This window comes from Delphinapterus leucas, chromosome 3 (assembly GCF_059928025.1).
Source record: "Delphinapterus leucas isolate spDelLeu-1000000601 "Yukka" chromosome 3, BTC_Dleu_Yukka2, whole genome shotgun sequence".
Taxonomy (NCBI): domain Eukaryota; kingdom Metazoa; phylum Chordata; class Mammalia; order Artiodactyla; family Monodontidae; genus Delphinapterus; species Delphinapterus leucas.
The window spans coordinates 62,101,452-62,245,630 of record NC_143131.1 but is presented as its reverse complement, the minus strand read 5'-3'; the positions used below and the strand labels follow the sequence as shown (position 1 = coordinate 62,245,630).

General features: G+C 40.4%; 2 protein-coding genes, 1 long non-coding RNA gene and 1 other non-coding gene across 7 annotated transcripts; 2 read left to right on the top strand and 2 right to left on the bottom strand.

Moving 5' to 3' along the window:
• Positions 1-17,011: 17,011 nt before the first annotated feature.
• LOC149749575 (uncharacterized) lies at positions 17,012-18,044 on the bottom strand. Its single transcript, XR_016392709.1, has 2 exons — positions 17,448-18,044; positions 17,012-17,331 (listed from the first exon to the last, which is right to left on the bottom strand). It is a non-coding gene; the product is annotated as an uncharacterized LOC149749575 (long non-coding RNA).
• A 49,060-nt stretch (positions 18,045-67,104) lies between these two features.
• On the top strand, positions 67,105-82,321 carry ZBED3 (zinc finger BED-type containing 3). Of its 3 annotated transcripts, none has more exons than XM_022594528.2 (3): positions 67,105-67,317; positions 73,826-73,941; positions 74,633-82,321. In XM_022594528.2, exon 3 carries the CDS (start codon positions 74,647-74,649, stop codon positions 75,286-75,288), a length of 642 nt encoding a protein of 213 aa, XP_022450236.1. In that variant the 5' UTR covers positions 67,105-67,317; positions 73,826-73,941; positions 74,633-74,646; the 3' UTR covers positions 75,289-82,321. The 3 variants fall into 3 exon arrangements, with proteins under 3 accessions (XP_022450236.1, XP_022450225.1, XP_089765164.1); XM_022594517.2 differs by having other exon boundaries at positions 67,105-67,384; XM_089909038.1 differs by lacking the exon at positions 67,105-67,317 and having other exon boundaries at positions 67,396-73,941.
• Positions 71,933-72,070, top strand: LOC115801645 (small nucleolar RNA SNORA47). The gene has a single exon (XR_004021962.1). It is a non-coding gene; the product is annotated as a small nucleolar RNA SNORA47 (small nucleolar RNA).
• A 2,933-nt stretch (positions 82,322-85,254) lies between the features above and the next one.
• Positions 85,255-137,009, bottom strand: AGGF1 (angiogenic factor with G-patch and FHA domains 1). Of its 2 annotated transcripts, none has more exons than XM_089909036.1 (14): positions 136,434-137,009; positions 133,806-133,908; positions 132,597-132,751; positions 131,587-131,751; positions 129,100-129,288; positions 115,048-115,378; positions 113,942-114,053; positions 113,067-113,118; positions 100,011-100,112; positions 98,608-98,773; positions 97,403-97,485; positions 94,160-94,287; positions 91,948-92,047; positions 85,255-90,689 (listed from the first exon to the last, which is right to left on the bottom strand). In XM_089909036.1, exons 1-14 carry the CDS (start codon positions 136,641-136,643, stop codon positions 90,489-90,491), a joined length of 2,097 nt encoding a protein of 698 aa, XP_089765162.1. In that variant the 5' UTR covers positions 136,644-137,009; the 3' UTR covers positions 85,255-90,488. The 2 variants fall into 2 exon arrangements, with proteins under 2 accessions (XP_089765162.1, XP_022450250.1); XM_022594542.3 differs by having other exon boundaries at positions 85,257-90,689; positions 132,597-132,799.
• Positions 137,010-144,179: the final 7,170 nt, after the last annotated feature.

The window sequence follows — 144,179 nt, the reverse complement described above, 5'->3', positions numbered from 1 at the left end:
TACCATAAACATATAAACAATTTTTTATGAGACTATGGTTTATTAATTCCTGACTCAAAAACTGGATGACGTTAAGCCTCATTAATTTGCTGGCCAATTGGGCAGAGACTGTGAAGGGGGAAAGGAGAGAGGCCAGCTTTTGCAAAACAGCTGCTTACCCAGTCCTTGGGCCAGACCCAAAGGACTGGGGAAAAGAAACTCCTTATTATATCCTTGTAAGTGAGACTTCTTGTTTTGTAAACTGTGACTGGGAAAATTTGTACCAAACTGTTAGTAGTGGTTATTCAAGGGGAAATGAAGATTTTTCTAAAAAGTCCCACTAACAACAGTTTTCAGTAGATAGCAACCTTTCTTCAGTCTTCCTTATACTTTCAGAAGCACAATAATGACACCCTTAAATTTATTAAGCATAAATAAGCATTTATTAAGTGTTCTTATCCATTACTTCAGCTAAGCCATGTAAACACTCTATATAAGAATCCTATCCTTAAATAAACTAAGCCATAATCTCCCCAAAGACAAACGCAGAGAGTGACATTGCACTAACAGGTAAGGGATTGCCATGCAAGCCGTTTCTCCATCTCCCTCTCTTCCTAAGTTGCTGTGTCTGTTTAGGGTCCTCATAATTTTATCTCTGACCCTCATTCCTATTACAAAATTGAGTTCAGAAGGCATTCTGTTTGCTCCTTCTCTTGGTATTTATTCACATGCTTGCCTCATGGGTAAAATCAATGGCACATGGCTACTTTGAAAAGTAACATAGAAATCATTTTAATGTAACTTTCCCATGAGTAAGATTAATGCTCCCTTTTAACCTGTCTTCTTTATTTGAAGTCAAGTATATTTAGTCTGTAGGTCTGGTTAAAGCAAATATGGGAATCAATTCTTTGTGTAAATAAGTCAATTACTACTAAGAACTATTGTGAATGGTTAATAATTATTTGGGGCTCACCTATGGACTTGTATCCTGGGAAAGGCACAAATTAGATCTTTGTGATTTAAAAAAACTGGCTCATTTTCTCTCTACTCATTGCTAAGATCAGGGCCACTGAATTATTGGTTAGTAATGGGCTGGCTTCCTATTAGCTTTTTTTTTTTTAATAAATTATTTATTTTTGGCTGCGTTGGGTCTTTGTTGCTGCACACGGGCTTTCTCTAGCTGCAGTGAACGGGGGCTACTCTTCACTGCAGTGCGCAGGCTTCTCATTGTGGTGACTTCTCTTGCTGCGGAGCCCAGGCTCTAGGCACATGGGCTTCAGTAGTTGTGGCATGCTGGCTCAGTAGTTGTGGTGCACGGGCTTAATTGCTCCACAGCATGTGGGATCTTCCCGGACCAGGGCTCGAACCCGTGTGGCCTGAATTGGCAGGCTGATTCTTAACCACTGTGCCACCAGGGAAGTCCCCCTATTAGCTTTAATACCCCTGTTTCTGTCTTACTCTCACCAAGTAAACATGAACTCATTAGTAAAATCAAGAGTATTCTCACAGGTGATAAATGTGTTAATTATCTTGGTCTTGGTGATCATTCCACAAGATATATGTATATCAAATCATCACATTATACGTTTTAAATACATACAATTATATTTGTCAATTACTCCTCAATAAAGTTGGGAGGGAACAAATATGTTTTCACTAAATCCAAAGATAACATCAAGATGATTTGGTGCGGAAAGGTGGTTGGCTTAATTGTATTTCAACATACTATTGGGGAAAAGGATGAGAAAGAGAAAAAGAAAGGGGGGAAAGAGGGGAGAGAGAAAGAAAGAGAGAGAGGAGCCAGTATTCACAGGGTACAAAACAGAAAAGAGATTAGCACTGCTAGGAGTGTTCAGCCGTTCCCAAGGCTGAAAAACAGAATAAAAGGACCAGAATTGACCAAAGTGTCTAAACTATTTTAATATTTAGTAAACAAAGCATTTTAAATTGGGGGAGGGGGTGGATGGAATATCAATAAACGGTATTGAGATAATTTGCTAACATTTTTGAAAGGTAATTCAGGTAGATTAAATATTTTAATCTTCTCATTTTAGATTTAATTTTGTTTCAATTTTCAATTAAAATTTTAACACTATAGGGCTTCCCTGGTGGCGCAGTGGTTGAGAGTCTGCCTGCCGAAGCAGAGGACACGGGTTCATGCCCCGGTCCGGGAAGATCCCACATGCCGCGGAGCGCCTAGGCCCGTGAGCCACGGCCACTGAGCCTGCGCGTCCAGAGCCTGTGCTCCACAACAGGAGAGGCCACAACAGTGAGAGGCCCGCGTACCGCAAAAAAAAAAAAAAAAAATTAACACTATAAAAATGCCAAAAATTATAAATAAATAGTTGTTTAATGTGAGGGATAATAGTGACTTTCTAAGAATAACACCAAAGACATCAGCATTAAGAAAAAGACTGATATGTTTGACTTTGTAAAAACTAGAAAAAATTTTTGAATATTAAAAATATCCATGACACCAGTCCTTTGTCAGATACACATATTAAATATTTTCTCACAATCTGTGACTTGCCTTTCATTTTCTTAGTTATTTATTTTGAGAATACAACAGCATAGAAGAATCTCAAAAACATGCTTTGTGAAGTAAAGTACATATTGTATGATTCCATTTATGTCAAGTTCTAGAATAGGAAAAACTAATCTGAAATGATGGAAATTAGATCCATGTAAAATGGCACAAGGGAATTTTTTGGAGATGACAGAAATGTTCTACTGATATATCTTGATTTTGGTCATGGCTACATGGGTATATACATTTATCAAAACTCACTGAATTGTACACTTAAAGTGGATGCATTTTACTGTATATAAATTATATTGCAATTACACTGAAAAAATTTCATTATAAGCACCAAAGAAAATGACAAGCTGTGAGAATATTTGCAACACTAAGGCAGACAAATTTGTGAGGTCCTAACATACAAAGAATTGATTTCTTACAAATCAATAAGAAAAAAAAGAACATAGCAATAGAAAATTAGAAAAAGCATCCAAAAGAGTAATTCATAAAAGAAGAAATATAAGTGGCCAGTAAGCCTGAAAAAGACTCCAACTCTTTATAAATCAAATAAATATAAGACGAAAACTCTAATTCGAAAAGGTACATGCACCCCAATGGTCACAGCAGCACTATTACAATAACCAAGACATGGAAGCAACCTAAATGTCTATCAACGGAACGGACAAAGAAGACGTGGTATATATATATATATACATACACACACACAGTGGAATATCACTAAGCCATAAAAAAGAATGAAATAATGTCATTTGCAGCAACACAGATGGACCTAGAGATTATCATACTAAGTGAAGGAAGTCAGACAGAGAAAGACAAATACCATGTGATATTGCTGATACGTGAAATCTAAAAAAAAAAAAAAAAAGACACAAATGAACTTATTTCCAAAACAGAAAGAGACTCACAGACACAGAAAACAAACTTACGGTTACCAAAGGGGAAAGGGGGTAAGGGGGAGAGATAAATTAGGAGGTTGGGATTAACATATACATACTACTATGCATAAAATAGATAATCAACAAGGACCTACTGTATAGCACAGGGAACTATACTCAATATTCTATAATAATCTGCGGAAAAGAATCTGAAAAAGTGTGTGTGTGTGTGTGTGTATATATATATATATATACATACACACACACACACACACACATATATATGTATAACTGAATCTCTGTACTATTCACCTGAAACTTACATGATATGGTAAATCAACTATACTTCAATTTTAAAAAAATTTTTTAAGTGGACAAAAAAAACAATGACCAAAAAAAAAGACTCCAACTCTTTATAAATCAAAGATATATAAATTAGAATAACAATATCATTTATCATTTATCAAATTGATTATTTTAAATTAAATACTTAGGTTTGGTGAGGGCTGGGAGAAAAAGACATTTTTAGATCTATTCTTCCCAGAAGAAAAACTGTCAATGTATATCCAAAGTCCTTTTGCTTTCACAGGATGTCTAGACACAGGGACCATGAGTGGATACACAGATCCATGATGGCTGGAGAGCAAGGGGTGACCCTGTCACCAGCCTGGGGGCCAGCTGAGTCATCTGACTTGCCAGCTAGGTTATATCCTCTCCTCTGTGGTAGAGGAGAGTAAATTTGATTGAGTTTTCTCAATTTCTTAGACCAAATAGAGTAGGGGAGGACTTCCCCAAGAGAAGGAATAAGACAGACTGAAAAGATACAGATTTTACTTCAGAGGACAAGCAGGCATTCTCCTGTCTCCATGCTCAGACTCTCCAACTTCATCCTGCTGGGGCCACTTCCCTGCGTTAGGTAATGAATAAGCCATCAAGTGAGTCAACTCAAGTCTCATGTGATGCTTGCCATTCCATCATCCCTGCATGGACCAGGAGGGATGGTGCCTCCTTCTTGGCCGTAGTGGGATTCTGTCTTCCCTGCTGTGATCACAGGTGATGTGTGAAAAAAAGTAGGAAGAGGCCACTCCTAAAGGAAAAGCTGGAGTCCCAGAAAAGGCCTATTTCAACCTAAAAATATGCATATGTATGAAATGAGTCTGCTATGGGTGTCCAGCAGAGAAGTCAGTAAAGGGATTCTGCCCATGGGCCATCCGTTGGAGTCTCCAGCCTCAGGAGCTGGGAGCTGGAGGATTACCCAGATGCCTTTTTACAGCCCATACTAATTGCTCCTTTTTTTAATTCCCTGCTGCAATTTGCATCAGTCCACTAGTGACCTCCAAGTTGTTCTTACATGGTTTCAAAGGAATTCAGCATGTCTCCTTAACTAGCAGGAAAACCACAAGTCAGAATCTTAGCTCCTTCCTTAAGCCTCCCTTGATTACCCTAGTCCAGGATGATCTCTCTCATTATCCCTACCAGGCAATAATCACGTTCTGGTTTATGGCAGATTTTCTTTTGTTGCCTTGAATTACTTTACATTTTTAGCATGAAGTCTTACTCTTCGTGTATTCACATCTTTCCTCCCCACAGATTCACCTGACATTTCTTTATATCCCCAGCTGCACACAGCATACAGTACTAGACAGCAAAGTCTAGTGGCCCAGAACCCAGGTGCCAGAGTCAGATACCTGGCTATGAATTCCAGCTCTGCCACTTACTAGCTGCATGACTGTAGCAAATTAGCCAGCCTCTGTGTGTCTTCTTTATCTGTACAAATGAGGACAGAAGTGGCACCACTTCACGGGGCTGTAATGAGGGCTGAGACAAATGCCTGGCAAGTGTGGAGCACAGTGCCTGATAAGTGCTCAGTAAACATCAGCTATTAGTATATAAGTGCTTAGTAAATCCCTGCTAATTGAATGGCTCTAATGGGCAAGGACATTCAGTAAATACAGAGCTGCTCTAGCGTGGTGTGAACCCCATGCTGTCCTGAAAAGGGGAAGCAGAGACTCTGTGTAACAGGCTCCGCAGGACAGGTCAAATATTATCACAGCACCTCGGGTTCTGGTGGAGGGGGGAGAAATGTGGGGAAGGAAGGGCACAGCTGAGGTTTTTTAAAATGGGCAAAGGAACTGAATAGAAATTTCTCCAAAGATATACAAATGGCCAGTAAGCACGTGAAAATACACTCAATATCATTAATCACAGGGAAACGCAAATCAAAAATCACAGTGACTGGGCTTCCCTGGTGGCGCCGTGGTTGAGAGTCCGCCTGCCGATGCAGGGGACGCGGGTTCGTGCCCCGGTCTGGGAGGATCCCACATGCCGTGGAGCGGCTGGGCCCGTGAGCCATGGCCGCTGAGCCTGCGCGTCCGGAGCCTGTGCTCCGCGACGGGAGAGGCCACACCAGTGAGAGGCCCGCATACCGCAAAAAAAAAAAAAAAAAAAAAAATCACAGTGACTTACGGCTTCATACGCCCTATGGTGACAATAACGCCAACAAAAATGCAGATAAAGCAAATGTTGGTGAGGATATAGAGGAATCAGAACCCTCCTACACTGCTGGTGGGAATGTAAGATGGTGCAGCCGCTTTGGAAAGCAGTCGGGCACTTCCTCAAGCAGTTAAACACAGAGTTAGCACATGACCCAGAAACTTCACTCCTAGGTATATAACCAAAAGAAATGAATACATGTCCACACAATAACTTGCACTAAACGTTTACAGCAGCACTCTTTATAATATCAAAGAAAAGAAAAGCAGTTATTAGTATATTAATTCATTCAACAAATATTTATTGAGCACCTCTTACGTCCCAGGAAAATAAGAAATTTCTTTTCTTGGAGTTAATTAAGAGTGTAATATCTAGGGTGTGTCCTTTCATCTCTATATCTATCCATTCAAGCCTCAATGACTTCTGGCCTGAATTGTTGTGGCTGCCTCTTAGCTAGGCTTCGTGCCCACTCTGCTGTTTTCTTTAGCAGTCTGTACTGAGTGGAGTCAGTCAGGTGAGTTTTCTAAATGACCTGCATACTTTATCTCCTTTCTGAAAATCTTCAGTGGCTCCCCATTGCCGGGGTGGTCTGTCCCTCCTGGATCTCCATCCTCAAAGTCTCACATTTCCAAGTGTATTTAGGATACTCTGGATCTTTACCCAGCATATTTCTTCTTCCCCTTTAAAAACCAGTTCAAGTATCTGCTCCCCTGGCAGCCCTCTACGTCCATCAGAGCCCACCCAGAAATACAGAAATGGCTTTCTGTATTCACATGGAGTGAATTTAGTGTAGGGGATTGGTTTCAAAGCAGGTGATGGAAAACACTGAGTCACCAACCAGGGCACAGTGAGATTAGCACCAGCAAGAAGCTGCTACCGCTCCTAGGCTGGAGGGGCAATCGGAGGAGGTGACCAGAGTCCAGGGGCCATGATCACCCTGCAGAAGCTGTACCCCAGTGGGCCTGTCCAGCAGGAAGTGGAGTCACGGCAGAGACCCAGGCGCTGTGAAGGAACAGGAGAGATACCCCGACCCGCCTCTCTCCGCTACCCTCCAGTCTGGCACCTTTGCCTCCCATTGGCTGGACCAGCCAGAAGCCAGCTGACACTGAGCCTGCAAGGGTTCCCGCTCCCACCCTCAACACAAAGACGGCAGAGGAAGAGAGAGGGTTGGAAGGTTCCTCTTCCTGACTAGGCAGATTGTCACTGTCTCTTCTCCACTCTGATCCTATCTTTTTTATAACCCTGATCCCACTGGGCTGTGATTTCTGTTTACATGCCTGTTTTCTTTAATAGAGTGTGGAATCCCACAGGGTAAGACAATGGCCTTATTCATCTTGCTAGCCTGAGCTCCTGGCATAACTCACAGTACGTAATAGGCATTTTCTCTTTGTTGGATACCTATGGAGAGGAAACTCCTGGAGTTACCTCCAGTTAGCCCTCCTTTTCCATCTCTTTGGCGTTGACTGTCTGAACTCTCAGCACTAAAGACTAAACAAGGAGGAGCTTGGGGTCCATTCAACTCTCTGGGTCTGCAACCCATAGCCTTATATTTAAATACTCCCAACAACAAATCCCAATAATGATTTATTCTCAGAGCACCATCAACATATCAACCTTCTATCTTCCCATAGCTACATGAAAGTTATCCAAGGAAATTCCCCCAAATCTCAAGATATCTTCCCTCTACCACCCAAGATGTTTCTAGGCCACCTCTCCCTGCTGTTAGTCAGTATGTGCCCAGGGTAAACAAACTAATTTTAAAATCAGCTTAAGCAAAACATAATTAGGAAGATAAATTAGCTGCATAATGAATGCCCAAAGAGAAATTATGTTATTATCCACCATTTTTGTTATCTGTGTAACATTTTCTCTTCCATCATTGCAGATGCTATGCAGCTGAAAGTGTAGGGAAATACCACAGAACTTAAGTTCTGACCTTGACTGTCTGTACAATGATTACCACGGAGAAGAACGGGCTGTTTTTGTTTTTCTTATCTTGAATTTATAACACCAGCCTAGTTGTATAACAAGGAGAGTAGAGGAAAAGACCCCTGTAATTATATTCAGACAATCAGGGTCCAACTCTTGATTCTAATTTATTGCTGGACAATATGGGCAACTTAAGCAACCTCTCAGAAATCAGTTTCTTCGAGTGTACAATGAGGGTGAGGATAACATCTACCTCAATGGCGCCGAGAGCCAACACACGCTTACTATCTGGTTTCAAGCATTTCATATGAATCTTTAATCTTTACCACAACTTCATGAATTACCTACTATTATTTTCATTTTACACATAAGGAAACAAGCACAGAGAGATTAAGTAACTTGCTCAAAGGGTTGTAAAGATTGAGTGTGATTTTCACAGTGAAATCATTAACTGTCTGAAACACAGTAGGTGCTCAATTAATTTTTCCCTTTACAGTCCCCCTCCCCTCTTGCCTAATTAACTAATTGTTATAAAAACTGGGTTTTTTAAATTAAACTATAGTTGATTTACAATGTTGTGTTAATTACTGCCGTACAGCAAAGTGATGCACTTATACATATATACACATTCTTTTTTATCTTCTTTTCCATTATGGTTTATCACAGGATATTGAATATAGTTCCCTGTGCTATACAGTAGGCCCTTGTTGTTATCCATTCTATATATAACACTAATTATATATAGAATGCTAATCCCAAACTCCTACCCTATCCCTTCCCTACCCACACCCCCTGTCTTGGCAACCACAAATCTGTTCTCTATGTCTGTGAGTCTGTTTCTGTTTCGGAGATAAGTTCATTTATGTCATATAGATTCCACACGTAAGTGATATCATATGATATTTGTCTTTCTCTGTCTGACTTACTTCACTTAGTACAATAATCTCTAAGTCCATCCATGTTGCTGCAAATGTCATTATTTCAATCTTTTTTATGGATGAGTAGTATTCCATTGTATATATGTACCACATCTTCTTTATCTATTCATCTGTCAATAGACATTATGCTGCTTCCATGTCTTGGCTATTGTGAATAGTGCTGCTATGAACATTGGGGTGCATGTATCCTTTTGAATTATAGTTTTGTCCGACATACACCCAGGAGTGGCATTGCTGGATCATATGACAACTCTATTTTTAGTTTTTTGAGGAACCTCCATACTGTTTTCCATAGTGGCTGCACCAATATACATTCCCACCAACAGTGTAGGAGGGCTCCCAGAAAATGATTTTTTTAATGAAGCTCTTTGTTCAAGGGGCCTGGATCCTTCACTCCTAGCTGTGCACTCATTGTACTCTGTACCTCAGTTTCCCCCTGGGTAGAATGAAACAGCAGACTATGTCGGCAGCCCCCAATCAGCGGCCTATGAGCTGGACCTGGCCTGCAGTTACACTTTGTTACACCGCATAATCTTTACACTTTAAAAAAGTAGTTGCCAATGTTTAAAAATCAGTAGATTTCCTTACTTGTCTCTCTTTCTCTCTCACACCCACACCCACACCCCCAACACACATTTCAGGGTTTTCTTGGAAAATGAGCCCATCTGGCTACATGGGCTCTCATTCCCACAGGTCAATATTCACCTCAAGTTGAGTGCGGCCACCTCCTTTTACAAGGGACAAATATTCCCCAATTTGCCACCATCCCCATTTCTCACAGTTTCATGCAGACAGATGAGTCTACAACTTCTGGACTCAATGATCATTGAGGTCTCTCCCTTCTACCACTAAGAGTCCATGATTCCCTGACACTTGAAAGCCTTTCTCAGAGGAAGTATCCACTGTAGGGCACCACAGATTTTCACAAATGTTGTTGTCACATAGGGTGACCAATTCATCCCAGTTTAACTGGAACTTTCCCCTTTTAGGCTGAAAGTCCTGCATCTGAAGAAATTCCTCGATCCCAGGCCAACCAGGTTGGTTACCCCATGTGTCATGTCCTAAGCTCACCCTTCCAGCAGCCTCTCCTATCTGGGAGATGAGGATACCATACTACACCCTTGTGCTCCTGAGTCTCCTTGGGCAGCTCTGCGGTGTTAGTAGAGCTTGCCTAGCATCCCCCCAGACAGAGTATTTGTTGGGGGAGCTGGGGTAGGCCAAATGAGAGGGCCTGGACCTGGTTACACGGCTGGGCTCAGTATGACTTTAGGTGGTTCACTCAGTCTCTGGGCCTCTCTGCTCTGCCATTTGTTCATTCAACAAATATTCATTAAGTGCTCCCCATGTGCCAGGCACCATTCGAGGCACAGCAGTGAATAAGTGAGAAGGTCCTTGCCCTTAGAGAACTCACATCTAGAAGAAGAAACAGAGAGTAAAACAAGTACACAATATCTGATAGAATTTCAGAAGGTGACAATGCCATAAAGAAACCATTGACCAAATGGGAGAGGCAAAGTTCACAGAGCCACAGGGGCCATCAGCAATTTTGACAGGTGCCAAGCAGTGCCAGAAGCGAGTCCAGGTTCCACCTGGCCTCCCGTTTTGAACAATATGAAATTCTTAAGTTTGGGACTTTTTTTTTTTTTTTTTCCCAGTACGCAGGCCTCTCACTGTTGTGGCCTCTCCCGTTGCGGAGCACAGGCTCCGGATGCGCAGGCTCAGCGGCCATGGCTCACGGGCCCAGCCACTCCGCGGCATGTGGGATCCTCCCGGACCGGGGCACGAACCCGCGTCCACTGCATCGGCAGGTGGCCTCTCAACCACTGAGCCACCAGGGAAGCCCAAGTTTGGGACTTTTTGACTCAAGTGTTACAAGTAACAATTCAATTTTTCAATTATAAAATGTTTCTTTTTCAATGAAAAACAGCTTTATGGCTACAATCCATATCAATATCAAATCTGGTTCTCATACAGATGGATCGGAATTCACCAAGTCAAATCCACTCAAATAACAGTGTTAGGGTTGAGGAAAGAGAGAGGCCAACCTTATTAGCAAACTGACATTTTATTAAACAAAGTGTAGCTGGAGTCGGGGCCCATGTGCTAAAGCCGGAAGCAAAAAAATGAATGAATGAATGAATGAATGGACTGCCTAATACCTCCCTCCCTCCCCCGCAAAGAGCTGTATATTGCCTCAATGAAAGAAGTAACCACTTATAACCAATTAAATAAGGTAAACTAGTACAGTACGTCATTCATTCATTGCACAAATAGGTACTGAGTACCTACTATGTGCCAACACTATTGTAAATAATGAAAGAAGGTGATACTTGGGAAGTCCAACATATTTATCTATATTTAAAATAACTTATTTTTCTGATTATAAAATAATAAATTGCTTTTTATAATTTTGAAACTTAAAAAAAGGAATAAAACCATCCTTCAAGGCAGAGTTTCTCAGCCTCGGCACATACAACATTTGGGGATGGGTAATTCTTTGTTGCAGTGGGCTGTCCTGTGCACTGTAAGATGTTTAGCAGCGGCCCTGGTCTCTATCCACTAGAAGCCACCAGCATTCCCCCATCCCCAGTCGTTAATACCAAAAATGCCTCCAGGCTTAGCAAATGCCCCTGGGGGAGCAAAATCACCTCAGATCCAGAACGGCTGCTTTAAGCAATCCACTTTGCTACACAATAGGGGCCTCAGAAGTCAAAGCCTACGGAGAGACCCCCTTTTTCCTGCAGGCAAATAAGGAGGAGGTTACCTCCTGGAGGAGCCCTTGTAATCCCCTTCTCCCTGATGTCAAGATACCAGCCCTCCAGAGAAAGGCAGTGCTGTCCCGGGTCTGGGTTGGGACGACAGGGTGGAGGTAGGGATGGACAGTGATTGCTAAGGGGATCAGCGAGCTTCTGGAGCTTTCGCTGTGTGCGTCACCGCTGCTGATCCAAGCCATGCCCCAGACCTGTACTTCTCCAAATGAGCTTTGCTAACAACCCTGGAAGAAAAGCTCCCCCTGTGCAAGGCTTACACACCCACACATAAGTCCACCAGCCTGAGGCTGCTCTAAACAAGGAGGATTAAATTGTGCCTGTCCATCTTGAGCACTGTTAGGAGAGAGTCTCCAAAGCTGGGAGCAGGCATGCCTGCCTCTGCGCCTTGCTATACAGACTGCACAAAGGGTCCCTTGTGCACAGCCTAATCAAAGACAGAACCAAACAATCTGCCTGGCCTTTCAGCCCCAGCTTCGGCTGGTTCTTCATAACAAACACTACTCACTAAGAAGCGAACATTTTCAGTTGGTAGAAAATGTCACCATGAGCCCAGGTCAGGCACAGTGTTTGTAGGTACATTAACCTGGGTCTCGGCTGATTGGAACAGAAGCGAAATCAGTCTTTTGTGTTACTACCTAGGGACTCAGATTCACTGGTTCCCAATCACAGGAAGGAGAGCTGGAAGAAGAAGAGGGAGGGGTGGCAGAATCTGAGTTCTGCTTTTATTCATTCATTTCCTACACACTTGTTGAGTTCCTGTTATATGCCCAACACTGTTCCTGAGGAGAACTTAGCTTTAGATGGAACCTTTCAGGGTTCACTAAATCAAAAACTCCTGGAGCCTGATGAGGAGACAAGTTGATGGCCCACCTAAAGGGGGCGCGACTCCTCAGCTCTAGCTGCCTGTTGCTATCATGGCCTATGAGCCAGATTTGCCAGAATCTCTGGATTTCCAAGAGAAACTGGAAAACTGGATTTCTATGTGAAATCTTTTTATTTTTAAGCATAGTCTGAAATTTTAAAATAAAAACAAAACAAAACATTCCTGCACGGACAAAAATGATCCAGTCTGCAAGCCTTTAAACCATAACTTTGGCTTTAGAGATGGTGGGGAGTACTGATTAAGAGTCAAGTACCTGGAAGGGGTAAGAAGGGTGTCTGGTTCTACCTCTTACTTGCTGTGTGACCTTGGGCAAGTTACCTAACTTCTCTGTGCCTTGCTTTCCTCATGTATTAAATGAGCATGATGAAGTACACTGTAGACTTAAATGAGAGAATGCGTGTACATGCCTGATCTATAACAGCTCAATAAACATGAGCTATCATTTTTACAGGTCATCTGGTCCACTCTCCCAGAAATCCCTTTTACAACAGCCTTGGCAGTTGAACATCTGATCACTGCTTGTGTGCTTTCTGAGACAGGAAGCTCAGGGCTTCTTAGGGAATGCCAGTTGTAAAACAACCCCCAAATCTCAGTGGCTTAATCCAACGTATGTTCACTTATTGCTCATGTCCCAGTCTAGTGTGAACACATCCGGTGCTCTATCCCACCCCATGCCCTGTGGATCCATATACCTTCTATCTGGTAGCTCTGCCATCTCCCAGGACCTTCCCAGAATCCTCTACTGAGTTCTCTGTTTTCAGCTAGCTAAGAGGAAAAAAAGAGAGAGAGAGAGAACATCAGGTGCATCACATCTGCACATCCCCATTTGCCAGAACCCTGGCACACGGCCCCAATCTAATTGTAAAGGAAGCTGGAACATGAGATGTTCTTCTGCATCCAGGAAGAGAAAATAGCATCAGTGAACATCTAAACAATCTCTGTTATGCTCTGCATTCGTATAAAGACAATTCTGCAGACTCAGAATGTCTCCCTGTTGGTCCCAGTCTTGCCCGTCAGTGCAACAGGCACAGGACAGCAGGAAGACACAAGCTGGGGCACAAGTAGGTGTGGATTTGAATCTCAGTTCAAATACTTGGTAGTTTTGGACCTTGAGCAAATGGCTTCACCTCTTTGTATCTCAGTTTACTCATTTGAAAGATAAAGATAGCAATTACCTCCCTGGATTGTTGTAAGATGGAATAAGATAATACATGTGTTGGCACACTGCCTAATATCTGATACACAACCTAGAATTAATGCTCATATCTCCCCTGGTCCTCTTCTACATGAACGCTTTCCAGGAATTTTAAAATGACTATAATTATTTCTGTAAGTTTTCTCTTCTCCCAGTTTCCTCAACTATTTTCATTGTTTTCATGTCGTGTCATTACCAGCCCCTTCACTCTCTGGATGGCTGTTCCATAGACATACCTCAGTTTGTCAAGGGACCAAATATGCTGCCTGCCTTAATTAGGTTTCCCTGAAAACAGACCCTGAGATAGGACTTGGGTGCAGATAACTTGGGGGGGGCAGTTATCTTAGGAAACAGAAGTGGGGCAAATGGGGAAGGGAGAAAAGTCAACAAATGAGTGGGTTACTACTGTGGGCAACTGGGGTTCAATCCCATAGGGGCTCTGAGAAATATGTAGAAGGCACCTTAGAACCGTCCACATTCTATGTCCTGCAGGATAAGAAGGCTGGGGCATTTATTTATGAAATCCTGCTCTCATTTGTTTAGAGCTGCCCCCAACCCAGGGGTATTACTTGCCTTAAAGTATGGGTTGTGCCTATATATAGCTGAGCAGACTTTGCAGACTCCTAGACAGCACAGGGGAGAGACACTGTGACGTGAGCCTGGATGGACGCTGGCAAAGTGCATGGCCATGTTCACCACAGCTACCCTGAAATCTAGTGGCTGAAGGATGTGGCTCAGTACATCACAAGCTCTGCTATGATGCCTCTAACAAAAATGTCTGGAAGACTCCACCCCACGTGTTCATAAAGGTTGTGCCTGAGTGTAGGGATTACAGTGACCATTATTTTATCTTTTTAATTTGTTTTGTTTGTTTCCCCAGGGAACACGTGATGGCCAAGAATAAATAACTATGAGCCAAGGCAGGGTCTGACCAGTGTAGAAAAGAAAATATAATAGCTCATTAAAAGTAGACTGAGGGAGGGCTTCCCTGGTGGTGCAGTGGTTGAGAGTCCGCCTGCCGATGCAGGGGATGTGGGTTCGTGCCCCAGTCCGGGAAGATCCCACATGCCGCTGAGTGGCTGGGCCCTTGAGCCATGGCCGTTGAGCCTGCACGTCCGGAGCCTGTGCTCCGCAACGGGAGAGGCCACAACAGTGAGATGCCCATGTACCGCAAAAAAAAAAAAAAAAAAAGTAGACTGAGGGTAAAGAGAGAAGTAGAACTGCTTATATTTATACATGATATCACCTTGTGCACAGAAAATCCCAAGGAATCCACATACAAGATGACTAGAACTAATAATGAATTTAGCAATATTGTAGGATACAAGATCAGTATTTAAAAATCAATTGTATTTCTATACTAGCAATGACAAATCCGAAAATAAAAAATGTTTTAATTCTACTCGCAAAGCATAAACAGAATAAAATATTTAGGAATAAATTTAATAAAAGAAGTGCAAGACTTATACACTAAAAATTATAAAATATTACTAAGAGAAACTAATGAAGATTCAAATAAACAAAGAAACAATCTCTATTTATGGATAGGAAGGCTCAATATTGTCAAGATGGAAATTCTCCCCAAATTGATCTGTATATTCAACACAATCCCTATCAAAATCCCAGCAGGCTTTTTTTTTTTTGACAGAAATTGACACACTGATCCTAAAAATTATATGGAAATGCAAAATAATAATTTATTATTATAATCAAAATAAGTTTGCAGTAGAAGAACAAAGTTAGAAGACTTATATTACCTGATTTCAAAATTTACTATAAAGCCACGTGACTCAATACAGTGTGGTATTGGTGCAAGAAATACATATAGATCAATGAATGAAGTCTGAGAGTCCAGATATAAACACTTGCATTACGGTCAACTGATTTTTGATAAAGGTGCCAAAATAATTCAACGGGGGAATGAATTAGTCTTTTTTCAGCAAATGGTGACTATTGCATATCCCCTACATACAAAAACATAAACTTAGGCCCTTATCTCACATCATATATAAGAAATGAACTTGAGTGTATCACAGGCCTAAATATAAGAGCTAAAACAATAAAACTTCTAGGAAAAAAATAGGAGAAAATCTTGGTAACTTTGGGTTGAACAAAGAGTCCTTAGATATGACAACAAAACCATGACACTTAAAAGAAAAAATGATAAATTGGACTTCATCAAAATTAAACTTTTGCACTCTAAAAGATCACTAAGCAAAAATTTTTTTAAATAAGCTATAGACTGGGAGAAAATATACAGAATTATAGATCTTATAAAGGACTTGTATATAGAAGAAATAAAAAAACTCTTACAACTCATTAATAAGACCACCCAATTTAAAAACGGGCAAAAAAATAGATATTTCACTAAAGATGGTACACAAATGTCTAAAAAGCATGTGGAAAGATGCCCCAATCATTAGTCATTAGGGAAATGCAAATTAAAACTACAATGAGATTCTACTATATACCTACTGGAACAGCTAGAATGTAAAAGAGAGACAACACCAAATGTTTGTGAGGATGTGGAAGAACTGGAATCTTCATACATTGTTGATAAGGATGTAAAATAGTTCAACCACAGTAGACGACAGTTTGACGGTTTCTTTAAAAGCTAGACATACATTTACCATACAACCTAGTGATTCCACTCCTAGGAATCTACCCAAGAGAAATAAAAACATATGTCTAGATGAATGGATAAAGAAGATGTGGCACATATATACAATGGAATATTAGCCATAAAAAGAAACGAAATTGAGCTACTTGTAGTGAGGTGGATGGACCTAGAGTCTGTCACACAGAGTGAAGTAAGTCAGAAAGAGAAAAACAAATACCGTATGCTAACACATATATATGGAATCTAAAAAAAAAACCAAAAAAATGGTTCTGATGAATGTAGGGGCAGGACAGGAATAAAGACGCATAGAGAATGGACTTGAGGACACGGGGAGGGGGAAGGGGAAGTTGGGATGAAGTGAGAGAGTGGCATGGACATATATACACTACCAAATGTAAAATAGATAGCTAGTGGGAAGCAGCTGCATAGCTCAGAGAGATCAGCTCGGTGCTTTGTGACCACCTAGAGGGGTGGAATAGGGAGGGTGGGAGGGAGGGAGATGCAAGAGGGAGGAGATATGGGGATATATGTATACGTATAGCTGATTCACTTTGTTATACAGCAGAAACGAACACAACATTGTAAAGCAATTATACTCCAATAAAGATGTTAAATAAAAAACAAAAGACCGAAAAGAAACATATGTCTGCACGAAGACTTGTACGTAAATGTTTACAGTAGCATTATTTATAACATTCAAAAACTGAAAACAACCCAAATATCTGTTACCTGATAAATGTATAAACACAATGTTATACAACCAATTAAGAGAATACTCCACTCAACAACCATGGTGAACTTTTGAAAGTGCAAATTCGACTTGGGATTTTAAGGTTAAATGTAAAAGAGAGTTGTTGCAACATTGTTAACAGTTTAGAAATATTTAAGCCTGTATAAGTTTATATGATGTTACATTTTGGTACCTGTATAAGTCATTTTGGAGCTGACACACCTTGTTTCTGATCTGCTTACTCACCTCATTGGTGTGAAGTAGCATCCGGGCTTGCAATCGCTCTCCTTCCCTGGATTCACTTTCAGTTTGTCTGACTCCTGGGCCAGGTGTATGTGTTTAGCCCCATGACGAAGGACTCCAGCTTCTGTAGGACACCCTTGTCAACAAGTTCAAAGACAACAAGAACAAATATGAGTTTCAACCTGTCTTTGTGGAATTCTGGCTCATGTTCATGGGATACCAGCCTGCTCGTGACCTTCCTTTTCTGCTTACCTGCCTGTGGACTTCAAAAGTTTGACTGGGGTCAGATGTGCCTCCAAGCTCATACAGCTGTTGGAGTATTCAGTTTCTTGCAGGTTGTCGACTGAGGACCATATTTCCTTGCTGACATCAGTTGGAGGCTGCCTTCAGCTCCTTGCTGATATGGTAGCTCATGACAAGGCAGTTTGCTCCTTCAAAGCCGGCAAAGGAGGGGAGGTCTCCTAGCAAGACAAATTGCAGTTTTATGTCATATAATAATGTGCACATAATCACACATATCCAACTGCCGTTGCCAAATTCTACCAATTAGAAGCATTTCACAGGTCCCGTTCACACTCAAGAGGAATCACACACAGGAGGTAGGGAATGTAAGGGCTACCCTAGAGTCTGTCCACCACAGTCTACCCTCTGGTCCCCAGTGATCTGTGTCCCTCCCACATGAAAGATACATTTACTCCCTCCCAATTTCCCCAAGAATCTCATACCTTTATAGCATCTGCTCAAAGTCTAGAATCTCATCATCTAAATCCGGTCCAGGTAGGAATGAGTCTCCATAAGTATAGTTACTCTCAATCTACAAAACTAGACAAGCTATCTGACGCCCAGCCATCCAACACACAGTAGAGGAACAGGTATGTAAAATAGTTATAGACATTCTATTTAAAATGGGACAGGATATATGAAAGGTGAAAAGGAGTTACCAATCCAAAGAAATTTTGAAATTCAGCCTAGCAAACTCTTACCAGAGTTCCTTAATTAGATTCTAGGGCCTGGGAATAATCCACAGTAACTCTTGGTTCTGCCCTCTGAGTCATGTTACCTTTTTCATGAAAGGTAGCACATTTGCAGCTGAGTACTTTTTTTTTTTTTTTCCCGGTACGCGGGCCTCTCACTGTTGTGGCCTCTCCTGTTGTGGAGCACAGGCTCCGGACGCGCAGGCTCAGCGGCCATGGCTCACGGGTCCAGCCGCTCCGTGGCATGTGGGATCTTCCCGGACTGGGGCACGAACCTGCGTCCGCTGCATCGGCAGGCGGACTCTCAACCACTGGGCCACCAGGGAAGCCCCGCAGCTGAGTACTTTTATCATCCTGCTTCCTGCCAGTAGTTTGGAGATCTAACAGCCTCCTTTATTTTGTACTGTTTCTGTCCCTTTCCGTTTAAGTTGGCAGTGCTTTTGCCAAAATAAATTTCTTAAATACTTTGCGGGTCTCCTGTCAATTTCCCTTACATGTGAGTAACATCCACAGTTCTTTTGAGACAGGCACTCCTTTAGCTAGGGTAAAGATGTTGAGATGGTTAAGGGACAACTCAGACAGGCCTTATTATTTGAGAAGTTGTATGAGGCACACCTTTTATCTCTAGAGGGGATCCATCATGTGACTGGATACTATTCTGATCCTTAGATCTTCCTGAGGCTTTAACAAAACCTATTACAATAACCACTTGGCATTTTCCTAGGCCAGGGTTTATCTCTATGCCACATGCTTGAAAGTCATTTCTTACTTTTAACATCTTTTGCCATTTGGAGAGACTGAGAATTTTCAAAATCATCAAGTCCCAGTTCCTTTTTGTTTAACAGTTCTTCCCCTCATTTTTTCGTTCTCCTCTCGCATTTTACTATATGTAGCAAGAAAAAACCAGGTGGCACCTTCAACATTTTGCTTGGAAATCTTAGCTAGATAAACAAGTTCATCACTTATCTGTTCTGCTTTACATTATCATTTCAGGAGACAATTTTGCTAAGCTTTCTGTTACTACCTAACAAGGAAATCTCTTCCTCCAGTTTCCACATTTCTTACTTCCTTTTGAGCCCTCACTGGCAGCATCCTCCAAGTTTGAATTTTCACTAACAGTCTGTTCAAGGCAAATTAGGCTTTCTCTATCATGCTCCTCAAAATTCTTCTAGCCTCTAAGCAGTTTCAAAGTCAATCCCACTTGTTTTAGGTATTTGTTATAGCAACACTCCACTTTCAGGTACCAAAATGTAACCTTGTGTTTTTAAGTTTAATTGATTAGATCTGCTAGAATTTTAAGTACATGGGAAGATTTTGTATGTTTGTAAGAAATTTCAAAACCCAGCACTTCCAACCTGAGCTACTCAGAGATGATTTTTTTTTGCTTTTGCTTTTGAGTTTGACAAAATTACTATATCACCAGGAAGGTAAAGAAATATGCATTTTAAAACATACTCTATCCTCAGGAGAGTATAAGAATACTCATAAGAGTAAGTATAGTGAGAGACGAGAAATAAAGTTAAGTATATAAGTACTTTATAACGTTTAAGTTTAAATATAATAGTAAGTGTTGTACTCATTGTGATGATTCATATATATGTTTCTGCTTTTAAAGGCATTTGTAGCATTTAAAAGATTCCGATATGGGATACTCATTATTTTAGAAGAAAGTCAATTAGCTTATAAATTAATATTTAAATGTCTGGAAAATGTTATATTTGTTAAATTCGTAAGTTTTAATTTTTTTTAGTTGTGTAAGGAGCGTTCAGATTTTCAGAGGAATATTGTTTATTTATACAATTAGTAAATCCAGGGTTAAAGTACCAACAGCAGTGATTGTGCCTCTGGACGTACAGAGACCCCTCGGACATTAAAGAATTTAATCAGATGTAAGCGTTCCTGAAAGATTCATGGCGGAGACACAGAAGACAGAATTAAGGAGGCAAGAGCCAGGTTTCAGTTCGTATCAGTTGCTATTTAAAGAGCCGGGATGGCGGCTCTGGAATGCTGCTGTCCTGACGCCCTCTAGTGGTTCAGATCGCGCAGCCCACCTTTTCTGAGAACCAGGAGAAAAATGCTTATTGCTAAGTCAGCTCGCTCTCCAGGAAGTTTCTCTTGATTAGCGAGACTTAGGGAAAAAGGAAAAAAAAAAAAGATCCAGAAATTCTTCTGTCAACGTTCTTGTGAGATACTCAACCAGTCTTTACACAAACACTTCCTGCATCCCTACGCGCCTCAATCCTCTTTGACTATCTCTAATTATTATAAAACGCTTCTTTCTTCTCAGCTGACACTCCATCCCTGCGACCTGTACCACTGGCTCTGCGTTTCCCTCTGGAGCTGCACGGCACAATTCCAATCTCTCTTGCACCTGACAGCACCTCAAATATTTGAAAATGACTTCTTGTCCTCCTCAGCCCGAGCTTATCTTCTCCAGACCAACACACGTGGTTCCCTCTACTGTTCCTCATTTGACCCAGCTTCCAGTTTCTGTCCCAGTTGCTCTCTTCTGGAGGCATTTCAACAGCCCCTGAAAACACACCGATGGCAAAAATGGCCTCCACCCTGAGAGGTGGCCCATCTGCCCACAGTGCGGAGGGGCTGTCGCCGCCCTCCCAGTGCACACTCTAACTTCAAGGGCTGTCTGGATCAGCCTTGTCCAACCATGTCAAATGATGGATGGATGGAAGGCTACGATCTCCCTCGTCCGGACTTTCCCACTAGCCTTGCTTTACTCTCTTTGTAGCCTTGAAGCGTTTTCTGTATTTGGACAGAACTTATCAGTTTCCTAAATAATACTGTATGCAAACCACCTGGACAGGTGACCAGGTCTGGGTGAAGTTGGCCTGCCATTGAGCAGAGAGCTCTTGAGAAATCTCAAGAATGACTTCTTCCCTTGTGAGAATGAAGCTTTGTAACTTGAGACTGGATTCTAACCTTCATGTTGGGGACATCTGACCAGACTACATCCCTTCCACTGTAGCTGAAGCTCATTTTCTCTCATATCTCCCTCTATGGAAACAGAGAAGAAAGACTTGGTGTCAATAATGTAACATCCCTCTATAATTTGAAGAGACTGATATTCAGTCTACTCACACCTCTCTTCTCTGAACTAATGTAGACTTTTCCCTGAAGGGCTATTTTTCAAAAGCTTTCATCATTTACTTTGTCCCCCCTGGCTCCTTTCCAACTTCTCCATAACATCCTACCCTTATGGGGCCAAGGACTGAACAGTATGTTTTAATGACTGATATTGGCTATAGATTAAGAATTATATCTGTGAAAATATTTCCATTATAACGTAGCTCATTGTACAAAGATTTATATACCTAAGGAGTTCCTGGCTGGCATATAACAAGTTATGTTTCAGTTATTTGAAAGTTGGGCACATTTTCCCACGGAAACAGTGGTTCCCAGCCCAGCCAAAAAAAAAAAAGCCAATTTAGATCACAGAGCAATAATGATATCAGGTTGAATTTAGGGAATAAGAATTCTCTGATCTTAAGCTTAAGAGACGCAGAAAGATGAAATGAGAATTTCTGTCTCAATTTCTCAGCGGAGGCTGCTCTTCGGGAACATTTTGAAATGGGTGACTCTTAACTTTGAATGTCTTCCCACATTCTTTTCTGGCCCTCTCCCACCTCTTCGGGTCCTTATCCCAGTCTCCTAGTTCCCAATATTCTAGTGTTGTCAGAAGTCTCCTAGGGTGCTGCCTCACTCAGATCTCCCTACATTCTGCAATTCTCCATGCTTCAATACACCTGAGCTCCCCTTGCCCATGACCCATCATCCATCCCCCCAGTAAAGCCAAGTTCAGGTGGGGTTAGAATGACAGGTATCTCATCAGATCAACTGCCATTAATGAATTCTCAATGATGCCTCTGTTTTTAAATGGATATCTTAGATAGTAAAAAGATTCTTATCTGTGCAATTTCAGGCAGTGTCAGAAAATTTTAAAATACAGGTTATATGAGGGAAGATTTTGGTGAATATGGAAGCCTTATAGTAGATATGTTCATTCTGCCTAATGGGAGTGTATCCCAAATGGTACCTCCTTTCCACAGATTCCCTCCCTCCTCTATTTCTGAATCACATATATATGCTCCATATTGTTTTTCAAATTGTTTTTGACAAATTGCTGTTCTCTTAAGAAATTGAGTGAAAGCAACCATGTCAAAAAAAAAAAAAAAGCACATACTGTAGGATTCCATTTATATAAAATTCTAGAAAAAGCAAACTAATCTATAGTGACAGAAAGTAAATCAGTGGTTGCCCAAGTTCAAGGCAGGAAGGAGAAATGAATTACAAAAGGGCCTGAGGAAACTGTTGGAGGTTATGGAAATGTTCACCCTCTTCATGTGGTAAAGGTTTCATGGGTGCATACATCTGTCAAAATTTAACGCACTTTATTACACTTTAAATATGTGTAGTTTATTGTACATCATTTATACCTCAATAAAGTTGTAAAAAAAGAAAAATGAAAAAAGACTAACATACACACACATACATTTTTTCTTCTCAGAATTGACACTTATTAATAGTTTATCATATTTGCCTCGTTAGTACTTATATAAATTAAATAAAACAGATAATAGTTAAGTCCCCAACCACTGTTCTATTACTTCACCCCAAACCCCAGAAGCAACTATGATGAATTTACTGTATATCCCAACCATCTGTGGTAATTTTACATGCATATATATGTATTCTTAAATAATACATATTATTTATGTGTTTTAAAATTCATGTAAATGACAACATGTACATTTTATTCCACAAAATTTCTTCTTTATTACATTGTCATGAGTTGACATTACATAAAGATTTTACACATGGATATATTATGTTACATATAGGTACAACCCATTCCTTCTAATGGCTGTTATAACAATTCATATCATAATATAATAGAATATTATGATCATGCACATCACAATATACTAGGATATTATGATTAAAATCATATCACAGGATAATACGAATATATTTTATTTATCCATTCCCCCTTTGATAGGCATTTCCATTGTTCTCAATTTTCATAATTACAAGCAATATTGCAATAAACTACAAAATTTTCAAAACAAACCTTATGGTATTGGCAGTAGGAGTTACTGGGTAGTGGCCACCAATTAAGTGGAGGGGTGGGTTTGTTGAGTCAGATGCTGGTAAGGAGGAGTGTCCTGCTTCAAGGATCTGCGGTCTGTACAGAAATAGCCAAAGTCGGATATGACCCTGTCTCTAAATTGCAGCTGAACAAAGTGGCTCTGTGATGCGTCCTGCAGAGTTGGAGATGATTCAGAGGACTTTAGGGGCCCACAGAGTTTAAATCTGAGTTGGACACAGAGGGGATCCAAAGCAGAGGACCTTCCATGACACAGGTACAGCAAATGCCTTTAGCAACAAGCCATGAGCAATTCAACTCTATCCACTGCTGTTTAAATTCTTGAGGGTTTTAATGTTAAATGAGCATCAGAAAACGTATAGTCACTCTTCTAGATTACTGTGTGATGTATATGTAGTAAACCTTCCTTGTTGGTAGTATTATTTGGATCCTTCTTTATGTTTAATTTTTACTTTCTTGATTTGGTAAAGTCTCAACGTACCATGTTAAAGTCTCCACTATGATTGTATTTCTAACACGTTTTGCTTTGTATATTTTGATGCACTGCGATTCAGCATATACAGATTCCCAAATGTTATGTCTTTCTTGTGAATTTTACCTTTCATTATTATAAAATTATATCTCAAAAGTGTGAAGAGAACCTCCAGCATTTCAGTGGGCTGAGTTGATGCAGAAGAGTTCCCCTTCGGCTACTACTACTGAGAAACGCTGGACAGTCGTGTATATATATATGCCATTGACAGAAAGAAAGGGAACTCTCCCTATTCTAGAAACAAAGAGGGAACCTAGAGGCTGAGCAGTAAGTAGGGGCTAATGCCTCTGTAGCCTGTGCAGGGTTTGGACCACCTAGGGATTTTAACACCCTTGCAGACCAATAAGATGTTGTCTCTGGTGTGAGCAAGGAAGCAATGGGTGGGCATTGAGCAATCTGCAAAATCTGAATTGCTGAGCGCTAGGCTACTGGCAAAAACAGGATCAGATAAGTTCCTGCATCCTCAGGCTACAGGTGAAAAAAAAATTCATCCACAAAAACTTGAAACTATACCTGTGTCATACATTGGCACAAGTTCTGCATTTTCACTGTGAGACAGAAATACCAGGCTGAGAAGGAACATAAAAGCAAGTTGAGAACTGGTGATGTCTCTAGGAGTCTAGCAGAAGCAAACTTGCAGCCACAGTGAAGGGACAATCTAACAACCCCAGGCACACAGTTCTTCCCCAAGGGAAAAAACCCTGCTGAAAATAAGCTCACAATAAAAATTGCAAATCATAGGAGGAAGTCACCCCGGGCCAGATCATGAAATTAACAGGAGAAATAATGCCCCACGAAGTAGAGAAAACAGATCAACCTATAGATGGCTATAAAATAAGCATGTTTTAGATGACTTACAAGATGAAAGAAGGAATAGAGAGTACAAAGGAAAACAGGAAATCACGGAAAAAGAAAAGGTAGATTTGGAAAAGGACCAAATAGTTCTTTTATAAATGAAAACTATATCCACTGAAAGTCAAAACTAAATAGGTATATTTAATACTTGCATAGAAAATAAGGAAACTGGAACTAAGGACATGACTCAGAATGTAGCACAGAGGTAAAAAGGGGGGGAAAAAGAGTTTAAGAATCACCAAGGACAGAATCATAAATAACAGAAAATATACCCATTAGGAGTTACAGAAGAGGGAAATAGGAAATGGGGAGGAAGCAACAACTGAAGTGATAATGACTGAGAATTTTTACCAAATTGACAAAAGACGGTGTACAGAGAAGAACATTGTATCAGAATATATTGCTATGTAACAAACCAACCCCAAACCTGGTGGATTAAAAACACCACTGTTTATTTACATCATAGTTCTATGGATGAACAAGTTGGGCTTGGCTCTGCTGAGAGGTTACCCATGCGTCTGTGGTCAGCAGGAAGTGGCCTCACTCACTTTAGCCGAATGAGAAATAAAGGGGAAGAGAACTGGCTGAGCCCCTGAGGGCTCCCTGCAAAGACCATATTCTGTTTCCCTTGGCAACTATTGGGCTGCAGACAAGTCAGCCTCACACTGCCCAAAGGCCTCCGTGTTCTGATTTAATGTTTTGCAGCTGGGTTTTCAAATGGGCTGTTGTGTAGCATGTTCTGCCCTTTTACACAGATTGTGACAGACGTCGACTTCCTGGGAACAACTTGGATTCAGGAGGGAACTTGGAGTCATTTTCATTAATGACTTGACATTTCTTTGCCTCTGTTGCAAGCTTGGGGTAACTAATTGTTAGTTTTACCTATGACCACTTCACCCTCTGAATTCAGTTCAAAGTACCTAAATAAAAAATGAAATCACTTGGGTCAGTGTTAAAATTTGCTCTGCTAGGACTGCAGTACTAAGACTTTTTTTGGGGGGGCGTGGATTATGGTTAATGTTTAAAAGAATCAACAAGAATTATATTTACACAGTCCTGTAGATTGATGACTGGGCATAGTAGGAAAGGGGGCTGGATTGTGGGAAATAAAAGCAGGTAGAAAAGTTGAAAATAATTGATTAATTGATAACTGATTAATTCAAAGGAAAAAACAAGATGGTTTTCCTATTTGGTGTTTCCTAAACCATGAATCCCTATTCCTCTCAGCCAAGAAGTAGAAGCTAGAAAGAATTTGTTTTTCCTAAATAAATTCCACACCAGAGTCTTTGATAAACAAACTCATAGGAAATAAGGAAATCTTGTTAATCATCACAATAGACTAGAATGACAGCACTCCGTTTACCTGTTCTGGAAACACCCTGTTCTGGAAAGGGCTCTCAGGCAGATAATCCTCACTCATTTGTTCTACTCAAAATATACATGCTATTGGGCAAAGAAAAAAAAACTGACAGCAAGTGGGAAAAGTGTCCCTTGTCCTAGGAAACTCCTAACTTAATCCATTTAGGGCCTGAAAGTAGGGACAGAGGATGAAGGGTTAGGGAGGGGTGACGATAAGAAATCATTGTGGTGCTTCAGGCTGAGAGGGGCCGAGGAGATGGCATCCTTAGGCTCCAACTTTCCAAGGATGGTACCTATTTCAGATATTCAGACCCCATGTCCTCATGAGTGCCCTTGGACTTGTCATAACAGATGTTTAGATATATGGTTTTGAGACTTTGGTCACTATCAACATGGGCAGCCTAAGGTGCCAGGGAAGTGGAGGGAGTTTCTCCTGTTCCCTGGGTGGCCATTCTTATTTGTAATGATTCTCGGGTGGGCAACACATCTGTGCCTTTGCTCTGGTTAGTCTGTGGATTTGGTGTCCCCCCTTGGCCATCTCAGACTTTGAAGTCTCCCCTTTGCTTTAACGATGACCAATCTCTAGCCATACCACCACACATCTACCACTCTATTTTACTCCTGCAGGGGAAAATAATGCCCAAATTGAAAAACGTGTACAAAATGTGAGGGCAAAGTAGATAGACTCATAGCTAGAGCAAGAGTGTGACTTTCTGAGGTTTTGGTAAAGTGGTCTTTTCTGTAGAGGGCACTCACTGACTCTGGAATTTGACCACTGGTGTTCCTTACTTTGTGTTAAGACACTGAGGACCAGGAAGCAGTCTTCTCTAAGGTGGTGGCATCCAGACAGGTCTGACATGGCCACTAGAAGAGCTTGGACAGAAATTCAAATAAGCTGCTTCCATCTTGACTCTGCCTTGGCCAGCCCATGAGCACTAGAGCTTCTCATATCTATTCCTTCTTCCACATCTGACTGAGTCCACCCTCAACCCAGTTACAGTTCCCATCCCATTTCTGAGCAAATCATTTGGAAAAGTGGTCTTTCCCATCTCGATCATGCTTCCTGCTCTTGGCATTCGATCCAGCTGCATCTATGTACACCTGCAGTGTTGGTGCCCCAAGTTCTCCTACGCCAGGCTCTCCTGGCATAACCTACACAAGCTAGTTAGGAGTTAGGCATTTACTCTTTTAACATGAGAAAAGCCTGGGGAAGAATTTCAGTTTTAAGGCGGTACAGAACAGGGATTTGTTTCTCCTTTTGCCTCTCAGCAACAAGTAAGATGAGAAACAGAAGCGCACATGCAGCACTGATGAAACGGGTAGGCCCTTCTCTTCTCAAATCGCAACACATGAAGACAGAAAGTGACTGGAAGACTCTGGCCCGAGCCGAGGAGAGAAAGGTGGAACTTAAGAACCTGCAGAGCATGAACTCACCAAGAAGCAAACGGCTTTTGCAGTGCACACCCCCCTGAGAAGCTGAGGCTCTGAGGCGCTAACTGGAGAGACAACTGATGAAAATAGGGAGGTTTGTTCAGAATCCATTTAATGAGCATTTGGTCCTCACCCACAAGCCAAACAAAGAGATTCAAAAAAAAAACACCTTCCTACATATATTTTTTTGGGAAATCAGAAAGCTTTTAGGATGGTGGAAGTTAGATTCCGGAATAAAAATACTGAATGATAAAAATGTCCTCCTCATCTCAGACTCAAAAATGCCAGCAGCTAGACTTAGATCCTTTAATAATGAGACTGGAAAATGTTTCTTTCCAGACATTAATGGTCCCAGAGAGACGTCCAACGGACACCGACATTTGAGTTTCCGCCACTGAAATAGCCAGCCTAATGCCACATACACTGCAGTGGAGCCAAGGGGTGACAAGCCCCTCCCAAGCTCACAGACTGTCCATTAAGCTGGTTAGTGCCTAATTCTTAAATAAGTAAGAGGAAGTAGAACAATGCTAGGAATAAATGAATACTTCGAAGACAAAAAAGCTAGAAATAACACCCTTAGATAAGAAGAGAAGGTGTATTCGGGAAATAAAAACAAGATACTAAAGAAAACAAATAACTAGAAAATAAGAATGAACTCTTGGAAAGTAAGAATGAGAAACCTGAAACTGTGTAAATTGATAGAAAAGTTTGATGATAAAGTTGAGGAAGTCTCCCAGAAAACAGAACAAAAAGAAAAAAGATATGGACAATAGAAGAGAAAAGAGGAAAATTAGAAGCTTGATCCTGAAGGTCCGATATCCAACTTAATAGGAGTTCCAGAAAGAGAAATTTGGAGAGAAGATTTGAAAAGAAGAAATAAAATTTCCTCTAACTGAAAGTCTCGAGTCCCTCAATGGAGAGGGTCCCCCAAGTGTCCAGCACAGTGAATAAAAACTACACCGAGTCATAGTACGTCAATTGCTATTGCCAAAAACACTATGGGACAGGTCCTCTGAGCAGCTATCGAGAGGAGATTAGATGTACAAGAGATTTACTGGGGTAAATGTCTGTGAAGGATAAAGGGATAGAGAACAAGAGTAGATGGGAAGAAACTTCAGATCACAACGCAGGTCTGATACCTGTGAAAGGAGAGGGGAAAGAGAGACTTGAGTAGGAAAAGCTTCAGATCTCAGAACAGTTCTGAAAAGGTGTCAGCCAGGCCAAAGAGGAGTCTCTGAGCCACAGACTGTTCATGAGAGGAACAGGTAGGCATAACCTAGCTCTAGTACCCTCACCTTATTCAGTTATTAGCTGGAAGCTGTCTAAGGGAAGTATGGCCTATTTGTTCCCATGGTATTGGATCCAGAGGTGTGGCAGCTGGGTTATCAGTCAACTATGATATACATGGCAGATTATCTTTAAGGGACATCTAAGCAGTACACCTCTATGACTACTACAGTCCATTTCTTGCCCTATACAGATCAAGTTCTCCATGGTTTCTACAGGCCTCTCCTCTGGAGGAGAAACTTAAAAGAGAGAAGTTATGGGAAGAGACAAGAAACACAAATTTCCCCAGTGGGTCGCTGGGATTGACGATACAGGGTACCACTCCTGCTTCCACCACTTGGTTCCCAGACCCACACAGTCTTCCTATTGAGGATGCATACCACATGGAGGACCTGATTTAATGTACACAGTGCTTCCTGAAGGATAGCACCCTATCCTTTCAAGGTATAATTATCTCCAAGCTGGAGATACAGCTGTGCCTTAGTAACCATTCCAGTGCTTTATGAAGCTTGCTCCTTCTAGATGATGTGATATGTGACATGGCCAGTGGATCCCATGGTCATGAGCTTACTCTCACACCTCCTTTGGTATGAAGTGGATCCAGTGGTTGACACTATGTTGTATGTGATTTCATGACTAAGATCTAGCATTCCATAAGTCCTCAGATAGTGGTGCTTGCTGAAGCTCTGTGAGCAACAATGGCAAACCAACAGCCAGAACAGGTATCTAACCCGGTGGGATGAACTGCTGAGCCTTCCAGGACAGAGGGGGCCAAATGTAGCTGACTTGCTACAACGTAGCCAGTTGGAGATGAAAAAGTTATTTTCCAACTCAACAATTCCTGGGCTCCCTCTATTCCATCTACATCTTCCTTGAAAACTGGCTTGTTCACTTACGAACTCATCTCTTTCTTGTAGTCCTATTATCGGCAAATAAATACAACTAGCTCACACTTTCATCATTTTCTCTGGAGATCTCTCAGCATAAATCCAAGTATTTTTAGGTGACTATTCCAATTTTCAAGTTACCAATGATTTATAAGACATTTCATCCCTACATAACACAGGTCTACATTTTCTTTCCAGCCTATTAGGCTTCTTTTGCCCACCATCCAGTCCCCAAACCAATGCCACTTATTTTTTGTTTTCTTGTGTCTATATCTTACTACAGATACCAATTCCTAATACCAATTAGATGCTAATTTCTGACACCAAAAGCTACTGCCACAAAATGCTATATGACAAACATCCAAAAACTCAGTGGCTTAGAATAACAGCAATTTATTATCATCGATCTGTGAGTCAGCTCAGGGTTGGCAGATCTCAGCTAGGCTCAGCTAGGCAGCTCTGCTGATTTAGGCTGAACTTGGCCAGGACTGATTGGCTTTGTTCCAGGTATTACTCATCCTTCTCCTAGAACCAGTGAGCTAGTCATCAGCACGTCCTGCTGCTTCTGATGACAAAGCACGCGAGAGCAACCTCAACCGCTTAAGTGCTTTTCAAGCTTCTGCTTGCAACATGTCTGCCAATATCCCATTAGCCAAAGTAAGCCACATGGCCAAGCCTAGAATCAAACAGGAGGGAAGCACACTCCACTCACCTCAGTGGGAGGGGAAGGGAGAACAGTGAGTATTTTTGAGCAATAATCTAATCTACCACATATGCTATTGTGGAGTTTTAGACCACCTCCAAAGAGGAAAATCTCCAGGTACAAAGGATTGGGAATTCGAATGCCAGAACTTCTCAGAGTAATACCAGAAGCTAGAAGATAATGGAATGCCTTCCAAATTCTGAGTAAAATGATTTTCAACCTAAAAGTCTGGATCCATCCAAACTATCAGTCAATTATAAGGCTAGAATAAAGACATTTTGGGACATTCAGAGTCTCAGTTAATCTACCTCTCATATAGCTTTCCTCAGGAAACTATTGGAGAATAAGATCCACCGAAAAGAGGGACTAAACCAAGAAAGAGGAAGATGAGGAATATAGGAAATAGGAAACCCAACATAGGAGAGAGGTGAAGGAAATGTCCAGCATGATGGCACATGGACGTTCCATCCTGTTGCACACAGAGCTACAAGAGCAATCTGGAGCAGAAGGACAGAGGCCTCCATGTGCAGTGTGTGGAATTTAATTGTGTGAAAAATATATTAAATGCTATTGTGGAGAATGGGAACACTCAAATATACATAAAACAAAAAACTAAGAAATGAAAAAATGACATATTATCAACTTTAGGAAAGTAAAACAGATGCATACGGAAAGAAATATAATCACAGTTCACTGTGGTTCAGCTGTAAACGATATTTCATATTAATTTAGTCTTAAAAATTATACTATAACTATATTGGGAGTATGGGAAGAAGAAAGTAAAATCCTTACCTATCATAATAGAAAGTTACTAGATATTATCCAACATTGATAAATCTGGAGAAAGTAATATAATACATATTACTTAGCAGTATTGAAGAAATATGCTGACTCTGGAAAGTGGAATTAGAAAATATGAAGCACGAGACATGGAACTGCTATTTTTTTGTTGCAAGTCTTCTATCAATATTTGACTCTTTTGTAAAAATGTATGCATATCTTTTTCTGATAAATTTTTTAAAGGCCTAGGGAAAAGTAATACAATAAGCCCATATAACACTTCGGTGAGAGCAAATTTCATCCATTTTGTCATTTACTGAGTAATCATTTATGCTTGGTTTCAGGCATCAGAATAAAGATTAACACCGCACAGTGTTTAGTGATTACAAAACAGGTTTGCATATATTTAGTTTTGTGACTTAATTCTCACAATTCTATGAGGTTGACACAGAAGTAGATTTACCATGATGCTAATGCATCTTCAGCTTCAAGACCCTTTGATGAATAAACCCCTTCCTAACTCCGGGAAGGGGCCCTAGCAATATATTCACACACACAAAAAGGGCCTTTTGTTAAGGCGATGGTTTCTTTATACTCCAACTTCCAAAGCATCATACTTCCCCTTATATGGCCATGGGCATTATTTCTTACTAAATATACATTTTGTACCCACCCAATTTGTATTCACAATTTTGTATTCTTTTGTTTAAAAAGGGTTCCCCCAAAGAGTATAAACTTCAAGGCCCATAAAACCTGAATTCATCCCTGGGTAGTACTATCTATCCCATTTTACAAATTGCTGAATGAGGTTAAGTGGCTTTGCCCAAGTTTGCACATCTAAATTCAGATATTTGAATGTCCAAATCCATTTTCTTTCTGCTACTCCACAATGCATATCTAGATGGTGAAAGAAAGGTTAAGAGGCATCAGCTCCTTTACTGGGAAAATCAGTCCTGGAACATGGATGGAAAGGAGGCAAATCTGAGCCATCCGGATTCATGTGGTGGTGTTCTGGGTAACAGGTGGTGGTGAAAGATACAAAAGGGAAGTTCACTGAAGACAAATCATGATGACACATCATTTTCTCTTCAGCCGGCTCAGCCTAGTGCTTGCAGAGCAATTACACCAAAATGCCACCTGTGAGACACAAGCCGCTTGGAGTAGGAAGAGGTGATCTCCTTCTTCCAAATATCTCTTATTCCAATGTGGCCTCTGGGAACAGATCTTGTTATCTCCATAATGCATCTCTACCTGGTGGGAAGAGCCTGAGGCAGGTTGCAATCAGAGGTTAGGAAATCAAAGATGCGCAGAATTGGAAGAGACACTTGGGGCAATTTAGCTCAACTCAATAAGAAGAGGCAGATGGGGCTTCCCTGGTGGCGCAGTGGTTAAGAACCTATCTGCCAATGCAGGGGACATGGGTTCGAGCCCTGGTCCGGGAAGATCCCACATGCCACGGAGCAACTAAGCCCGTGTGCCACAACTACTGAGCCTGCGCTCTACAGCCCGCAAGCCACAACTACTGAAGCCCACGCGCCTAGAGCCCATGCTCCGCAACAAGAGAAGTCACCGCAATGAGAAGCCCCCGCACCACAACGAAGAGTAGCCCCCGCTCGCCGCAACTAGAGAAAGCCTGTGCGCAGCAATCAAGACCCAACACAGCCAAAAATAAATAAATAAATTTTTTTTAAAAAAAAAGAAGAGGCAGAGCATAGTGAGAGGCAGCCCACGGGGTGGTTAAGAGTACGACTTTGAGCAAGGTATTTAATCTCTATGCTTCAGTGTCTTCATTTGCAAACTAGAGATAGAAAAATGAGTCCATATTCCCTCATCTACAATTCAGAATCCATAAATATAAAATTATTTCAAAACCTATTTCATGGGAAGAGCTGACCTGACCTCATTTGGCAGCAAAATCTAACCCAATTCATGTAAAGGTATGTATTCCATTTAATGTAAAACTCATATGCCTCACTGCAGAAATATTAACATATTTGACTGTGCCATGGGAGTATTTTCTAACATGAGGTAGATGTGCCACGCACCTTTCTAAAATCCAAAGAATTTTAAAACACATCTGGTCTTAAGTCTTTAGGATAAAAGCCGGTGGATCTTAAGTGTGTATCTCATAAGGCTGTTGTGAGGATTAAATTAGTAATATAGGAAAGGTGCTCAGAATAGTACATGGCACAAAATAAGTGCTCTAGACAGGTTTTCTGTTACTACTGGGAGCCCCCTCTATACGTATATTCCTAAGACATGTTATCTGGCATTTATCTGACTCCTAGGAAGGAGAATACAATTCCTTATGAGACAATCTTGTTTAAGGGCTGGATATTTCTAATCTAATCTCATCTTATAATTTCTAAGATTATAAAGATCTTATAAAGCTGAAATTTGCCTTCTTCTAACTTCCCCCCACTGGTCATAGTTAGCTTTCAATACAGCTTTTGCAGATAGCTACTGCATCTCCCCTGGGTCTTCTTTTCTCCATGGTTAATTGTTCTTCATATATTGCTCCCAAACCAGCCTTTTAGCTCGCCCCTTGATACACTCGTTTGCCAATATATCCTTTCAAATGCAGTGCCCCAAATAAAACCCAGAGGTCCATATGGGCTCAGAACAGCATAGAATAGAGTCCATATTTTTTCTGTGCTCCAGATTGTGAAAAACAACTGCATCTCAATGTGAAAACAGAAGTGAGATGGGAGGAGATTTGGAAAAACACAATCAAGGTCATCACAGAGTTTCGTTAGAAAAACATACTAAAAAAAAAAAATTCAAAACAATTTTTTCTGATTTCCCTAAGACAGAAAACAGTGAGCAGCCTAGGCCAATCGAAATGCAAGAGTCAAACACTCTAGTGGGGGGAAAAAGGCTGGTTCTGCTCTCCCAGTGGATTAAAATATATCTAGTGACAATATTTTCAGCTCTCACCTGTGGTGGACTGGGATAAGCTAAAGGTAGAAGGAGAAGCTTTGGGTTAGGCGCGTGGGCTTCAGTAGTTGTGGCTTGTGGGCTCAGTAGTTGTGGCTCACAGGCTCTAGGGTGCAGGCTCAGTAGAAGTAAGACTGGTGATTTATGCCAATTCATTTACTGTGAAATCCTACAGACAGTAATGCTGGAGCCCATGTGAAGGTCACCGACCGTATCCCACAGTCCAAGAAAAACCAATGACATTTCAACAGAAGGAGAAGAAGAACAGACCTAAATAAAACTCTGACAAGTATCGGCACCAATGACCAGTGAATTACTGAGAAACAGGAGGACACTGCTCCCTCTGGTTGGCACAGCTAGACCCTTCCTCATCTCTGGCCCTGACCCCTCTGGTTACAGAGAACCTAAGCAAATAAACCCACTGGAAGGGAAGAGATCCGTTTCCAGGGTAGGCAAGCTGTGATGGGAATAGTGAGAAAAACATTCTTCTCTGGCATCTTGGCTACCTGCAAAGTAAGCCTAGAATTCTAGATTCCTTTGGAGTCTTGGTAAAGATCCCCTGAGAACTGGTTGGCAGGTACATGGGGATTCATTATTCTATTCTTTCTATTTTGTGTATGTTAAAAATTTTCCATAATAAAATGTTTTGAAACCTCCTCAAGCATTTGTAACTTTTTAAAAGAATGGTGACAGTGTAATAATTGAATCTGTTCTCCTTTTCCCTATAGTGGAGATATTTTTTAAATCAGAAGGTACCTTCATTAATAAACTGTCAGGAAAGTGTTAGTAATTTTTTATGTGAACATATTAGCTCATATAGTAGGGTTACATGTCTAATAACTGAACAGGGAAATAATCTACTCAGACAGGTTTTTGTTTTGTTTTGTTTTGTTTTTGGCTGTGTTGGGTCTTCATTGCTGCGCGCAGGCTTTCTCTAGTTGCAGCGAGCGGGGGCTACTCTTGGTTGCGGTGCACAGGTTCTCACTTCGGTGGCTTCTCTTGTTGTGCAGCACGGGCTCTAGGTGCGTGGGCTTCAGTAGTTGTGGCTCGTGGGCTCAGTAGTTGTGGCTCAGTAGTTGTGGCTCTAGAGCGCAGGCTCATGGCACACGGGCTTAGCTGCTCCGCGGCATGTGGGATCTTCCTGGACCAGGGCTCGAACCCGTGTCCCCTGCATTGGCAGGCAGATTCTTAACCACTGCGCCACCAGGGGAGTCCCTCAGACAGAGTTTTGATACTGAAAACTATCTTCAAAGTTATGTTGGTGAATGAAATAGCCATCAGGTTCATATCTGACTGAAGGCAAGGATGTCAGTAACTTTGGGAATCTCCAGCCTGCTTTCTCCTTTAATCCACTGAGAAATGGATTTGTGATCATGGTCCTCAGACTCAGACCAAACCCACTATCAGAACCACACAGATTAAAGAGTAGTCAGGAAATTGATAAGGTGAATAGACTTTGACCTAGGTCTGGTCAAATGCATGTAGGAACTGACCTCCAATTTACTTGGGCTCAAGTAAATGCTTGGAATGGGCTGACAATGTTTTGTATACTAATACTGGGCTAGAGGCAGAGCCTCCAGTGTACCAGAGTCCTGAGCACCATTCTCATCCTGGCCCTGCCATTTACCCCAGTCACTAATGTGGGCAACCAGTTCCACACAGTTGTCATCTGACAGCACCTCAGCCCACACCCACACTATGGATCTCTAGATTTTGCTCCAGGGTTTCTCTGACACCAGGATCTGTGACGCCTGTTGAAAGCTTCCTGGCAGTCACACATGCACAATTCAGAGGTGTTCAGCAATTACTACTTTTGAGGCTCCCCTTGGATCGGATGTTGTAGGTAGACAGAAATAAGGACCCCATTGTGATGGAAGTGCAGATCCAGTAGCAACACAGTTAAGGCTGTCACCTGTGGTGGACTGGGATAAGCTACAGGTAGAAGGAACAGCTTTGGGTTATGCAGTTGCTGTGCACCTGAACAATATGGAAGCAATGATAATGATAAGAAATGGGGAATTCATTGGCTTTTGCAAACTGCTTTGGAAATCTTGAAAAGAGGAAATTGATGGAGTCAGGTTAACCAACAATCAACTCAAGCATACTGTGAACTCTAGAAGATCTCCACGGCAATGTTTAAAACACTTTTATCTCCTAGAGGTGCAGGGAATATTGTCTTGAATATTAAACAGATAACTGAGTCATAAGGTGACAAAGTCAAAAGGCGACAGAATACAAAGCCTCAACAGGTCTCCTATTTCAGTTAGGGTCCTTAAAGGAAAAGTTTACGATCTTAAGACCTGGGATAGGGTAGACAAGTCTGAAAATATTGTCACTAGATATATTTTAATCCTCTAGGAGAGCAGAACCAGCCTTTCCCCCCGCCAGCTAGAAGAGAACAGCCTCACCTGGCCAGGACACCCTGCAAAGACCTTACCCAAACCTTGCCTTGCAGGATGATGCTTGTCCTCCTTAAGATCCTCTCCCACTGCCACTCTCTGCCTCCAGGATAACTAGAGCCAGGGCTTGGCTCAAGCAGGAGGGGAAATATATCCCAGCTCCAGTAGGAAATAGTTTTACTGAATGAATTGAAGGCCATGGTTAACGCATTCAGCCAGGAACCTGGTTATGCTAGTGGGATTGGGTCTCGAGGATGTCGGACCAGGTAGGGTGAATGGAAAGCAGAGAATTAATTGACATGACAGCGCTCTTCTTTGATTTAAACTGTCCTGGCAAGGAAACTATCCACGGCAAAGATAGTTTCTTGAGGCTTGGACAAAATAAGGGCCTACAATAAATAAAGTTCAGCTGCTGGAACTTTCCTGACATAGCTCTGAGAAAGGAGTGAGAAAGCTCAAGACAAGTAGAAATATAAGAGTAGACTTATTTTTTCTTGATTATTCATTTATGACAGATCACAGAAAGTGTTCATTAGGAATTAACAGAGGCAAAATGTAATTTAAATTTCTACAAGCATTTAAGTTTTTTTTTAAAGTTTGTAGGAAATACACATAGACTCCATTTTACATAACTGAATTCCATCAAGCTCTTTGCTTTTTGTCATCATCACTGAATGACCTATACTGGCCAATAAGGCATGGTTTATACCTGAACAGTGGTGAGAATTTTAAAAAATTTTATCGTGGTAAAATATACATACATACAACTTACCATTTTAACAACTTTTAAGCCTGTTACTCAGTGGCATTAAGTACGTTCACATTGCTGTGCAACCATCACCACTATCCATCTCCAGAACACTTTCTGTGTTCCTGATTAGACTGGCATTCAGACAAAGATTCAAGAGGATTCCTACAAAGACTTCTTGAGTTCTTTTTGTATAACTCTCTCCTCTCAGGTACTCTGCCTCTAAAACTATAGTTACCTTGGTCTTCTTGAACTACAATCTCTATCTACCCAATTCAGTGAGACTGTCACATTCCATATAGTTTCCTCTGCTTAAAGCACAGCCTTGGAGCTACCTACAAGCCGAAAGCCTATGCAATGGTAGGTCTTGTCCCGTTCGTTTCCCTCTTCCCAGAGATCACAATCTTGTTTGACTCTTGTCCAGTGTTTGAAAACAATTATTTCCCATATTTTGCTTAGTTTTCTACTTGCTTAGGTTCAAAAGGTAATTCCAGACTGGATTACTCCCTCATGGCTGGAAGCAGTTATCAGAAAGTTCTTCAAGTAACTCAGCTTAAGTGTCAGCTCAGGGAAAACATCCTGCTGTTAGCACACTGTCTTCCAGGATATTGTATATATGTGCTAAAACAAGAGCTGGTATATAGTGCCATGTCCCCTGTGTCTAGCAACACTGGTCCAGGAAACACGAGTCAGAAGTAGCATTGCCCCCACCCCGCCAGTCACCAACACTCCTTATAATCTAGTTAAAATTTGTGTTTCCCATTCCCCCAATTACAATTCTGTCGTAGTGCAATTTCTGTTGAATTAATAATCATCCCACATTTAAGTAGGAGAATATTTCCCTAGGGGAAATGGTAGGCCTTCTACTGAACTTGAGGCTATGACCTGTGAACTTTGGCCTCCCCAAGGCAGTAGACTAGCAAGCAGAGAAAGGTGTTCTAATACTGGCAAGAATAATTGACTCTGATTACCATGAAGAGCTAAGGCTGCTCTTAAATAATGTGTGCAGGGGGGGAGTATTCTGGAACACAGGAGGTTCACCGGGATATCAACTGATGGTTGATCAGTGATGATGAAACAGGCAGTTGCAGCAGTCATGGACTTACAAAGGCAACTAAAGGGCCAGACCCCTCCGAGATGAGGGTCTGAGTCATCCATTCAGGAAAGCAACCAAGATCAGACAAAGAACCAGCTGAGGGTAAGGGGAATCTAGAGCAGACAGTAGGAAAGGGAGATGACAAATATTAATTATGGACTAGGGACATATTGCAGCAGCAGGGAATGTAACTTCTTCTACTAGCCTTCTTGTATTAAATCTTTGTAGGGTTTGCAGCTGGCCCAAGTTTGAAGACCACTCTGGACAGATTGGATTTAATGCAGAACAGAAAAGTATATACGGACAAAGGTTGAACCCTACTGGAAATATGTTGTGGTTTCAAAATAAGTCCACAAATTCTTTGATGCTCCTTCATTCAAAAGGTGACACCTAATTCCGTTCCCCTTAAGTGTGGACTGTACTTAGTGACTCACTTCTAAGGAATAGAATGTGGTGCAAGTGACAGTGTATGACTTCTGGGACGAGGTCATAAAAGGCCTTGTGACCCCTCTCTCTCTCATCACTCATTAAAGGAAGCCAGTTGCCATATCATAAGGACACTCAAACAGCCCTACGTTGTGGGTGAACTAGTGTAGTGATCTTTCAGCCCTAATCAAGCTTTCAGATAAATGCAGCCCTGGCTTGAAATATTGGATGTAACATCATGAGAGACCCTGAGCCAGAACCACCAGTTAAGTTGCTCCTGAATTACTGACGCATAGAAACTGTGGGTAATAATTGCTTGTTTGTTGTAAGACACTAAATTTGGGGCTCATTCCTTATGCAGTGACATGTAACTAACTTAATGATTCCCCTACAGCACTTACATCCTCTTGTTTGACTCTTAACTGCAGCATTGCTGGAGGTGACCATTTCTGCATAGGCTTTGACCTGCTGCCCCCAGGTGTAATCTGAAGCATAGGACCTCAGCCCATGCTGGGGACCTTTAGCTTCCTACACTGGGAGTTCTCTTAGGTGTGGGACACTGGCAAGATGCCTCCTAGCACTCACAATAATGAGAAAGAAACCAAAGGATAACTGCTTTCCCTGTCACAACTCAGGTGTTAAGTTCTGAGATGGCTTTCACAAAGCTTCTAAGAAGGTGTTGGTAGGCTTGAGCACCAGCTGCTAAAATGTCTGTAACTTGACAAGGTAGTTTTCTTTTTACCCTACTTTTTTTTTTTTTTTTTGTGGTACGCAGGCCTCTCACTGCTGTGGACTCTCCCGTTGCGGAGCACAGGCTCCGGACGCGCAGGCCCAGCGGCCATGGCTCACAGGCCCAGCTGCTCCGCGGCATGTGGGATCTTCCCGGACCAGGGCACGAACCCGTATCCCCTGCATCGGCAGGCGGACTCTCAACCACTGCGCCACCAGGGAAGCCCCCTACCCTACTTTTTATTATGAAAATTTTCAAACATAAAGAAGTTCAGGGACGAGGGGAAGATGGCAGAAGAGTAAGACGCGGAGATCACCTTCCTCCCCACAGATACATCAGAAATACATCTACACGTGGAACACCTCCTACAGAACACCTACTGAACGCTGGCAGAAGACCTCAGACCTCCCGAAAGGCAAGAAACCCCCCACGTACCTGGGTAGGACAAAAGAAAAAGGAATAAACAGAGACAAAAGGATAGGGACGGGACCTGCACCAGTGGGAGGGAGCTGTGAAGGAGGAAAGGTTTCCACACACTAGGAAGCCCCTTCGCAGGCGGACACTGCGGGTGGCGGAGGCGGGGAGCTTCGGTGCCGCGGAGGAGAGCGCAGCAACAGGGGTGCGGAGGGCAAAGCGGGGAGATTCCCGCACAGAGGATCGGTGCCGACCGGCACTGACCAACCCGAGAGGCTTGTCTGCTCACCCGCCGGGGCGGGCGGGGCTACGACCTGAGGCTCGGGCTTCGGTCGGAGCGCAGGGAGAGGACTGGGGTTGGCGGCATGAACACAGCCTGCAGGGGGTTAGTGCGCCACGGCTAGCCGGGAGGGAGTCCTGGAAAAGGTCTGGACCTGCCGAAGAGGCAAGAGACTTTTTCTTACCTCTTTGTTTCCTGGTGCGCGAGGAGACGGGATTAAGAACGCCACTTAAAGGAGCTCCAGAGATGGGCGCGAGCCGCGGCTATCAGCGCAGACCCCATAGACGGACATGAGACGCTAAGGCTGCTGCTGCCGCCACCAAGAAGCCTGTGTGCAAGCACAGGTCACTATCCACACCTCCCTTCCGGGGAGCCTGTGCAGCCCGCCACTGCCAGGGTCCCGGGATCCAGGGACAACTCCCCCAGAAGAACGCACGGCGAGCCTCAGGCTGGTGTAACGTCACGCTGGCCTCTGCCACCGCAGGCTCACCCCGCACCCCGTGCCCCTCCCTCCCCCCGGCCTGAGTGAGCCAGAGCCCCCGAATCAGCTGCTCCTTTAACCCCGTCCTGTCTGAGCGAAGAACAGACGCTCTTTGGTGACCTACTGGCAGAGGTGTGGCCAAATCTGGGAGCTGTGAGAACGAAGAAGAGAAAGGGAAATCTCTCCCAGCAGCCTCAGAAGCAGCGGATTAAATCTCCACAATCAACTTGATGTACCCTGCATCTGCGGAATACATGAATAGACAACGAATCATCCCAAATTGAGGAGGTGGACTTTGAGAGCAAGATTTAGGATTTTTTCCCCTGTTCCTCTTTTTGTGAGTGTGTACGTGTATGCTTCTGTGTGAGATTTTGTCTGTATAGCTTTGCTTCCACCATTTGTCCTAAGGTTCTATCCCTCCGTTTCTTTTTGTTTTTATTTTTTTTCTTAATAATTATTTTTTAATTTAAGAACTTTATTCTATTTTACGTTATTTTATTTTACTTTATCTTCTCTCTTTCTTTCTTTTTTCCTTCCTCCCACCCTCCCTCCCTCCTTTCTTTCTTTTTCTTTCTTTCTTTCTTTCTTTCCTTCTTTCTTTCTTTTTTCTTCCTTCCTTCCTTCCTTCCTTCCTTTCTTCCTACTTCTACTAATTCTTTCTCTCTACTTTTTCTCCCTTTTATTCTGAGCCGTGAGGATGAAAGGCTCTTGGTGCTGCAGCCAGGAGTCAGTGCTGTGCCTCTGAGGTGGGAGAGCCAACTTCAGGACACTGGTCAACAAGACACCTCCCAGCTCCACATAATATCAAACGGCAAAAATCTCCCAGAGATCTCCATCTCAACGCCAGCACCCAGCTTCACTCAATGACCAGCAAGCTACAGTGCTGGACATCCTATGCCAAACAACTAGCAAGACAGGAACACAACCCCATCCATTAGCAGAGAAGCTGCCTAAAATCATAAGTCCACAGACACCCCAAAACACACCACCAGACATGGACCTGCCCACCAGAAAGACAAGATCCAGCCTCATCCACCAGAACACAGGCACTAGTCCCCTCCACCAGGAAGCCTACACAACCCACTGAACCAACCTTAGCCACTGGGGACAGACATCAAAAACAACGGGAACTACGAACCTGCAGCCTGCAAAAAGGAGACCCCAAACACAGTAAGATAAGCAAAATGAGACAACAGAAAGACAAACCGCAGATGAAGGAGCAAGATAAAAACCCACCAGAACTAACAAATGAAGAGGAAATAGGCAGTCTACCTGAAAAAGAATTCAGAATAATGACAGTAAAGATGATCCAAAATCTTGGAAATAGACAAACTGCAAAAAACATTTAACAAGGACCTAGAAGAACTAAAGATGAAACAAGCAACGATCAACACAATAAATGAAATGAAAAATACTCCAGATGAGATCAATAACAGAATAACTGAGGCAGAAGAACGGATAAGTGACCTGGAAGATAAAATAGTGGAAATAACTACTGCAGAGCAGAATAAAGAAAAAAAAATGAAAAGAACTGAGGACAGTCTCAGAGACCTCTGGGACAACATTAAATGCACCAACATTGGAATTATAGGGGTTCCCGAAGTAGAAGAGAAAAAGAAAGGGACTGAGAAAATATCTGAAGAGAAGATAGTTGAAAACTTCCCTAATATAGGAAAGGAAATAGTTAATCAAGTCCAGGAAGCACAGAAGAGTCCCATACAGGATAAATCCAAGGAGAAACACACCAAGACACATATTAATCAAATTGTCAAAAATTAAATACAAAGAAAACATATTAAAAGCAGCAAGGGAAAAACAACAAATAACACACAAGGGAATCCCCATAAGGTTAACACCTGATCTTTCAGCAGAAACTCTGCAAGCCAGAAGGGAGTGGCAGGACATATTTAAAGTGATGAAGGAGAAAAACCTGCAACCAAGATTACTCTACCCAGCAAGGATCTCATTCAGATTTGATGGAGAAATTAAAAGCTTTACAGACAAGCAAAAGCTGAGAGTTCAGCACCAGCAAACCAGCTTTACAACAACTGCTAAAGGAACTTCTCTAGGCAAGAAGCACAAGAGAAGGAAAAGACCTAAAATAACGAACCCAAAACAATTAAGAAAATGGGAACAGGAACATACATATCGATAATTACTTTAAATGTAAATGGATTAAATGCTCCCACCAAAAGACACAGATTGGCTGAATGGATACAAAAACAAGACCCATATATATGCTGTCTACAAGAGACCCACTTCAGGCCTAAGGACACATACAGACTGAAAGTGAGGGGATGGAAAAAGATATTCCATGCAAATGGAAACCAAAAGAAAGCTGTAGTAGCAATTCTCATATCAGACAAAATAGACTTTAAAATAAAGACTATTAGAAGAGACAAAGAAGGACGCTACATAATGATCACGGGATCGATCCAAGAAGAAGATATAACATGTGTAAATATTTATGCACCCAACATAGGAGCACCTCAATACATAAGGCAAATACTAACAGCCATAAAAGGGGAAATCAACAGTAACACATTCATATTAGGGGACCTTAACACCCCACTTTCACCAATGGACAGATCATCCAAAATGAAAATAAATAAGGAAACACAAGCTTTAAATGATACATTAAACAAGATAGACTTAATTGATATTTATAGGACACTCCATCCAAAAACAACAGAATACACATTTTTCTCAAGTGCTCATGGAACATTCTCCAGGATAGATCATATCTTGGGTCACAAATCAAGCCTTGGTAAATTTAAGAAATTTGAAATTGTATAAGTATCTTTTCCGACCACAACGCTATGAGACTATATATCAATTACAGGAAAAGATCTGTAAAAAACACAAACACATGGAGGCTAAACAATACACTACTTAATAACGAAGTGATCACTGAAGAAATGAAAGAGGAAATCAAAAAATACCTAGAAACAAATGACAATGGAGACACGACGACCCAAAACCTATGGGATGCAGCAAAAGCAGTTCTAAGAGGGAAGTTTATAGCAATACAAGCCCACCTTAAGAAACAGGAAACCTCTCGAATAAACAACCTAACCTTACACCAAAAGCAATTAGAGAAAGAAGAACAAAAAAACTCCAAAGTTAGCAGAAGGAAAGAAATCATAAAAATCAGATCAGAAATAAATGAAAAAGAAATGAAGGAAACGATAGCAAAGATCAATAAAACTAAAAGCTGGTTCTTCGAGAAGATAAACAAAATAGATAAACCATTAGCCAGACTCATCAAGAAAAAAGGAGAAGACTCAAATCAATAGAATAAGAAATGAAAAAGGAGAAGTAACAACTGACACTGCAGAAATACAAAAGATCATGAGAGATTACTACAAGCAACTCTATGCCAATAAAATGGACAACCTGGAAGAAATGGACAAATTCTTAGAAATGCACAACCTGCCAAGACTGAATCAGGAAGAAATAGAAAATATGAACAGACCAATCACAAGCACTGAAATTGAAACTGTGATTAAAAATCTTCCAACAAACAAAAGCCCAGGACCAGATGGCTTCACAGGCGAATTCTAACAAACATTTAGAGAAGAGCTAACACCTATCCTTCTCAAAGTCTTCCAAAATACAGCAGAGGGAGGAACACTCCCAAACTCATTCTACGAGGCCACCATCACCCTGATACCAAAACCAGACAAGGATGTCACAAAGAAAGAAAACTCCAGGCCAATATCACTGATGAACATAGATGCAAAAATCCTCAACAAAATACTAGCAAATAGAATCCAACAGCAGATTAAAAGGATCATACACCATGATCAAGTGGTGTTTATTCCAGGAATGCAAGGATTCTTCAATATACGCAAATCAATCAATGTGATAAACCATATTAACAAATTGAAGGAGAAAAACCATATGATCATCTCAATACATGCAGAGAAAGCTCTTGACAAAATTCAACACCCATTTATGATAAAAACCCTGCAGAAAGTAGGCATAGAGGGAACTTTCCTCAACATAATAAAGGCCGTATATGACAAACCCACAGCCAACATCATCATCAATGGTGAAAAACTGAAAGCATTTCCACTAAGATCAGGAACAAGACAAGGTTGCCCACTCTCACCACTCTTATTCAACATAGTTTTGGAAGTTTTAGCCACAGCAATCAGAGAAGAAAAGGAAATAAAAGGAATCCAAATCAGAAAAGAAGAAGTAAAGCTGTCACTGTTTGCAGATGACATGATACTATACATAGAGAATCCTAAAGATGCTACCAGAAAACTACTAGAGCGAATCAATGAATTTGGTAAAGTAGCAGGATACAAAATTAATGCACAGAAATCTCTTGCATTCTTATAAACCAATGATGGAAAATCTGCAAGTGAAATCAAGAAAACACTCCCATTTACCATTGCAACAAAAAGAATAAAATATATAGGAATAAACCTACCTAAGGAGACAAAAGACTTGTATGCAGAAAATTATAAGACACTGATGAAATAAATTAAAGATGATACAAACAGATGGAGAGATATACCGTGTTCGTGGATTGGAAGAATCAACATTGTGAAAATGACTCTACTACCCAAAGCAATCTACAAATCCAATGCAATCCCTATCAAACTACCACTGGCATTTTTCACAGAACTAGAACAAAAAATTTCACAATTTGTATGGAAACACAAAAGACCCCGAATAGCCAAAGCAATCTTGAGAACGGAAAACAGAGCTGGAGGAATCAGGTTCCCTGACTTCAGACTATACTACAAAGCTACAGTAATCAAGACAGTATGGTACTGGCACAAAAACAGAAAGATCAGTGGAACAGGATAGAAAGCCCAGAGATAAACCCACACACATATGGTCACCTTATCTTTGATAAAGGAGGCAGGAATGTACAGTGGAGAAAGGACAGCCTCTTCAATAAGTGGTGCTGGGAACACTGGACAGGTACATGTAAAAGTATGAGATTAGATCACTCCCTAACACCATACACAAAAATACGCTCAAAATGGATTAAAGACCTAAATGTAAAGGCCAGAAACTATCAAACTCTTAGAGGAAAACATAGGCAGAACACTCTATGACATAAATCACAGCAAGATCCTTTTTGACCCACCTCCTAGAGAAATGGAAATAAAAATAAACAAATGGGACCTAATGAAACTTCAAAGCTTTTGCACAGCAAAGGAAACCATAAACAAGACCAAAAGACAACCCTCAGAATGGCAGAAAGTATTTGCAAATGAAGCAACTGACAAAGGATTAATCTCCAAAATTTACAAGCAGCTCATGCAGCTCAATAACAAAAAACAACCCAATCCAAAAATGGGCAGAAGACCTAAATAGACATTTCTCCAAAGAAGATATACAGAATGCCAACAAACACATGAAAGAATGCTCAACATCATTAATCATTAGAGAAATGCAAATCAAAACTACAATGAGATATCATCTCACACCAGTCAGAATGGCCATCATCAAAAAATCTAGAAACAATAAATGCTGGAGAGGGTGTGGAGAAAAGGGAACACTCTGCACTGCTGGTGGGAATGTGAATTGGTACAGCCACTATGGAGAAGAGTATGGAGGTTCCTTAAAAAACTACAAATAGAACTACCATATGACCCAGCAATCCCACTACTGGGCATAGACCCTGAGAAAACCATAATTCAAAAAGAGTCATGTACCAAAATGTTCATTGCAGCTCTATTTACAATAGCCCAGAGATGGAAACAACCTAAGTGTCCATCATCGGATGAATGGATATAGAAGATGTGGCACATATATACAATGGAATATTACTCAGCCATAAAAAGAAACGAAATTGAGCTATTTGTAATGAGATGGATAGACCTAGAGTCTGTCATACAGAGTGAAGTAAGTCAGAAAGAGAAAGATAAATACCGTATGCTAACACATATATATGGAATTTAAGAAAAATGTCATGAAGAACCTAGGGGTAAGACAGGAATAAAGACACAGACCTACTAGAGAACGGACTTGAGGATATGGGGAGGGGGAAGGGTGAGCTGTGACAAAGCGAGAGAGAGGCATGGACATATATACACTACCAAACGTACGGTAGATAGCTAGTGGGAAGCAGCCGCATAGCACAGGGAGATCAGCTCGGTGCTTTGTGACCGCCTGGAGGGGTGGGATAGGGAGGGTGGGAGGGAGGGAGACGCAAGAGGGAAGAGATATGGGAACATATGTATATGTATAACTGATTCACTTTGTTATAAGGCAGAAACTAACACACCATTGTAAAGCAATTATACCCCAATAAAAAAAGATGTTAAAAAAAGTCAGAGATTGTCATTTTACATGGAAAAAAATAATAATAATGGTGATATTGACTTATGTGCCTGATTTATGACATCACTGAGATTCAGATGCAGTCCTTGCTTGACTCTAAAGTCCAGTGTAAGTTGCACATGCCTCTCTTCTCATGTCAAAGTGATCACTCATTGAGACTCTACTAGATTTTACACTGTTAGGTTAAAAAAAAAAAGAAGTTCAAAAAATTTTACAGTTAATATCCATATATCCACCACCTAGATTATAAAACTAACATTGAACTCTTTACTGCATGTCTATCATCTATCCCTCTATCCATCTACTAATATATCTCATTTTAAAATGCATTTCAAAGTAATTTGCAGACAACAGTACAATTCACCTCTAAGCACTTCAGCATGCATATATTTAACGAGAAGTCAATATCTACGATTTTTTTTCTTTTAAGGCAAAACTTATATTCAGTGAAATGCAGAAATCTCAAGTGTACCATTCAAAAATAAATGTACCTGTGTGACCCAAATCCTCTGAAGATATGAGCACTCCCTCATGTCCACATTCTATCAATTTCCATTTCCATACACATACAACCACACAGACCACTGTTTTGATTTTTCCTCACCATAGATTAGTTTTGCCTGTTCTAGAACTTCGTATAAATGGAATCAGAGTACTCTTTTGTGTAAGCCTTCTGTCACCCAGCACGTTTTAATATTTATCCGTATTGTTGTATCCACAGCTTTCCTTTTCATTGCTGACCAGGACTCCACTGCACGAACACGCCAGTTTCCTTATCCATCCTTCTGTGAATATGCTGTGCCTAGTATTTGACTATTACGAATAATGTCGCTGTGAACATTCTTACCCAAATCTGGCTGTGTATAGATATTTTCACTGAGTAAGTATTTAGGAATGGAATTGCTGGGTCATAGAAATGTACGTTTAGTTTTATGAGAAACTGTCAGATTTTTCATAAGTGGTTGTCCCATTTTACGCTTCTACCAATAATTTATGAGAACTCCAATTATTCCACATTCTCGACAACATTTGCTGCTGCCAGTCTTTGTAATTTAGCCATTTTAGTAGGCATCCAGGAGGTGTCTCATTGTGACTTGAATTTGAATTCCCCTGATAACTAGTGATACTGAGCACTTTTTCATGTGCTTCTTGGTCGTTTGTGTATTAATAGGACATTCTTGTATTGGCTTTTCTGCCTTCCTTGTTTCACTCTCCCATTCCTCACTCTTGGTACCTAGTATCATTTCTCAAACTACCTGTCTGTGACCCTTTGTCTTGGCTTTACTTTAGGGATATGCAGGCTAAGACAGCAGAGAAAGCTGGAGAGCTGAGAAGGTACAACTCCATTCCCTCCCCCACTCCTATGAAAAGAGCAAGGGCGATGCTTCTCTCTTCTGGTGACGCCTCACCTCTCCTAGGTTAACAGGTGTGCTTCCATGTGATGTCTGAGGGAGAGGGGGTGAAAAATGCACCTTTGACTAGGAGTATTCTATAAGACCACATGCAGTTATATTTCTATATCCTTCACAATTAAAGAAATCTTTTGTCTCTTTTTTTTTTTTTTTTTTTTTTGCAGTACGCGGGCCTCTCACTGTTGTGGCTTCTCCCATTGCGGAACACAGGCTCTGGACGCGCAGGAGCAGCGGTCATGGCTCACGGGCCCAGCCGCTCCGCGGCATGTGGAACCTTCACGGACCGGGGCACGAACCCGTGTCCCCTGCATCGACAGGCGGACTCTCAACCACTGCGCCACCAGGGAAGCCCAAATCTTTTGTCTGTCTTCTCTCTGTTATCACTGTTAGAATCACTAAGATGGCCATTCACACTAAGTTCAAACACAAAGGACACTGGTCTAAGAAACAGGCAGAGAAACGGCTTAGAAAATAAAATTCTTCTTTCATTCATCACCTGAACTTCACGTAAGACCCAGATCAGCCTCCACATGGTGGACACCATCCTTCCTCAACACCCAGAGCACTCTGAAGCGCCTCCTGACTCTCCAGCATCCAGGCCCAAGAGAACAGAGGTGAGAGAGAAGTCCCCACCACTCTCCCCTTCCGCCAGCACTACGCTCATATTCTGTACCAGGATCTGGGTCTTCCTGCCATCAAAACAGCAACAACAAAAAAACTTCAAGCTTAACTGAGGATTCTAGACTTAGATACAAAACTACCACCTAGAATAGTGCCTGTAGATATGCATTCAATAGTTCTGGTTGAATAAAATAATAAGGGTACAAATGAATGGATGCATATTTAAATAACAGTACAAACAGAATGTGGCAAATACACACACATACACACGCACACACACATGCACAATGAATGATACAAAGTGCAAGTTCCATGGGGAGGTCCAAGGATGGAAGAGGAAAGTACACATCCCTACAGCCCCGCAGCTAGTCTGGGAGTAACCAAACCCACAGCCTCACTACTTCTGACCTGTCCAGGAGACCTGCACCAGTGCCAGAGGCTCTGAGGAAGCCAAGGAGACACAGGTGATGGTGGACAGAGGTGGTGGCAGCTTGGGGACCAACACGTTCTCATTGCCCCAGGCTCCAGAGGAGGGGGGTGCACCCTGGGACCCTTCGAGCTGTGACCACACTGCCCAGGTGCAAGTCCATAAGGGTCACAGTCGTAGATCCACCAAAACAGAGCAGGAAGAGGCTTCCCCCTCACAGAGGGCCTGGAAGTAGCCTCTGCCTGGGTGGCAACTGACAGCATCTTGGAAAACGGCTCTCAGGGTGGAGAGCCACGAGGCCCTGCTGTGCAGAAGGCTCTAGAGACCTGTGGCGCACACGGGTCGGGGTGGCAGGTGGTGGCAGCGGTGCAGGCTGAGGAAGCGACAACTGGAAAATGTACCATTTTCCCAGTAGCAGTGGAAGGGGAGGTGATGGAAGTGGAGCAGGTGGAGGAGGGAGAAGGAGATGGAGGCAAGAAGCCAGCAGGTGAAGACATGGACATGTCCAAGTAGAGATGAGCTGCCCACTGGACTTCAAAGACTTAGTACAGAAAAAAAGAATGTAAAACACCTCAATTTTTATATTGATTGCCTGTTGAAATACTACTTTTGATATATTGTATGAAATAAAATATAATTAAATGTTTTAATATGGAAGAAATCAGTGGGCAGGAATGGGCATGAAAGATTTATGGGAGCTGAACAATCTGAACTGAGCCTTGAAGGGTAAGTAGGATTGAGCTGGTGGAAGAAAAGGGAAATAGCCAATAAGAGAGGCTCCAGACTGTATAGACCTGAATTCTTTCTGATGGCTGGCTTCAGAGCTGAAATTAACCTCATAGCAGCACTAAAAAGATCAGGGACACTGGAATCTGAAGATTAAATCTGAAGATTAAAAAAAAACCCTTTCACTATTGATTAGTGTTGGACAAATCACTTAATAAATCTGAGCCTCTAATTTCTCATCCGAAAACAGGTATCAGAAAAATTCTATCTCACTCTAGTGATACCTAAATTAGATAGTATGTTAAAGAGCTTTGTTATAAAGCACTTGAAAACATATCATTCTCACTTCTTCTCCAATATTTCTGTATTAGCACATCTTCTCAACAGTTTATTTCATAAGACTTGTGTTTCTCCTTCAACGCCTACGTGTAGACAGGGAGGCCTGTGTATTTTAATATATTTTCAAATGCTTCCCTTCTGCATACATATCTCTTCTATAGATATCAGACCCTTCTAATTGACTTTGGGGTATAGAGGGTGGGGGTCTCTGCAGAAGAAAATGGACATTTCCCATCTTCCTGATTTGCCTGCTCAATGAGTAGCAGCGCCATCCACCCAGCTGAGTTACCCTTAGAACAACACTCCCTTACTGGACAAATCTGCCAATAAGCCTTATTTTACCTCTCAAACATCTTTCATTTCTCTTGCTGCCACCCAAGTCTAACTTTTATCTTTGCCCCAACTACTGCAATAACCTCCTAGATGCCATTAAATCCTTGACTTTTGTCCATCTCTCTACAATCCATTCTTTACACTGCAGCCAAAGTGATTTTCTCAATATTAAGGGAAAAGCATTCAGTCTTGCACCATTCAGTGCAATGTTAGCTGAGTTTGTTCTTGTTGTTGTTGATCCCCTTTTTTAGGTTAAGGGAGTTCTCTTCTGTTCCAAGATGGCTGAGAACTTCTAAGATGAGTGGGTGTTGAATCCTGTCAAATGCTCTTGATGTGGTAAATTACAGGAACCCTGCCTGAATGGGAGATAGAATTGGAAGGGCAGGGGGAGACGGTATTGTCTGAAATAACTGGATGTGTTATGGCTAGTAGAAGGGGGTCAACCAGAGGCCATCTTGCAGTTCCTGCTGCCTCCACGATTCAAGGGCAACCAGGAACACAGCACGGCATTTGAAACTACTGATTCTATCTTAGTCTGTGGGTAACAACTGGGATCCATTCTCTAAGAGCACCATCTCAGGACGCCCCTAGAAAGTTTCAGTTGGTATCCATTCCCTCGGCTTGCTGTCCTTCAACAAACAGCAGTTGTGACATCTCCAACATGAAATTGGGCGTGCAGATTACCTACTATTCATTGGCAGTCCTTGTAATTAGCTATTGAGCTCAGGTGGCAAATCCCAATGCAAATCTATTCATCAGAGTACAATTAATTAAACTTGACTTTCTCATTAGTCACCTATAGTTTCCCTAACCTTTCATTCAGGCTAAGGATTCCATGTAATGAATGTCACCTTACAATTTGTCGTTATCAGTCATATCATTTTATCTTACAGTACTTGATACTACTTAAAATGACCTCTCTTGATTTTGCAGAATGACGAGCTTGAAGGACAAAACACTGGTTATTTAATAATTAAAAGATATTGTGAAACAACAAAGGCAGTAAAATATGTTTAGTAATTTATTTCTATTGTGTCAACTTCGAAAAACATTTTCAAATCTTCACTCTCTTGGCCACCCTTCTATACGAACAATGCTCAATCCTCAGAATGCCTTATATATTCTGGCAAACAGTTTATGAGCAGATTCCTGGACCCTGATCTTAGATCCTGATTCTGCAAGACTGGAAGCAGTCCAAGTGATGTGGATGTCGGTGACCCATGAGCACCCTTGGAGAGGCTCTGACCTCTGGTATTGGATCTGCCTCTGTCAGGGACGGAACAGTCTCTGCCTCTGCTTGTCTGAGTCCACAGAAAATTTCCAGGCAGAAGTGGGTTTCAGCTAAGCATCCAAGAGAAGCCCCAAGGGCAGACGTATCATGAGTTAGCCACTACCTGTCTACCTTCTGCAATGTAACTTAATAAAGGCCCCACAGCCCTGGGAATGAGGTGCAAGGTCACCATCATGATAGGAGTGAGCATCACTGAAATGGCTGAGGACAAGACTCTTCAGTTTGCCTTTAAAAAATGTTTAAATACTTAACTGCCTTGTTGTCCTTCCCTCCCCATTGGTCAAAGTCTCCAGGGCCTCTTCTTTGTTCACTGATACAAACAACAACAGTAATAATAACCCCTTATATTTTATAACGAGACAAGAAAGTCACTGAATTTCAGAACCAGAAGAAATCACTGAGATTGCCTCATTCAACCCCAGAGAGGTGAAAAGCAGATGACTTGGTGACAGGGCAGAGAGGCCTGACTCTTAGGCCAGGGTTTTCCACTAGAACTTTACAAAATTACCTCATGTCTTTTAATCACTAATCTATCTGTCTTATCTGTGCCCCTGCCTCAGGGCAAAACTCAAAACTCCCCAGAGGACAAATCACAAGCAACCGAGCAACCGAAAGCACACTGTCTGCTTGGTGGGGCAGTGTGTGGGGTGACAACTGCCTGGGGCTGGCCCTGCCCGGGCTCCACCCAGCCGGGGCTGGAGCGGACATGCTCCTCTGCAGTACTACACTTCCTGTCCTGAATAATCACGAACCGAAATGAACAATAGTGACGACCAGAAAAAATTGCTGACAATAAAAGTTCTCTTTTATTGAACTTGGTGCATGTAATGTTGCCAGCAAAACAAAAAGTAAAAAATAAAAAGTAAGATAACACAGTACAAACATGCAAACGTGATGACTGACTTTTTTTTCCCCCACTCCATTCATGTATTTTTTAAAAGGAAAAAAACTTAGACCTACATAGTGGTCCGTCACAAAAACAAATATTACAGTTAAACAACAAGAGCAATTAAGATGAATAAACTTTAATTTTTAAGGATATTACTCAAATCAGAAAAAGTTCATGTATGAATTAAAATTTGCCCCTAACCAAACAAAAATATCAATATTACACCTCATGGTTTTAAATTTTAAGCATAAGTAAAACCTCTAGTAGTCACACAGACCCCAGAATTGAGGTACGTAAAGCTCTGTTTCTTCATCTTTGCATTCATTGTGCTGTAACTGTTTATTTGGACTCTACTGTGTAAACGCAGGAATATGTTCATCCCAGGGGCTGGAGGCACAAACTGTACCTGAGGCAAGCTGGAATGATTTCAATCTGTTACAAGTGTATTCTCCAAACAACGTATTCAGTCAAGTCACAGTGTGTGCAGGGGGAACAGGAGGGCGACTTATGACTAGGGATTCTCTTCACTTCCACATAAAATGCAACTACTAATGGATAATCAATATAAATGTGTGAATTCTAAGATACATATATATTAATAAAACCCAACGGTAACTCAGCAATTGTTTGGAACTTTAACAAATAATATTTGGGGGACACTGTTTTTTCATTGACATGTTTAGAATTGCCAGAACACGGTAATAATTAAAAGCAGACTAAATTTTAGGGCATCTACAAAGAACCCACAGCTAACATCGTGGCTTCCTGGTGACAGACTGAATACTTCTCTCTAAGATAGTGAACATGCAAGGATGCCCTCTTTCATCACTTCTATGCAACACTGAACTGCAAGTTCTAACAATTGCCAAAAAAAAAAAAAGGCTCATAAGAGAAAGAAAAGGCAGGACAGGAAAAAAATAAAACTATCTTTTTTCACAGATAACATTATTGTGTTAGAAAATCCTAAGGAATCTACACATACACACACACACACAGCTACTAAAACTAGTAAATTGAACTTACCAAGGTCATAGGATACAAGGTCAATATACAAACTTGATTATATTTCTATATACCAGCAATGAACATTCGGAAAATGAAATTTAAAATACACTTACATTTATAACACTATCAAAAAAAATGATAGGGCTTCCCTGGTGGCGCAGTGGTTGAGAGTCCGCCTGCCAATGCAGCGGACGCGTGTTCGTGCCCCAGTCTGGGAAGATCCCACATGCCGCGGAGCGGCTGGGCCCGTGAGCCATGGCCGCTGAGCCTGCGCGTCCGGAGCCTGTGCTCCGCAACGGGAGAGCCTGTACTCTTACAACAGTAAGAGGCCCGCGTACCACAAAAAAAAAAAAAAAAAGAAAGAAAAACCATGATATACTTTGGAGTGAATTTAACAAAATATGTGTAAAACCTATACACTGAAATTATAAAACATTGCTAAAAAAATTAAGACCTAAATTAACAGACACATATATCATGTTCATGGATCTGAAGATTCAGTACTATTCAGATGGAAATTCTTGGGGGCTTCCCTGGTGGCGCAGTGGTTAAGAATCCACCCGCCAATGCAGGTGACACATGTTCGAGCCCTGGTCCGGGAAGATCCCACAGCCCGTGAAGCAACTAAGCCCATGTGCCATAACTCCTGAGCCCGTGAGCCTAGTGTCCCTGCTCCACAACAAGAGAAGCCACCGCAATGAGAAGCCCACGCACCGCAATGAAAAGTAGCCCCCACTCACCACAACTAGAGAAAGCCCGTGCGCAGCAAAAAGACCCAACACAGCCAAAAATAAATAAATAAAATAAATAAATTTTTAAAAAAGATGGAAATTCTCCGGCTTCCCTGGTGGCACAGTGGTTAAGAATCCGCCTGCCAATGCAGGGAACAAGGGTTCGAGCCCTGGTCCGGGAAGATCCCACAGGCCGTGGAGCAACTAAGCCTGTGCACCACAACTACTGAGCCTGTGCCCTAGAGCCCGCAAGCCACGACTACTGAGCCCATGCACCACAACTACTGAAGCCTGCGTGCCCAGAGCCCGTGCTGCACAACAAGAGAAGCCACTGCAGAGAGAAGCCCGCACCCCGCAGCTAAAGAAAGCCCGCAATCAGCAATGAAGACCCAATGCAGACAAAAATAAATAAATTTATTTTTAAAAAAAAAAGATGGCAATTCTCTCCCAAATTAATTCATGGATTGAACACAATCTCAATCAAAATTCCAGTAGATTTTTTTTTTAGAACTTGATGAGCTGATTCTAAACTTTTTATGGAAATGAAAACGACCTAGAATAACCAAAGCAATTTCAAGACTTTCTATAAAATATAGTAATCAAGACAGTACGATAGTGAAACATATAGACCGATGGAACAGAGAGTCCAGAAAGAGACCCACAAATGTATAGTCAAGTGATTTTCAGCAAAGGTGCCACGGCATTTCAATGGGGAAAGGAATGCTGCAAAAATTACAAGTATTGACCCTTACCTCACAGCATACTCAATAATTAATTCAAAATGTATAACAGACAACATATGAAATTGAAAACTATAAACTCCTAGAAGAAAACCTAAAAGAAAATCTTTGTAACTTTGGTATAGACCAATATTTCTTAGGGCATAAAAACCACAAACAATTAGAGACATAATTGGAAAATGGGGCTTTCTCAAAATTAATACTTTTGTCATCGAAAAACACTATTAGGAAAATGAAAATCAAGCCACAGAATAGGAGGAAATATTTGCAATATATATACCTCACAAAGGAATTATATGCAGAATATATAAAGAATGAATATAATTCAACTGTGTAGACAGAAACAAACTAAATATAGGCAAAATATTTGAAAAGACACCACAAAAGAAGATATATGAATGAAAATGAGCACAGGGAAAGACCTCAACATCATTAACCATTAGGAAAATGCAGATTAAAACCAAAATAAGATATCACTTCACAGCCACTAGAATGACCAAAGTAAAAGAGACAGACAATACCAAGTGTCAGTGACATTGCTGATAGGAGTGTAAAACACCACTGCTATGTTGGAGAACATTTCAGCACTTTCTTATAAATTTAAACATATGCTTACCATATTGCCCAGTAATTCCACTCCTGGTATTTATCCAAAAGAAATTAAGACATATATCCACACAAAGACTTGTACACAAATGCTCAGAGCAGCTTTCAAAAATATATACAATACCCCTAAACCAGAAACAACCAAATGTCCATCACCAGGGGGAATGGATGAACAAATTGTGGTATATCTACATAATGGAATAAAACTCATCAATAAAAAGGAAGAATCCAAGGATACACTGCAACAACATGGATCAATCTCCAAAGCACTATGATGAATGAAAGATGCCTAACACATTTATATGAAATTCTAGAAAATACAAATTTTCTACAGTGACAGAAAGCAGATCAGCAGTTGCCTGGGGGTGAGAAGAAGGTGAGACTAATTGAACAGGATATAAGGGAACATGGGGGCAGGTATGGAAATATGCTGTATGTGGATTGAGGTGGTGCTTACATGGCTGTGTACATTTTTCAAAACCCACCAAACTTTACACTTAAAATGGAAGCATTTTGTTGTACATAAATTCTACTATAAAACTCATTTTATGGCTTCCCTGGTGGCACAGTGGTTAAGAATCCGCCTGCCAATGCAGGGGACACGGGTTCGAGCCCTGGTCCAGGAAGATCCCACATGCCGTGAAGCAACTAAGTCTGTGCGCCACAACTACTGAGCCTGTGCTCTAGAGCCCGCGAGCCACAACTACTGAGCCTGCGTGCCACAACTACTGAAGCCCGTGTGCCTAGAGCTCATGCTCTACAACAAGAGAAACCACTGCAATGAGAAGCCCGCGCACCGCAACGAAGAGTAGTCCCCGCTCGCGGCAACTAGAGAAAGCCCTTGCATAGCAACGAAGACCCAACGCAGCCAAAAATAAATAAATTTCAAAATAAATAAATAAATAAAACTCATTTTAAAAAACAACAGTAGGGACTTCCCTGGCAGTCCAGTGGTTAACACTCGGCGCTTCCACTGCAGGGGGCACAGGTTCAATCCCGGTCAGGGAACTAAGATCTCATGTGCCGTGCAGTACAGCCAAAAAAAACCCCCAAAAACAAACAAACCACAAAAACCCAATAAGAAACAAGTTCCTAAATGCTCAACTAGCAGCCCATTGTCAGCTAGAGTGCAGGGTTATAAAGGCATCTGCTACACTGAGGACCCTCCAGACAAATATGCACTTGGCTCCAGGCCATGATGTGGTCTCTCACGTGATGGAGAGGACCAGCCCCAAAGGCCAATGGGATGCCTGGACCGGAGGTGGGCTTGGAAGGGCCTATTCTGTGTCCCGTCCCCCTCTCGGATCCCACTTGGCTTTCTGAGGGGAATGAAAGGCACCCCTACCCAAGTAGAGAGCTCATCTAGTCTCAGGAGGGGCCACCAGGCTTCCAAAGGAGTACACTGGAAGGGGAAGAAGAGTGCAAGGGACAGAGACACCTTTGCCCTGCTTTGGACCTCCCTCAGGAACAATCCCCATCATGTACTGATGGCCCATTCCGTGCCAACCACTATGGGAAGAGTTTTACATGTGTTATTCAAATTCTTACCAGAACCCCAGGTGTCACTCCTTCTGTTAGGCCAGTTCAGAGAGGAAAAAGCAAAAGCGGCAGAGAGGCTAAGAAACTGCCCTGAGCTGTCAGAGCTAGTACGGGGCACAGCTGAAGCCAAGCCCATGAAGTCAAGCCTGTGTTCACGTCCACAGCCTCCGCTCGTGAACTAGCTCTGTTCCTGACCCCTCTGCCAGCCTCCCCCCAGCACCCTGCCCGAAGCGCACACCATCAGGGGCAGGCTCAAGGATGGTGTTCAGAACAAACAGGACCTCGGCCCAGAACACACAGTGCTGTTCGCCTCTCTGCTCCAGCTCCATCGAGTGCCCAAAGTTCAGAATCCTGTTCAGTCATTTTCTCTGTAATTCAAGTACAGAAGTACTTTTAAGAGACCCATAGCATTCTGGCTATTCCCATGTGCTATAAATATGCGATTTATGGGGAAAATGGGAACTCTGTGTCACATTCAAACTGAGAACTATTTGAAGAAAGGGGGAAATTATCCCATGCTATTGAGTCATGGGGAAAAATAACCACAGTCTATCATACTAGTAAATAGGAATGTAAAAATAGCTTCTGTTTGGAAGCGCAGACTGAATGTTAATGTGACCTTGAGTTTATTTCAAGTATTTTCATTAAGCATTTTTTATTTTTTCAATTTCATCTTTGCAACCTGAAGTTCCCCCCGTATTAAACCAAGGTCAAACAAGTTCAGTTGAAGAACCTTAAGATCCATGTGCTCAACTCCCTAGGAAGAAACCGAAGGCAACTGTTCTTTGAAAACAGGCCACCATGACATATAGGTCATTAGTTACTATAGAACAGGACCCCTGAGGGTGGGGCCCATGGCTGATTTTCTTCAGCTAGTCCAGAGCAGGAAATACTGTGTGCAGTGGGCTCCTCGTTTCTCTTTGCCCAACATTCCTTTTTTCCAGGAGGCAGGAATTCTCTTCACTGAAAACTGCCTCCCTACTCCAACCTCTGGTCAAGTGAGAGTGGCCAAACCTGGTCTCACCTGACCAAGCAGGTGAGACGGCCAGCCAAGGCTGGGTCTCGTTGAGTCCTTTCCCAAGATTTTTTTTTTTTTAAATATTTATTCATTTATTTTTGGCTGTGTTGGGTCTTCGTTTCTATGTGAGGGCTTTCTCTAGTTGTGGCAAGCGGGGGCCACTCTTCATCGTGGTGCATGGGCCTCTCACTATCGCGGCCTCTCCTTTTGCAGAACACAGGCTCCAGACGCGCAGGCTCAGCAGTTGTGGCTCGCGGGCCCAGCTGCTCCACGGCATGTGAGATCTTCCCAGACCAGGGCTCGAACCCGTGTTCCCTGCATTGGCAGGCGGATTCTCAACCACTGCACCACCAGGGAAGCCCCCCCAAGATCTTTTTAATTAATTTATTTATTTTTTTAAATTTACTTATTTTATTTATTTATTTATTTTTGGTTGCGTTGGGTCTTCGTTGCTGTGCACGGGCTTTCTCTAGTTGCGGTGAGCAGGGGCTACTCTTCATTGTGGTGCATGGGCTTCTCATTGTGGTGGCTTCTCGTTGCAGAGCATGGGCTCCAGGTGCATGGGCTTCAGTAGTTGTGGCTCGCAGGCTCTAGAGCGCAGGCTCAGTAGTTGTGGCACATGGGCTTAGTTGCTCCACGGCACGTGGGATCTTCCTGGACCAGGGATTGAACCCGTGTCCCCGGCATTGGCAGGCGGATTCTTAACCACTGCGCCACCAGGGAAGCCCCAGATCTTTTAAATTTAAACAAAAGAAAGAGAGCAAGACTGGGGACACGTGAGCCCAGGAGCTGCTAGCACAGTGTCTGGCTGAGCGGGCAAGTCAGTCTGCAAGAAAGAGCCTTTAGGCCTCTAACTCTCTGGTCCAGTTGCTCCTCCAGGCAGCAAGCCGGTACCTTCCAGGGATTTGTTACAAGAGGGACCGCACGTCCTAGACGAGGCACTGTTGGTCTACGGGGGACCTGTAGTCCACCTGGATTCTGCTCAAAGCCACGCTGAAGTCACAAAATCAAAGAATTCCCTGATGCCCTTTATAGACAGGTCCTGGGTATCTCATGTAACTCATCTCATTTAATCCTCATAGCAACCCAGTGGAAGAAAATATGACTATTATCCCCATTTTACAGGTTCAAGTTTTTTAGATCTTAGGTAACATGCCCACAGTCAAACCGTCACTTGCCTTTTCCCATTACTCTGAGGGCAAAACTAACCCTGGTAACATTGGTCGGCATCTGGACCCCTTCCTAACCATTCTCGTGAAGGCATAAACTACAAAGACAAATCTAGACTAAAAGCCTGATGCAAACAATCCTGTCTTTTTAAAACAATGGGGCTAGCAAGTGGGAAGCTGAGCCCAGTATCTGAAGCCCGCCCAGCATGCCCATCAAACTGGAGATTTCATTCACACCCAGATATTGATTCTGCACACCCGCACTAGGTGGGGCAGCTGAAGGTAGAATGAGGGAAGAACCTCCGATTTCTACGGTATGTGCCTTTTAAAAAAGTATGCTTTCTATTGTGGTAAAATATACATAAAATTTACCATTTTAACCCTTTTAAAGTGGACAGGTCACTGGCGGTAAGTACACTCACACTGCTGTACAGCCACCACCACCCAGCTCCAGAACGTTTCATCTTCCCAAACTGGAACTCTGTACCCATGAAACACTAACTCCCCATTCCCCTCCTTCCCCCGGACCCCGGCACCCACCCTTCTACTTTCTGTCTTTATGAATCTGACTACTCTAAATACCTCCTATAAGTGGCATAGTACATGTTCTGCATTTTCAATCCCTCCGCGTATATACTGAGACCTACTATTTGCCCAGCACTGTGCTGAGCTGTACGGGGGGAATGTATAAAATACGAGATCTGATTTCTGCCACTGAGATCATTACAGGTGACCTGTGAAGGCAAGGCTAGCTTCTAGGATCTCTCTCATCTAAATGTCCCCTGTCCTCCAAGTTTGTATCATGCACTTCCACATGGTATAGTCTAAGAAGTCTTCATAAAGGTGGTGACTTGAGAAATGAGAATGACGTGTGGTTGGGAAGAGAGGGAGGTTTTGAATTAATTAAATCACTCACAAATCCAGGCAGCCTGGATCATCCCAAGCCAACCCAGGAAAAGCCGAAGGGCCACAGCATAATGACCCGGGCTTCTCTGAGGTCAAGATGCTGAACCCTAGATCTGTGAATCAGACTTCTGTTTGTATCCACAAACCACACATACAATGGTTTCCTTTTCTCCTATTGCAGAATAAGACGCAAAAGAAAATCAAAACCGTTTTGTTGTTGTTGTTATTCTTTTTAATTATCTCAGAGAATAGCCAAGCCAGCTCTTTTGTGCAAGTTTGTCTTTTTTCCTTTGGCAGAAGAAGCTAGTAAGAACTTCTGAAACTTGTGCGGAATGTCTGACCACCAGGGTCAGGTCACATCAACCTTGACCACGGCAGGGGACACGGACCCCTGGGGAGATAAGCCTCCAGATGCTCACCCTAACAGTCACACCAGGCCTTCAAACAAGCAGTATGGACACCACCCCTGATGCTCCAGCCCCGCCAGCACTTTGAGCAAGTGTCCAATGCAGCCGCACCCTGACAAGGCTGTCTGTGCAGGGGCGCCGCCCACCTACCATGGCTCCTCCTGCCGGGTCTGCTTTCCAAGCACAAGCCCCCGCTAGGGACCCTGGTGGGTAAGATCAAGAAGGCCTTCACTGCTGTCACTCATACTGCTTTGCCTTTTCTGTCCCCCTGCCCTTCTTCCCTTTAAGATGTGGCAGTTAAAAAAAAACAGTATTCCCTACTTTAAGACATTAACATTCCTTAGCATGTCCCACAGCATGTAGGTTTGATTCCGAGTGTCCATTCAACTGTATATTAACAGAAATTGCAAATGTGGGGCTAAGTGAAGCAGCCAGAAAGTGCACTGTGGGTCTTTACAAGGCATTTTACAGCCCTGGGAGAAGGAAAATGTGAAATGGCAGCCAGTGGGTCCTACCCGGATACTGCAAGCCACCCACAGTCGGAGGCATGCAGTAGTTTATGGTGAATGGATGTACACAAACCACAACAAAATACAGGATGGTGGATTAATGGATTCTGAAAAGGGGTGGAAATTCAGAGATAAGTTCTTCTATTATTTCTTCCTAATAGTTCTGAGAAATAGAAATCAATTTCTAAGGCCCATCTGAGAATTCCCATAGGAAGAGAGCCATTTTTTTCTGCTACCAGTGTCTCCCTCTCATCCCAGTGACCTGGAAGAGGTCACCGGGGGAGCACTACTCTCTAGAGGTGGGTACCACAGGGATGCTGCCCTCTGACCAGCAACCCAGGCGCCTCAAGCACACCAAAGCCAGGAAAAGACAGCAGGGAGACATGGAATCACAAACCACACTGCAGTCACATGTACCAATTCCGTCATCCACCCATTCTCTTGCTTATTATTTTCTGCTACACATTGAATTGGTTGAATCTTAAAAATATCTTGGTTTTGGCCCACAATATTGCAATATTGGTCTACCTGTCTCTAGTCTGTTTTTTTCCTGCACACCCCATAGCCTTCCCCGAAGTGGTATACTTAAAATAGAAATCTTACTGTGTAACTCTCTTGCTTAAAACTACCTCCAGGATAAACCCCAAGTTTAGCTCACTATGTTTCAAACAAAAAGAGACTTGCACTTATATATAATTGTAGTGAAAATGTCAAGTTTCAAAGGTAAGTTTAAAAAACTTCCTAAGTCTCCAAGCCAAAAGCCAACCAACGAAATAAACAAAGTCTATAGTAACACATTAAATGACAGAAAACGATAAAGTTACAAAAATGAAGAAGTTGGGTCTGAAAAAGCCTAAAGGTGAGGATTGAAAACAGTTCATCACGTGGGGATAACTTTTGTTACAATCATGACTATAAATATAAAATGAAGACATTATCTGAAAGGCACACAATTATTTAGAGTTAAAAAAAAATAAAGCTTCTTTATTTTGGTGTGCATTACTCTCCCTGCTCCCCCATCCTACCTCCTGTGATTACCTCTCAAGCTACTTGTGTCATAGTTTTTGTCTTAGTTATTGCATTTAAGGGAACACAAGCTAAAAACCAGAGTGGTGCTAGAAAGCAGAAGCTTAAAACCTGTGAACCTCCAAACCTCAAGATGGGATTCTGGAACTGGATTATTTACCCATCAGATGGTAACAAGGATCTCATTTCTAGTGGTAGGTGGAGCGATGAGAACCCTTGGTGTGCTGTGGTGTTAGGAATAGGATTCTCACCTGTGATGGATTAAGATGACGAACAGATGAAAGGGAAAATGGTTTATTCAGTAGCTTTGGCTGACCCTGTAAAACATACACATCCAGAAGCAGCTAGCCTGACAGACCACTAGAATAGCCTATTAAAGTTTCAGCTAAGGTGCCATTTGTATCTTATAGGGATGGGATGCTGTCATCCAGGGTAAATTGTATACATTAAATAAATGATTTAATGGGTCTATGTCCCCGGTAGCTAGAATACATGGGTCCTCAACACCATATAAGCTTTCTGGGGACTTCCCTGGTGGTGCAGTGGTTAAGACTCCGCACTCCCAATGCAGGGGGCCCGGGTTCAATCCCTGGTCAGGGAACTAGATCCCACATGCTGCAACTAAGAGTTCACATGCCACAACTAAGGAGCCGGCGAGCCACAACAAAGACCCGGCACAACCAAAAAAAAACAAACAACGACAACAACAAAACACTGTATAAGCTTTCAAGCACCGCAAAACCTGGATCCATGTTGTGTCTACTAATGTCAGCATTAAAAGTAGCTACATCATACCCTTCTTTTCCTAATCCTCAGCTCCTCAAACTGCCTTCTAACTTTTCTCTAAGTCAGCTAAGCTGCAGGCAGCTGCTTATCACGACTCTCATCCTCACCAAAAGAATAATTCTGAGGCTCTGACAAAGCCCATACAGCAAAAACGCTTTTCCGGCCAGTCTTCCCCACCCTCACTCCCCATTCCTGCAACTCTGTCTGATTTTGGGGGGCAAACTTTTCTTCCTCCTTCCCTTTCTCTCTTTTCCCTTTTCTCCCCACCTTCCCCACTTCCTTTCTGCCTTCTTTCCTTCAGACACTGCCAAAGATGCATATAATTAAGGAAAAACTAAGTAATTCAGGGAATTGGGACAAAAGGAAAATAAAGGTAGGAAAATAAAAGGTTAGCACATAGAAAAGTTTACCATATGGAACTGGTAGGTGAGTGTTATGAGTTGAATCGTGTCCCCCCTGCAAAAAATAAAATATGTTAAAGTCCTAACCCAGGGTGCCTCTGAATGTGACCTTATTTGGAAATAGGGTTTTGGCAGATATAATCAAGTTAAGTTGAGGTCATTAGGATAGAGCTTAATCCAAGCTCCATCCTGGTGTCCTTGTAAGAGGGAAGATTGGACACACACACACAAGGAGAATGCCACAACAAACGCAGAGATTGGAGTGATGAAACTGTAAACCAGGGATTACTGGCCACCACTAGAAGGTAGGGAAAGGCAAGGAAGGAATCTCCCCTACAGGTTTCAGAGGGAGATGGCCCAGCTGGCACCATGGTTTCAGACTTCTAACCTCCGGAACTGTAAGAGAATAAATTTCTCTTGTTTTAAGCCACTTAGTTTGTGGTACCCTGTTACAGCAGCCCTAGGAAACTAATAGCGTAGGCATCCCATATTTGACTCAGCCTCCTAGCAGCTGAAATAAGCAAACAGTCCAATAAATGAACCACAGTGCCCACAGGATTCAAAGGTTCCATTTGTTCATGGGATGCAGAGCTTTCCATGACATGAGAGATCAGAGAATGGTCTTCTCTCTGGGTCCTACAGAAGAAACACTGCGGGATACAGTGGACAACTGTAGTCGATGACATTATGATACTGATCGTGATAATGAATTTTACGTAGCTATGTCCTACAAACTACCTCACTGAAGGCAGATGGCATGACCCCAATGGAAAGTTCATTAAAAGCACAGAGAGGAACCAGAAGTGAAAGAGGAGACATTACTACCAACCTTACAGAAATTAAAAAGGGATACTATGCACAACTGTACACCAACATATTAGATAACTTGGATGAAATGGACAAATTCCTAGAAAGAGGCAAACTACCAAAACTGCCTCAAGTAGGAACTGAAATCTAAAAGACCTAGAACCAATGAAGAAATCGAATTAATAATCTAAAACACTACCCATAAAGAAAAACTCAGGTCAGATGGCTTCTCTGTTGAACCCCAACAAACATTTAAAGAAGAATTAATACAAATTAGTCACAAAATCTTCCAAAAAATAAAAGAGGAAGGAATATTTCTCAGCTCATTTTATAACGCTGTATTACTCTGACACCAAAACCAGACAAAAACATCCAAGAAAAAACTACAGACCAAAAGCACATACAGGAAGGATGTATTGTACCAAAAGAGTGTGGTCCACATACACAGCTCTATAATTTCATGTCTTTGAGGCAAGCTCCATAAGTAATTTTCTCAAACTGGGTTTTTGATAAGGATTAGAGAGCAGATTTCAAGGCTATAATCTCTGGCAAGAATCTGGAGAGTAAATATTCTGCATTATCAATGAAATGTAAGTCCTTATGCTTTGCCAACTTCCAGGGCAGAAGACAGACATGAGATCCTCTTATTTATTTATTGTTAACAGCATGATGAAAGTTAAGGGAACTGCTACCACCAAAATAAGAATTAAAGAGTGTTTTTCTTGCTGAAATTTGAACAAAGAGTGTGGGGCAAAGGAAAAGAGTTATTAGATATTTTAGATATATTTTATAATTTGATTTAAAATTTAATTTAAAACTACAAGAAAGATTTCAGATTATAGGAAAGTTTAAGCATTGACTTAAACACAGAAAAGACAGGCTCCTTTTCTCTGGACTTTAAAAATAAATCCAAAACACATCTTGCGAGCATAATAAACATAATTCCAGGAGTCCAAATTCTACCCTTTTTTAGGTCTTATTTAAATGCTTCCACTTTCAAGAAGATGTAGCTGTTCTCCATTTAGTGTGGCACATGAAGGTTTCCTCTTACATTTTTCACTTTCTTCCTGGAGTTGCATTTGTCTTACTGTTTCACTGGAGTGTAATCTTCTTGAGGGCAGGAATGGTGTCTTGAATTAAGACTCTTACTCAGGTATAGAATAGTGCTTTGGGTACAAATAGCACTAACTAGAATTTAAAAATACCATGTGTCTCATTACATGGTCAGTTTAAGGCTAAATGGATTTTTAAGGTACTCAAACTGTTAAAGCCTCTTGTTAAAAGGATTGTCAGGTACAATAAACTATAAAATTTTGTTTTTGAAGTAAACCATGAATAAGAGATGGCTTTAATATGATCCATTTATACTACGTACTTTTAATCAGATGTCCTCAGCTATAAGTATGGACATCTTTTGGGAGAAAAGTAGTAACCTAATAGTTAATATCCACATTACAAAACTATCCCTTTGAAGACATCCAACCAGTTTCTTCTTCTGAAACCATTCTTGGAATGGTAAGGAGAAACCCCATTAATAGACTGTGAAACTCTGGTTTATAGAAAGAATGAGGTTTTCAAAAAGAAATTACTTAAACCAAAGTATGTAAGGCAGATTGTATTATTCTAACCAGTTATTTACTCAATTTCATTTAAAAGGATTATACAATCTCTACCCATTGTCATGTGACTGGCAAGGCTTCCTTATAAGAGGAATATACTTTCTGGCCCCACTGATAGGCCCTGTCATGTTACTTGCTTTGGTCAATAGAATGTGAGCAAAACTGAGGTGAGCAGAACTGAAGCATGCAGAATGTGAGCTGTTTTCAGTTTTAAGAGCAACATGTGCCAGTGGTTTACAAGAGCTGATTATTACATTTCCAGAAACTTGGCAAGCCCCTTGGTAAACTGTGTGTAGCCTGAAACCCGCCATGGTGGGAGTATTTACATCATGGAAATAGCAAGCACTACAAATCAGTATTCCTCTTCCCTCAAGGTTGGGCCCAGCACACAGTGAGCGTGTCCCCAAAAAGTTGGTCTTTCAACCTGGAGCCTGCAAGCCAGGACACCAGTGGAGTAGAGCCAAAGCTGCCTGCAGCAGATGTAATTTGCTTGAGAAATGAATCTTTGTTTTTGTAAATTACTGAGTTGTAGGGGTTGTTTGTTACCTAAGCATAATCCACCAAAAGCTGACTGATACACCATGCTAGTGTTATTAAGTTTTAGTGAACACCAATGAGCCCTACCTTTATCTGTCCAGACCTTGGTTCAGGGGATTTCTTCTAACGACTTGTGCCATCACACACCTTGAACCTGAAAGGATGAAAATTACACTCAGAGACTCAAGCCCAGGAATCCAGGTCTTGGAAGGTTACTATAAAGATATAAAACAGTAATTCCATTTTTAAAAATCACTAAACTACTGCATCATTTTTTTTTTAAACCTGGGCAAACACAAGTCTGTTGCTCATGGACCTGGACGGTTCGGGAGTGACTCCCCAGCCCTTTCAACACCGGGTCACACGTTTCCATCCCCCCTTTCCACTCCAGGCGCATGAATGGAGCGCTGTGTCTTTAAGGGGGACGCGGCGCTGAGGTTTCCGCACAGGACAAAATGTCTGCGAGGATCCTGGAGGGGATCGGCGATCCCAGACACCCAGCCCACCTCCCGCTTCGGGGGTGATGGGGTGAGTGTGGGCTGCGAGACTCGCGGCGGCGCGTGCCCACGGGAGACTGGGGAGTCCCGGGGAACAGGTGAGGGATCGCGGGAAGCTGCCTGGGGGCGGCGGAGTGAGCTGGGACCAGCCGGGGGCCTGGCGGGGGATCGCAGAGCAGCCAGCGCCCCGCAGACACAGACGCGCAGGCTTGCTAGTGCATGGGGTGCCGGGCGTGCCCTCCGCGGTGGTGGGATTACCGTTATTGTAAAAGATGCATTTGGACCCGGGATTCTGTGTAACGCCCGGTTCAGTTTCTTTATGCACCTCATTTTTGCTCCTGCTCTACAGTCTCCCTTCAAAAAAGTTATTCAGGAATATCGAAAGTCATGTGCTCTCCCTTTATTAAAGTTGCCTTATTGCAGTCAGTCCTTTAACAGGGCAAGTGGTTGGCGGCCCTTTCTCTAATTGAGACTTTCTGAATGTTTCCCACTTTGGGGAGAAACCGAATGCAAGCCAGATGCTCAAACAAAGACCCCGATCCCCACCGTGCTCAAACAAAGGAATTTTCTGATCCTTCAGGAACATACAGGAGCAGTTTGCTATAATCACTTACACTAACTTAATGCCCGAAGTTTACCAAGCAAAGTTACTTTTCCCTCCTTGAAAGAAAAAAAAAAAAAAAGTACCTGCTACCATCCAAACTTCTAATTAGCTAAAACTACAAAGATGCGGTGTTTAAGAGAAACTGTTGTCGAAATAGCTTAATAAATTGACATAATTAGGGTAATCATTTTCTGTACTTTTCATTAATGTAATTATTTATATACATTTTTTTAGCCAAAAATAGCTTTTGAGGCACCTGAGAATGAAAAGTATGCAACAATGTATGCAAAGACCAAGAGCCAATACCACGTAATTCTTAATTAAAAAATCTTTGTTACAGAGCTCTTCAAAGTAGGGCAGCTTTAAATCCCACTAATTCACATTAAATAATGCATCTTACAAGATGAAAATAGATCAACACCCTTCTTTTTAGTAACACATGTATTAAATAAAATAATGTAGGCCTGAAATAAAGGTCCACTTAGGGAGGAAGCTTCACAATTTTCATTAAAAAAAATACATTAATAGAGAGCGTTTCTCAGCCTTTTAGCTAATGGAAGAAGTATCTAAAATTTTGGCTTATGACATTTAGGGAACATCTCTGATTTACCAGTTCATTAGCTGTGGGTCCAGTACATTTTTTACAGTCCATGTGTAACATTTTTCCAAGTTTTTTCACACTTAACCCTTTATTCGCTGAGGTATCCATCCTTTACAGTTTGGAAGCATTTTTACTTCAACTAAGCCTTCAGCCTGGTGACTATAGACTAATTTTTCTAACTGTCTAGATTTGTTTATAAATAGATTAATATATGGCAGTAAATAAATATTTCAACAGAGATGGACAGGTAACAGATGAACTGTAGTTTCCTTGATACCTCAGTTGTCAAGGCTAATTATTTGTTTTAATTATTATATTCTGCTTTGATTAAAGTTACTGGTGGATAAAAATGTTTTTAGTGTTTTCACATAAGTCTGTGTGGATTTGACATTAGGGTGAATTTCTCACTTAAGATCCAGCCAGGCTCAAACTACACATATTTGTTTATAACTCTGCTAGATTAATCCAACTAAAGCGATTAGACTTGACCATGGAAGGACAAATAGAGCTTTCTGTGATTTTTTGAGAACACTGCCTGGTTCTTTGACCTTTCGCCTGCCTGATATTTTGTATGTGTACAAGCACAAGTGTAAAATAATAAAACTAACTTTTGTGGGTGGTTTATAGGATGATTCTCAATGTTATAATCATACGTTGTATGTATACACCCATATTTACACAAAGTATTCATCCAGGTTCTGATCTCTTCCTTTATTCTCTATATTGGTATTCAGGGAGATCATATTGAGGAATATGGGTTTTAATCTGATAAGTTATTAGAAGAATAAAACTTCTTCAGAGAACATCAAGTGCAGAGGTAATTAATATGAATGTCTTATCTTCCAGCAGCTTAGACTTCGTATCATCCCTTCCAGATAATGGATACTGGAATGAAACTCATCATAGAATTCAGAGGCATCATACCATTAATACTACTCTCTCCCTTTCCAAGAAATAACTAAAATCTACTTTTTTTTCAGCTTTTTTCCCCCTGAAATTGGACTCAAAAATTTCCACTGTTAAATTAATTTCATGCTAGCAGTGCATTTATTTAGCTTCAAGAAATTTTATTTAAAATATAAGCTTGGAAGCCTAATTATACAACTAAAGAACTGGTACTTTATTTATTAGAGTCAGCACTAATGGTGATGTGTTTTAGTGAATGTTGTACCCTGAGCAAGGTGGGGAAGGGAAAGAATGCTTTAGCCGCGTATCTGCATGAACCTTTGTGTTAGGGTCCCCAAGCCCACGCTTCCCCACTCTTCATGAGTGAACATTGCTCTGATCTTTACCATGGGTGTCAGCATCTTGAAGCATCTCTCCCCAACAGATGGTAGGCTTCCAGAGGGCAGGGACTATGTGGTGCTCCTCTTGGCATCCTGGGCAGCAAGCACGTGCCTGGCCCTGATCAGGTACACAAGGAGAGTTTGAATGAAAGAGTGGATGAAGTGAACGGACGTAAACGACATAATCATTCAGTGGCAACTTTCTGGTAGTTTTTCAATTGTTTAAGGAAAATTAAGAAAGCTTTTACTTTTCGTTTTCTTCTTGTTAGCTACCACACAAGTTAATAGGTGTTCGGTTTGGGGGCAGTACTTGGTAAGGAAGAAATGCATACCACAGGACCCCAGCTAACTAGGCCTCCCCATCATCTTCTACCTGAGTGATGAGCCACCTATTTTGCAGGAAGATCAATTGAGGAAGTGAAAATAAATTTGGTTGGGGGTGGGGAAGTGGATCTATGATTCTTTTTAATTTGCTTTTTGTATTTAAAAATCCCCAAGAGAATTCTTCCACCTTAAACTACTTCCTCTATTGAATAACAGAATATGTTAAAGAGAAAAACAGCACTCCCTTTTAGCCACTAAGATCTTCGTGTAGGCATGTCTGAATAGTAAATACTGGGAGCTTCCTTTTGTTCATGCTTTGAATTGATATAGCACTGGCGAGTCCAACAGTGACATCTCCTGTGTTATCTGATTTCAGCCACCTATTAGGGGCAGCTAATCTTATCATTTCTCCTGACAGATGGGGAGATAGAGACTCCGGTGAGCTGGGGCTAAGAAAGGTAAAGTTGGGCTCATTTCATTTAATGCAGTGTCCCCTGAGTGCCTGCCCTATGCAGGCCCTATGCCGGGGAGATGAGTGAGGTGGGCTGCCCTCCCATGGCACCCTCCATCTTACGTCGATATAGAATCTCCTTCTGCTCAGGCAGGGCACAGTGAACCACCCACACTGAGCAAGCTCACATTGGGATCCCTCCAGGGCCAGATGGCAGCGCACTATGCCCCATGGGACTGTTCCCTCCAGTCTCCAGAGTTAAGGCTGCCTAGGCCTGCCTGAGCTCACATGCTTGAAGATTGTTTTATAAAATTACTTTTTATTTATGTATAGACCCTGCCATATATATACTCTACCTACATGTATACACGTGATCATGTACATGCCTTCTCAGCACGCTTTTTCTTTTCCTTTTGCCTTTACCTCTTCCCCTTCTCCTTTCACATCAGCTACAACCCCCTCAGCCCATAGTGTATCTCCTTATTTTTCTTCGTATATATAAAAAATCATTAATCTGTATGTCCTATACAGATCTACTTATTATTTAATAAGAGTGAGATCATATTATACACACTTTTATGCATCTTGCTTTTCTCCCTAAACAGTTCCTCCAGAAATCCCCCGACAGAGCTCCAATCCATCCTTTTTAATGGAGCATAATATTCCCTGAGGTGACTACACATTATTTACCCAGCCATTTTCCTACTGATAGGCATTCTCTTGATTCCAGTTTTTTGCCATTCTAAATAATACTATGATAAACATCCTAATACATGTTACTTTACATATTGGTACTTTTACTTCTACAGAACAGATTCCCAGGAGTTGGATCCCCAATTATATCTATTTTTAATTAATAGAAATTGCAGATTGCTTTTCCTAAAAGCCTTCACATCTCCACTAGGAATGCATGAGCATACCCTTTGCTCTGCCCCCCCTTCCAAGTTTGGCTGACAGACCTCTTCATTTTTGTTAGTGTGATGGATCTAACATGAGACCTTATTGTTACTTTAATAGCACTTCCCTGAATATAAGTGGTCTGCATCTTTTCACAAATTTCCTGGCCATCTGATTTTGCTCTTGGGTCATTTGCCTACTCATATTTCTTGCCCATTTTTCAATTGGCTTGTTTGTCTTTTTCTTCTCAGTTTGTAAGAGCTCTTTGTATATTAGGGTCGTGGCTGAAGATTCTAAGACTTCTCTGCCAAGCCAAGCTTCTTTCCCTCTGCACTGTAGGGATGGTTGAAATGAGCTCAAGGATTGCTTAGCAGACCTAGGAAGGCTCTGCTAGGAACGACTTGTGGCCACAGTTACTGCTGGTCACTCTTTAGAGACTGAGTCTGAACAGAAGACTCTTTTGAGCCAGAATGTAGCTGTGGTCGGAGGGCTGAGAAGGTGAGGCAGTTCTGAACCATGCTGTCTTCCACCGGTTAAGACCTCCGAGAGTGAAGGCTTGCCAGGGCATAGGAGGTCCCTCTGCCGCCCTCAGAGGGGCAGCACTCTGCTGGCCAACACTTGTGGTGCTGCTTGTCCCTGGCTCAGATTAGGGCTCCACTAAGTCTAAAGGATTAAGACATCAAAATCAGTGATCAGTGCTTCTCATCCCTGTTTTCCACCTTAAGTCTTAGAACAGATGCCACTCCTGTATGTGGCACTCCTCTGGGCATCCCAGATTTTGAAGAAATTAAATCTCTTTTAATTTATAAAGTAAATATAGGCACTCATAATACTACTATTCTCTCCACTTCTGTGTATGTCTAGTAATTTTAAAAAAGGGCACACTCTGGAAAGGTAAGATTCTAATTTAGAAGGAATGGAATTCTAAAAAAAAGAAAAAAGAAATGTAGAAAAAAAATTTAAGTAAAGCTGGATAACAAAAAACATCTCTAAGACTAAAATCTGGTTCTGTTTACTAAACACAATGTTTACTAACCGCAAAAAAGTTATCCTTGAAGGGGGTCTGTAACTCCCCTCCTCATCCCACCACTCCGGCTTTGGGGACTTCAGTGATTTAGTAAATCTCTTGGGGGAAATCTAGCCTTTAATTTCTAATGACCTTTTATACTAATTATCATGGGTAACCATATTCAAACCAATGCCTCATATCAGAAGATATGTAAATAGCTATTTCTTTTGTTAGAAGAGGCCTGGTACTTATTATTTTTTTGGATGATTCTGGTAAATTCATTCTTTTTTTATTTTTTAATTCAAGAGATATGTTAAATGTCCTGCCTGATCTCAGTGGACTTGCTTGGTGGGAAAAAAACAAATGAGGTTTAGAAAAGTGTAACGCATCTGTAACGAGACTATTAGCAACTGAATTAAAAGGTTCACTAAATACTATTATTAAAGCAACATATTTTTCCTGTTTTCATCTTTGTCTTCAGTCATCCCTAGTTGCCTTTAATAAAAGAGATTCTGGAACTTCATCGTCTCCACTGCTGCTGGTTCAAAACCTGACAGTAGGAGCGGGCACTGGCTATCTCATTGTCCATTATTCTCCCACCTCGGCCTGAATTTTCCCGATGAAATAAGTTCTCAGGAGAGCTCCAAGTCTGTCATATATTCTATTATTATTTTTAAACTTTCAAAGCAAATTTGTCTAGAATCACACATTTGACCCTTTGTGAAGTTTTGTTTTGTTTTGTTTGCGGTACGCGGGCCTCTCACTGCTGTGGCCTCTCCCGTTGCAGAGCACAGGCTCCGGACGCGCAGGCTCAGCGGCCATGGCTCACGGGCCCAGCCGCTCCGCGGCATGTGGGATCTTCCCGGACCAGGGCACGAACCCGTGTCCCCTGCATCAGCAGGCAGACTCTCAACCACTGCGCCACCAGGGAAGCCCAGTGAAGTTATTTTTTAAAGAAGAAAATTCACCTTTTCTATCTCCCCCCCTCATTTGATAGGTTATAACAGTGGGAAATGTTTTCTTAATAGAAAAGACCTGGCAGTGATAGGCACTGTGTTGTATTTGGATCCCTTTAACTACAGGTATTTGTTGGACAAAGCAAACAGCTATTACTTCTATTTTTCTTCCTTAATTAAGAGAATCCACCAAGCTTTTTGTCTTGCAAATATAGAGTGCGGGCCATTTAGTTGGGATAAGCAATATAGAAAACTAATTTTATTTTTTTTATGACTGGAGCACCTATGAGAGGGTCGGCAGAATGAACACCAGAGGGACATGGCACCATCCAGGATTTCTAGTATCTACTTTCAGGGCTGTTTAATTGAATTTCTTTTACTCCACCGCCTGTCCTCTGAATTTACTCCTAGCACTGCTGATGGTTCTTGAGAACTCAGAAGCCACACTGCAGTGTTTCCACCTGAGAACCTGGGCTGGCTAGAAACCCTGAGGCAATGATAGAGACAGCCCACCGCCTGATTTGAAGGTAAAAGTTTAGAAAACTGCTTTGTATATTGCTGTTTTCTAAATGTGCGTATTTTTAAAACATTTTAATGATTCCTAGCAGTCCATGTTTCTCATAAGCACATCGTTTTTAAAATCACAAAAACAAAGATATTTTTACCTTGAAAAAAGTTGTCTCCTTGAAAGCTTTTTGAAAAGCTGCTCAGTCCTAGCACTGTCACCCTTAAAGTCTAAGAAACAAAATTTTCATTCCTGAAACTTTTTTCCCCCACTCCTTTCTTGTGCAACACTGCGAGAAGAATTCAAAAGGGAGCCTTGCTCGTTTTTTTTTAAAGAGCGTAAAGGAGACTAGTTAAAACTAACATATACATACAGCACTTATTTAGCTTATTCTTATGAGAAGCTTGGCTTCCCAATTTTAGTCTTAGTACTTGTGAGCCAGGGAATCCAATAAATTTCGAAGAAAATTCCTGGTTAAGGAAAGAGGGGCTAGGCATTTTCTACCTTCCCCCCCCCGAAGAATCAACGGTTAATACCTACTGAAAAAGAAACGCAAGCATCTACCCAAACTAACCGCAGGATTTTTATCAGTAGTGAGAGGGAGGCATGTTTTCTTGACAGGCTAACTCTCGTCCTAGAAGTTGTGTGTTGGAGCGTGTGTCCGTGTGCACATGTAATTTTGTGGTCGTCTTACCCTGTGTCCCCCGGTGCAGGCGCTGCCTAGAGAATGAGGAGCGACGAGCCGGCCGTGACCATGGAAGAGACGGGCGGGCCGGACGCGGCTGCAGGCCGCCTGGGGGCGCCGTACTCCGAGGCCTGGGGGTACTTCCACCTGGCGCCGGCGCGCCCCGGCCACGCGTCGGGCCCCTGGGCCACCTGCCGGCTGTGCGGGGAGCAGGTGGGCCGCGGCCCGGGCTGGCACGCGGGCACCGCTGCGCTGTGGAAGCACTTGAGGAGCGCGCACCGGCGGGAGCTGGCGGAGAGCACCGCCTGCCGCTCGCCGCCCGCTGCCCCCGGCCCCGCCGCGGCCGCCGAGGGCGACTGGGCGCGCCTGCTGGAGCAGATGGGCGCGCTGGCAGTGCGCGGCAGCCTGCGGGAGCGCGAGCTGGCGCGGCGCGAGGCGGCCGTGGAGCAGGGCGAGCGCGCCCTGGAGCGCAGGCGGCGGGCGCTGCAGGAGGAGGAGCGCGCGGCGGCCCAGGCGCGCCGGGAGCTGCAGGCCGAGAGGGAGGCGCTGCAGGCGCGGCTGCGGGAAGTGAGCCGCCGGGAGGGCGCCTTGGCCTTGGGCTCGGCCCTGCTGCACGCTCCGCTCAAAGAGGAACCCGAGGGGGACCCCAGGGACGGCTACGTCATCACGAAGGTCTTCCTGTAGGTTTTAGCCGCTTCCACCCACCCACCCCCGGCCAGCCCTACTCAAAAAGTGTGGCCCGCGGACCGGCGTCTTCAGCCTCGCCTGGGAGCGAGATCTCAGGTCCGTTGCCGCTCTGCCGAATCGAAATCGCCAAATGTGGGGTCTTGAGAAGCACTTCAGAGGCCAGGCAGAACCAAAAATCACTCCGTGGTCCTCCGGGGTGCCTGGGAGCGCAAGCTCCAGCGGCCTCCAATGCTGGTGGCGTTTAGTGGCATCCGCGCAGGGGGTGGTTTTCCTCTGACTGCCTTTGGAATGAGAGCTCCAACAGCCCTGTGAACCTAGATCACCTGGAGCCATGGCCATATTGTGCCTGGTGACTTTGAAAGAACAGGAGCTTCCTTACACACCAAAGACTATCACACCAGGTGCCTGTACACCAGCCAGGGCAACCCAGGGTAGAGGGTGCATGGAAATGATAAAGCATTTTTACCCAAAAAAGAGCTTTTCCTCATTTCCTAATGAGTAAATTTTTGATGAGTAGTCTTTGCCCAGCACCAATTTCTGAACGGGAGAGTTTCCAAGACTGCTCATTACCCTGTCATTTCTAGTGCCTTAGGAAGGCAGTCCTGGAGAAGCCCTCTTTTTGCTCCCCTCCCCAGCTTGCCCGGCAGTACCAAGCACCCTATCTTACCTCTGCCCTCTTTTTTCCCGTTTCAGAGCCAGTGGCAGCTGTGCTGTTTCCCCACTTAACTGCCTCACACCTGCCGCCTTACTAGCAAGACATGACCCCATCCCTCCTCGTTATTAGGAAGGGAGCTTCTGCCCCCACATCTCCAGTCCTCACTCCTGGGCCAAGGGGAAGGCACCCTCCCATCCGAGGCCACCTCCTCCTCTCATGTTTTCATCCATTCCTCTTCCACCTTTCCTGGGCCCTTCCTCCACAACGTTACCTCTTTTCCTCTGTCTCATTCCCTCCCTTTCTTCAGTCTTCCTCTTTAGCAAGGCCCCGGTCTTCCTTGGACTGAAAAGAAAGACTCCCCCAGCCTGGATGCTCCCAACTGAGCACCCCCTAAGCAAGGACTGTCGAGCAGTCCTTGCTGCTTATATTTCCTCCCCACTCCTTACTCCTTCACTCGTGGTCAGCTTTTCATGCTACACTGGACTCTTAAGAAGCCGCTACAGTCTCACAATGGCTGAATATGATGATTTATTTTCAGCCTTCATTTTGCTTAATCTCTCCCTTCTTGAAATTTTTCCTTTGGTAGATGGAACTTGCTTTTCCTCCAGAGAATTCCTTTTCCTGATGTAGACTGATTTCCGGACAGTTTTTCTTCAGGTCTCTTTTTTCCTCATTTTTCTGAGAGTTTGAAAATGTTCAAGCATCCAGAAAAAGTTGAAAAGCTAGTACAATGAATACCCACATATACCCTCCACCTAAACAGTTGTTAACATTTTTGCCATATTTATTTTTCTTCCCTCCACCCCAAACATGCATGGCATTTCATCCCTAAAGTATTTCAGCATGTTTATCCCAATAGCCTCTAAGACAGATTCCTTAATTGAAATTCCCTAACTGTCCCAAGAGTGTCTTTTTCTCTTTTCTAAAAAACAGGGCCCAGTTAAGATTCACACATTACTTTTGATTATAACCCTAGTCTCTTTTAGTCTAGAACAGCCCCCTTACTATTTTTTTTCCATGACATTTACTTTTTAAAAAGTCCCGGCCATCTTATGTATGTCTTATAGACGTCCTGTATTCTGGATTTATCTGATTGTTTCCTTAGGCCAATTTATGTACCCAATCTTGGTTCATGTACCCGTAGAGGTACAATAATCACCTCTGTGCCAGCGACTCCTGACTACCTCCAGCCTTTAGTGTTCTTCCGGGTCTGTCCTTCATGGCCAGTCCCCTGCAGCATGTCTCCACCTCTACTTGCATATCTTGCCACAGGAGATGGTAGGGGTAATTCTATTCAACTCTGCATCTCCACCCCTGACCCAATAACTAATAACTACTGGGCTCTTAAACTGTATCAGGTACATTTACATGTATTATCTCACTTTATTTCCACAGCAGCTCCTTGGGGGGCGGGTATTAATACTATGCCCATTTTACAGCTAAGGAAACAGAGAGGGGTTAAGTGGCTTGTATGAGATTAAAGCTTGTAAGTAGTTGAGTCGGGTTCCAAATACAGTCTCTACCTGCAGACGCCATGCTCCCAGCTGCTGTACTGTCGGCCTTGTTACTCAGTCACCGGAGCTGACACCTGTTTCCTTCCTAACTCCAACTCCAGGTAATACCACCAGTGACATTAACATGTACTGAGCACTCACCATGCCAGAGCTGTGCTAAAATGCTTCACAAGAATAACTGCCTCTGCCTACTATGCAGCAACCCCATGATATAATTACTCTTACACCCATTTTGTAGAGAAGAGACAGGCTCAGGGGAACTAAGTAATGAAGCGGCAGAGTGGGATTTGAGCACCAGTTTCACTGAATCCTAGGCCCCTGATCTACTGAGTCTATTTCTACAAAGTATCACAGCTGTCTTCCTTCTGATGCCACCTGCTCAGCTCAGGCCCCATTTATCATTCATCTGGGATTCATCTTCCCATCCTTGTCTTCCCACACTGTCCCCTACTTGGCCAAAGGAACTGTCCTAAGCTGACATTGATTGTATCACATTTCCTGCTCAAAGGACCCCCAAGATCACCCATCATCTACAAGCTCTAGCTTTGTGGCTTGACGTTCAAGTCTCCTCTACCCCTGTGCCAGTCTTATCTGTCCCTTCCCTTACACATGCTGTATGCTTTGGCCAAACTGGACTCCTCGTTCTTCTGACATGCCCTGGTCTTGGCACCTCTGTGCCTGTTTGCCTTTCCTCCACTTAAAAAAGCCCCTTCAATTTCTAAGTATGAAAAATCCCGCCCATTTTCTAAGACCTAGCTCAAATTCGACTGCCTACATGAAGCTTTCCTGGATTCCTCATCATTCAGAGATGATTCTTTACTTCTCTGGACTCTCAGCATTTTGTATCTCAAAACCCTTAGAAAGGCCATCTAGCGTGTGGCTCTGTGGGTTCCTGTCTTACCTCCCTTGCCTGAGCCCTTGGGAGTAAGGATGGAGTTCACTCATCCTTCTGCTCCCACAGTGACTTGCCTGTAACAGCTGCTCAATAAGTATTTGAGGCATTGAACTCAATGTCTTTAAGATTTTCACAAGTCTTCTCAAATTATTAATATAATTATTCATTTATCTTTAATCCTCTAAGTAGAATTCCTAACAAAAAAATAGCCTAAAAGGAAGTAGCAGTAAATTTTAAAAAGCTGTTTAGTCAATAAAGATTTAATAAGTGTCAGTTATTGGGCTGTTTGGTTTGAATCCAATCACCTAGTATGTCATTATCAGGAACACTTTTCTTAAAATTATTTTCTTTACTACACAATTAATAAAAATGCAATGCCCCACTCTACGAAGAAAAGCTGAAAAAAATCCCCCGAAGTCCTGTCACCTTAGATTGCTATTAACATTTTAATGTATTTTATTCTTTTGTCTCTTGCAATTTTTGTATTACTCTAATAATAGTATGATTTTTAAGTATTGAAATTTAACTTCTTCATGTGGATTTATAAGTTGGCCTATAAGATCTGAATCTGGACTTTTTGGAAGAAAAAAAAAAAAACTTCTACAAATGTCACTCTTCAGTTTCACCAACTGTTAGAACCACTAAAATAAGCAAAGATTGACTTTCAGAATCTTAACCTCTCCTTCAAAATAGATGGCTAATGGGAGCACCAGTAGCCTGTTCAGGGGATGGGGAAAGCAATTAGCCTGACTGATGACTTACCACTGGTTGTGGGAGTTATACACTTTTTACACTTCTGCATTGCTATAACTTTTCTCTATCAAGCATAAATTACCTTTATAATTAAAAATAAAGTTACTTACCTCTTGCAAATGGAAAATCCTTACTACCAGCATTCAGCTTCCTTATTTAAGATAAACAAAGCTTCCAACACAAGAACCGAGATAATCTTCAATTCCAGAGAAGCCTAGAAGGAAATGCAGCCCTTGTCCAGTCCAACTCCATCATTTGACAGAGGAGAAAAATGAGCCTGAGTGGCTCGTCCACTCTTAGTGGCTATGATGGCTCAACTGACTCCAGCCTCATCAGATATTTTGCCTCTTTGGCCTTGAGGGCTTCTGCTGGCTCACCTGGCAAAGCACAAGGGCTATCAGGACCAACTGGCTAAGCTGGCATCCTGTCAGCTAAGAGCTGGGATCTGAAAGTGCAGAGGTGGGTTCCAGGGATTGCATCAGCCTCTCTGGCTGTGGCACAGTCTGCTCACAATTAGAGTTGTCACTGCTAGTGGGTGATGGTGACATGCCTTGCATATATTGGCAGAGCTTCCCTGATTTATGTGACTAGGCTTGCTAATAGCACCAGCCAGCACTGCCTTTGAGGGCAATGCATGCAGTGGTGAGGTGGATGGCTGGAATTGGGATGCAGAATGCCCTAAACCTGACTCCTGAACTCCTGCCATGATGTAAAGTGATCAATCACTTCTTTAGGTTGAAATTTGTCAGGGAGGAGGGGGTGTGGGCAAAGCAGGGTAATGACAACCAAGGTTGAAAGAGCTAGGGCCCTTTATGCACCTAAGTTTTCATCCTTGGAGGCTGGACAAGGGAAGGGCTTGGCTTGGTTTGGGCTGAATTTCTACTTTAAATGGCTGTCCATGTCTTAATGTCTTAGAGGGGATTCATAAAAACTGAGCTGTTGTTTTGTTTTGCTGCCATGGACTCATTAGGGAATTCTATTTCTAAAGGTTTGATCTTCTTACCTTTCTACAACTTGAATCTGCTCCTTTGTCTGGAAGATGGATGAGGTGATCCTTAAGGTCCCCTTTAGCTCTAACATGCTGATTACATAAAATACTGTGAAACATCAATCTTGGAGTGAATCAGTTGTTCTGTTTAGATTTTCTTGTTAATTGCAGATTTAGAAGAAAATGTTGAAAGTCACATGTGTGTTTATTAAAAATAATAATAGTATATCACACTTCTACAGAACTGAGGTACTAACTCTACGGATTCACTACCTAGAACTGAAAATGTGTGCAGTGGTAATAAGCGTGCTCTCCTATACCATACTTTTTGTCTTCACAACAACCTGCTGGCAGGACAGGTATAATCATCCATGTTTTACTGTGAGGCTCCACGTTTCAACAAGGTGAAATGGCCTGTAAAGGCCACACAGCTTAGTAAGTAGCAGACTGGAGGCTGGACCTCAATCCGTGGTTCCCAGTCAGACTTGGGACCAAAGAGTTGGACCTCCTTCCACAACTCTCTTCTGGCTCACCTCTTTACCAGTGCCAGGACCTCTGTATCATGGCTTGAGTGTTTGCTGACACTTGGGTCAACGTTGGCTACTTCCCACCCACGAGCTCTGGTGCTGAGGGTAAGCAAGGCAGCTTTCCCAGAGGAAGCAAAGTTGGCCTTTATTAGTTTCCTATTGCTGCTGTAACAAATTACCACAAACCTAGTGGCTAAAGACAACACAGATTTTATTATCTTATAGTTCTGCAGGTCAGAAGCCTTGAAATGCATCTCAAAGTGTTGGCAGGGCTGTGTTCTCTTCTAGAGGCTCTAGGAGAGAATCTGGTTTTTTGCCTTTTCCAGCTTCTAGAGGTTGCCCACATTCCTTGGCTTGTGGCCCCTTCCTCTTCAAGGCCAGCAAGGACCGGTCTTTCTCACAGGGCATCACTCTGCCTCCCTTGTCCACATTTAAAGGACCCTCTCCTTAAGTTCAGTTGGTCAGCAGCCTAATATCATCTGCAACCTTAATTCTCCCCTGCCAGGTAACACTGCGTTTCCAGGGATTAGGGTATAGACATTTGGGGAAGGCAGGGAGGTGACAGGCATTATCTACCCACCACAGCATTATACTGCCTGACCCAGGTCTGGGGGGTGGGGGTGGGGGTTTAGAAAGGCACATGCCTGATGGGGACCCCCTATTCCTCAGGAATCAACACTTTACTGGGGGTCCTAATCTTTCCCTCTTGTATTAATATTTTACTCAGCCTCTCTGCCCAGTGCAGGGAGTCCTCATAGACTTTTCTGAGAAAGATACCTAGAAGGTGACGATGAAGAATGCCCTCTGGGGGGAAATCAGAGGCCTCCAGAGTTCTGAGAACATTTACAAATTTGTGGCACTGAGTAGGATCTGGCTGACTAGGAAGGCTGGGGGTGTGTGAGCGAGGAGTTGATCGAGCCTTTGGAGTCAGATGTGAATTAAACTCTAAGCTTTCAAAAAAAAAGAGCACTCAAATGTTATGATTAGTGAAAATGCTGAAACATAAAAAAATAAAAGGAAAATAACATCTAAGCTCCCAACCACCTACATTAGCTGTCACCTTGCCAACCAGCTCAATCTCTCTGAAATCCAGTTTCTTCATCAGTAAAATATATAGAGAAGACATACCTTACAGAGTTGTTATAGTGATTACTATTTAGGCAAATTCTGACATAGTTTAAACTCAATAACCATGACTTCTTTTTTCCTCTTACTTATCTGAATGGGAGCTCAAAACCAATCCAAAGGACTTCAGAAAGAGCACCCTGGGATGATTCCCGAGAGGAGAGGCACATAAGCCACAAAGGTTTGCCAAGTCATTTTCCCTCATGATGGAACTATTTTTCTATCAAAACATAAATTTCATACCTGATTTGCCAAATAAGCTAATCCAGTCAAACTCAATGTGACTGGTGACTACAAAGGAATCTGACCAATCGTACAAGTAAATATATCAAAACCTACCCATTTAAGCACTTCTGCCTTCAAAGTTGTCACCTTTGAAGACTATACAGTTCTTCCAAAAATGCTTCCATGCTTAAAACACTTCTGGAACTCCTCTTTTAGAGTAGCTCTTGGAATTTCTGGCACATTCTTTAAAACACCCTAAGGTTGGCAAATATTCATCTTACCAGGAAAAGTTGATTTTTGAAAAGAGCTGCCAGTTACTCAGAGCCCAGTCTGGTGAATATAACCAGATTAACATTTCTTGTTAATAAGGTGTGATTATAATAAAGCATTGATAATTCTGTGTGTGTGTGGTTCATAAACTGGCCTTGAAGGTGTTGTACATTAAGGTTAAGTAAAGGGAGCACAGTTGTAGTAGAAATTAAAGCCCATTTGAGTGGGTTTATGATGTGAATAAATTCAGATAGCCCTGGGAGTCATTACATATTTAAATAGTACTAGATGTTTCTCTTTATGAAAATCTTAATTATGACATTCTCTAAAATCTGACTTCATAGTATTAAAATGAAGGCTTTAAGGAAAAGCAATAAATGCTAATGAAAGCTTCATTATTTCAGTATATATTCTCCTGGGCCTTTGGTCAAGGTAAGTAATGATCAGATGAATGAGCTGGCAGAAGTCTGTTAGTAATTGGAAGCTAAGTAACACACTGTCACGTGTTTAAATATATTTAATAATATTCCACCAACTTTTCCCTGTCTTGCTTTCTGGGCAATGAAACGTAGATGAGGAAATTTCTGGGCATTTTAACAGAGATGAGCAAAGCTAGCTTTCAGTTGGAAAAATTTCTGAAAGTCATTCTTACTCAGCAGACACAGAACATTGTTTGCCTCCATCACATTAGCTTCCCCAAGTGTGTCTGCTCTTCATCCTCCGGAGACTTTTTGATTTAAATGTTTTCCATCAACTCCAATTTCTAACAACCTGATAAATGTTGCTTTTTTTTCTTGGTACTTCAGTGCTCTATTGTTCAGACTTAGAACCACAAAACCCCAGGGTCTGAGCAGGCAGAGTTACTATTATTTCAGGTGATTAGAGGAGATACATAATCAAATGAGGGGCTGCAGCCTCAGTCAGGTTCTACTGCTGTCTACATATCCAAAACCCTTAAAAACATGACTAAAATACTTTGAAGGCAGAGTTTATAAGATTTCCCTAACAAGGTCTGATTTAGAGACAGATCTGAAGGCATTAAAAACAACAACAAATTGCCCCTTCCCCTCCACCCCAAGAACTTCGGCTTTTGAAAAACCTTTGAAGTGAACAGAAACCATTTTGGATTAATACTTTTTTTGAAACTATCAAGACCTTCATGTGACTACTTGGCCTTTGCATTCTACCAAATAGTATCTAAAAATAAATGTAAGCTCCAAGACTGCAGCAAGTCTTGCCCAATTTGTTTACTGCTGTATCCCAAGTGCCGAGAATAGTGCCTGGCCTATATTAAGGCCACCTGCTGAAGGAATGCATTGCTGCTGAACTTTTATTCTTATATAAAAGTAACTGAAATCTAGTTGTTCGAGTTCTCCCTGTAGCTTCCCTGCTCCCACAGGGTACTGAGAGCCAGGGTGACCTGCGAGACCTCCCTATCATTTTCTCCAATGGCTTCATTTCCAAAGTCATGCAAAATCCACCCCTTCTTTAAGGATGACCTCAAAGGGTCACCCATGATACCTTCTACCCTTTCTCACCGTCTATCATCTACCGGTCTCCTGTTCATTCTCCAATATTCATTAAGAAACCCAGCTCCTGATGCAGTCTTCTCCACGTATCATCACCTCAGGGAATGAAGTCGACCCATCCACTTACTCGCCTCATCCGTCATCCTCCCTGACTTCTACTAATAACCACCATCTCTGCTCCAGAAGTCTACTCCCAACCGTGCCCTTGGTATATTTTTTCTTTTTAATAAATTTATTTATCTTTGGCTGCATTGGGTCTTCGTTGCTGTGCACAGGCTTTCTCTAGTTGCGGTGAGCAAGGGCTACTCTTCATTGTGGTGGCTTCTCTTGTTGCGGAGCACAGGCTCTAGGCACACAGGCTTCAGTAGCGGTGGCGCATGGGCTCAGTAGTTGTGGCTCGTGGGCTCTAGAGCTCAGGCTCAGTAGTTGTGGCACACAGGCTTAGTTGCACCGTGGCATGTGGAATCTCCCCAGACCAGGGCTCGAACCTGTGTCCTCTACATTGGCAGGCGGATTCTTAACCACTGCGCCACCAGGGAAGTCCCGCGCCCTTGGTATTGATAGCACAGCATAATAACACTAACAGTCACTAATATTTGAGGGCTTATTATGCACTGGACACTGTGCTCAGTGCCACACAGGCCTTCTCTCATTTAAACTTCCCAACAACCCCATGAAGACATTAAACTAGAGGTTTAAATAAATTTTTAAATGTCACTCAGCTGAGGAGTGGTGGAGCTGTGATTTGAACCCAGGTCAGTCAGACTCTTCAGCCAGTGCTCTTAACCATCCCACTGGGATGAAAAGAATCAAAACTTAAACCCCAGCTCTACCACTCTATCACACAGACTTTTTGGCCTTGAGCAAAATAAACACCTAAGTCTCAGCTTTCTAATTCATAAAATACTGGCAGAAACAAAGAAGATAATATATGTTAAGTGCTTACTTAGAACAGTACCTAACATACCACAAATGTGTGTTCCATCCATCCTATTAACAAATGCTTAATGAACACCTCCTAAGCATCCAATCCTGTGGCAGGTACTGAAGACCCAGCAGTGACTAATACAAACAAGTTCTCTGCCTTCACAGGTCTACCCAGCCCCTGCTGCATGCTCAATAATAAATATTTGATAGAACAAGCCCTCAAGGAGGTCTGCTAGCCTCCACTCTGCCTCTCTTCAATCAGCCAGTTATTTTGCTATAAAGCAATCTAATGAGGGCCCTTCCGGGCTTAAAATCCTTCAGAAATTCCTCATTTGCAAAGAGAAAAGAACCAAATTTCTTAACACATTATGTGAGAGCAACTGTACATAAGTGGCTCAGTTCTCCTCCCTACACCAACCTCCTCTTCTTTAATCAGTGAAACTCTTTCTTCATTTGAAATCTATTTGGAATCTTGAATTGTAAACCAGATCAGTGTAGACCTATTCTGTTAATGGCATGAGAACTGGAGTCACCAGTTTGGCATCCCAACCCCTTCCCACCCCTGTCACACACACACACACACACACAAACACACACACACGCACACACACTCACACACGCACCCCTGTAGCTCCTAAGGCAATGCCACAGGTTCTGTCAAACAGTTTGAAAACCAAGTTTAGATGAGTCTTTTTCTAACTGTAGGGCACAGCCCATTAGTGAATTATGAAATCACTTTAGTGGCTGGAATCTGATTTGGAAAACAAAAATAAAAGTGCATTACATGAACTAATGGCTAAGTATTGGTATATAAAACCTGTTATATACGCACACACACACTCTCACATTCTGAGCTGTGATATAAATTGTATTTCTTAATGTGGATCATGATCAAAATGGCTCGAAAGCCATTGCTTTACATCCTCTTGTAGCTTCAGTTCCTTCCATTTCCTCAGTCACATAAAACTCCATCCATATCAAGCCACTTGTGGTTCCCCAAACCCATCTTGCCCTTCCTCTTCTATGAGTGTAAGTGTATGGTGCTAGGCGCCAGGAACGCAGTTGCAAGAAAAAACAAAATCTTGCTTACACGGACAAATATACAAATCACACTATTTAGCTGTGAACCCAAATAAGTAGTCTAAATGAAACAAATATGGATTTTCAAGAACATGTACCAAAGACAATTAGAGAGACAAGGGAGCCATCCCTGAAGAAGAATCAATTAGCAGAGATCTAAAGAATATGTCAGTTAACTAGGTAAAAGGGTAGAGGAAGAGCATTCCAGACATAACAAAATATAGGCAGCCCTGGGATGAGAGAGGATATGGCATGTCTGACGAACTGAAAAAAAGGCCAGAGTGCTGGAGCCCAGAGAACGAGTGGGAGGGTAATACGAGACAGGACAGGAAAGGCTGGCAGTGGTTAGACCAGGTGGGGACTTATGGGCTAGGATTTTGTTTTCTGTCCTCAGAGTAATGGAAAGCCATGAGGACGATTTAAACAGGAGATGATGAAATAGGAGTTTTGAAGACACTGTGTCTGCAGTGTGGAGGATGGACTAGAGGGAAGGAGTGGCTGCAGGAAGACCAGTTAGGAAGCCAGTAGAATAATCCAGGCAAGTAGTGACAGTGAATTGATTCACTATATTGGAAGTCAGAGGAAAGAGGAGAGAGGGTGTGGTAGTGAAATAGAGACCGACTCCTAGGTTTTGGCTTGCATAACTAGGCAGATGGTGCTGCTAGCTGAGAGTAAACTGGAAGAGACAGGGTTTGGAGAAGACTCTGGGTTCAGTCTTAGATAAGCTACATTTAAGGTGACTTTGAGTTGGATATGTGTCTTGCTAAGACAACCTGGAAGCCATGGGAGTATAGCTGGTAAATGAAATTGGGCATATGAGTGTGAGGAAGATACCTGGGCTTGAGCCCTGAATGCCTCTCCACTCTTCCTGGTGTTGTATTTCTACTTATTATAAATGTCTATGAATACACATAGTTAACTACACACTTTTACTGCTTTAAAGTTCAAATATAGAAATGATAAAAAGCAAAAATCTGCTCACTCCTTGGGCTTCTCACTGCGGTGGCTTCTCTTGTTGCGGAGCACGGGCTCTAGGCACGCAGGCTTCAGTAGATGTGGCACGCAGGCTCAGTAGTTGTGGCACACGGGCTTAGTTGCTCCACGGCATGTGGGATCTTCCCAGACCAGGGCTTGAACCCGTGACCCCTGCATTGGCAGGCAGATTCTTAACCACTGCACCACCAGGGAAGCCCCAATCTGCTTTTTTAAATCAGCAATGTAATAAGAATATTCTTCTGTATCATGGTATAGACAGTTCTATCTTACTCATCTGAATGGCTACAAAGTATTACATAGTAGGCCTGCATCACAATTTAACCAACACCCCAAGTCACCACTAATGGATAGCTGGGTTATCTGGCAGACAGTTACCTGCCCATTCAGTAGCCATTGTTCCCCTCTGCCTTGCTCACTGAACCTGATTTTGTTCCAACAAGCAACATGTTCTGCCCTAGGTGATAGTTCATGATTGGCTTAAGGCAAGTGAGACCATCCTGTTGGCCTACCTTTTCAACTTCCCTTGCAGCTATGGGCAGTAATGTTATCAGGCTCTGGCTAATAACCCTAAGTAGAAGTCTGTTGTGAGAGTTTCTGAGTAAGCTTTTGCTTTCCTGATAAAAGAGAACTAACAGGAATACTGCCTGCTCTTTCCCCTTTCTTCTGTTTTGGACATGACTATGATGACTGAGGTTCCAAAAGTCATTTTGCAACTACAATGCCATAAGCCAGCACTAAGAAGAGTAAAGCAGAAAGGCAAAGAGAAAGCCTGGGCCCTGATACACAGACACACACGTAAACAGTGACTCATTTTAAAGAATCCAAATGTATTTCCACTTTAAAGCCTGAAGAAGTAAAAGGAAATGTTTTAGACCAAAGATTCAAGGCAGAGATATAAGTGATGCCCTACAAAAATAAGAAGCACACTTAGAACAACACAATGGGGAAATACTTTCAGCTGTTCCTGAGAACACCTTTAGATGCTAGGTCTAGAAACGCCTTTCTGGCTCCCTGCCAAGCACACCCCTCTTTCCTGCAACTTGTTAAGGAAGGCCTTTGTATACAATCTCTCCTTGTTGGAAATTTCTATTTCTTTTGCCTGCCTTTTGAAAATGTGCCAAATTAACAAATAATCTTTTACATGAAAAGTTGGAAGGTGTTTGAATTGGGTGAACCATAACTTTTCATAAGTTCACAACTAGAGTAAGTGAAACATCAGAAGTAAAAACTTTTAAAAACAGACAGAAAAAAATCCCCCCCTTTATGAGAAAAGGTGCTTCCTGGCTATTTAATTCTAGAAAACAATTTCTGTTATTTTACTGTAATGGTGATGGTTTCTTCTGTTCTCAATTTTGCCAGCTTCTCATGTTCTGGCAAAATACGTTAGATTTCTCAAAATTCAGCAACTTGTAGCTCCACTTAAACACTTAAAGGCTATTAAGTTAATAAATTTATACTGCATGAATAAACTATAGTTTTAACTATTAGACGCAAAACAACTTTATGTGTAATTCAAATTGTACATAATCCATATTTATGCTTCTAAACAAACAGAAGCTCACATTTGTACTACTTTTACAATTTACAAAGTGCTTTTACATACATTTTCCCATTTTCTATTCAAGACAAACATGTGAGTTAAATATTCTCATTTCACAGGTAGAAATAGAACCAGACATTATTCAGTGCTTTAACCAGTATATAGTATAGCCCTGAGACTTTAGATCTGCAAAGGGTTTTAATAAAGCAAATATCACATATATTTCAATTTTTATCACCATTTTCAAGTTTCCATTTTCTTAACAAAAGAAAGCAATGAAAAAGTTTTCCACAATCTAATAATAAAAATGGGAAATATTACATAGACAGTTGTATACTAACCCAATGAGTTGAGATCTACCAGAAGCAAGTTTACTCTGAGGGTCCTATATTGTTACCTATATGTAGGGCACCAGCACCAGAACCACATTTAGATGAGTAATTTTTCTACTTTAGAGAAAATAATGCAGGACACTCCTAGTGCCTCCAAGTCTAATGTACATATATGTGTATGTGTTAGGGTATGTAGGTGGCCAAAAAGGATACAGAAAAATACTTAATCTAGATTTTTAGAATTATAGGACCTCTGTTTTTCCCATCTTAGGCCTTTAATAACTTGACAATTGTTTGGTCATATGTCTCATCTTTAGTAATATATTTATTTTTCTTTCCACACCCCCCTTTCTTCCTAAGTACCCTGTACATTAAGACTAGAAACTCCAACAGGTAGCTTTCTTTCTGAATTATCTTCCCTACTGCATACTTTTTTCCAGAATTTTCCTTTCCTATTTCTATATCTTGAAGACATTTCTTTATAGTAGATGAAGGAGCTATATAGCTTATATTCATTATGAGAAAAGATCAGTTCCAGCATTGATTTCCCAGCAAAAAGCTGAGAGAAAAGTTGAACAGAAAGGAAAAGAACAGTGTTAACGGGCAGAGCGGTGACACCTGCACTCAGAAAGCTGCACTGCAGTCTCCGAAAATCTGAGGGTATCCTTTCATTACTGTGCTGCCAATCTACAGAGGAAAATTCTGGCTGGTCATGAGTTCAAAGCAGACCAGTATGTTTAAATTATTGGTTCAATGAATCATTCTTTTTGATGTTTTTTATTGCATTTGAAGACGTTTTCAATAAGTATCTTGAGTTTGAGGCCTTGGCTAGGTAACCCTTCTGCAGTAGAAATCAGATTTTTCTGGCACAACTCCATTGCCAGCAATGGGATTTATCAAAACTACAAATGCCAGCACACTGAATATTTCAATACTGTACTCAACTGTTCATATCTAAATATTTCAGCTATGAAACAAACCAAAGGTAAATGCTTAATATATAGTACAAATCAACAGATTCTTCACAGAAGAAAACAATGAGACTGATTTTCTACAACATGTCAGCTGTTCATTAGTTCTTCAATATTACTTGGGTTATTTCAAATATAATAACATTTATACACCACTACCCATGTTTTCTCAACATTTTCTACCTAGGTCCTAAAGGGCATAAACAAGGATGTATATAGTCAGAATTGTTTTTATAAACTTTCGATGTTTCTTTTGTTATGCATCATACAATAATGGAGAATATAAGGAGACAAGGACAAATGTACATTTAAGTTAGTGGTTACATGAATTTTGCTTATATGGCTAGTTGCTTATATGGGTCTTGCAAATGACAAAATAAAGTAACAAAGCTTGATAAGCTCATCTGTGCCCTGTGAACTTTAGTCCACTCATAGCATAACTTGATTCAGTCACTATTTATTAGTTTTTAAAAATGTTTTTTAAAAACTGCAAACCAGGGCTTCCCTGGTGGCGCAGTGGTTGAGAGTCCGCCTGCCAATGCAGGGGATGCGGGTTCGTGCCCCCGGTCTGGGAGGGTCCCACATGCGGCAGAGCGGCTGGGCCCGTGAGCCATGGCCGCTGAGCCTGCACATCCAGAGCCTGTGCTCCGCAACGGGAGAGGCCACAACAGTGAGAGGCCCGCATACCGAAAAAAAAAAAAAAAAAAACCAAAACTGCAAACCACACTTTATTACACATTTCTGAATCAAGAGGGGGTAAATTGTGACACGGTTCCCTCATGCCACTGACTCTTTTGGAGAGAAAATTTCTGCAATTAAACAAGAGTTTCCAAATTCTATAAAAAAGCTTTTGTGTTCTATGACTGACCTTCACTCTACAGTCCCTTTGACCCAAGGCACAGTCCCTGGTGCATCTTTCTGAGATTTAGTTTCGGGGAAGTTTTCAGCAAACCTCTCTCGTGCTTTCTCCCAGTTCTTTTTGCTCTTGTTTTGGAGAAGGTGAACATCTTCAATTGAAGATGGCTTGCCTGTTCCCAAGCCTGCATGTGTTCGCCGAAGTTGAAGCTGGATCTGTTACCAAAAGTTAAGAAGAGAACTTACTGTAGTATCTAAACACACTGAAATCTGCTGTATCCAATTTGGTACTTTAACTATAATTCTTTGAATTAGAAAAGATTGATGCATAAGAAAAAACTGTCAAATGCATCAAATACATACAGGAATAAATACATGATTATACATGATTATACATTGTCTTGCTTGTCAATAAGTACAGTTGACTCTATAGAAAACAGAATGCTCCTTAAACAGCAATCACCAAATTTCACTGAGATGCTGCAGAATCAATCTGTCATCTACTCTAACGAGAAGTAAAAGCAATGGATGTATTTAAACCTACAGTCCAAGCCTCACCTAAGTAAGTGAACAGGTAAGTTAAACATTAAGAGTCATAAAAAGAGAACTTGTTTATTTTCATAAAGGGAGGGGAGGACTTCGCATTATTTTGAGAACCATTGCAAGCCACCAGTTACTGAGTGCCTAATATATTTCAGGCACCATCCTAGGGGCTTTATGTTCAGACATCCCTGAAAGAGTTCTCATTATCCCCATTTTTACATATGAAAACTGAAATCCAAACTTGCCCTAAGTCGCACAGCTAGTAATAGAACACATATTCTAACCTGACTACTAAACCCATGTTCATCCCACTGTACCTCAATGAAATGAGAAAATTTACATTAAACTCACACTGATGCACCCATTATTTCTTCAGGTACCAACTAATTATCAAGAAAGTTCTTTGATCATATTACTACTTTGTAAGGTTTTTGTGAAAGAGAATCTGAACCTCTGATGAACCATGGGACTATAGAATTAAACCACTGTATTGTTTTCCAGACATGATTCTCTCTATTGCTTGTTACATGCTCTGAATCTTGAGCCTAAAACAGATTCTCCAGCTAGTACAGAGTCTGCCTGTTCGTAAAGTAACACTGTGATTGCTCTTGCATGTTAGGACAAGGCACAGTAAAGAAGTCATTAAAAATAACTAAAAGACACAGAAGAACTTCTGGCTCAGGAAATAACATTCACTATCCTAGTCTGATGAAGGAAAAAACTCTAAGAGCCTTCCTAAGAACTTTAAAAACAAAACAAAACACATCATAAACACATATATTTGGTAACTGTGATTGCCACAAAGGTAGTAATTATGTCTCCTTTTGCTTGCTACAATACTCCTAGCACTTAAGGCAACACCTGGCATATAGTAAGTACAGTAAATATATCCATTACAAGAATAAAGAATGAAAGAAATCTCAAGTCTTACCGGAGTTTTCATTCCTCCACCGTCCTTCCCTAGGCCCTCTCCTTTTTTCCAACCCATCTTTTCCAACATCTTCCGACCTTTATTGCTATCAGTAATTTCACTTTAGAGAAAAGTAAGATGAGAGTTGACTTCTAAAAGACCATTTAAGTCACATTTATAATAAATTCATGAATTAAAAATAACTGGTACGACTACTTTAGAAACTATTGGGCATTACCTAATAAAGTTGAAGATACACAAATTCTACTCCTACATATACTACTTAACAGAAAAGGGAATGTTTTGCAGTCAAATCTAACAATAACCACAAATCAGAAACAATCCAGATGTCCATCAGTGGTAAAGTGGATAAACTGTGGCATATTCATACAAGAGAATATTATATGGCAATGAAAATAAAACGTACCGAACATAACAAAGTAATGCTGAACAAAAAGAATATAGACACAAAATAAGTACTAAATTATTCCATTTATTTAAAGTTAAAAAATAAGTGAAATTAATCTGATGCTGGTGAAGTCAGTAGAATAGTTACCTTTGGGGAGGAGAGAGGAGTAGTGATTAGGAGGGGACACTAGGAGGGTAGGTTTCTGCGGTTACTGATAATTTTCTATTTCTTGACCAGGACATGTATTCTGCAATGTGTTAATCTTATGATGTATCACTGATATTGATACTTACATTTGTGAATTTAACATCAATGAAAAAAGTTAAAACGAAACTAAACCTCTCATTAACTATTAGCATTTTGCTTTATGATTTTATGGTCTGCTAATTTAAGGGTATTTTAATTTTATGTTCTATTACATTGTCTTTTCAGTTCTACAAAATATGTAAATTAGCTCTTCAATAACAATAACCCAAGCAATGTCAGACCAATGGATTTCATTTTTCATTTCTGTCTTCTAATTTAACTGTAATGCAATCTTCATATTCTCCAGCAATTATTTCAAAAATATTAAACCTTAAAATATATTTGTCATGTTGCTTAGCATATCTAATTTAAAATGCTATACCTCATAAAATGTGACTCCATAAATTCTAAGATGCACTGTTAGTCTATGTACCATCAAGAAAAAACTGCTGTCACATGTAACTGTAAAATTCTATCCAAGTAGTATATCTTAGAATCAATAAAATGATAATAAGTCAAAATTTAGTAATTGTTAGTTCTACATGAAAGATTTAAATGTTAACTAAACTTAGAATTTATATTCTGAGAAACAAAATGTAGCTAATATATGATTAAATGCAGAAATATAATCGTTTTGTAGGCTTCAAAATTACATTTTTCATGTTTATCAATGCTAGTTTACCAAGAGAAACGAACTGAATCACAAATAAGTAAGGGGGCTTCCCTGGTGGCGCAGTGGTTGAGAGTCCGCCTGCCGATGCAGGGGACACGGGTTCGTGCCCCAGTCCAGGAAGATCCCACATGCTGCGGAGCGGCTGGGCCCATGAGCCATGGCCGCTGAGCCTGCGTGTCCGGAGCCTGTGCTCCGCAACGGGAGAGGCCACAACAATGAGAGGCCCGTGTACCGCAAAAAAAAAAAAAAAAAAAAAGTAAGGGACTACCCTAGTGGTCCAGTGGTTAAGAATCCGCCTTCCAATGCAGGGGATGCGGGTTCCATCCCTGGTCGGGGAACTAAGATCCCACATGCTACGGGACAATTAAGCCCAGGCGCCACAACTAGAAAGAAGCCCGCACGCCACAAGAAAGATCCCACGTGTCACAACTAAGATCCCGCGTGCCACAGCTAAGACGTGACGCAGCCCCGCCCCCGCAAAAAAAAAAACAGTAAGAAAAATAGTATTTCAGGGTCAAGAACAGAAGCAGTTGAGTTCTGAAATAACTATTAAAAGTATCAGTCCATACCAATTTCTTACTAGCCCAGCCTCCTAAATATCTAATATATAAAAGTATGGTCACTCATTTGTGTGGCTACAATGTTGGCTATGCATATATATGTGTGTTTAAGTTTGTATGTGATAAATCTGTATGTATACTGACATATATGATCAGTAATTTTCTAGGGAATAACGCAATACCAATATTAGAGGAAAATGTAAACAGATGTAGAGTTTCCATCTTGATCTGTATTATTCCTTTAAAAGGCTACCTATCAGATTATATAGCCCTATAAATCACATCACCCTACGAATCTGATAATGGTACAAAGACTGTTTCAAGCAATTAAAATTTAATACTTACGAATGAACAGATGCAGGAGCATCATCTCTTTGGAAAGTTCCTTCACTTCCAATCTGCTCCCTACGTTTTCCAGCTCTATCTTTATATTTTGGATTCTTCAAAGCCTTTTCATCTTCGTAGTCTGTATTCTTCATAAACATGAAATATTCATTGAGGAAAACAAAACTGATAAATAAAAATATAATGTCTGTATATTTGCCTTGCTTAGCAAATACGGTTCAATGTGGTCTCCATTAAATAAGCCATGATATAAATTAAGATATACAAATTAAGACAATTACATTATTGAATATTTCTATTCTATCCCCTTTAATATAGTGAAAATACAGTATATTTTGAATCAATGCTGTGTACTCATATTCTCATATGAACTACCAGTATTCAAAAAAATATGGAGAACCCCTGGGGATGGCGAAAAAAATCTACTTCTCCTTTTCTCTAAGGAACTGAAAGTTCCAAAGGACCTATAATATTTTGATACTGTTCCTTAGAAGGGAAAAATGTAGAAAGTCTTTAAAAAATAGATAAAAGGAAATAAATGCTCTTTTACCCTGGCAATAATAATAGCTTTTTGCTTCAATACAGCTTCATTATATGATTAATCCGTCACTCCACAAATATTTTCTAAGTAAAGAGTAAGTTATGCCCTATGCTAGGTGACAGAATGCAAAGAAATTTATAATCCTAAAGTGCAGACACACACAGTCTTCAGCATGTCACAGTATGACTGGTTCGACAATTAAGGTATACACAAGATATGGCAGTGGCACAGAAGAGACAGGCAATTCAGCTTGGGGTTTCAAAGGCTCCTCTTCCCCTTTGTTACTATTTGCTAATCTTTACATAAAAAGTACAGCATTCATCCAAAAAGATGCTACAGACTGCTAGAGCAATGCAAGTAAAGTACCACAGAAGTTTTTACTTAATTTTGCTTTCAAAACAGAAAAATACAGACCACCAACCCTAATGGGTATTCCCCCCAGAAAATGATGTAGAAATTAAGCTAAAATTTTTGAAAAAACATTTTATTCTCTCCTTATATATCTTCTATTTTCCTCCCAAATTAACCTCTTAACATTTTTTTCTATTATGATTTCTCTCCCTTAGTACAACAGTAACAAAAAATACAATTCTGCATAAAAATATGTTATTTGTTATCTGACTTGTTCATAAAGTGTAAAAAACACTGGACAAATTCACTTAAGACCTAGATCCTATATCTAGCTCTGTCGTTTAGTAGGTAGGTGACCAGCTCTAGTCTCTCTAATGTAAAATGGCAATATTAATTAGTTTTCTGGTCTACTTATAGGATTAAATGGTAATTTTTTAAAACTGCCTTACTGAGGTATAATTAACATACAGTAAATTACACATAAAGTGTACAGTTACTTTTGAGGTTCATATACACTTATGAAACCATCACAATTAAGATAATAAACATATTCATCTCCCACAAAAGTATCCTCGTCCTTCTTTGTAATCTATTCCTCCAGCCCCTCTCCCTGTGCATCTTCTCCTGTAGCCAGGCAACCACTGATCTTTCTGCCATGATACATTAGGTTTGCTTTCCTAGAATTTTATAGAATCGAAGTATATAGCATGTTGAGTTGATCTTTGAACAACATGGGTTTGAACTTCGTGGATCCACTTATACATAGATTTTTTTTCAGTGCTAAATACTACAGTACTACACGATCTGCAATTGGTTGAATCTGTGGATGCAGAACCCCAGGTATACAGGAACTGTGGACATAGAGGGCTGAGTACCAGCTATATGCAGATTTTTCAACCAAGGTGAGAGTCAGCACACTTAATCCCCGGGTTTTTCAACGGTCAACTGTACTCTTTTTGTCTGGCTCTTTCACTCAGCACAATCATTTTGAGATTCATCCATGTTGTAATCTGTATCAATAGCTTATGCTTTTTTATTGCTAAAGTGTTTGACCATATAGATTTAACATAGTTTGTTTATCCATTAATGATGGACAGATGAGTTTTTTCCAGTTTTTGGCTTTTAGAAAAAAAGCTGCTGTGACCATTTGCTCACTAGTTTTTGTATGAACATATGCTTTCATTTCTCTTGGATAGAAATGAAATACTTTGAAGTAGAATGGTGAATAATACAGTAGGTGTACATTTAACTTTTTGACAAAGTACTAAACTCTTCTCCAAAGCAATCACACCATTTATATTTTCACCAGCAGTGTATGAGAGTTCCTGTTCCTCCACATGCCCCACCAACACTTAGTATGGTCAGTCTTTTTAATTGGTTTTAAATTGCAATTCCCCAATGACTAATAATACTGAACATCTTTTCATGTGTGTATTTGCCACCTGCTTTGGTGAAGTGTCTATTCAAATCTTTTGCTTATTTTTAAATTAAGTTGTTTTCCTTTATTGAGTTTTCAGAGTTCTTTATATACTCTAGGTATAAGATACATGACTTTTATCAGATATATGATTTGCGAATATTTTTCCCAGTCTGTGGCTTATCTTTTCATTCTCTTAATCGTGTCTTTGGAAGAACAGAAGTTTTGGAGGAAGTACAATTTGTGCTTTTATGGCTAGTGCTTTTAGTGTTAGATACCTTAAAAAATCTTTGACTTTTTTTTTAAGGTTTGCTTCTAGAAGTTTAAATTTATATGTATAGTCCATTTTGAGTTCATTTTTATATGTTATGAGGTGGGGATCAAGGTTGTTGTTGTTGTATGTGGCTATCTAATTGTTCCAGCACTGATTGTTGAAAAAAGACCATTCTCTTTCCACCAAATTGCCTTCATGCCTTTGTTGAAAATCATACACACACACACACACACATATACACATTTATCTATGTATCTATCTATCTATATGGGTCTATTTCTGGACTCATTATTCTGTTCCATCAACATATTTATCTTTTTGCCAGTACTATACTGTCTTTATTGCTGTAGTTTACAATAAGTCTTGAAATCAGGCAGTATTAGTCCTCCAACTGTGTTTTTCGAGGGTATCATTTTAATGCAAGTTTTTTAAAAACCAGAAATGGCTATTCCAATATAGGGTATTATCATCACTTTCCTACTCCAACCTCAACAGTTGTTGAGGTAAACAGTAAAAAACTAACAGGAACTACATAAATCTCAGAATCATTCTAAATAGCTCTCTTTTTATATATAAAAATGGACTATGCTTATCTACAGGCAGTTTTATACACAACCAGATGCACAGTTTAACACATGTAACAATATTTAACTCCCTTACCTGCAAACCATATTTTACTCGTATTTTCTTTAATTCTTTTCTCCTTTCCAGCTCTTTTTCCTCCTTACTTAGAGTTGGACCAACTAAAAGGAAAAATTGAGTTTGGTTTAAAGAAAAAAAAAAACACTAAATCTGATATAATACTGTTTATTTAATAATGAAAAACTAATAGTACAAGTATCCCATCTGCAGATTAATAAAAAGTTCAAATAAATTAATATAAAAGGATCTTAGGTTGTGATGATGTCCTTTCAGCATTTTGGTAATTAAATCTACTTGGAAAGTAAACCAAAACTCAAAGATTATAGGAATGTTTTAGATACTGAAAGAAACACTGAACATCTTAATTTTTCAATATGGTTACTGTAATAGAAATCCAAATGCAGAAATATTGTGAGTTTTCCAAAGGAACATAAGCTTGTGCAAAAGAAAAATAATAGAACCCAAGATTCACGTTACTATGTAACGTGCCATACTCATTTTCATAATGTAGTATGAGAAAACAAAAAATACATAATGAACGTGTATAGTTGGTATTTAAAGGAAACAAATGATGTGAAAAAAATTACTTACTAGTTAAAAGGATCTTTCAATTTTTAAAGCCTTAGATGAGTGGGTTTTAAACAAGATAGTAACATTTTACAATATTATTTATTATAGAAAGTAATGGTATATACACAGATAATATATCAAACAAACTATAAGTAGGAAAGCAAATATATCCACCAATAAATCTTAATACCTTGGCCTATTATTTTCTATGTTACTATTTTACATCAGAGTTTAACTGTGGATGACTTTTTATATCAGTAAACAGATGTTAAAAGGGACACCAATCTCTATTTATGTCACAATTACTCCTTTGAAGTACATTTAGCTACCACTGCAGCGCTGCTTCAAAAGCCTATAGACTGGATTAGCAAAAACAGAGCTAATGACTATCATTCCTGGTCATAAAGTAACCTAATGCTGTAATAGTACAAATTACTACACAGAAAAACCAACTACAATCATAATCTAGTAGTCTAGGTCTCAAATTTGAAATACATGTCATTTCTTAGTCTCATTTGATAATATTCACTTAAATATAAATGTATCTCAATAGAGTATTATATCAATTAGATATGAAGCTGGTACTGATACTTTTTTAAAACACGCAGTGAATTAAAAAGCTACCATGCCCATAAACAGTATGCTTCACATACCAAAAGGTTCATCTTTCTTATCAAGACGAAGGTGAGCTCTAACCTGCCCTGGTTCACAGCCATCACAGGTATCACTGCCAGGGTGAATGTGAAAGGACAACACGGTCTCTCCAATTTTCACTTCATCTCCATGCTCAAGTACGTAAGGGTCACATTTAGTTTTGGGCTAAAGGAGAAAAAAATTACAAAGCCAAACCCAAGAGAGTTACATATGGTTATTTTATTTATTTTATGTCTACTGTAAGTAATGTCTGATTATAAAAAAAAATTGAGATTGTTCTCAATGAGATAGACATATGCACACACATTTCCACAAAACTTGAAGGTGATGCATAATATTCTACTAGTTGAGAAGATGACAGCTGAATCGAGCAACTTCTAATTTTTTTTTAATATTTATTTTATTTATTATTATTTATTTTTGGCTGCATTGGGTCTTCGTTGCCAGGCATGGGCTTTCTCTAGTTGCAGCAAGCGGGGGCTACTCTTCGTTGTGGTGCGCGGGCTTCTCATTGCAGTGGCTTCTCTTATTGCAGAGCACAGGCTCTAAGCACATGGGCTTCACTAGTTGTGGCACATGGGCTCAGTAGTTGTGGCTCGCAGGTTTAGTTGCTCCACGGCATGTGGGATCTTCCGGGACCAGGGCTCGAAGCCATGTGCCGTGCATTGGCAGGCAGATTCTTAACCACTGCGCCACCAGGGAAGCCCTCTAATTTTTATATTATCAAAATCCACTGATCTCCCCATCTCCATGCCCAATCCTATCACAGAAATACCCAACTCAAACTTCAAACAGTCTATTACCAAAATGAAAAATCACAATCAAAAAGATGAAGTGTTAAGGAGATAGGTACATCATATTTCCCTTTTTCCGTCCTCTCTTGATAATTCGGTTTTATCTCATTTTTGATTCTTATAGACTAAGACCTCCCTCCCTCCCTTCCATATATTATCTTATTATGTGCTAAAGCACTTTGTTACATGTTGGGATAGAAGAGTTAACTAAATAGACATAGCCCCTGCCTTCAAGGAGTTTACAGTTTAACAACATTTCCTTTAACAGTTTAAACACACACACACACACACACACACACACACACACACAAAGGATGGCCCCTAAAGTTGCTATAAGAACATTTACTCTGAATAGCTTTAAAATGCATTTATTTCTAAAAATAAGGCACAGGTACATAATTAGAAGTCAAAACTCAACAGTTAAGTATCCACTTACTGTATACATTTTTTAGCCCTTTCTAAGAATTCCCTTCCATGTTAACACATTTGGGTGAATACCAATCTGAACTAAATGATATGTATAATAACTATGGCCCTGAGGGATAAAAAGTTTCATTTCAGTTTTTTAAAATAATGTGCAAGTATTTAATTAATAAGTATATACTCACTTGAAGAATCTGTTTTCCATTTACAATTGTACCATTTTGACTGCCTTGATCCACAAGGACATAACTTTGTAAGTCGTGATCAAAATAAATTTCTGCATGAAACTTAAAAAAAAAGAAACCAGGTAATTATAAAGTATTATACCTTTTTTTAAACCATAGATAATTTCTCTATGATAAGATGCAATGAACTTTAGTCTCTTAATAATTTAGCTTTTATTATTTTTAATACATTTTTTTCAGAATACAAAAGTATAATAATGCTTCTGGTAGAAATGAGAAGGCTACAGGAGAAAAACTCACCTATAATTCCACCTATAATTACCATTAATAATTTAGTATGTGTCCTACCTTTTCTACTTTTATAATATAGTTGAGATTATACTATATATATAATTTGAAATAATTTTTTCACCTAATATATTTGTTCATGTTATTAAAAATTCTTAATACAAAAGGTGATTTGAAACATTCAAGGCCGACTTCTCAGTTTTTTCCAAATTTTTAATACTCAGAACTAATCACTCCCTTCTGTTCCACAGCACTTTGTTTATATAACAATTAAATTATACAAAGTTTCCGTATATGTGAATGTCACTGTACTGCTTACAATTATCGCTTACATTTATTTTTATTTAATTAATTTAATTTACTTATTTATTCATTTATTTGTTTATTTATTTGGCTGTGTCAGGTCTTAGCTGCAGCATGCAGGATCTTCCTTGAGGCACGCAGATCTTTCGTTGTGGTGTGTGGGCTTGGGCTTCTCTCTAGTTGTGGCGTGTGGGTTTTCTCTCTAGTTGTGGTGCATGGGCTCCAGAGCACTGTGGGCTCCGTAGTTTGCAGCACGCAGGCTCTCTCGTTGAGGTGCTCGGGCTTAGTTGCCCCACAGCATGTGGGATCTTAGTTCCCCAACCAGGGATCGAATCCACATCCCCTGCATTGGAAGGTGGATTCTCTACCACTGGATCACCAAGAAGTCCCTATTGCTTACATTTAGTTTACAGTTTTCTTACCACTTAGTACATAATACAGTACCTCACATATACTGGGCATGTACTCAATACATGCCTATTTAACTGGATATAGAGCTGCAGAAATATTTAACTTTAAATTTCATAAACAATACATTGCTGGTGGGAATGTAAAACGGTGCAGCTGCTTTGTGGGGGGTCTGACAGTTCCTCAAAATGTTAAACAGGGAGCTACCATACGATTCAACAATTCTACTCTGAGGTAGGCATCAAGAGAAATGAAAACATACCTCCAAACAAAAACCTGTACATGAAATGTTCACAGCAGCATTATTCTTAATAACCAAAAAGTGGAAACAATTCAAATGTCCATCAGCTGATGAACAGATAAAAAACACTGTATCTGAACAATGAAGTATTATTTGGCAATAAAAAGAAATGAAGTGCTGATATATGCTACAACATGGATGAATCGTGAAGACATGCTAAATAAGTAAAAAAGCTAGTTACAGGGGTGGGGTCAAGATAGCGTACTAGGAGGACAGGGAATTCGCGTCTCCACACAACTAGGGCACCTAGCAGGCACCGGTGGGGGACAACGGACACCTAAGGGGATGGGAGGAACCCCCAGCAACTGGGTAGGATGTGGGATGTGGGGGGAGTGAAGGGGGAGGAGAAGTGGAGGTGGGACGGAACTGGCACCCCTAAGGGGCGGGTGGGGGAGGGGAAGGAATCCCACGCCCAAAGGGGGAAATTGGGGAACCACTGGGAGGGCAGAGGATCAAAAGGGAGCGTGGCCAGGTTTCCCCTGCCCACTTGGGCCCCCAGGAACCTGTTCAGATCCCAGGCCTGATCCTCTACCCACCGAGGCCCCCTCGAGCCACACGGGTCCTGAGGAAGTGGGAGAGAGGGAAGGGGGAGCAAAAGTAAAGGCCGGACCTAAGGGACAGCACCCCTGAGGGGTGGCTAGGGAGGGGAGGAGTTCCTACACCCAGTAGGACCCACCCATGGTTAGGGGTCCAGAGGCGGGGGAGACCCTGGGGGAGACAGTGGGGGAGGGGCACAAAAGAATGGAAGAGAACGGGGCCAGTGCTTTCCCTGTCCACTTAGGCACTGGGGAGCTTGTTGGGCTCCCAGGCTTAATCCTCTGCCCTCAGAGCCTCCCTCCTGCCTCGCAGAAACCAAGCCCTGTCACCACCCCCGCCACCCAGGGCCCCAGCTCTGCACTCAGAGACACCCTCCAACGCTTGGCCTAAACCCCACCCACACACCCTCACTCAGGGCCCTACCTCCAAACTCCAGAACTCCACACTCCAGAGGCCCTTCTTTCGACATGCTACCTCTCCCCTTCCACGCAGGTCCTAAGCAGAGGCCCCGCCCAATGCCTGAACATGGCCACCTAGGCCCCATCCCATGCTCAAATGTCACCCCCCACCTGCCTAGGTCCCGCCCCACCCTAAATCACACCCCTACCTGTTCCACCCCAGCTTACACTCTGCCCCCATAGCCAAGGTGCATTTTTTTCTTTTTTCCTCTTTTGGATTGGGGTTCTGTTTTACCTTGTTGATTCATTGTTGTTCTTTTATATTTTTATTTTTCCTGATAAATCTCTTATTTTTCTAATTTTATTTTATTCTTTATACTTTGTTATTGTTCTCTCTTTTTGGCTTGTTCCCTGCCCTCCCCCCACTTTTTTTCTTTTTTCTGTTGTGGTGTTATTTTACCTTGTTGCAGTTGTTTCAATTATAGTTTCATTTTTCCTAATATAATTTTTATCTTTCTAATTCAATTTTGTTTTTTATTCTTTGATACTGTACTGCTCCTTTTCTTCTTTCTTTTTATTACCATGCCACGAAGCTTGCAGGATCTTGATTCCTAGCCTGGAGATCAGGTCCGAGCTCTTGCGGTAGGAGCTCTGAGTCCAAACCGCTGCACTAACAGAGAAGCTCAGACCCCAGGGAATATCAATCGGAGTGAGGCCTCCCAGAGGTCCTCATCTCAGCACCAAGACCCAGTTTTATCCAACTGCCTGCAAACTCCAGTACTGGACATCTCAGGGCAAACAACCAGTAAGACAGGAATACAGCACCACTCATCAAGAAAAAAGAAAGAAACGACAAAAAAATACGTTACAGACAAAGAAGCAGGTAAAAACCTACAAGACCAAATAAATGAAGATGAAATAGCTAACCTACCTGAAAAAGAATTCAGAGTAATGACAATAAAGATGATCCAAAATCTCAAAAACAGAATGAAGAAAAGACAAGAAACATTTAACAAGGATCTAGAAAAACTAAACAGCAAACAAACAATGATGAACAACACAATTACTGAAATTAAAAATACGCTAGAAGGAATCAATAACAAAATAACAGTTAAGTGAGCTGGAAGATAAAATGGTGGAAAAAACTGCCAGGGAGCAGAAAAAAGAATAAAAAGAACTGAGGACAGTCTCAGAGACATCTGGTAAAACATTAAACACACCAACATCCAAATTACAGGGGTCCCAGAAGAAGAAGAGAAAAAGAAAGGGTCTGAAAAAATAGTTAGAGATTATAGTTGAAAACTTCCCTAACATGGGAAAGGAAATAGTAAATCAAGTCCAGAAAGCACAGAGAGCCCCATACAGGATAAACCCGAAGAGAAACACATAGAGACACATATTAATCAAACTATCAAAAAATAAATACAAAGAAAAAGTATTAAAAGCAGCAAGGGAGGAGCAACAAATAACATACAAGAGAATCACCATAAGGTTAACAGGTGATCTTTCAGCAGAAACTCTGCAAGCCAGAAGGGAGTGGCAGGACATATTTAAAGTGCTGAAAAGAAAAAATTTACAAACAAGACTACCCAGCAAGGACCTCATTCAGATTTGATGCAGAAATTGAAATGTTTACAGACAAGCAAAAGTTAACGGCATTCAGCACCACCAAACCAGCTTTACAACAAATGCTAAAGGAACTTCTCTAGGAAGGAAACACAAGAGAAGGAAAACACCTACAAAAACAAACTCAAAACAATTAAGAAAATGGTAGTAGGAACATACATATCGATAATTACCTTAAATGTAAATGGATTACATGCTTCAAACAAAAGACACAGACTGGCTGAATGGATACAAAAACAAGACCCGGACATATGCAGTCTACAAGAGACCCACTTCAGACCTAGGGACACATACAGACTGAAAGCAAGGGGATGGAAGAAGACATTCCATGCAAATGGAAATCAAAAGAAAGCTGGAGTAGCAATTCTCATATCAGACAAAATAGACTCTAAAATAAATACTATTACAAGAGACAAAAGAGTATACTACATAATGATCAAAATATCAATCCAAGAAGATATAACAACTGTAAATATTTATGCCCCAACACAGGAGCACCTCAATACATAAAGCAAATGCTAACAGCCATAAAAGGGAAATTGAGAGTAACACAATAATAGGGGATTTTAACACCCCACCTTCACCAATGGACAGATAATCCAAAATGAAAATAAATAATGAAACACAAGCTTTAAATGACACATTAGACAAGATGGACTTAATTGATATTTATAGGACATTCCATCCAAAAACAAAAGAATACACTTTCTTCTCAAGGGCTCATGGAACATTCTCCAGGATAGACCACATCTTGGGTCACAAATGAACCCTTGGTAAATTTAAGAAAATTGAAATCGTATCAAGTATCTGTTCCGACCACAACACTATGAGACTAGATATCAATTACAGGAAAAATACTGTAAAAAATACAAACATATGGAGGCGAAACAATACACTACTAAATAACCAAGAGATCACTGAAGAGATCAAAGAGGAAATAGAAAAATACCTAGAAACAAATGACAATGAAAACACGACGATTCAAAACCTATAGGATGCAGCAAAAACAGTTCTAAGAGGGAAGTTTATAGCAATACAACCCTACCTCAAGAAACAAGAAACATCTCAAATAAACAACCTAAACTTACACCTAAAGCAAATAAGAAAGAAGAACAAAATATCCCCAAAGTTAGCAGAACGAAAGAAATCATAAAGATCAGATCAGAAATAGATGAAAAAGAAATGAAGGAAATGACAGCAGAGATCAAAAAAACCAGAAGCTGGTTCTTTGAGAAGATAAGCAATATTGATAAACCATTAGCCACACTCATCAAGAAAAAAAGGGAGAAGACTCAAATCAACAGAATTAGAAATGAAAAAGGAGAAGTAACAACTGACACTGCAGAAATACAAAGGATCATGAAAGATTACTACAAACAACTATATGCCAATTAAGCGGACAACCAGGAAGAAATAGCCAAATTCTTAGAAAAGCACAACCTCCCGAGACTGAACCGGGAAGAAACATAAAATATAAACAGACCAATCACAAGCACTGATATTGAAACTGTGATTAACAAACAAAAGCACAGGACTAGACGGCCTCTCAGGCGAATTCTATCAAACATTTAGAGAAGAGCTAACACCTATCCTTCTCAAACTCTTCCAAAATATAGCAGAGGGAGGAACACTCCCAAACTCATACTACGAGGCCACCATCACCCTGATATCAAAACCAAACGAAGATGTCACAAAAAAAGAAAACTACAGGCCAATATCACTGAAGAACATAGGTGCAAAGATTCCTCAACAAAATACTAGCAAACAGAATCCAACAGCACATTAAAAGGATCATACACCATGATCAACTGGAGTTTATTCCAGGAATGCAAGGATTCCTCAGTTTAGGCAAATCAATCAGTGTGAAACACTGTATTAACAAAGTGAATGATAAAAACCATACAACAGATTGGGGGAAGATGGCGGAAGAGTAAGACACGGAGATCACCTTCCTCCCCACAGATACACCAGAAATACATCTACACGTGGAACAACTCCTACAGAACACCTACTGAACACTGGCAGAAGACCTCAGACCTCCCAAAAGGCAAGAAACCCCCCACGTACCTGGGTAGGGCAAAAGAAAAAAGAATAAACAGAGACAAAAGGATAGGGACGGAACCTGCACCAGTGGGAGGGAGCTGGAAGGAGGAAAGGTTTTCACACACTAGGAAGCCCCTTCGTGGGCAGAGACTGCGGGTGGCAGAGGGGGGAGCTTCGGAGCCGCGGAGGAGAGCGCAGCAACAGGGGTGCGGAGGGCAAAGGGGAGAGATTCCCACACAGAGGATCAGGGCCGACTGGCACTCACCAGCCCAAGAGGCTTGTCTGCACACCCACCCGGGCGGGTGGGGCTGGGAACTGAGGCTCGGGCTTCGGTCGGAAGCAGGGAGAGGACTGGGGCTGGCGGCGTGAACACAGCCTGCAGGGGATTAGTGCACCACGGCTAGCCAGGAGGGAGTCCGAGGAAAAGTCTGGACCTGCCGAAGAGGCAAGAAACTTTTTCTTCCCTCTGTTTCCTGGTGCGCGAGGAGAGGGAATTAAGAGCGCTGCTTAAAGGAGCTCCAGAGACGGGCGCGAGCCGTGGCTACAAGCACAGACCACAGAGACAGGCATGAGACGCTAAGGCTGCTGCTGCCGCCACCAAGAAGCCTGTGTGCGAGCACAGGTCACTATCCACACCCCCCTTCCGGGGAGCCTGTGCAGCGCGCCACTGCCAGGTTCCCGGGATCCAGGGACAACTCCCCCAGGAAGAACGCATGGAGCGCCTCAGGTTGGTGCAACGTCACGCTGGCCTCTGCCACCGCAGGCTCGCCCCGCACTCCGTTCTCCTCCCTCCCCCCGGCCTGAGTGAGCCAGAGCCCGCTAATCAGCGGCTCCTTTAACCCCGTCCTGTCTGAGCGAAGAACAGACGCCCTCCAGCGACCTACACGCAGAGGCGGGGCCAAATCCAAAGCTGAGCCCCTAGGAGCTGTGAGAAAAAGAAGAAAAAGGGAAGTATCTCCCAGCAGCCTCCGAAGCAGCGGATTAAAGCTCCACAATCAACTGGATGTACCCTGCATCTGTGGAATACATGAATAGACAAAGGATCATTCCAAATTAAGGAGGTGGACTGTGAGAGCAAGATTTATGATTTTTTCCCCTTTTCCTCTTTTTGTGAGTGTGTATGTGTATGCTTCTGTGTGAGATTTTGTCTGTATAGCTTTGCTTCCACCATTTGTCCTAGGGTTCTATCCGTCCGCTTTCTGTTTTTAATTTTTTTTCTTTTTTTTTGCTTAATAATTATTTTTTATTTTAATAACTTTATTATATTTTATCTTACTTTACTTTAACTTCTTTCTTTGTTTTTCCTCCCTCCCTCTCTCCTTTCGTTCTTTCTTTGTTTTTCTTTCTTTCTTTCTTTTTCTTTCTTTCTTTCTCTCTTTCTTTGTTTCTTTCTTTCTTTCTTCTACTAATTCTTTCTTTCTACTTTTTCTCCCTTTTATTCTGAGCCATGTGGATGAAAGGCTCTTGGTGCTGCAGCCAGGAGTCAGTGCTGTGCCTCTGAGGTGGGAGAGCCAACTTCAGGACACTGGTCAACAAGAAACATCCCAGCTCCACATAATATCAAACAGTAAAAATCTCCCAGAGATCTCAGTCTCAACACCAGCACCCAGCTTCACTCAACGACCAGCAAGCTACAGTGCTGGACATCCTATACCAAACAACTAGCAAGACAGGAACACAACCCCACCCATTAGCAGAGAGGCTGCCTAAAATGATAAGTCCACAGACACCCCAAAACACACCACCAGACATGGACCTGCCCACCAGAAAGACAAGATCCAGCCTCATCCACCAGAACACAGGCACTAGTCCCCTCCACCAGGAAGCCTACAAACCCACTGAACCAACCTTAGCCACTGGGGACAGACATCAAAAACAACGGGAACTACGAACCTACAGCCTGCAAAAAGGAGACCCCGAACACAGTAAGATAAGCAAAATGAGAAGACAGAAAAACGCACAGCAGATGAAGGAGCAAGATAAAAAACCCACCAGACCTAACAAATGAAGAGGAAATAGGCAGTCTACCTGAAAAAGAATTCAGAATAATGACAGTAAAGATGATCCAAAATCTTGGAAATAGACAAACTGCAAAAAACATTTAACAAGGACCTAGAAGAACTAAAGATGAAACAAGCAACGATCAACACAATAAATGAAATGAAAAATACTCTAGATGGGATCAATAGCAGAATAACTGAGGCAGAAGAACAGATAAGTGACCTGGAAGATAAAATAGTGGAAATAACTACTGCAGAGCAGAATAAAGAAAAAAAATGAAAAGAACTGAGGACAGTCTCAGAGACCTCTGGGACAACATTAAATGCACCAACATTGGAATTATAGGGGTTCCCGAAGGAGAAGAGAAAAAGAAAGGGACTGAGAAAATATCTGAAGAGAAGATAGTTGAAAACTTCCCTAATATAGGAAAGGAAATAGTTAATCAAGTCCAGGAAGCACAGAAGAGTCCCATACAGGATAAATCCAAGGAGAAACACACCAAGACACATATTAATCAAATTGTCAAAAATTAAATACAAAGAAAACATATTAAAAGCAGCAAGGGAAAAACAACAAATAACACACAAGGGAATCCCCATAAGGTTAACACCTGATCTTTCAGCAGAAACTCTGCAAGCCAGAAGGGAGTGGCAGGACATATTTAAAGTGATGAAGGAGAAAAACCTGCAACCAAGATTACTCTACCCAGCAAGGATCTCATTCAGATTTGATGAAGAAATTAAAACCTTTACAGACAAGCAAAAGCTGAGAGTTCAGCACCAGCAAACCAGCTTTACAACAACTGCTAAAGGAACTTCTCTAGGCAAGAAACACAAGAGAAGGAAAAGACCTAAAATAACGAACCCAAAACAATTAAGAAAATGGGAACAGGAACATACATATCGATAATTACCTTGAATGTAAATGGATTAAATGCTCCCACCAAAAGACACAGATTGGCTGAATGGATATAAAAACAAGACCCATATATATGCTGTCTACAAGAGACCCACTTCAGACCTAGAGACATACAGACTGAAAGTAAGGGGATGGAAAAAGATATTCCATACAAATGGAAACCAAAAGAAAGCTGTAGTAGCAATTCTCATATCAGACAAAATAGACTTTAAAATAAAGACTATTAGAAGAGACAAAGAAGGACGCTACATAATGATCAAGGGATCGATCCAAGAAGAAGATATAACAATTGCAAATGATTATGCACCCAACATAGAAGCACCTCAATACATAAGGCCAATACTAACAGCCATAAAAGGGGAAATCAACAGTAACACATTCATAGTAGGGGACTTTAACACCCTACCTTCACCAATGGACAGATCATCCAAAATGAAAATAAATAAGGAAACACAAGCTTTAAATGATACATTAAAAAAGATGGACTTAATTGATATTTATAAGACATTCCATCCAAAAACAGAATACACATTTTTCTCAAGTGCTCATGGAACATTCCCCAGGATAGATCATAGCTTGGGTCACAAATCAAGCCTTGGTGAATTTAAGAAATTTGAAATTGTATCAAGTATCTTTTGCGACCACAATGCTATGAGACTCGATATCAATTACAGGAAAAGATCTGTAAAAAATAAATACACATGGAGGCTAAACAATACACTACTTAATAACGAAGTGATCACTGAAGAAATCAAAGAGGAAATTAAAAAATACTTAGAAACAAATGACAATGGAGACCAAAAAAATACCTAGAAACAAATGACAATGGAGACACGATGACCCAAAACCTATGGGATGCAGCAAAAGCAGTTCTAAGAGGGAAGTTTATAGCAATACAATCCTACCTTAAGAAATGGGAAACATCTCGAATAAACAACCTAACCTTGAACCTAAAGCAATTAGAGAAAGAAGAACAAAAAGCCCCAAAGTTAGCAGAAGGAAAGAAATCATGAAAATCAGATCAGAAATAAATCAAAAAGCAATGAAGGAAACGATAGCAAAGATCAATAAAATTAAAAGCTGGTTCTTCGAGAAGATAAACAAAATAGATAAACCATTAGCCAGACTCATCAAGAAAAAAGGAGAAGACTCAAATCAATAGAATAAGAAATGAAAAAGGAGAAGTAACAACTGACACTGCAGAAATACAAAAGATCATGAGAGATTACTGCAAGCAACTCTATGCCAATAAAATGGACAACCTGGAAGAAATGGACAAATTCTTAGAAATGCACAACCTGCCAAGACTGAATCAGGAAGAAATAGAAAATATGAACAGACCAATCACAAGCACTGAAATTGAAACTGTGATTAAAAATCTTCCAACAAACAAAAGTCCAGGACCAGATGGCTTCACAGGCGAATTCTATCAAACATTTAGAGAAGAGCTAACACCTATCCTTCTCAAAGTCTTCCAAAATATAGCAGAGCGAGGAACACTCCCAAACTCATTCTACGAGGCCACCATCACCCTGATACAAAAACCAGACAAGGATGTCACAAAGAAAGAAAACTACAGGCCAATATCATTGATGAACACAGATGCAAAAATCCTCAACAAAATACTAGCAAAAGAATCTAACAGCACATTAAACAGATCATACACCATGATCAAGTGGGGTTTATTCCAGGAATGCAAGGATTCTTCAATATATGCAAATCAATGAACGTGACACACCATATTAACAAATTGAAGGAGAAAAACCATATGATCATCTCAATAGATGCAGAGAAAGCTTCTGACACCCATTTATGATAAAAACCCTGCAGAAAGTAGGCATAGAGGGAACTTTCCTCAACATAATAAAGGTCGTATATAACAAACCCACAACCAACATCGTCCTCAATGGTGAAAACCTGAAACCATTTCCACAAAGATCAGGAACAAGACAAGGTTGCCCACTCTCACCACTCTTATTCAACATAGTTTTGGAAGTTTTAGCCACAGCAATCAGAGAAGAAAAGGAAATAAAAGGAATCCAAATCGGAAAAGAAGAAGTAAAGCTGTCACTGTTTGCAGATGACATGACACTATACATAGAGAATCCTAAAGATGCTACCAGAAAACTACTAGAGCTAATCAATGAATTCGGTAAAGTAGCAGGATACAAAATTAATGCACAGAAATCTCTGGCATTACTATATACTAATGATGAAAAATCTGAAAGTGAAATCAAGAAAACACTCCCATTTACCATTGCAACAAAAAAAATAAAATATATAGGAATAAACCTACCTAAGGAGACAAAAGACCTGTATGCAGAAAATTATAAGACACTGATGAAAGAAATTAAAGATGATACAAACAGATGGAGAGATATACCGTGTTCGTGGATTGGAAGAATCAACATTGTGAAAATGACTCTACTACCCAAAGCAATCTATAGATTCAATGCAATCCCTATCAAATTACCACTGGCATTTTTCACAGAACTAGAACAAAAAATTTCACAATTTGTATGGAAACACAAAAGACCCCGAATAGCCAAAGCAATCTTGAGAACGAAAAACAGAGCTGGAAGAATCAGGCTCCCTGACTTCAGACTATACTACAAAGCTACAGTAATCAACACAGTATGGTACTGGCACAAAAACAGAAAGATAGCTCAATGGAACAGGATAGAAAGCCCAGAGATAAACCCATGCACATATGGACACCTTATCTTTGATAAAGGTGGCAGGAATGTACAGTGGAGAAAGGACAGCCTCTTCAATAAGTGGTGCTGGGAAAACTGGACAGGTACATGTAAAAGTATGAGATTAGATCACTCCCTAACACCATACACAAAAATAAGCTCAAAATGGATTAAAGACCTAAATGTAAGGCCAGAAACTATCAAACTCTTAGAGGAAAACATAGGCAGAACACTCTATGACATAAATCACAGCAAGATCCTTTTTGACCTACCTCCTAGAGAAATGGAAATAAAAATAAACAAATGGGACCTAATGAAACTTCAAAGCTTTTGCACAGCAAAGGAAACCATAAACAAGCCAAAAGACAACCCTCAGAATCGGAGAAAATATTTGCAAATGAAGCAACTGACAAAGAATTAATCTCCAAAATTTATAAGCAGCTCATGCAGCTCGATAACAGAAAAACAAACAACCCAATCCAAAAATGGGCAGAAGACCTAAATAGACATTTCTCCAAAGAAGATTACAGATTGCCAACAAACACATGAAAGAATGCTCAACGTCATTAATCATTAGAGAAATGCAAATCAAAACTACAATGAGATATCATCTCACACCAGTCAGAATGGCCATCATCGAAAAATCTAGAAACAATAAATGCTGGAGAGGGTGTGGAGAAAAGGGAACCCTCTTGCACCGTTGGTGGGAATGTAAACTGATACAGCCATTGTGGAGAACAGTATGGAGGTTCCTTAAAAAACTAAAAATAGAACTACCATACAACCCAGCAGTCCCACTACTGGGCATATACCCTGAGAAAAGCATAACTGAAAAAGTGTCATGTACCAAAATGTTCATTGCAGCTCTATTTACAATAGCCCAGAGAATAGCCCGGAGATGGAAACAACGTAAATGTCCATCATCAGATGAATGGATAAAGAAGATGTGGCACATATATACAATGGAATATTACTCAGCCATAAAAAGAAACGAAATTGAGCTATTTGTAATGAGGTGGATAGACCTAGAGTCTGTCATAAAGAGTGAATTACATCAGAAAGAGAAAGACAAATACCATATGCTAACACATATATATGGAATTTAAGAAATAAAAAATGTCATGAAGAACCTAGGGGTAAGACAGGAATAAGACACAGACCTACTAGAGAAGGGACTTGAGGATATGGGGAGGGGGAAGGGTGAGCTGTGACAAAGCGAGAGAGAGGCATGGACATATATACACTACCAAACGTAAGGTAGATAGCTAGTGGGAAGCAGCCGCATAGCACAGGGAGATCAGCTCGGTGCTTTGTGACTGCCTGGAGGGGTGGGATAGGGAGGGTGGGAGGGAGGGAGACGCAAGAGGGAAGAGATATGGGAACATATGTATATGTATTACTGATTCACTTTGTTATAAAGCAGAAACTAACACACGATTGTAAAGCAATTATACCCCAATAAAGATGTTAAAAAAAAAAAATGATGATTTACAAAATCACATCTAGGGGGTTGTAACCGAAAAATCAAAGAGCTTACCTTACTGACACCAACTTCAGGGATTCGGAGAGTATGCTCCATATCTTTTTCTCTGCAGAGTTAAATAAAGTGCCTTTAATTATGTCTGAAGCATACATAATTGTAGCACTTAAAGAATTTTTTTAAAGATAAGTTTTTTTGTTTTAAAAGATAATGTTAAAATGCAACTCTCTCTATCACACTAAATCTGGTTTCTATAATGCTACTCTAATTTCCTTTTTGAAAGAAGGTTCCAGAGTTACTTTTACTCTTTGGTACATCTGTCACAGGCTAGTAAACATCCAGTGAGACAAAATGTCCTTTGTACTCATGTCAATCACTTTTTCCAGACCTGTTGACTGTTTCCACTTCTATTACTACATGTAAAAAAAGTAAACTATTTCTAAGAATTTAAAATTAAAATATCGTATGGAACCTGTTCCATACATTACCTTTCCAGTTTGGAAGAAAGGAAATTATCCTACTCATGATTAAAACCTACCTCTCTACCAAGCTGGCTGAATTATAAAGGGGTAAAGGAAAATAATCAGAGGAGGTCAACAGTGGGTTTAAGTAATTTATACCTAAAAAAAGCAATACAAAAGGTAAGAAAATGACAAAACCTCTGTGGAAGGTATCATATCACCAAGATTTTATCTCTTTACATAGGCAGTCCCCTTTAGGGATAAGGAGGTTATATCTCCAATTGTCTTCCAAAAGCAGGTGACAAAAGGTAGGTGTCAGAATATTTTTTGAGTGGAAAAGGGAGGGACATGGATGTCACTTTTTTCCTATTCAACAAGTACCATGCATATTTAATGATTAACTGCTCAGGAAAAGTACAGTCCACTGGAATAAGACAAATACACAAATATAATAACACTAAACATTTTTACCTTCCAATTGTAGCAGGATTTACAGCTGTAATGATAAAAAGTGATCCTGTCTGCAACACAGGTGATCTAATTACAATTACTCTAATACATGGGGGCCAAATTTTTTCTTCATCTGCCAAAGAAAGAAATGTGTAAATATTAATTCAAATGCTATGGGAAAAAATCAGAAATGCATAGGGATGAGTAGGAGGCATACATAAAGTAAAAATATATTGATAAAAATCTTCATTCTGTTTAAAACAACATTCTTAAATTCTGCTATATCACATACACAGTAAGTAAGGTTTAACAATGTTACCAATTTAAAATGATCAACCTATGGGACTTCCCTGGCGGTCCAGTGGTTAAGACTCCACACTTCCACTGCAGGGGGCACAGGCTTGATCCCCAGTCAGGGAACTAAGATCCCACATGCTGTGCAATGCGGCCAAAAATAAATAAATTTATAAAAAGATCAACCTAAAGATATTCAGCACCAATCACAATTATAAAATAATCAACTCTCTCTTTTTTAAGGTCTTGGAATTTGAAAGTATCCCAAAAAAGCATTTTTACATTAAGTTTGAAAAACTGAGTCTGCCCTTTTTAAGAAAAAATGAAAGGAAACTCCATTAAGAACAAAATAAGCTCATATACACCAATATGAATTCCTGAGTTTTAAAAGTATATCTTTATATCCTCAAGTAAAATAAATATTAGATTTACCATAATACCTATGTAAGCTGAATTCGTGGACTACTCTTTTTAAAGGCAACTGCTTTCCCTCCCTCAATTACAAAAGTGGACAAATATCTAATCCACTAAAATAGACTTTGTACCTACTTTAGGATTAGAAAGTAGGTAACTTGGTTTTGTGTTCTTACTGACTAAGCCATTCAATGCAATGAAACTTCAGGATCCAAGTACTAGTCATTTATTCACATCCTACTGTTGAAAAATAACCAAGCAGTTATAATTTTTAATAATGTCATTAATCTCTTTAAAACAATCAGCTCACTTTTCGGCAGATATATTATATGGGTTAATAACACTTTTAACCGTTTTGCACTTTTACAATGACCACGCTTGGTTATTTATATAAAATTAAGTAATGGCCATTTACTCACCTTCATCTTCAGAATCCTCTGCAGTTACATTGTCTTCACTGGTAATGTCTTCATCATAACTGTCCTCGGTCTGAGAGTCTGTAATTTCACCTTCTTCAGGCTCACTATCAGTCTCTATGATTTTCTCATCTTTAAATGAAGCCGAATTATAAATGTTTTCATTAAGAGGAGATTCTACAGTCTTTGCGCTAACTGGAACAGTATATTTGGGGGGACTCTTTTTGTAATGAATGTCTATTTTGGCCTTCTTTTTCACACTTGCAAAATCTTCTCCCTCACTGCAGCTTATACGTTCAATACTTGATGTTTTTTGATCTTCTGAATTCAAATTCTGGAAAGAGGTGGAAACAGGAGAGAAGACTCTTAAACATGACCATCTTATATTTAATGCTAAATGTTTCAATGAATTAGTGAAGATATATGTACAGTGAAATAGCTATTATCTCTACTGCCTCTTCCTCTCATGTTCCCTTTCCTGGCTAATGATATGACCATCCACTTATCCAAATCATAAGTCTTTGACATCTCCTTAACCACCACTTGAAATCAATTACCAAGTGCTATAGACTATGTTTGAAATTTATCCCAATTTTCTCTCCTTATCTATTTTCAGTGTCTTAACTGTCCCAGTCCAGGCCCTCATCACATATTGCTTGGACATGTGACAGCCTAGAACAATGCTGTCAAAAATAAAATGCAAGTTATATTTTATACTTTAAAATTATCTAGTAGGGCCATTAAAAAGGTAAAAAGAAACCAGTGAAATTCATTTTATCTAACCCAGTACTTACAAAATATTAATTATATATAAAATTAACATTTAATCACTATAAAAATTACCAAAATATTTTACATGGACTTTCTGTACTAAGTCTTCAAAATTGAGTGTAGTTTACACTTAGAAAGCATCTTAATTAGGATTAGCTACATTTCAAGTATTCAGTAGCCAGATGGAGCTGGCTGAACTGTGCAGGCCTAGAGAATACAACTAAACCTAAATTTTCTTTCTGAACGTTGAGCCAATTATCAAGTCAACATACATAACATAAAGAATTAGCTTTAATTACAGCAGGGATTTAAAGGTCCAAATATACCTAATGTAGCAGAACTGAAGTTTTGCTAAAATTTAATATATTAGAGAGTTGGTTTGATAATACAAAAAAAGTACAGATGAATCAGTTACATCTCTTTTGTTCCAAAATTCCAACTTGCCTGGCATAAGCCTTTTATTATTTATTACACATGCATACTGGGCATACCCTAGGACAAATGAACAAATCTATTATTTTAACTTTAGAAGAAACAGAGAGTTATTTTCCTTTGGTTTGTAACACAGTCTGAATTTTCTTTCTATCTTAGAGCAACATGATGAAGTGAATTCATATGTTCCACTGTTACTTTATAAAATATGAAACCATCTTAAACACACTTTTGTTTGCCTTTTAAATTAATTAATTTATTTTTGGCTGTGTTGGTCTTTGTTGCTGTGCGTGGGCTTTCTCTAGTTGCAGTGGGTGGGGGCTACTCTTCATTGTGGTGCGCAGGCTTCTCATTGCAGTGGCTTCTCTTGTTGCGGAGCATGGGCTCTAGGCGCGCGGGCTTCAGTAGCTGTGGCATGTAGGCTCAGTATTTGTGGCTCACGGGCTCTAGATCGCAGGCTCAGTAGTTGTCATGCACAAGCTTAGCTGCTCTGTGGCATTTGGGATCTTCCCGGACCAGGGATGGAACCTGTGTCCCCTGCACTGGCAGGCAGATTCTTAACCACTGCACCACCAGGGAAGTCCCTAAACACGCATTTTTAATAGCAGCATAAATTCAGTTTGAACACTGGCTAAACACTCACAGTGTGATAGATAAACTATACATATTTCCAGCAACATAAACTCACCAAGAACAAGAACAAGAGCAAGGAGCTGAAAAACTATGAGGAACTTTAAAGGCCACTATGAATTATGGCCAAAAAATTTCCCTATCTATATATGCTTTAAAAAAAAAGTTTCCAATCTTACATATTTTATTATTACTACTGCTTATAGGATAATACATGCAAAGGAAAAATGAGTGAAATTGCAAGAGGTACTGCTTTTTAAAAACTATTTGTCAGTCTAGAATGTTAGATAAATATTCATTAAAATATAAGAAAGGCCCAGGGCCTACATGTGGGCATTAAGCATATATGCATATTTCAAGTTATTACTCCAATCTCTTCACCCTACTTCCTTCCTTCTGTATACTCTACACTTCCAAAAAGTAAGGCTCAAGAACATCTTAAAACTCAAGAAAAAGATGAGGATGTCCTAACTGCTTTCCTCCCATGCTTCACAATTACCTTTCAGAATCCTTGGGGAATTCTCAGAATTTCATCAGGATTTTTCTTAAGTCACTGTCCTGAAGTTAACATATTTTTGAAGGATGGTAAAGACGAACAGATATAGGAGCTAAACTGGACCAAAATCTCACAGAATGCTTTCAAATTTCATTCTCTAGTTTGTCAGGAAAGGTCATTTGAGGACCCCTACATGTTCTTTGCTTTGCTAGGAAAAAGTATTCATAATGCATCCTTTCAAACAGTTCAACCACTGGTAATAGGTAGACGTCACTAAAAAATAGATCTTAAAAAAAAAAAGAAAAATCATTTTTGCTATTTTAGTTCCATAATCTTCAATTCCTCGGTATTGCCAGTGAAAATAAAAGAGAAATAAAGACAAATCAAATAGAGAATTGAGATAAAATTTCAAGAGTAGGGGAGGTGGCCAAGGTGGTGAAGTAGGAAGACACTGAACTCACCTCCTCCCACAGACACAGCAAAATTACAACTAGTTACAGAGCAACTATCTATGAGAATAACCTGAACACTAGCAGAAAAGATTTTCCACAACTAAAGGCATAAAGAAGTAAGCACACGATACATATATACAATGGAATATTACTCAGCCATAAAAAGGAAGAAAATTGGGTCATTTGTAGAGACGTGGATGGACCTAGAGACTGTCATAGAAAGTGAAGTAGGTCAGAAAGAGTAAAACAAATATCGTTTATTATCGCATATATGTGGAATCTGAAAAAACTGGTATAGGCGATCTTATTTTACAAAGGAGAAATAGAGACACAGGTGTAGAAAACAAATGTATGGATACCAAGGCAGAAAGCGGGGGGGGGGGGGGGCGTGGGATGAATTGGGAGATTGGGATTGACATACATACACTATTGAAACTATGTATAAAATAGATAACTAATGAGAACCTATTGTATAGCACGCGGAACTCTATTCAATGCTCTGTGGTGACCTAAATGGGAAGGAAATCCAAAAAAGAGGGGATATATGTATACGTACTACTGATTCACTTCGCTGTACAGTGGAAACTAACACAAAATTGTAAAGGAACTATACATCAATAAAAAATTTTTTTAAAAATTAAAAGAAACAAAAATAACCACATGAGATGGGTAGGACAGGTGGTGACCCACACCCCATGCTGGTAACCCACAAATGGAAGGAATATCACTAGCACAGAGGTCCTCTACAAGGAGTGAGGAGTCTGAGCCCCAAATGGGGTCACCAGCCCAGGGGTCCTGCACTAGAAAGATGAGCCCCCAGAATGTCTGGCTTTGGAAAACCAGCAGAGTTTATGTTCAGGAGAACTAGAGGGATACAGGAATAAGATTCTGCTCTCAAGGGCACATGCAAAATGTCACATGCTCTAAGTCCCAACACTGAGGCAGTAGTTTGAAAGGAGCTTGGGTCAGCTATTTTTGGGAGTCTGTTCTACCCCAATAACACTGGTACTGGAACACACCACTTTGGAATTTTCCTCTAGTCTGTTAGTGCTGGCGCCCCAGCCCTGCCCACCAGCAGGCTGGCACAAGCCCCAAACCCCACCCCTGGCCTGCCAGAAAGACAGCCATGTGGGGACCCAGCTTCACCCTCCAGTGAACCATTGAGCCCCCAGGCCATGCAGCCAACTTCACAGGAAGACTACCCTACCCTCTAATAGGCCCACAGCCACCATACAAGGCATGGCCTCACAGCCAACCAGGCCAGGGGCCAGCCCTGCCTACCAGTGCTCCCACAGTAATCAGCCCCACCACAACAGAAGGATGTATATGCAGCCCACATAGGGGACACCCCTAAAGCATCTGGTTCTGGAGACCAAAAAGGAGTGTGCTGCTGGGGCCCCAGAGGAGGTCTCCTAAATAAGGCCACTTCTCCAAGATGGGAAACATAAACAACCTAACTAACACATGGAAATAAACACAAAGAATTGGGTAAAGTGAGGAGACAGAGGAATATGTTCCAAGTGAAGGTACAAGACATAACCTCAGAAAAAGAACAAACAAAGTGGAGATAAGCAATCTACCAGATAAAGAGTTCAAGGTAATGATCATAAAGATGCTCACCAAACTCAGGAGAAGAATCAATGAACATAAAATTTCAGTAGTTAGAAAATATGAAGAAGAACCAAACAGAGCTGAAGAATACAATAACTGAAATTAAAAATATAAATAGAAGGGACAACAAATTAGATGATACGGAGGAATACATCAGCAATCTGTAAAACAATAGCAGAAATCACTCAAGCTGAAGAAAAAACAGAATTTAAAAAAATGAGTGTAATTTAAGAGACCTCTGGGACACTATCAAGCATATTAACAGTCACAATACAGGAGTCCCAGGAGGAGAAGAGAAAGGGGCAGAAGGCTTATCTGAAGAAATCATAGCTGAAAACTTCCCTAACCTGGGGAAGGAAACAGATATCCAGGTCCAGGAAGCACAGAGTCCCAAACAAGATGAATCTAAAGAGGTTAATTACAATTAAAATGGCAAAAATTAAAGAAAAACAGAGAATTCTAAAAGCAACAAGGGACAGGCAATTAGTTATCCACAAGGGAGCTACCATAAGGCTATCACTGACTTTTCAGCAGAACTTTGCAGGACAGAAGGGAGTGGCACCATATATTCAAGGTGATGAAAGGAAAAAACCTACAACCAAGAACACTCTACCCAGAAAGGCTATCCTTCAGATTGGAAGGAGCGATAAAGAGATTTACAGACAAGCAAAAGCTAAAAGAGTTCAGCACTATTAAAACAGCTTTACAAGAAATATTAAAGGGACATCTTTAAGTAGAAAAGAAAGGGCCACAACTAGAAATATGGAACTTATGAAAGGAAAAATCTCATTGGTAAAGGTAAACATACAGTAAAGGTAGCAGATCAACCACTGATAAAGCTAGTAGAAAGGCTAAAAGATGAAAGTAGTAAAATCATGTATATTTACATAAGCAGTTAAGGGATAAACAAAACGAAAACGTAAAATATGACCTCAAAAACATCAGATGTGGGGGGAAACAAAAGTAAAAATGTAAAGCAGTTAGAATGCATTCGAACTTAAGAAACTGTCTTAAAATAATCACATATATATAGGTTGTCAAATATGAACCTCATGGTTACCAAAAGCCAACAACACATACACAGAAAAGAGAAAGGAATCCAAACATAACACTTAAAGGTAGTCATCAAATCACAAGGGAAGAGAGCAGAAGAAAAAAGGAACAAAAAATTACTACAGAACCCCCCCAAAAAACAATGAACAAAATGGCAGTAAGTACATACCTATCAGTAATTACTTCAAATGTAAATTGATTAAAAGCTCCAATTAAAAGACACAAAGTGGCTGAGTGGATTGAAAAAAATATATATGCTGCCTACAAGAGACTCACTTCAGATCTAAAGACACACACAGACTGAAAGTGATGGATAGAAAAAGGTATTCCACGCAAATGAAGTAAAAAGAAAACTGGAGTAGCAATACTTATATCAGACAAAACAGACTGTAAAACAAAGACTGTCAAAAGAGATAAACAAGAACGTTATATGCTAAAGCGATCAAGCCAATAAGAAGATATAACAACTGTAAATATCTATGTACCCAACACAGGAGCACCTAAATACATAAAGAAAATACTAACAAACATAAAGTGAGAAATTGACAGTAACACAATAATAGTAGGGGACTTTAACACTCCACTTACATCAATGGACATCATCTAGACAGAAAAACAGTAAGGAAACACTGGTCTTAAATGACACGTGACTAAATGAGCCTAACAGATACATAGAGAACATTTCATCCAAAAGCAGCAGGATACACATTTGTTTCAAGTGAACATGGAACATTTTGTATGATGATGACATGCTAGGCCACAAAACAAGTCTCAAGAAATTTAAGACTGTGATGCAACTAGAGATTATCATACAACATGAAGTAAGTCAGAAAGACAAAAACAAACACCATATAATATCACTTACATGTGTAATCTAAATAATGACACAAATGAACCTATCTACAAAACAGAAACAGACTCACAGACATAGAGAAAAACCTGTGGTTGCCAAGGGGGAGGAAGGGAGGGAGAGGGATGGACTGGGAGTTTGGGGTTAGTAGATGCAACCTATTACAATTAGAATGGATAAATAACAAGGTCCTACTGTATAGCACAGGGAATTACATCCAGTCTCCTGGGATAAACCATAATGGAAAAGAAAAAAAAAAGAATGTATAGATGTGTATAACTAAGCAGAAATTAGTACAACACTGTAAATCAACTATACTTCAGTTAAAATTAAAAAAAAATTTAAGACTGAAATATTAAGCAGCATTTTCAATCACAACAGTATGAAACTAGAAATCCACTACAAGAAAAAAACTGCAAAAACCACAGACACAAGGAGTCTAAACAATACGCTACTACACAAGCAATGGGTCACTAATGAACTCAAAAAAGAAATCTGAAAAATACCTGCAGACAAATGAAAATGGAAAAACAATGATCCCAAATCCACAGGATGCAGCAAAAGCAGTTCTAAGTTTAGAGAAATACAAGCTTACCTCAGGAAACAAGAAAAATCTTAAATAAACAACCTAACCTTACAGCTGAAGGAACTAGAAAAAGAAGGAAAAAAACCAAAGTTAAGAAATAATAAAGGTCAGAACAGAAATAAATGATACAGGGAATTCCCTGGTGGTCCAGTGGTTAGGACTCTGCACTTCCACTGCAGCGGGCATGGGTTCGATCGCTGGTCGGGAAACTAAGATTCTGCAAGCTGCACAGCGTGGCAAAAAAGAAAGAAAGAAAGAAAGAAAGAAATGGTAGAGACTCAAAAAAGAAAAAAGATCAGTGAAACTAAGAGCTGGTTCTTTGAAAAAATAAACGAAACTGCTAAACCTTTAGCAAGACTTATCACCAAAAGAGAGGGCCCAAATAAATAAAATCAGAAAGAGAAGTTACAATTGATATTGCAGAAATACAAAAAATAAGAGATTACTATGAACAATTATATGCCAATAAAACAGACAACCTAGAAAAAATAGATAAACCCTGAGAAACACAGTCTCCCAAGACTGAATCAGGAAAAAATAGAAAATATGAACAAACCATTTACTGCAAATGAAATTGATTCAGTAATCAAAAAAACTCACAAGAAATAAAAGTCCAGGATCAGATGGCCTCACAGGTGATTTCCACCAAACATTTAGAGAACAGTTAACAAATCTTTCTCAAACTATTCCAAAAAGTTGGAGAGGAAGGAACACTTCCAAACTCTCTACAAGGTCAGCATCAGCCTGATACCAAAACCAGACAAAGACATGACAAAAAAGAAAATTTCAGGCCAATATCACCGATGAACACAGATGCAAAAATCCTCAAGAAAATATTAGCAAACCAAATTCAATAATACATTAAAAGGACCATACACCATGATCAAGTGGGATTTATCCCAGGAATGCAAGGATGGTTCAATACCCACAAATCAATCAATACAATACACCACACTAACAAACTCAAGAGTAAAAACCATGATCATCTCAATAGATGCAGAAAAAGCTTTTGACAAAATTCAACATCCATTTATGATAAGCTCTAAACAAAGTGGGTACAAAGGAAATGTACTTCAACATAATAAAGGCCATATATGACAAACCCACAGCCAACATCATACTCAATGGTGAAAAGCTGAAAGCATTTCCTCTAAGATCAGGAACAAGACAAGGATGCTCACTCTTGCCACATTTATTCAACTCAGTATTGAAGTCCTCGCCACAGCAATCAGACAAAAAAAAGAAAAGAATCCAAACTAGAAAGGAAGAAGTAAAACTGTCACTGTTTGCTGGTGACATTATACAACATATAGAAAATCCTAAAGACACCACCAAAAAACCTGTGAGAACTAACAAATGAATTCAGTAAAGCTGCAGGATACAAAATTAATATACAGAAACCTGTTGTATTTTTATACATTTAACGACAAACTACAAGAGAAATTAAGAGAACAATCCCAGGGACTTCCCTGGTGGCACAGTCGTTATGACTCCACACTCCCAATGCAGGGGGCCCAGGTTCGATCCCTGGTCAGGGAACTAGATCCCACATGCATGCCGCAGCTAAGAGTCTGCATGCCACAACTAAGGAGCCCTTGAGCCGCAACTAAGGAGCCCGCCTGCCACAACTAAGGAGCCCACGTGGCACAACGAAGGAGCCCACGAGCCGTAACGAAGAAGGCTGCGAGCCGTAACTAAGGAGCTCGCCAGCCACAACTAAGGACCCTGCCTGTCACAACTAAGACCCAGTGCAACCAAATAAAGAAATATTTTTTTTAAAAAAGAAAACAATCCCATTTACAACTGCATCAAAAAGAATAAAATACCTAGGAATAAATCTAACCAAAGAGGGACTCCCCTTGTGGCTCAGTGGCCAATGCAGGGGACACAGGTTCGAGCCCTGGTCCAGGAATATCCCACATGCTGCAGAGCAACTAAGCCTGGGCGCCACAACTACTGAGCCTGCACTCTAGAGCCCACAACTACTGAGCCCACGTGCTACAACTACTGAGCCTGCGTGCCTAGAGCACGTGTTCTGCAACAAGAGAAGCCACCACAATGAGAAGCCCGCGCACCGCAACGAAGAGTAGCCCCTGCTTGCCGCAACTGCCCGCGCTCAGCAACGAAGACCCAACACAGCCAAAAATAAATAAATAAAATTAATAAATAAGTAAGGCTCAGGGATTGATGAATTTAAAAAAAATCTAACCAAAGAGGAAAATGACTCATACTCTAAAAACTATAATATTGAGGAAAGAAGAGGAACAAATGGAAAGATATACTGTGCTCATGGATTGGGAGAATATTGTTAAAATGGCCATACTATACCCAAGACAATCTAAAGACTCAATGCAATCCCTATTAAAATACAAATGGTGCTTTTCGCAGAACTAAAATAATTCTATAATTTGTAAGGAAACACAAAAGACCCCAAATAGCCAAAACAATCTTAAGAAAGAAGAACAAAGCTGGAGGTACCATGCTCCCTGATTTCAAAATATACTACAAAGCTACAGTAATCAAAACAGTATGGCACCGGCACAAAAAAAGACACATAGATCAATGGAACAGAATAGAGAGCCCAGAAATAAACCCACACTTATACGGGAAGTTAATCTATGACAAAGGAGGCAAGGATACACAATGGGAAAAGACTGCCTTTTCCCATCACCTCTAAATGGTGATGGGAAAATTGGACGGCTATGTGCAAAAGAATGAAACTGGGTCATTTTCTCACACCATACACAAAAAATAAACTCAAAATGGATTAAAGACTTAAATGTAACAAAGGAGGAAAGAATATACAATGGAGAAACAACAGTCTTTTCAGCAAGTGGTGTTGGGGAAGCTGACAGCCACATATAAAATCAATGGAGTCAGAACACTCTCTCACACCCTACACAAAAATAAACTCTAAACGGTTTAAAGACTTAAATACAAGACATGACACCATAAAACTCTTAGAGAAGAACATGGGAGAAACATTCTCTGACATAAATTGTAGCAATGTTTTCTTAGGGCAGTCTCCCAAGGCAACAGAAATATTAATAAACAAGATCTAATCAAACTTAAAAGCTTTTGCACAGCAAAGGAAACTATAAACAAACAAAAAGACAACCCATAGACTGGGAGAAAACCTCTGCATACAACGTAACTGACAAGGGCTTAATTTCCAAAATATACAAACAGGTCATACAACTCAATAACAAGAAAACAACCAACCCAAAACAAAAAATGGGCAGAAGACCTAAAGAGACATTTCTCCAGAGAAGACATACAGATGGCCAAGAAGCACATGAAAGGATACTCAACTTCATTAATTATTAGAGAAATGCAAATCAAAACTACAATGAGGTAACCCCTCACACTGGTCAGAATGGGCATCATTAAAAAGTCTACAAATAATAAATGCTAGAGAGGGTGTGGAGAAAAGGGAACCCTCCTACACTGTTGATGGAAATATAAGTTGGTGCAGCCACTATGGAAAACAGTATGGAAGTTCCTTAAAAAGCTAAAAATAGAGTTACCATATGATCCATCAATCCCACACCTGGGCACATACCTGGAGAAAACTATAATTCGAAAAGATACATGCACCCCAATGTTCTCTGCAGCAATATTTACAACAGCCAAGACATGGAAGCAACCTAAATGTCCATCGAGAGATGAATGGATAAAGACGATGTGGTATATATACACAGTGGAATACTACTCAGCTATAAAAAAAGAATGAAATCATGCCATTTGCAGCACATGGATGCACCTAGAGACTGTCATCCTAAGTAAGTCAGAAAGAGAAAGACAAACATCATATGTCACTTACATGTGGAATCTAAAACATGACCCAAACTTATTTACAAAACAGAAACAGACTCACAGACATAGAAAACAAACTTATGGTTACCAAAGAGGTGGGGGTGAGGGAATAAATTAGGAGCTTGGGATTAGCAGATACAAACTACTATATATAAAACAGATGATCAACAAGGTCCTACTGTATAGCACAGGGAACTATATTCAGTATCTTGTAATAAACATAATGGAAAATATGAAAAAGAATATATATACATGTTACTGAATCACTTTGCTGTACACCAGAAACTAACGCATTATAAATCAACTATACTTCAATTAAAAAATATGAATATATACGTATAAAAAGACATGTAAGGGGCTGCCCTGGTGGCGCAGTGGTTGAGAGTCCGCCTGCCGATGCAGGAGACACGGGTTCGTGCCCCGGTCTGGGAGGATCCCACATGCCGTGGAGCGGCTCGGCCCGTGAGCCATGGCCGCAGAGCCTGCGCATCCGGAGCCTGTGCTCCGCAACGGGAGAGGCCACAACAGTGAGAGGCCCGTGTACCGCAAAAAAAAAAAAAGACATGTATGACCTGAAACCACAAACCTCCTAGAAGAAAACATAGGCAGTATGCTCTTTGACATCAGTCTTAGGAATATTTTTTTGGGTATGTCTCCTCAGTCAAGGAAAACAAAAGCAAAGATAAACAAATGGGACTACATCAAACTAAAAAGCTTTTGCACAGCAAAGGAAACTATAAACAAAACAAAAAGGCAGCCTAGTGAAAGGGAGAAGGTATTCGCAAACGATATGACCAATAATGGATTAATATCCAAAATATATAAACAGCTTACACAACTTTGCATCAAAAAAACAACCAGGTTAAAAAATGCGCAGAAGAATAGACATTTTTGCAAAGAGGAAATGCAGATGGCCAACAGGCACATGAAAAGATGCTCAACACTGCTAATCATGAGGGACATGCAAATCAAAACCACAATGAGATTATCACCTCACACCTGTTCTAGAGGCTATTATCAAAAAGACAACAAATAACAAGTGTTGCCAAGGATGTGGAGAAAAGAGAACCTTTTAGCACTGTTTGTGGTATTGTAAATTGGTGCAGTCGCTATGGAAAATAGTATGAAGGTTCCTCAAAAAATTCAAAAGAGAACTGCCATATGATCCAGAAATTTCACTTCTCCGTATTTACCAGAAGAAAACAAAAACATGAACTCAAAAATATATATGCACCCCAATGTTCATCACAGCATTATTTACAACAGCCAACATGAAAGCAACCGAAGTGTCCATTGGTAGATAAATAGATAAAGATGTGGTGTGCACGCGCGCGCGCACACACACACAGGAATATTACTCAGCTATTTAAAAAACGAAATCTTGTCATTTGCAAAGACATTAATGACTCTAGAGGGTATTATGCTAAGTGAAGTAAGTCAGACAGAGAAAGGCAAATACCTTATGATCTCACTTACATGTGGAATCTAAAAAACAAAACAAACAAACAAAAGGAAAACAGATTCATAGATACAGAGAACAATTGGATGGTTGCCAGAGGGGAGGGAGTTGGGAGTGGGGGCAAAAGAAGTGAAGGGGATTAAGAGGTATAACTTTCCAGTTATAAAATAAATAAGCCACGGGAATACAATTTACAGCATAAGGAATATGGTCAATAATATAATAACTTTTTATGTGGAAGATGATGGTTACTAGACTTAAGGTGGTGATCACTTCATAACGTATGCAAATGTCAAATCACTATTTAGTACACCTGAACCTAACATAATATCGTACTTCAACTGTATTTCCAAAAAAAAAAAAGAAATCAAGAGTAAAGTATCGAATAGTTGCCACAATTTACAAAACGCCAATATAACAAATAAGCCTCCTTTCCTGCCTGTAAACCACCAACCTAATTCTATTTAGGGAGTAGAAATAAGAGCACTAATAACATTTTTTTACTTCCCTTCCTTCAATTTAACATTGTATCATAAGTATTTTAAAAATTCCCCTCAGCCTGTATAAACTACCATCTGAATGACTAAATAATGTTTTTTCAATTAAATGTACTATCATTTTCTTCCTTTTTTCTTCCATTTTTATTAAGATATAATTGACATACAGCACTGCAGAAGTTTAAGGTTTACAGCATAATGATCTGACTTACATACATCATAAATTACTACCATGGTTAAGTTTAATGAACATCCATCATCTCATTTTCATACAAAATAAAAAAATTTTTTCCTTGTGATAAGAACTCTCAGAATTTACTCTCTTAACAACTTCCATATATCTTACAGCAGTGTTAATTGTATTTATCATGTTGTACATTACAGTCCTAGTACTTATTAACCCTATAACTGGAAGTTTGTACCTTCTGACTACCTTCATCTAACTATCCCCCTCTCCCCACCCCCTGCCTCTGGTAACCACAAATCTGGTATCATCTTCTATGAGATTATTTATTTGTTTTTCAAATGTAACTGACTTATAACACTACCTCAGTTCTTGGTGCACAATATAGTAATTCAATATTTCTATACATTACAAAATGATCACAATGTCAAGTCTAGTTACCATGTTTCCACACAAAGATATTACATTATTATTGACTATATTCCCCACACTGTACATTTCATCCCTGTGACTCATTTACTTTGTAACTGGAAGTTTAAATGTACCGTCATCTTCTTAACCAATAACTGTCAGCCATTTAAATCTATTTTTTTGTTCTTATAAATATTGCTGTATAACTACACAAAGGAATGTTTCTTTCTTTGGAATTTTTTTTTAAATTACAAACTAGAAATGAGACTTTTCCAGTTAAAGCATATGAACATTTTTATGGTTATTGATACAAATAATCCATTTTCCCAAAAGATACCAATTAAAACTAATGAATATATATATATCCTAAATTTGCTAGCAATGGATTTTTTTTAATGTTTGCTAACATAAGAAGAAATTGCTCAACAAAACTAAGAATGTTGAACTTTTACCTACACCTATTTACAAACTGTGTTTTTCTTTTATTGTGAATTGTGCACTGACATCAACTTATCAATAGCTGGTATGAATATTCTTCTTCCAAATTATGTAACACAAGAGTATTTTATCTGCCCTAAATCTACCTGCTTCAAACTTTAAGAAATTTTTTCTACTTCCAGTGATTGAGAATTTGTGAAAAGTCCATGTTTGCTCCATGTGAAAGCTTCTTGGTTGAAAGATTCTGATATCTTGTTATTGTAATGAATATGTTTAAAATACAGTTACTAAATGATTTTCAGTTGCATCAAAAATTTTAGCTTAACTATGATATCACCATTATGTAAATTTTAAAAATTATGACATTACCTTTTCCTCATTTGTTGTAGAAGAATCAAGCTCCTTTCTTTTCTTCCTCAATTTTTTATCTTTACTTTGTTTTGTGCCAGAAGTCTGATAAGGCTGCAAATCTACTCGAGAATGAAATTGATATCGACCACTTTCCACATCACAGTAGTAATAAATTCCAGTGGAAGGATCATAATATAGTTGATTTTCCTTTCAAAGTTAAGAAAACAATAAGTTCTATTCAAGTAAGATGAAATAAAATAGAAAAATAAACAATAGAAATGACAAATATATTCAAATACAGTAAATTTTCTTTTAAGAACTATAGTATTTTTTGGAAAAAATGAATAAAGGTAACAGAATGAAAAATGCTTGTAGTTTTCCAAAGTACTTTACCATTCAATATCTGCTCTAATTTTCCTGGTGTGGAAAATGAATACATTTACGTATTACATTAAAGCTCATGAAATTGCCAATATTTGACCCTTTTTTTACTTATAGAAACAGCAACTTCATATGGTTCAACAGAAACCTTTTAGAAGTCATGAAAACTAAGGTATGCATCAGAAAAAGCCGACCATATAAAAGCAATTGCAGACTCATTCTCCATATAATTACACGATAATGGTTTGGTAGTATAAACCCCTAAACCCTCCTCTCAGTGACATAAAACAAAGAGTTGCCTTTCAATGTTCATGATTCAAAATCCTGGAGAAAAATCTGAAAATAAAATTAAGCTCATGAACACTACAACATAACATTCTGTACAAAGAAATCAATAAACAATTGTCTTCACTAATCAATTAATTCTACACTAAGTAACTACATAAGATTTAGAGTAAAGCAGCCATGCAATATAGAGTTTTGATAAATTATGGATAAAAACGAGAAAGATAAAATTACGTAATCATCTGCATTTATTAGACACTGGCCAGTACTCTATAACCAAGATTTAACTCAACCATCTGTATCTTATTTACATCATAAATCCATGCAGATCAGACTTGGAAACATCTTGCAAAGATATATACTGAGGAAGCAAGTAAAGCTTCCTGACAAAGAATAATTTATTTTTCTAACTGTTGATACTATTGCAATTTATTGTCTTTAATTCATTTTGTAGATCTCTTACAAAAATATTTAGAATTCTCACTATCTTTCCTTCAGCTAAAAACTGAATGGAAGCTTTCTGATCTTTATTTCCAGTGATAACAGAACTTCTACAACTCAAATCTTTTAAATCTGCTATGTCTTTCGGTCCAAAATACAGACATTTTCAAATATGTAAGAAAATTAATTAAAATGAAAACTAGCACATTAAAAATGGCAAAGCACTGAAGTCCCTACTCCACTGAGACACAACCTGCAGAATGTAATTAAGCATTTACAGAACAGATGTCAGGAAGAAAGTTACAGAAAAGAAGGTAGAAGAATGACAAAGACTAACGTCATATACTTGGAAATTCCATATTTTTCTAGAAACCAGGTAATTAATAGCTATTTTCTTTGGTAATAAGAGTTTAAACATTACTTTTCTAGGTATTAATTAGCACTGTCAATTAGCATACTCCTGTAAAATAAAACCCTCTTTTACAAAGTATTTACAAAGTACTATACCAAGTACAAACTGACAAGCTAATGAAATCCCTTATCTAACTAAAATATTTACTATTATCATTACGTTCCCTAGAGTAGTTAATAATAGTTCCAATAACTGGAATGGTGAATATCTGCTCCACTTTGGGGCACTACATTCTGTAATTCCTGAGGACCAGATCATATGTGTAGACCACTGAGGTTGAGGTATGTGGGTATATAACTTCCAGGATCGTTGTCACCAAACCTGAAAAAATCCAATTAAATACCAGACCTTCAACAGTCATAACACTATATTAAAAATCAAGAACTTTCTTTTCTGGTTTTGTCCTAGTCCGTGGTCCATTATATTTGTGATTCCATACTAATTCCCTAGTTCTCACTGTTAACAAATTGATTTTTTAAAAGTGAAATGCTTAGAAGTCACAAAATATAAAACAATGACTAATAATAAACATGCTATAAAGAATTTAAGAAAAAGATTCCTCTGTGATCTAAAATGGATTCATAAAGATATAAGTATTTGAAACAATTTTTTAAAAATCTTACCCCAAGCCTAGAATTAACAACATTACTTCCTTTTAGTTTAGGTCCTTAAACATTTTACAAAATGTAGTTGTCTCCTTTTATTAATAAATATGCTAACATTTTTGTATGTTACTTTACATATAAAAGGTTATTAGATCTCTCTAAAATATTAATCTGTAATAACACAATTAACTTATTTAATTAAATAAACATAGAAATATAGTATCATAAGCTACTTTATAAATCTTTACTCTTGCCAAATAGCTTTAAATAAATTTTTACATGCAGCTCCCTGCTTATCTTAATTCAACCTAGGGTTTAATATTTGGTATTCAAGCAGCTAAGAACACAACCATACAGTATTAAAAGGTCAGAGATACTTACAGAATCGTAATAGAATCCAGTGCTGTGATCAAAATACAATCCAGTATTCTCATCATAACTAAATCCAGTCTGTGATACAGCAGCTTCTGCTGCAGCTCTCAAACTTTCAGCTAGTGATGAACCTTCTAAGGATGTATCTTCTGTTGCTAACACAGATGCTGGCTCCTAGGTATGATACAATCATGTCAAAGAGGACAAAAACATCCTCATATCAATATAAAAGTTAGCAGAACTTGAAACAATAAACAAGTCTAAAAACTATTCTGAATAATAAGACCTCAATTTCTGCAATGGAAAGGGATGGCTATCAATTACAATTTGACCCACTTTAAAAAATATGAATTAGTGTATCAGTTAATTCAATTCTGACCCAGTTTTGAAGACACTAGAAGTAAGTGAGTGACCATTACTCAAAAATAAATGCCTAATACCATAAGGAAGCAATCCACAAAATACAGACTGAAATATTCTTTAAGACAAATGATCTGGCTTCTTCAATAATTACAGGCTCAAGGGGAAAAAAAATTTTAGAAAAGAGATAGAGAAGAAAGGTATAAATTATACATCACACATCAAGCAGTTGCCCTGTATGAACCTTACTGGGATCCTGATTCAAACAAATGGTAAAAAGAAATTTATAAAACATTCTGGGAAATTTGAACAGTGGCAAGATATTTGACATAAAGGAAGTATTAAAAAAAATTTGGTGTGAACATGGTATTGTGGTTGCTCAAAATTTTTTGGTTGAGTCAAACGTACTGACAAATTTTGTTTAGTTTATGTACAGCATACATTTTTGCAACACAACAGAGTAGGAAAACAGTTACACATACGAACAAGTTCTAATTTTTATTTCTCAAAAACTGTATTATTCACTGCAATAATTACACGCAGAATACTTACAACCCTTGTATATGTTGTAATAAACCAAAGAAGTCTATTTTTCTACGTAATAACAACAAAGAACAAGTTCTTGAGTATCAACAGTTTCAAGTGAAGCATTTTATTACCTGTGAATTTGAGGCAAAATGGTCCTCTTGTCCACAATTAACATTTTCTGTTATATCAGTACCAGCATAAGCATCATTTTCTATGTGTGACTGGTCTTTAGAATTAAAAGTAGAAGCTTTGATATCCTGATCTTCCTGAACTGGGAGTTCAGATGCTTTATTTGGAAGATTAACATCATTATAGTATGTCTGATAATAATAATCTATTGCAAAAACAAATTAAGTGATATCATATTAGAATAGTGTATATAAAAAGGGCTTAATTCCCAAACACTGGCACTGAACACAAAAGAGCACACGTTGCAAACAAACCATATTTTTATAATTATACACATTTTAACAGATTAAAATTAATGGTCCAAATAAATCTGCAGAGATATATATCTTTGATTCTAATGTCACCTTCAGTTCCCTAGCTGTCAAGCTAAAAAGGAAAAAAGGTAAGCAGATTTGGATTTTCCATAGCAAGAGTTAAAAGAGAAAACAGGTTGTGTTCTGTCAAAAAAAAAAAAATTAGCAACTCTTAACGTCTAACTACATACCACAGTATACTTCAATATCAAATGACAACATGTCAAGGGCTGACTTTTTCTGTCAAATTTTGCTCATGGTGCTGACTTTTTAAAAAACATAATATTATACAGATATGTAATGTTTATACCATTGCTGTGTTTAGCAATTTGCTAAGTTGCATCTGAATAAAACAAGGCAAAATTTAATGGGAAAGATCATTTCTTGTTATCCCTATTTATTAAAACTTGGTTTCTCAGTTATTTTGCCTCACAACATAATGTCACTAACAAGGCCTGGGTTGTAGGCTCACCCCATTCCCAGGAGGGCCTAGAGACTGACACTGAATTGATGCTAAGTGGAACACATCAACAAGAAAACACATGCCCCTGGTCACAAGTAAGGTCAAATGAGAGTAGATGGCTTACAGCATAGCAAAAATTACTCAGTGAATGTGCCACTGAAAGCATATTAGCAATATTACGTATTTACAGGAATAACAATACATTACCTTCCCACCAAAAGAGCAAATAGATTATCTGAAAATACCAAATCATATGGAGAAAAGTCAACTTTGTAACAGCTCTCCTATTTATCTAGATGTACACAGATTCTAAATTTAAAGAATTTAAAGAAAACTCCATGTTAGCATGATTTGAATGTAGTAGTATTAGGATATCTTCACTATAAGCAGAATACCTGAGATTGACCAAGGAGGGTGGTTCTCTGTTTGTACTTCTACATCAGACTTTTTATTATCTTCGTTTCTCCCACAACGGAGTATTTTACTGAGCTCTTCTACCTAAAAGAAAGCAAGGCTTTAGGAAAAATAAACCATACAGCAATCTAATAATATACACACTGTTCTCCTGAAATTACAATAATTATTTTTCCTGGTAAAAGTTTGGAGAAGTACCAATATCAGCTAGTTTCCTTTTCAGAAAAACTGAAAATGCTACAATATAATTGGCTTTCACGTTTTACATCTGCAGAAGGAGATATTTTTATTCTTATATTCTCTAGCTAACCTCAAATTATTACCTCCAAAAATCAGACTGGCTAAATTAATAAGACTTAGTGAACAGGATCCTTTATTTCTAACAAATAAGAAAGTTTTTATACTACTATTTTAATCAGTCAGCAGTTCTCCCTAAGGAGAATTAAATCATTGAATTAAATTATCTAGTATCATTCAGTGTTCTCCACCTGGAATTAACCATTCACTTAAATAATGCCACTCATATACTTTAACATACTTTTTCCTTGAAATAGTAATCTTCTAATTAAGTAACTGGAGCAGAAGGAAAGAGAGGTGACTGCCTCAGAGATGCATCTCGCCTCCCTGTGTCTCACTGAATTCCAAGGCCATAACAACTGAGCGTGAAAAATACCCATAAGCAGATGAAGAGCAGCCTCATCAATACAGCTCAGTCAGACAGGAACTCAGTGTGAGATTACACCCATTATAGGCACAAAACCAAAAAACAAGCTTCTTTAATGATACATAAAGCTTAAAAAGAGAAAAGTGATAAGGCTGATTATATACGGATTATCTGTGCACTTCACAGATTATCAGATCTGCTGCTACCACCAGGGCAGGAACTAGAGTGAAGCGAGCAAGGCACCTAAGGCACAAAATTTAAGGAGACATTCACTCTCAGCTTCATGCAAGTATAGAGTCATACCTGAGAATGAGTGCCCCCCTGAATTTTTCGCCCTAGGCTACTGATTGCCTTGCTCTAATCCTAGCTCTGGCTACTACCACTATTACTATGAACAAGACCATTTATACAGAATCTGCTACATGCTAGCTAGGCACTGCACTTGGTACTGTGGGTAACATCTCATTCATTCTTACAACCACCTTACAAATTAGTTGTCCTAATCCCCATTTTACATGTGAGAAATCTAAAGAAAGTAATTTGCACAAGGTTTCTTTGACTCCAAAGCCTGTACATATTGTACTTTCCTGCTAGTTCACCCTCAATTCTCAAGCCAAATTTTTACTGCTCCAGATAAAACACTATCTAGTAATTAGGAATGACAGTTAACAAACTCCACCCACCACCAGGGGAGGCTGACTAGAAAGATAATAAAGAAGAATAATCACTATCACTAGTAAAGTTACAGCTTTCTATGCTTTTCAATTTTTCATATTAGACTGCCAGCAAATTAACACTAATAACCAAAACGCTGGCTCTTCAAAGATGAGCAAAAACGTTTTCTCTTAGGTTCTCTATAGCAAGCAGTACTTTTACAATTTAGAATTATAAAAGGGTTTTTTTCACAGCTCATCATACTTTACTCCCCTTTCCCCACAATATTTTAACAATATCTGTAGTCTCCTAGCACAGTCGCTGTGCACTGTAGTTGTCCAATAGATAGTTGTTGAGTAACAAAACACAAATTTTCGGTAATGTCATAATGTTAACAACTCTATACAATGGGCACAGAAAGTCATTGCAACTCAGCGGTTATTTTCATAGATTATTTGATAGCAAAGCGTAACAAAGTTTGATGATACTTTAACGTTCAGCCTACATTTGTGGTTTTAGGAAATGTATCAATATATGCCAAAAGACAACAGTTTAACTGAAATTAATAATTACGCGGAAATAATTTGTTGGGAAAGAGCGCGACTGCCCAAAACAATCAAGCTGAAAAGATTATGCTGTTTAAAAGTTTTTTTAAAATGTGAGTTTAAATATTTGTCCTTACTGCATGTTATAAGAACAAAGTTAGCTGCTTAGTGTCTCTAACGAAGACAGTTCTATCTTCCCTACTTCCACTAGACTACTCAAGATGAATGCCCAGAACAACCTCACACATACCTAGCGCTCAGCAATTTACAAAACTGTAAAACAGTCTGTTGACATTTACTTTGATTTAACCTCCACCAGTGTGGTCCTAGCATTCTCATTTTATGGGCCACTGAGGCTCAATATCAGTTCACACATCTAGGGTATGATAAATGGGATTCTGATTGAAATCCGGCGCTTTAACAAACTCAAAAGTGATCTAAAACAAAATATTAGAAATGTGCCTACTGCCAATGGGACTTCACAAGTGAGAATTAAGACTGAAGTACTTAAGTGCACTCCACGCCGGCCACAACTGCAGCTCACGCACTTATCTAAATCGAGTAGCCCAACGCTTAGGTTTGTTTCAAATGTACCGGGAATTATCATCGCACTGAACTTTTGACTCTTTCAGGTACTCTATAAAGCAGTCCTGGGCCCTACCAGGGGGACCTTCTGAGGCTATCTTAGACTTCGAAGGCCTCATCTCGGGCTGGATGGGGCGTGGGGCTGGAGGCGGACCGCGCACCTGGGTGCGGAGCTCCTGGTTGTTGCTCTCGGCGCTCTGGTACAGCCGCTCTGTGTGATGCAGCAGCTTCTCGATCTCCCGCACTTGCCGCTTGCAGCTCCGCAGCTCGCGTTCCAACTTTTCCACCTTCCGCCTCAGCTGGGCCAGCTCAGGCTCGGGGGAGGGAGGTGGCGACGGCGACAACGAAGGCGGCGGCGCCTCAGAGGCCATGGGGTCCGGCGCGAAGCGGCCCGCGGGAGCGGAGGGACTGCGCTCAAGCTGAGACGGACGCCGGCGGACCCAGAAGCCACGGGAGCGCGCGGGCAGCGAAAGGCGTCCTCATCACCGCCCGGCTGCGGCGGCCCGCGGCCATGAGGCCCTAAAGCTGGTTACCTGTAGCCGAGGCGAACTGCGGGCAGCGAGCAAAGGGACCGAGAATGGGCCCAGTCCTCCCGGCTTTCAAACAGTAAAACTTTATTGGTAACCACCTGCCCCGGAGACCGAGTAAGCCACCGAAACGTTGGACAAATGGGCTGGCCAGCGAAGCAGGAACCAGAAGCGATTGGGCCGTTTCTGGGCTGAACCGGAAACGACGGCGCCGGCGGTGGGCGGGGCCGAGACGGAAAAGGAAGCGACGGAAGGCGAGAAGGGCCTCACAGCGCACAGGCGCACTTTCCGCCGGCTGCTGGGTGCACGGGACGGGACGGGGCGGGACGGGACTGGGCGGGGCGGGGCGGGGCGGGGCGGGGCGGGGCGGGACGTGAGGGCGTGGAGAGCTGGCGGAAAAGGTGCTACAGTAGCCCGGGAGGGATAAACAGAAGATCGCCCATCCTCTGGTCGCGGGATTTTACGCTTGCACACTTTCAAAACGTTTTCAAACTTTTTGCACAGAGTGCACTTCCTAGCTCCTCGTTTTACAGATGAGAACAGTGAATCTCCAAGAAATGTTTTGCCAGGGTTCATAGAATTGATGCTAAACCAGGACTGTGAACGTAGTGTTCTGACGCTCTGCTTACTTAGTGCTTCTGCGGATTCCGTGAGGTTAGGCCCCCTAGGAAAAGAAAGCAAATTCCTATAGGTCTGGCTTGCAGAGAGAAGCATCCCTAGTGGGAAAGTAAGCAGCAAGATTCTACGGAAGTAGGAGAGAAATTTTTTCTGTTTCAGTGCATCTATTTCGTGTTTCGTCTATGTGAAACAGGCGTTTGTTCAGCAGCCTTTAAACTGATGAGGGCTTCTTGGAACACACTTTTCCTTCTTAACCAACGTCATTTAGAATTAGAGCTTGAGTTCGGAATGCCGGGCCTGAGACCTATGGAGGTCAGCGACTACGTCTTGCCTGTCGTCTCCCAGGGCCCAGCTCAGTGCCTGTCACAGAGCGGGTATCCTTAAATATTTGCTGAACATAAGAATCCTGCTTGATGTCCTAGTTCAGTGGCTGCTCTGTGTGCTTTTTGTCCCGTGCACTGCCCACTAGTTAAGTCACAGGCGGTGAGTTCTCCAGCGGGGACCTACCCTCTCTAGGTCCTGCACACATTATTCCTTAGGCTTTAAGAGTCCAAAATGGCACCACAGTGATCTTCTAGCCATCAAAGGATATTTAGTGAGAAGGCAGAATATGTACTCCCCGATGTAAAATAGAGATGTACTGCCCCCTGAAATCTGACTTACCTTAATGTATTATGACTCTAATCAAGAATTTACCCAAATCTTTTAAAATAAAAGCTATATTTCCCACTTTCTTCACCTTTGGGGGGGGAGGGTAAGGAATTCCATAAACACCACCTGTAAGGTAACTTTAAGGTAAAGGGACTTCCAGTTTCTCATTTTATAGATGAGAAATTTCAAGTTTTAACCATTCATTGTAGAAGGAATAAATAAGCTTATTAGCTGCTACTTGAAGCAATGATTTGTCTTAAAGGTAATCCATTTAATCCTAAATTCTGACCTATCATGCCACTAGTTTATAACTTACCTCTGACCATCAGTCTGGAAGAAAAGAGTCACAATATATTTTTGAGCAAAAATAAAAGCTTTGTGTATGAGGTGGGAATTGCATTAAGGTTCTAGTAAAAGAACTTAGTTTATAGTGGCTTATTAAACAAATTAGGAGGTTACTCTATTACATTAAAGAAGTCTGGAGATGGACTGTCCAGAGCTGGTAAGGTGGCTCTACCAGCTCTTTAGAGACTCAGGCTCCGTCTGTCTTTCTGCTCTTCTATTCATAGAGCATATTCCCAGCCTCCAGGTCAATTCATTTTACAATATGGCAAGGGACAAAAGGACTTTCCCAAGGCCCCACCCAGTGACTTCTGTTTATATCTCACACCTTGCTGCAAGTGGGGCTGGGAATTGTGTGTGTATGTGTGTGTGTGTGTGTATATGTCTTTCTGAGCTGGACACATTATTCCCTCTAACAATAAAGGGTTCTATAAATATGGAAGAAAGAGAAAATACTTGTTGAGTAGGTAAATAGCAGTCTGCCACACCTAGTTTTCAAATCAAAAGGTACTTAGTAGAGTGGACAGGGCCAGTGCCCTAGAGAAACATACTACTCGGCACCCTTCATAGTCTAAAATATTTCTTCCCGAATAAATCTTTGTTTTTATAGTGTTTTTCCTAAGTTATTATTGATATTTGGTACCTCAGACTGTAATGATACTCCTTAGTTTACAACACATTATCAACATTAGCCCATGGATGGGTCTTCTCTTTTTCTGTTTTTGGGGGGTTTTTTTGTTATTTTCGTTTTTGTTTTTGTTTTAAAATTGCTCTGTATCCCCAGTCCCCAGTCCCATTACCTCCTTTCTGCCAATATGGGCACCCAGTCTCACATGTTTGATATATGACCTTAAATATAAATCTATCCTATCCTTATATTTCCTGTGCATTTCTTTTACATAAGTAGTATTTGGTTTTAAATCTTATGCTGTTTCTTATTTTTTCCACACTAAAGATGTTTTTAAAATTCATATATATTGCTGTCGTACATCTAAGTGCTGCATAGTATTCCAAGGTTTACATATACCACATTTTATTTACCTATCACCCTAGTTGTCAACATCTAAGTTATTTCCAATTCTCTATTAATACAATTGATGCCACAATGAAAATCCTTGTTCATGCCACTTTATTGACCTGTGCATTCATTTCTTTGGGATATATAGCAAGGCGTGTGATCTCTGGCCCATAGGGCAAACATTTAATTTCACTACGTTCCGCTATATTGCTTCTCAGAATGGCACCAACCGTGCACAAGGAGTTCTTTGTCCTCCACATTCTCTCCAATACATAATATTAGTCCCTCCTGTACATTTTTTTGCCATTTTTATGAGTTTAATGAGGTATTTCACTGTTGTTTTAATTTGCAATTCTCTGATTATCAGAGAATTTCGTATATTTATTGAAATGGCTATTTGGACTTTCCCCTCTGTGAACTGCCTATTCATAATTTTTTGCCTATTTCTTTCCTGTTATTTTGCAGTTCTTTCTACAATCTAGATATTAATCCTTTACAGTTTTAGATATTGCAGAGATCTTTTCCCAGTCTGTCATATATCTGTTAAATTCATCTATGGTGTCTTTTATTGAACAGAAATCCTTAATTTTTATAAGTTAAATCAGTCTTTATTCAACTTCATTTTATTTCATATGTTTTATGATTTGGGCTTTTGAATCTTATTCGTGAAGTCTTTCTCCACTCCCTGAGTCATATTTTCTTCTGTAAGGTTATAATTTTAACCTTCACTTATAGTTCTCTACTTTAACTGGAGGGATTCAGGTGTATTTTTTCCACACACATTTATCATCTATCAAGTTCCCATATATATCTGAGTCCATTTCTGAGCTCTCTATTCTCTTCTGTTTGTCTGTTAGCCAGAACTATTCTACATTCAACACTTTGATTTTGTAGTATATCTTAGTATCTGCTAGGGCAAGTTCCCACTCTGCTTTTATTTTTCAAAATTGACCTACTCATGAACCTCTATTTTTCCATGTAAATTTTAGAATGAGTTTGTTGAGATCCTCAAAATATACAAAGGAATTTTTATTAAGATTGCATTGAACATATAGATTTATTCGGGAAGGAATAGCATAAAACTTTACATTGTTAAGATATCCCATCCACATACATTCTTTTTGTTGTTGTTGTTCAAATTATTCATTCTCTTTTGTCCTTTAATAGAGTTTTAATACTTTTTCTGTAAAAGGTCTTGGGCATTCTTTCTAAGGTATTTCCTAGGCACTCTGGTGTTTTATTGAGAATGAAAATTTTTTTTCTAGTATTTTAGAGAAAGAAAAGTCAAAGTGATGGATAATTGTCTAGCTTGGAGAAAGAAGGTAGGGACCATTGGAGAAGAGTATGTTACACAGGGGAGGGTTGCTTTAGTTTTGATTTTGTTGAGCATATGGAGTTTGAGGTTCCTTCAGGACATCCAGTACAGATGCTCAGTAAGTAATGAGCATTCTAGAAGCCCGTATGAAGCTTAAGAAACAGATCTGGCTGTAGAAGTAGTGTGTAAAGCAAACACAAATGGCTCCAAGGGCTAAGGAGATAAAGAAAATAAATGCACAGGGCATAGGGCAGCAACTACTCAGTTCTGGAGAACTGTGAACCCACGTGGGAATGTGAACCCAGTGTTACAGAGCTTCTGACTTTTCAAGGAAAGCCAGAAATTTGGATTCTTATGGGACATCTGTTTAAAAACAATGGTTCAGATTAGAAAAATCATTTCTATGGTTTCATGATTACATCCTCTTCACTGTACATGTGTGCTTCAGGTGCTGCTCTGGAGTCCTATTTTTACCATCACTGCCACTGCCATCTTTGCTCCTCTCCTTCCCCTTTCATTGTTTTCTAATTTGTCTTTCTTTTCCTTTCTCTTTCCCCTTGATTTTATGATTCTGTTTGAAAAAGTTTAACTCCCTCTCTATATATGTATCACTAGTCAGTAATAGAGCTGTTCTTATCTATGCAGTGATTCAAGTAAACCCTACGTCTAATTTAATCTTCAGCCCTTTGATTATCACTTGTAGTAGATGCTGTGGAAATCACATTAATGGCCCCACTTCTTTATCTATCCTGGAGTCACACCCTTTGCCATGTGACTTTGTGGTTTCCTTCACTATAGAGGCCCTCCCTTCCATTTTTGAATCTGGGTTTGGCTGTGTAATTTGCTTTGGCAGGTTGAATGAGGGGATGTGCCAGAACAGTGGACCAGTTCCCAGCCCATGTCTCAGAAGGCCTTAGTACTTCTGCTTGCTTTCTTGGATTCCTGGCCTTGCCATGAGAAGGACACACCTAGGCATATATGCTGGTCTCAGAAGGAGGATAAATAACACATAGAACAGATCTGTTCCAGCTAAGATACTCTAGCTAAGCCTGACAGAGGCCCCAGGAAAACTGCAGACCCTTTGCAATCCCAGCAGAGATCAGCCAGCCCCACACCACCCCAGATTTGTGAGGAATAATAAATGGTGGTTGTTTGAAGCCACTGAGCTGGGGACATTTTGCGTGCAGCAATAACAGATATTAACCTGATCTAAAGCCATTCCAGGAGCCTGTGAGTTTCAGCAGGCTGGAGCCCAAGCACTGAGTTACTAGGATACAGGTATCCCCCGTCTTTCTACAGTTTGAGTTTTACCACTTTGCTTCTACGGATACCTGTTTTTGCTAACAAAAGAAATCTGGAGAGGATTTCCACTTTGATTTAAAAAGGCAAAAGCTGAAAATAGTGTTCAGCCTTTGTTTTGCAGCACTCAAAGCAGCGAGCTTGGCACCACCAAGCTCCTTCCTGAGAACTACCCTCAGCATCTCAGCATTAGCCTCCACAGATTTGAACCGTGTCTGTGAACATCTGTTCTTTATCTCCATTTATTTTGTGCACCCATTAGAAAGATGTGTCCTAAGGTATCAGAAAAGCCTAAGAGAGCTCGTAGGATGTTGTGCTTAGCATAAAACTGGATGTAATTGTTTTGATCGTGGTGAACAAAATAGACACTGTGCATGCATCGAACTTGACTGCGCCCACCACTTGTACTAATTGCACCCAGAAAGAGAGATTCTTCAAAGCTGCTGAAATCACTATTGGTTCTGCTAGGAGCAAAGTGTACAAAGTGCAGCGTTCAGTTAAGTTATCCTACACCTAAGGAGTAATCAGTCAGTCTTTTCAATAAGCTGAAAGAGAAAGCACTGGTTGATGGTGGTGAAAATGTTGCAAAAGTGGAATTTAAAGGTAGTCATGGGTGATTTGATCAGTTTTTGAGGTGAGGGGAGTTTCATAGCTTAAAGTTTACTGGAGAGAGTGCTTCAGCTTATACTGAAGCTGCCAAAAAAGGTCCCAGAAGAACTGAAGGAAATAATTACAGAAGGTGGTTATTTGTATAAGCAAGTGTTTAACTGCAAGGAAACAGCAATTTATTGGAAAAAGTTGCCAAGCAAATCATTAATTTCAATACAAGAAAAGCAGGCTAAGGGACACAAAGCATTGAAGGACAGGTTAATGCTAATGCCTATTATTAACACCAGTGGTGATGCTGTCCTTAGGCCTCTACTAGGGTACCATTCAGAAAACCCGAGGGCACTCAAAGGCATTGATAAGAATACACTTCCTGTTGTGTTTCATTCACATCCAAGTGTTTGGAATACCCAAGTGATTTTTTCTGAGTACATGAGTGAATATGTTAGTCCTTTTGTTGAAAAATACTGTAGAGAAAATAACCACGATAATAGGTGTCTTTTGATTGTCAATAATTGTGCTGCTTATCCACCTGGCATTACCGAGTATGGCAGTAACATTTGTGTTGTGTTCTTACCACCGAATACAACGTCATTGCTGCAACCGTGTGACTCAGGCCTGATAGCCACAATTAAGGCTTACTCTATACAAAATGTTGGGCTTCCCTGGTGGCGCAGTGGTTGAGAGTCTGCCTGCCGATGCAGGGGACACGGGTTCCGGTCCGGGAAGATCCCGCATGCCGCGGAGCGGCTGGGCCCGTGAGCCATGACCGCTGAGCCTGTGCGTCCGGAGCCTGTGCTCCGCGATGGGAGAGGCCACAACAGTAAGAGGCCCTCGTACTGCAAATAAAAAAGAAAAAAATGTGATGTGTTTTATTGTAAGTGCCATTGACAGAAAGGGCAACTCTGAAGCATCTTTATGAGAGATTTGGAAAGGCTACAATATAAAACTGGTAATCAACAACCTTGGAGAGGCTCTTGATAGGCTAACCGTGAGAAATGGCATTTGGAGGACACTGTGTCCCGAAGCAGTGAAGTATTTTAAGACTTTGAACCAACAACAATAAATACAGCAAAAGTGACTGTGTTTGTGGAAGTTGGCAAAGATGATGTTGAAGAGGTTTTGGCATTCCATGACCCACAGCTGACAGGTGAAGAGGGTCATCCAGGAACTGACGATGAAGCACTTGTGTGAGCTTTCACCCTGACTGGCAGAGCTGCAGTGATTGCAGAAAAGCATGACTTTAATTTTGAAAGGGCACGTAGGTTTAGGGCAGTTTTGCAGGATGTTTTGAGTACCTACAAAGAATTCTGTGACAGCATATTGCATGAGGCTAAGCAGTCAAGCACATTGTCATATTTCAAGTCTTCCACATCAGCCACAGCAGACATCAAGGCAGGCAGACACAGAAGGTGTAGATGTTAGTGACTTGTCTGCCCTGATGGATTTAGATGGTGATGAGATCTTAATAGGTGACTGTCTTCCTCTCCCTCCTACCTGTCCTCTACCTCCCACCTCCCCAGCCTCCCAT

What these genes read in the sequence shown, in the direction of transcription:
- AGGF1 (XM_022594542.3), bottom strand. Translation starts at nt 136,643, where the DNA reads ATGGCCTCTGAGGCGCCGCCGCCTTCGTTGTCGCCGTCGCCACCTCCC. An exon ending in CTACAACAAATGAGGAAAAG is followed by an intron (nt 115,379 to 129,099) that starts GTAATGTCATAA and finishes ACCTCTTTCCAG; the next exon opens with AATTTGAATTCAGAAGATCA. An exon ending in AGAGGATTCTGAAGATGAAG is followed by an intron (nt 114,054 to 115,047) that starts GTGAGTAAATGG and finishes TTTCTTTGGCAG; the next exon opens with ATGAAGAAAAAATTTGGCCC.
- ZBED3 (XM_022594528.2), top strand. Translation starts at nt 74,647, where the DNA reads ATGAGGAGCGACGAGCCGGCCGTGACCATGGAAGAGACGGGCGGGCCG.